At 42.9% G+C, this 127,672-nt stretch overlaps 6 protein-coding genes across 18 annotated transcripts in view; 5 read left to right on the forward strand and 1 right to left on the reverse strand.

Annotated features, from left to right (window-relative positions):
• The window catches only part of CBLIF (cobalamin binding intrinsic factor), a 13,226-nt gene extending 1,612 nt beyond the window's left edge, over positions 1-11,614 (forward strand). The window contains exons 3-9 of the mRNA XM_059709232.1: positions 359-472; positions 895-1,035; positions 2,542-2,723; positions 5,636-5,813; positions 7,168-7,369; positions 8,865-8,983; positions 11,400-11,614. Of these exons, the coding sequence (XP_059565215.1) occupies positions 359-472; positions 895-1,035; positions 2,542-2,723; positions 5,636-5,813; positions 7,168-7,369; positions 8,865-8,983; positions 11,400-11,461 (998 nt within the window). The 3' untranslated portion in view covers positions 11,462-11,614. The remainder of the gene's footprint in view (positions 1-358; positions 473-894; positions 1,036-2,541; positions 2,724-5,635; positions 5,814-7,167; positions 7,370-8,864; positions 8,984-11,399) is intronic.
• Positions 11,615-17,809: 6,195 nt separating this feature from the next.
• Positions 17,810-22,793, forward strand: MRPL16 (mitochondrial ribosomal protein L16). The gene is made up of 4 exons (XM_059709248.1): positions 17,810-17,995; positions 18,322-18,387; positions 20,995-21,143; positions 22,142-22,793. Exons 1-4 carry the CDS (start codon positions 17,941-17,943, stop codon positions 22,625-22,627), a joined length of 756 nt encoding a protein of 251 aa, XP_059565231.1. The 5' UTR covers positions 17,810-17,940; the 3' UTR covers positions 22,628-22,793.
• A 271-nt stretch (positions 22,794-23,064) lies between these two features.
• On the reverse strand, positions 23,065-68,979 carry STX3 (syntaxin 3). Of its 11 annotated transcripts, none has more exons than XM_059709243.1 (11): positions 68,749-68,976; positions 51,677-51,760; positions 39,773-39,872; positions 38,235-38,309; positions 36,854-36,921; positions 35,340-35,448; positions 34,390-34,463; positions 34,060-34,194; positions 32,255-32,365; positions 25,716-25,798; positions 23,065-24,648 (listed from the first exon to the last, which is right to left on the reverse strand). In XM_059709243.1, exons 1-10 carry the CDS (start codon positions 68,776-68,778, stop codon positions 25,721-25,723), a joined length of 864 nt encoding a protein of 287 aa, XP_059565226.1. In that variant the 5' UTR covers positions 68,779-68,976; the 3' UTR covers positions 23,065-24,648; positions 25,716-25,720. The 11 variants fall into 11 exon arrangements, with proteins under 11 accessions (XP_059565226.1, XP_059565225.1, XP_059565224.1 ...); XM_059709242.1 differs by lacking the exons at positions 23,065-24,648; positions 25,716-25,798; positions 32,255-32,365 and adding exons at positions 26,311-28,247; positions 30,921-31,034; positions 32,479-32,589 and having other exon boundaries at positions 68,749-68,968; XM_059709241.1 differs by lacking the exons at positions 23,065-24,648; positions 25,716-25,798; positions 32,255-32,365 and adding exons at positions 26,311-28,278; positions 30,921-31,034; positions 32,479-32,589 and having other exon boundaries at positions 68,749-68,968.
• An 8,189-nt stretch (positions 68,980-77,168) lies between these two features.
• Positions 77,169-77,626, forward strand: LOC132241911 (ribonuclease P protein subunit p14-like). The gene has a single exon (XM_059710866.1). The coding sequence runs from the start codon at positions 77,273-77,275 to the stop codon at positions 77,624-77,626; it is 354 nt and encodes a 117-aa protein (XP_059566849.1). The 5' UTR covers positions 77,169-77,272.
• Positions 77,627-78,367: 741 nt separating this feature from the next.
• On the forward strand, positions 78,368-79,282 carry LOC132241912 (hydroxyacyl-thioester dehydratase type 2, mitochondrial-like; the record flags this gene model as incomplete). The annotated part of the gene is made up of 1 exon (XM_059710867.1): positions 78,368-79,282. A coding segment is annotated over one exon (528 nt), but the record flags the coding sequence as incomplete, so codon positions are not given.
• Positions 79,283-80,469: 1,187 nt separating this feature from the next.
• On the forward strand, positions 80,470-118,629 carry PATL1 (PAT1 homolog 1, processing body mRNA decay factor). Of its 3 annotated transcripts, XM_059709233.1 has the most exons (20): positions 80,471-80,723; positions 82,873-82,984; positions 93,593-93,810; positions 94,098-94,178; positions 96,226-96,420; positions 97,347-97,448; positions 98,313-98,402; positions 98,622-98,842; positions 100,237-100,326; positions 102,541-102,721; positions 103,440-103,563; positions 104,265-104,362; positions 105,162-105,221; positions 106,210-106,358; positions 108,801-108,825; positions 109,977-110,159; positions 113,999-114,154; positions 116,346-116,437; positions 116,526-116,675; positions 117,005-118,629. In XM_059709233.1, exons 1-20 carry the CDS (start codon positions 80,709-80,711, stop codon positions 117,024-117,026), a joined length of 2,364 nt encoding a protein of 787 aa, XP_059565216.1. In that variant the 5' UTR covers positions 80,471-80,708; the 3' UTR covers positions 117,027-118,629. The 3 variants fall into 3 exon arrangements, with proteins under 3 accessions (XP_059565219.1, XP_059565216.1, XP_059565218.1); XM_059709235.1 differs by lacking the exon at positions 108,801-108,825 and having other exon boundaries at positions 80,473-80,723; positions 110,000-110,159; XM_059709236.1 differs by lacking the exons at positions 103,440-103,563; positions 104,265-104,362 and having other exon boundaries at positions 80,470-80,723.
• The last annotated feature ends 9,043 nt before the right edge of the window (positions 118,630-127,672 follow it).

A 127,672-nucleotide genomic window follows, 5' to 3' on the forward strand; every position in this document is an offset into this window, starting at 1 on the left:
ATATTTCTATCTATCTCTCCCTTTCCTTTGCTCTCTAAAATCAAGAAAAATGTATTTTAAAAAATTATTTTGCAACTATAAATTTTCATATGTGAATGTGTATGGGAGTTCTTGCTGCTTTTCTAAACAAACACCATGGACTCTTGGTGGAGATCTCAAGTCACATAAAGGCCACTGGATTAAATGTTCCTTAAGTATTTTTTCCATACTTCTTTCTTTAAGAATTAAGACATATTTTAAAAATCACATTATTTTAAAATTCAAAATGATCTGGAAAGAAGCAGAGAGTTTAGCTCTGGCCCCTGTTGTTTTCTCTTGCCTGAAAATACCTTTAACTATTTTGTTCTCTGCTGTGCAGATATGACCGTTGGTCAGCTCGCACTCACCATCATGGCCCTCACCTCCTCCTGCCGGGACCCTGGGAATAAAGTTTCCACTCTACAGAGACAAATGGAGACCTGGGCACCTTCAAGTAAGACCTTGTCGGAAGGGAGTGGAGGGTGAGGCAAATGGTCCTTCCTGAGAATTTTACACCTAGAAAGAAACGGGTAGGAGAGTGGGAAGTTAGGAAAGAGACAAGGTATCTCCACTCAGGTTCCCTCTGCTAATTCCATAGATGAGTTACTCACTTCCAATCCAAAATGAACCAGAAAAGACCAGTAGCCCAGGGCCACAGCCTTACCATGCCGTCACCTGGAAGGAGACAGCACCAACGCTTGTCATTCCATTCTCATGCCAGAGAAATATAGATGGGATCTTTAGCCAATATGGTATCTTTCTTTTTGGACAGGTTTTCTAGCAATGTCTATTTAAAAGGTTTGGCATTTCTTATCTCACAAATGTCCTCGTTGTGGTGAATGTTAGTCTTATGTAGGCCCTCTATCCTCTCCCAAGGCCCCAACGCTGAGGCTTCAAGCTTCTATGGGCCCAGCCTGGCGATCTTGGCACTGTGCCAGAAGAACCCTGAGACAACCTTACCAATAGCAGCCCGTTTTGCCAAGACCCTGCAGGCCAATTCCTCTCCCTTCAATGTAGGTGAGTTGGTCGCCACTTTCAAACTGCTCTGAGCTGGGAACATTGAGGGCACTGAATGGTGGGGCTAGAGGGCAAGTAGGAGGGGGAGGAGCTGGGGATCATGAAAATGTCTGTAGAGGGGAGTATTTAACAGATATTTGTTGGACATTTGAATTAAGGAATAAATGAAAGGCAGATGGTAAAACCTAGATAACACTTGAAATGTCTGACAGTTACAGAATCTCCGTTGGGAGCAATGAACATGTCACCTAGGTCAGGTTTGTTCCCAGGCAAATTATTAAATCTACATCTTCTAGACTCAGCTCTACCCTGAACCCTCTCTCTTATCACTAGTGATGCTTCCACATTCTATTCTTCTCAATGCTTTCTCCTTAGAAATCCAAATATGCTTGTCTATTAAACAGCTACTTTCTGAACCCTAAGCCCACCGTGCTCCCCTTCAAGGACACAGTGGAACTGTCTTGTCCCTTCATTCTGCAAACATGGCTGCTTGTGAATGAAAACCTTTCCTCTATAACACTATTTCCCTCTTGGGCCCACCCTTCTGCATCTAATGATCCCTTCTCTGTATAATACCCCTCATTCATGGTCATTTTACGCCTCTGCCGCTCTCTAAGCAAAGGCGTTAACTCCGGTTTTTACCCCCTTAAACATGCTTCATCTGCAACCTCTCTTGTTTTAGGGTCATTCAGACCAACAAGCCGGTAGATATTTACTCTAGTCTCCTCACTGTGGGTAAAGAACAGGCTGGCTTCTGATTACCATCTGGAGCATCTGGACATTTTTTACAACATTAGTTTCAACAATTCTGTCACCTTTAATGAGGTCATGCAACTTTATGGTAGAGATTGGGGTAGGGAGGGAAGATCAATGAAAGAAAAGATAGCATCTGTCAAGTCTTTCATTCATTCTGGTCTTGTCAGACCAGAGCTGGCTAATTCAGTCCATACATGTTTTCCTGTGAAAATAATGGAAAAGCCCCTGTCCTGGGCCTTATGAGGGGTGCTAAGCTCCCACTACCCAGGAATTCATGGAGCCCAGTAACAACAAAACAGCAGAAAGTGCTAAGATTGCAAAACGAGTACTATTTCAGGAAAGAGACTGCACCTGTTGTGCTGAGATGACCAGAGAAGGCTTTAAGGAGACATGGTGATGGCTAGATCTTTGAGAACCAGTGGCATTCTTGAAAGATAAATATTGGGATAAGAGTAGTGGGAGTGAATAGACTACCAGTCTTATTAATTAAAAGCATGAGCTTCGGAGTCATACAAATCTGGGTTCAGGTCCCGGCGCAGCTACCTTCTAGCTGTGTGGGCTTGGGCAGTTATTTAACCTTTCTGGGATTCCATTTCTCATTCCTTAAATTGATATAAGTACAGGCCCTATTTCACAGGTTGTTCCAAAGAGTAAAGGAGATAATGTACCTAGTATACAGTAAGCACACAATAAATGTTAGTTGTTCATATTGTTGTGGTGGTGGTTGTCTTATCCCCCTATGATTCACAGACACTGGAGCAATGGTGACCTTGGCTCTGACCTGTATGTACAACAAGATCCCTGTAGGATCAGAGGAAGGTTACAGAACCCTGTTTGGTCAGGTACTAGAGAATACTGTGGAGAATATCAGCAAAAGGATCAAAAACAATGGAATCATTGGGAACATCTACAGTACTGGCCTTGCAATGCAGGTAAACATATTAATGATACTCTTCATTGGGTCCATGCCAATAAGACTGGATTGTAGGATCAAGAGACCAGGCTTCTTCTAAAGTCTCTGGGAAAGACCAGCTAGTGTGACCTGAGGTAGATTCCTTGTGGTGCCTGTGCCTCAGTTTCTCTACTGGTAAAATGCTGGTAAGTGTTAATTCCTCCCTCAGTTACCCTCTTCCAGAGTAAGTGTGAAAACAAATCTACATGAACTCTTTTCCCTTCCTTGGGAAAAAAAAACAAAAAAACAAACAAATAAATCCAAGAAAATTATTATTAATAATGAACAGTTTGTCCATAATAATTATAAACTAAGGAAAATTTGATGTATAAAAATAAGGATATTAAAATAGGTTCTCAAAAAAATATTGAACTTTCTAATTCCACCTTGCCTATCAAGTATTCTTTTTTCAGCCCTTTATCTTGATCGAAAAAAAAAGAAAAGAAAAAGGACGGGCTTGTATTCAAAATAATTAATTAAAATAATCTAATGAATATCTAATGCTTTCAAGGCTCACATCAAATCTTTGTCAATCTCTATTTCAATCTTGATCTCATTTTCATTTCACAAAGAGCTCTAATAAATGGTGGAGCCATATGTGTCAGGAAACCAAGTCCATGCCATACTTCCCTCGTATAGATTCCTGGACTTGGATTCTATCACATGCTGCTTGATTAGGGTTGATTAAGGCAGCATCCTCCCATGGAAAGCAATGATAATGGGGAGAGATAAGCAACTAGACTCAGAAACTAAAGGGTCATCTATGGCCAAGTCCTCTATTCCAAACTAAAAAGTTTGTGCTTCAAAGTCTCAAAATGCCCAGTCTCTATGTCATGTCACGGTCAATGGAATTTGCTGTGGAACAAAATGTTGTTTGTTACCATGGCTGAAACATATGAGACCAATCCCCGGGCTCAGGTCTAGAAAGCTTTGTGGAGGGACAAAGGCAGTATAAAAGGAATAGAAAATGGGTTTTAGTTGTGACTCACATAAAATAAACTTGCTTCACCAAACATAAGATAGAGAAGTGTTTGCTATGGCTAATTTGGTTTATGAATTCTGTTTGGGATTTTATCACCTTCAGGGTACAATCTGATAAGCTGTTCCTGAGACTTATTAAAGCTATTTCTATGAAAAGACAGGACTGCATCCATATGCAGATAACAGTTTATGTCAGTTCTTGTCAGTTAGGATAAAAAGCCTCCTCCTGCCTCACTTATGGCCCAATTTTGGAGTTGAATCAAAATATATAACCTTTTTCTAATCTAAAATGTTCTAGTATAGAAAACCAAAGGCCTTGGGAACTTTAACAACTTGGGTTTAAATCCCAAATCTGCCTCCCCTTTGGCAAATATAGAATTTATCTGAATTACATTTTTCCTCATAATAACAAGGTTGCAAAGGTATTAAAAAAAATCACAGGCACAGTGGGGTGTGCAATGATTGTTGGTGGTTTCTCCCAGCAGAAGAGTGGTGACACTGAGCTTCTGGTTCAGCCCTCACTCACCCTCTTCCAGGGTCCCAGTACCCTTCAATGGCCTGAGCCACCCACATCGCTTCCCAAAGGCACTCATGAGACATTTCCTCTGTTCCAGAATTTTTCCTCTTGCTTCCATCAATATGCTTATGCTTTCAAGGCTCCTTTAATAGAAACTTAACTTGAAAAGGATCTGACCTTCCTCATGCAGAGTTACTGATGAATTCTCACAGTTTAATGTGTTACTCCTCTCTAGAGTGTTGGTGTTGGTAGTTTATCCCAAGGGGCTCCATCTCATTTAGTGAGATTTGGGAGTTGAATATGGAAAGTGAACAAGATAAGGTTGGTGAGGAGTACCCATGGGATGCCTAAACCAAACTTCCGTATAAAGAGCCACGGTTCATGGTTGATGAGGATAACAGTGATGATTGTGCCTTTCCAAACTGTTTAGTTGCTCATACTAATGCCTCACAGAGCCATTTCTGACACCTCTCTACCTTCTCCCATTTCCCATCTCAAGCTTCAGGTAAATTGATCATCAGCAATTTCAGCCCATTAACAGGCTCTGGTGGCCATGGCCAGCACAATCCTAAAGAGAGGGAAATGGTAACTTACTATTTCACATAAACCGGGATGTTCCAGGGATGGATTAGGTGATTTCAGAATTCATCAGAATAAAGGACTCCAATCATGATATCAGGGACCACTCTTTTTTCATGTATCAGCCCTGGTTTTTGTCATTCTTTCCTGCTCCTTGGCTTCTTCCAAGTGGCCAAAGAAGATGGTAACTAACAACTCAATGCTTACTTAGATGGTACCAGCTAAATAACCCCAGTAAGGAGACAAAATGCTTCGCTCAATGTTTGTTTATAAGGAAGAACTTTGATTAGTGCATGTGTCCACCAATCACTGTCACCAAGAGGATGACATTCCATGATTATCCCAGCACAGTCCATGAGTCCACCACTGGCAAGGGTGATGGAGCCTCTGGGTGACAGTCCCAACATGATCAAAAGTGTGGGGGTGTACACTAAAGGGTGTGCAGGACAACACAAATCAAAAGAGGTCTACTATGTTTGTATGGTCACATTGTCCATGACTGAAGCTCCCCTAGAGCTTGCTTTGCCCAGCTCTCACCCTCATTCTCTGTCCAAGAACTGTTAGTAAATACAGCAGCCCTAATAGTGTTCCCCAAATCTAAGTATGTGGCTAGTATGTGACAGACACTGAGCTAAATGGTGAGGATGCAGCAGTGAACAAGAAAGATGTTCCTATGCAGCTTCAGTTTGGACTCTGGGTGATCAAAGAGATTAACGATCAAGTGTATCCCTTATAAGACAAGCCTAATCTCTCTATCTATCTCTCTATCTCTATCTCTGTCTCTATCTCTATCTGTCTCTCTATGTGTGTTCCAGGCTCTCTCCGTGACACCTATGCAACCTAAGAAGGAATGGAACTGCAAGGAGACTATGGATGTAGTGCTTAATGAGATTAAGCTGGGAAAATTTCACAACTCCATGTCCATTGCCCAAATCCTCCCTTCCCTGAAAGGGAAGACATACCTAGATGTGCCCCACACGTCTTGCAGCCCTGGTAAGAACTCTTAACATCCGTCTTTCCTCATATCATAAACTGGCAACTTATATTAGGAATGTTATGTGGTTTCAATTTTAAGTGGCATATAGGCTTTTTTATGTCCATTACTTTCATGTAGGCAGAACCACATCTGGCTTCCAATCCTCAAGAGTTGTGTGATAACACAGCCATATACCATCCTGCACTCAGAAATCAGTCCTCATGTCCACTTCATTCAACATTTAGTGATAGCCTACTGTGAGTAAAACATTTTGTGAAATAGAGAGGGAAGATCCATGGTCCTAACAAATAGCATACCACTTCATTCATTTGACAAATGTACCAAATATGCACTACCTTATCATATCTTTTCTGTACAAAGCCAGCTGACAAATATGTAGACAAAAACTACAATATTTGGAGGAATGAAGTAATTATTAAATAGAAATAGAAGACATATATAGCGCAAAAGCAAAGAAAGTGTAACCAATCACTGACTTTATCTGGGAAGCTTAGGGGAAGAACAGAGTTGACATTTCAGGCAAGCCTTGAAGCTCTAAATATGAACCCTTGGTGCTCAAAGCTCACCAAATGGATGGGGTAGAACCCTTGCACACAACCTTTTTATTTGAAATATCCATATTTTGCCCAATTACCAATATAATACAGAGATACAATGCAGAAATACGCATTTAGAAACTGAGAGTCCTGCATAAAAATTATATTACTCCAGACATAACTAGTCTTTGGATCTAGATTCCTCCAACTCTTCTTTCTACTCAAATACTAAAATAAATTATTATTCACGTTATGTTGTATGGGCTTCCTAAGATAAGCAGAGATTAATAAACTCCTTGTCTATCTCAGAGCAGAATCTACAATCAAGTAACCTAATCTGAATCATACCAGATATAGCCACATTCTCCTAACCTTAGGCTTCTTCCTAGTCATTTCCCAGCTTTAACCAGGTGACCATGGAGTTCCCTCTTAGGATTCCACAATAGCTGCCCAGGTACTTTGTTAAATAGTCTGAAATGTACTACCTTTGCTTCCATTCTTAAGCATAACAACAACAACAAACATACAACTTAACAATGAGTGCCATGTAAAATACATGACTTAGGGCTCTTAATCCTCCCTTCAAGTTACAAATTCTTTTAACAAAATAAATGTCCATTGTACAACTATCTGTCAGTTCTTCAACTACAATCAGTTCTCTAGAATGGAAATGAGAGCTTCATTGTGAACATTCTACGAACTCATTGCCATTTCCTGAAATGTTCACTGGGACAGATTGCCTACAGCAGAGATTTTGCCCCATTAATACAAACTCTATTGTGATTTACAAATTTGGCCTCTTTGCTCTTCACAGATCCTGAAGTACATCCAACTCTACCCAACCATCCTAGTCCTGTGCCCACCATGGCATCCAACATCACTGTCAAATACACCATCAATAACCAGCTGAGGGGAGTGGAGCTACTCTTCAATTTCACCATAGATGTTAGTGTGAAAAGTGGGTCTGTGCTACTTGTGGTCCTAGAAGAGGCACAACGCAAAAATTCCACATTCAAGTGAGCACTACAAGTGGCATTTGCCATGCTCCCTGAGCCTAACCTGAATTATCATTTTTTCTCTCTCTTTCCTTGATTTACTTACTTTTTTTTCCCTTCTCATAATACTAACAGATTTTTATTTAAATAGCTCCTTGAGAGCCTGCAATCTCTCATGAAAAATTAAATCATACAAATCACCATATGATAGAATTTTTAAACAAGGAATTCAAAGGAAAGAGAGTCCATTATGGATTAGAACAGTCAAGAAGCTCTTGGCTTTGGACCACATTCAAAGAATAGGTACCATCCAGGAAAATATGAGAGAGTAGCATTTAGAGAGAGGGAATGGTTAGAACAGAGAATTCAAGATTGGAATGGGAAAGGAATTCAAGGTCAATGAGTAAGCCAGCTTGACTAGAGCAGAGAATTTGAGATTTAATTGAATCTGGAAGGATAGATTGGGTGGTTTTGTAAAAAGCTTGAAATACCACGATAAGGAGGTTGGACTTCATATTGCAGAGAAGTACTGCAAGATTTTGAATATGAAAAGCCATGTTGTAAAATGTTAAATGCTGGGGCACGAGAGACTACAGTAATGAAGCTGTAAAGTGATGAAGGCTGCCTCTAAAATAAATGGACTCATAGCAAGGAAAAGTCACAGGGCTCTGAGTACAGGATGTGGCGGTCAAGAGAAAGAAGCTTCAGCACTATTGACAGGAGTATCAGGAAGAGAGAGAAACATAATTCCTCTGGATATCTTTAATTGTGGGTGTTGGAAAGAAAAACATCAGGAAGCTTTTGGAAATATAAAGGAAGTTCTAGAAAAAGAGGTCAGTACAGGCAAAAGAGATTGGGTAGAAGTGATCTAAGTTAAAAAACTGCACAGTCCTGGCTAGTTTGGTTCAGTGGATAGAGCATAGGCCTGTGGACCACTGATTTTTCTTTTGCTGACTATGAATGTGATAAAAATACACATAGTAGAAATTTTGGGGAAGAAAAAGCATAAAGGAAACAAAACCTCTATAGTCCATCCACAATATAATCACTGTTGCTGTTTTTTATAATTTTGTAGGTGTTTTTTCTATGCATATTACAAATAGTTGTGATCCACTATATATGTGGGATGGGTAGGTATTTTATATAAAATTTGTATCCCACATTTTCACTTACCATTATTACATAAGCTTTTTCCCATGTCACTGGAAATTGTTGAAAAATACAGTTTACATAACTGCAAATTACATAATGTTGGATATTCATTCCATCACTTACCTAATTACTAGTATTTGCCCACTGTTGCACATTTACATATTTAATTTGCTTACCAATGGTTATCTTTTAAATCCTTTCATTTAATTCCAAGTGATTTCATATTTATTAGTCATTTACATTTTCTCTTTTAAGCATGATTTTATCTGATCTCTAAAGCACTTAAATGCCTCTGTCCCTTCATCTTACCCCCTGTCTGACCTAAAGTAAAGTGTTAATCATATATATGATTTTATTCTTATAGATTTGAAACCACAATGACATCCTGGGGTCCTGTTGTCTCTTCTATCAACAATATCGCTGAAAATGTGAATCATAAGACATATTGGCAGTTCCTCAGTGGCAAAACACCTTTGAATGAAGGTTAGAGAATAAAATAAATGGGGGCATTTCCTCCATAGTTTGAAGGCTACATTCTTTAATTTCCTGATTTAATTAGTTCATTCATTTGATCAGTAAATACTAAATGATAGATAGATGATAGATGATTGGTAAATGATAGACAAATGATAGATGATGGATAGAAAAATAAATATATAGATATATGTTATCTGGTTGATAAATGATAAACAGATGATAGAATGATGATAAATGATAGATAGATAGATAGATAGATAGATAGATAGATAGATAGATAGATAAAATGAGTGGGTATTTTAAAAGGCTTTTTAAAAAATCAAGAATCCTGACTCCACTCTGGGAAAATATCCAGTGAACAAGAAAAGTGGAGTAATCTACTTAAAACAATAAGGGCTGAAGAAGGAAAAAGCAAATAATGTGAGAGAGACAAAAAGAAAAGATGAAAAATAGTGAATTCATAGCCAGTGGTAAACAATATGAAGGATAGAATAATCATTTGTGTAAAGATGTTACATTTTCTTGTTTCATACATCCACTTTGTAGGTATTAGTGATTCTCTTTTACAGAGAAAGAAACTAAGTCTTAGAGACATGAAAGGGACTTGTACAAGGCACATGTCTAGCGTGCGACAGAGCAGATAGTCAAGCCCAGGATGAGTGTGCTTTACTAGTATACCACAGCTTCACTCAAAATTCATTCTTCACCTTCTTTCGCTGTACTCATTTGTTTTTAAATCTCCAAGGAACATCTTTATGTGCATTTTGCGTACATACAGAAGGATGAATAAATCAACAAGTTCAGCAAAACTTTAACATTCTTTAAAATGTTAGCATAAAAACTAAAATATCCTGTAAGGGCAGTGGTATATGGTTTTGTCTAAGGATGATGTTACCTAGTTAATCTGATATTGTCACTGTGTAGAGAGATGTGAAGCCAACTAAAGTCATAGCAGAGCCAAGATGGGGCTCTGTTAAGATGCTTCAATATCCAAGATGACAATGAGAGAGATGTTTTCTGAGAGTCTATCATGTGCTTAACAAAATCTGGCCAATAGGAATGTGGGATTGCAGCAAAGCATATTAATAAGGATCTTAGAGTCATATGAACCTTGATTAGAAGCTCTTTCTCTTATTTAATAGCTATATCAGGCAAGAAATGAATCTTCTCTGAGCTGGTTCCCACAGTCACAAAATGGAAATAGTAATAAACGTTTATTGGGTTATTGTGAGGATTAGCAATAATGTGTTTAAAATGAGTAAGTGCAATGTCTTTTGCAAAGCATATGTTAAAAAATGCTAATTTATTGTTATTAGTTCCCTGCCACCTTCATGGCAAGAATTGCCTAAGGACTTAAGCAGGTTTACTCTCATGTGTGCCAATTATTATTCTACTTTGAAGGAAGGGATAGTAAACAGAAAGCCCTAAGAGATCCAAAAAGATTTAGGCCTGGATTGTCATTCTTTCTGATAATGGGCTTCTTGAAAACTGATCATCAGTATTGTCACCATCTAGCTTTCCTGCCCTGAAAGATAAGAATTCTCAACAAAATCAAAAGTGAATATAAGTTCACTATAAATATTTCTCTCTTTTCTGTGTCCAGTGCAGCTAGAGAGCAGTCTGGTTCCTGAGTAGGGGCGGCTGGGGATTGAGAAAATGAAGGAAAGAGATAGACACAGAGATAGAAGGAAAAAGCTGGGGCTGGGTGGGACAGCTGTCCTCTGATGGAGAGACAGTGCATTTATTTTATATAGCAAAATACAAGGAAATTTTACTAAAGCCCAAGACAAAGGAGATTATGTGCATTCTTGTGGCTTCTTTGTAATCATCACTTCTGGATGGGCCCAGATAATCGTGTTTGTTCCTGGTGCTTGGCTGGATTTAGATAATGAAACCCATCCCCTGGTACCTGAGCGGAAGGTCAGGCTGACAACACACCTGCCTCTGGCAAGGTATGCTTCCAGGGCATGGCTCTGCCTGGCACTGCTGGATTCAGATGACAATCATCTCAGGGCCCTTTCCCAGGCGCTCTCTACAAGTTCCTGCCCTGAATGCTCTAAATCTGGCTTAAATACATCATTTTGATAATAACCACCATTTATTGAATGCTCATCATGTGTCCAGTACAATATTAGGCACCTAATATTCATTATTTGTAATCCAGGATAAATATTATCTGTGCAATTTTATATATGAGGCTCGCACAATTTCAGGGGCTTGCCCAAAGTCATGCTTTTATGGCCACCTAGAGCCTGCAAACAAGGACTCCCTAAATTTCAATTCAATGCTCCTTCCAGACTCACCAAGCTACCCATTTTGCTCTACAGTGATTTTACTTCTCTAACGATGGCCTGATCCTTTGGGAGGTGGGGGTGGTTATATGTACCATGGTGACCTCCTGTTACTCTCTGCTTGTTTTCAGGAGTTGCTGACTATATACCTTTCAATCATGAGCATATCACAGCTAATTTCACCCAGTATTAAGGACGAAGTGAGTTCAGATTCTATTTAATATCTCCAAAGGATGGCTGGAATTCTACGGTCATACCATACTCCTGGTTTTAAAAAAAACAAACAAAACTAAATATGGAAACCATATGTACAATAAATGATGATGAAAACTTCTCTAGAGTTGTACCATTTGTGACCCATGAAAATAAAGTACGGCTTCTCAAAGCAATGACTGCCAGTCATCATTTAAACTTAGGATGAGGGAGATAGAAGAGCCCTGTTGATGATATTCTTGGAGATCATTCTGAGTTTCTGAGTTTCTTCTTTAAAAAAAAAAAACATATATATATAATTGATTTTAGAGAGAGGATGGGACAGGAATAGAGAGATAGAAATATCAATGAGAGAGAAATATTGAGACATTGATTGGCTGCCTCCTGCATGCCCCTACTGGGGATCCAGCCTGTAACCTAGGCATGTGCCCTGACTGGGAATTGAACTGTGACCTCCTGGTTCATGGGCTGATGCTCAACGACTGAGCCACACTACCCAGGCCTGAGCTTCTTGATTAATTAACATACTCCTTTATTTACACAAATGAAGTGATATATTTTAAAATTCCTATTTTTGTTTCACATACCAAGTACTCCTTTTTTAATCACAAAGTGTAAACATATGTATATACATACATACATACATGAAGTGGCAAGAATTACTTCATATGAGATGCCCAGATAGTTCAGAATGAAGCAAATGATATTAATGTCATAACTCTCCTCTTCCATTTCCAATATTTGTTCTGGCAAAATCAAGTTTAAAAGGTATATTTTTATATAATCCTATATAATAAAGATGTAATATGCAAATGGTCGTTACACCGTGAAGCGTAATGACCAACCACATAATGACCGGATCACGGATCAGCAGGAGGGTGGGACAGCAAACTACAAGCGGGCGATGGAGAGCTATAGGAGGGGGCAAGCAGCAAGCTATGAGGGGGATCAGGGGGGCAGAGGGAGCTACAGGAGGGCAGGGTAGTGGGCAGAGAGCTACAGGAGGGTGGCAGTGAGCTACTGGCTACAAGCGGGCAGTGGAGAGCTATAGGAGGGGGCAGGGCAGCAAGCTATGAAAGGGAAGTGGGGGAAGGGAGGTGGGGGTAGCTACAGGAGGATGGGGCAGCGGGCAGAGAGCTACTGGAGGGTGGCAGCGAGCTACTGACGAGCTACTGGTGCACGGATTTGTGTGCAGGGCTACTAGTCTAATCTAATAATAGATAAACATGCAAATTGACCATACCTTCCCTACGCCTTAAGCCATGCCCACCAGCCAATCAGAGTGACTATATGCAAATTAACCCAACCAAGATGGCAGCCAGCAGCCATGGAGCTGAAGCGAGCAGGAGGCTTGGTTGCTTCAGTGATGGAGGAAGCAAAGCTTCCCGGACGGCTCTGAACTCCACTGAAGGCAACAAAGTTTCAATTATAGAAGGTAAATAAACCCCAGATACCTGCTTTCAGCCATCCGTGGCCATGGAGCTGGAGCGAGCAGGAGCCAGCTCTGAGCTCCACTGAAGGAAACAAAGTTTCAATTATAGAAGGTAAATAAACCCCAGATACCTGCTTTCAGCCATCCATGGCCATGGAGCTGGAGCGAGCAGGAGCCAGCTCTGAGCTCCACTGAAGGAAACAAAGTTTCAATTATAGAAGGTAAATAAATCCCAGAATAAAAGAAAAAAAGAAAAAAAGGAGAGGCTGGGAGCTTCCGTCGCCGGGGGGCTTGGCCAGCCTGAAAACGGCCCTCAGCCCCTCACCCAGACTGGCCAGGCACCCCAGTGGGGACCCCCCACCCTAAAGGGGGTGTGGCCAGCTGCAAAGAGCCATCAGCCCCTCACCCAGGCTGGCCAGGCACCCCAGTGGGGACCCCCACCCTGAAGTGGGTGTGACCAGCCTGCAAACACCCATAAGCCAGGCTGGCCAGGCACCCCAGCGGGACCCCACCCTGATCCAGGACACCCTTCAGGGCAAACCAGCCAGCCCCCACCTGTGCACTAGGCCTCTATCCTATATAATAAAAGGGTAATATGCAAACTGACCCTAACAGCAGAAAGACTGGGAATGACTGGTCACTATGACACACACTGACCATCAGGGGGCAGATGCTCAATGCAGGAGCTTCCCCCTGGTGGTCAGTGCGCTCCCACAGGGGGAGCTCTGCTCAGCCACAAGCCAGGCTGATGGCTGCCAGTACAGCGGTGGTGGTGGGAGCCTCTCCCGCCTCCTCAGCAGCACTCCTCAGCAGTCTGACTGAAGCTTAGGTCCGCTCCCCACTGGCAAGTGGACATCCCCCGAGGGCTCCCGGGCTGCCAGAGTGATGTCTGACTGCCAGCTTAGACCCAATTCCCCAGGGAGCATGCCTAAACCAGCAGGTGGTCATCCCCCAAGGGGTCCCAGACTGCGAGAGGGCACGAGCCAGGCTGAGGGACCCCTCTGAGTGCACAAATTTTTGTGCACCGGCCTCTAGTTTATATATAAATTCATGCACGAAATTCATGCACTCAGGGGCAGGGTCCCTCAGCCTGGCCTGCGCCCTCTCACAGTCCAGGAGTCCTTGGGGGTTGTCCGATTGACAGCAGTCGCAGTCGGACACTCTTAGGGCTGCCATGGAGGCAGGAGAGGCTCTCGCCACTGCTGCTGTGCTCACCAGCTGAGAGCCTGGCTTCTGGCTGAGCAGCGCTCCTCCTGTGGGAGCGCACTGACCACCAACAGGCAGCTCCTGTGTTGAGTGTCTGCCCCCTGGTGGTCAGTGCGCATCATAGTGACCAGTCGTTCCACCGTTTGGTTGATTTGCATGTTAGCCTTTATTATATAGGATATACATTTAATATAAATGTAATTAGTATTTAATATTTAATATAAAAGTTAATGATACATTTTATACATTAAATGTAGATATATATATCTATAATCCCACTTCATATCCTATATAATAAAAGGGTGCAGGCCAGGCTGAGGAACACCCCCCCCTGCCCCCCCCCCCCCCGTGCACGAATGTTGAGCACAGGGCCTCTAGTATAATTTATATATTAAATGTAAATATATCTATAAACCCATGATATATGTTGATATGTGTATATATGAAAGCTTTCAAAGACAGTCAAAACCCTAATCTCTGCTGGTAGGAGTCAACACTGATAAGGATATGAAAATTTATATCATAAATTTGTATCATATCATACCTACTAGTAAAATGTACCTAACTTTGACTCCAAAAAATCCCAATTCTGAAAGTTATATGAAGGGAAGAATCATAAGTGTGAAGGGAAGAATCATAAGTGGACACAATATACAAGAGTCAACATAATGGGACAATTAGAGAATGAACCTTAGATATGCAGCCTCAATACACCTCTTAATGCTGAACCCCAGTCCAGACAAACGGCCCTGTCACAGGTCTCCCACACTCCACCCTGCCCCTAGCATCTCTGAGCAAGAACCTGCTCTCTGGTAACAGTCTGGCTCCCAGGAAAGAAAGGTGTGAACTACACAGGCCCAGGTCCCCATTCCAAATATACCTATAAGGTAAGTCACTATACCCCCCAAAAAAGGCCAGGACTGTTACCAGAGAGCAATGAAGGAACCCTCAGGGAGTGGTGACTAGTGCTCTCTCATAATGTATCATAGTGTTTATAACATGGAAAATATGGAAACAATCGGTATGTCCAACAGGGAAGCAATGGATAGGTAAACCTTGATGGAGCCCTATGAAAAGGTACTTAAGTCACTAAAATTACCCTAGCCAGTTTGGCACAGGGGATAGAGCATCAAGGTTTCCAGGTTTGATTCCAGTCAAGGGCACATGCCTGGGTTGCAGGCTTAATCCCCAGTAGGGGGTGTACAGGAGGCAGCTGGTCAATGATACTCTTTCATCATTGATGTTTCTATCTCTCTCTCCCTTCTTCTTTGAAATCAATACAAATTTATTTTTTTTAAGTCACTAAAATTCATGTTGAAGATGAACACTTGCTGACATGGCAAGAGGACATAACATTATATAACATCGCCCATGCCAGAGAGGTATGTGGTTATCTCTGTGTAATGGAATTATTAGTGACTGACTTTGTTTGCTTTTCTGTTTTATAAATTTTCTCCATTCGATACATAATCTTTGAGCAACTGGAAAATAGAGAAAAAATATTTTAAATAAAGATTTTTTTTTTCTTCTGGGTGATAGGGGAGGCTAGGGGACTGTCTAGGGCGGGGGGATAAAATGGATACATATGTAATACCCTTTGTAATACTTTAAGCAATAAAAAAAAAATATTAACAAAAAAAAAAGATTTTTTTTTCTTATTTAACCATAAATTAGGCAATGAAAAGAGTATGTGTGTTTGTATGTGTGTGCGGGTGTAAGAGACCTGCCCCCAACTTTTGCTCTAATGATAGAATTTGGAGAAGCAAGAGTGGCATGGGGGACAGTGAAGAGAGGGAATCACAGGTTGGTTTCATGTATGAAAATCTTGTTTTTGCTATATGCCTAGTAATTAACTGTGTGTTCATCTGTATCTGCAGGGGTGAGGGAAAGAGGAGTGATATTGACCTGGGGTCTACTATGACAAGTTGTAATTCCTCCTTGAGAAGTTTCTTCATAAAAGGTAGTCTGTGGTCATTATTGCATAAGGTTTAATGTCCAAGACAACATTCAGTTTTTTCAGTGACTATTATAAATACTTTCGTGACCTCTACTGGCCATGGCTGGTAAAGCCTAAACTTTCTTTAGGGGCGTGGTCAATTATGCAAATTTGTGAAGAAGCAGGGGAGAGAGGAGGGAAGATTGCTATCAAATACTTTTGCTCATTTAAAAATTATATACTGCCCAACCAGTGTGGCTCAGTAGTTGAGCTTCAAACTATAAACCAGGAGGTTATGGTGCGCCTGGGTTGCGGGCTCAATTTCCAGTGTGGGGTATGAAGGAGGCAGCCGATCAATGATTATCTTTCATCATTGATTTTTCTATCTCTGTCTCTCTCCCTCTCCCTTTCTCTCTGAAATCAATATATTTTTTAAAAAAAAAAAACATGTATTCAATTGTACTTGCCTTTAACCAGATAGATGAATTACATATAGCAGATACATGACTGAAAATAACACTGATAAGGAAGTGGAACTAAATACATGATTCCTTAGCCCCTTTCAATTTAGCCCTTATATTTCCTTGAAACAGCAAAGAATTTTCCTCTGAATTGTAAATGGCTTCATGATTAAGAAGAAGAATAATTCTGGCAGGAAAATAAAAATGGAAAAAAAGAGAATGAAGTGTTAACAAAAGGTTTTAAAATTTTGTCTTGAAGACAAAACACAGCCAAAATGGTTTTGTAACGTGAACTTGACCAAACACATATAAAGATATATACTAAAAAGACAATAATAAAAATGATGTAGCACTAATTTCAGATCAGTAATAATGTGGGAATAGAAAAAATTATGTGGGAATCCAGGGTGTGTGTGTGTGTGTGTGTGTGTGTGTGTGTGTGTGTGTGTGTGCCATTTACGTCAATAGCCAGATCTGGCACTAGGCTACTGGATTCTGTTATCTCTTTATTTTAAAATAAGAAAGATTAAAAACTGAGGTGCTAGATATCTTTTATGCATGTGGAAAAAATATAAACCCTAGGGGCACCCTAGAGAAGTGGTATAATGTAGTGAATCATAAGGAACTGTGAAAAATAATATGAATGAAGCCACTTAAAAATGAAATTGGAGCTGAGATCTCAGATGAACTGCCTTGAACTTCTTATTCCTCAAATCTTTGGAAGCTCAAAACCAGGCAAAACAACCTTTTGACTGGGCCTAAGCAGCACTGTATTCCAAACAAGTATTTACAATGATAACAGGAAAGCAGAGATTGTAACCACTGGACTGAAATTTAAACGCATTCTTTAGAATTAACGTCACTGTGTTCCTTGATCTGCACCTACAGAAAGTCCTTTTCTCTATTCATATAATTATCCCCCTTTCCTTTCTCATAAATACCCCTTGCCTTCACCTCCCAATTAAATAAAACACCATTTGGGTTTCTGCCTACATCACTGCTTCCCAGAATTACAATTCTTTTTGGATCTCAAAGGCTTATTGCCTCTCACCTACCATTTTTTATTTTTTGGTTAACGGAACCAAATTGCTACATGAATCCAGGTTTTCTCAGCATTGTAATCTCCAGAGAAAACACCCCCTCCTGCCGCCCTTATCTAGGAAAAGACCCCAGACTGGATGCTGACCGCAAAGCGACACAGGGGAGCCCTTCCGGACCAGCAGGAGCCGGAACCCACGCGCAGGGGTTTAAGTTTCTTCCGCTTCCGCGGGGTCTCTCTGCGGAAGGGACTGGCGCAAACGCAACTTCCTGCCCGACTGGGCTGTAAAGGCGAATCCCTGCGGGGCGGTAGAGCACCGCACTCTGGGTCAAGGTAACCCCTGTGGTCGCTGTGGGGAGCCCGGCGCGGCTGGACACGCGCTGCCATGTGGCGTCAGCTGGCCCGCGCCAGTGCACCTCTCCTGCGAGTGCCTTTATCAGGTCAGAGGCCCCCTGGGTCGCGCAGGCAGCCCCTTTCCGCCCCATCCCTAGTCCTGTGGGTCTCAAACTCAGAGAACGCCCTGCAGGTGGTTGCTGAAGCGCCTGTCTGGGCTGCGCTTTGCTGCCGCGCTTCCTGCCTTAAGATTCGTGCAAAAGGGTCCCAGCCGCCTATCGGGGTTGGCGCCGAGGGACCCCCGGCTGGTCTCTTCGGGCGCCTGAGCCCCGTTTGGTGGAACTCGCGTCCCACCCTTCAAGATGCCTCTGTCGGGAGTGTCTTTGGCCCTGGCCTTGTCGCCTTCCTGGTTTACTTTGGTTTGTCTTTGTAGGTTCCTGGGCAGCCCCACCCGCCAGTGCTGGCGTCAAGACGCTGCTCCCGGTGCCGACTTACGAGGGTGAGCGCTGGTTTGTCGTTTTCATGTTTGTAAGCCTTTTCTCTGCTGGAATCCAGCGGAGGGTAAGCGAAGACGAAGAAGTGTGTGCTATCTCCATTCACTCGTTCAGTAAATATATATTGAGGGCATACTATCTGCCAAACAGTGCTCTAAATACGAGAGCTAAATCAAAGAACAAGAGACCCCAAAAGGTCCCTGCTTTTAAGCAAATACATCATGGGATAGCTCTCCCAGGGCCCACCCCTTAGCGAGGGCTAATTGGCCTCAAATTTAGACTTTTGCTGTTCTCTCCAAATAAGATTATACATATTTGCAGTCACTTAACAAGATTATGTGAAAAGCATTCATTTGTTAAATGTAAATATTTAAGGTGAGTCACAATTTTGTAAATCTAATTTACCATTTCTTCTTTTAAATATATTGGAAATCTCAAAATATAAAAGGGACCTCTGAGAGCCTTATCTTTTGTTAATCTACTGCATGTTCCCGAAGTCTGTATGGACTTGTAGGGCAGTGAAAGCATTATTGTTTCTCTGTAGCTTCATATAGAAACTTGGGGGTGGGGAGGTAGAGGAGAGGGGACAGTTTTTGTGGCTCTGAATAGCCTGTTAATAATTTGACATTTCATTGAAGTCGCCTGTTTTATATTTGACTCCACTGTAGAGCCATGTTTGTTTTACTATAGAAATGTTTTAAATGACTTAACAAGTTAACTTTTTTTAAAATATATTTTTATAGACTTCAGAGAGGAAGGGGGAGGGGGAGAGAGAAACATCAATGATGAGAGAATCATTGATTGGCTGTCTCCTGCATACCCCCTATGGGAATTGAGCCCACAACTCTGGGCATGTGCCCTTGACCAGAATCAAACCCCGGACCCTTCAGTCCAAAAACGCTCTATCCACTGAACTCAAACCAACCAGGGCCAAGTTAACTAGAGGCCCAGTGCATGAAATTCATGCACGGGTAGGGTCCCTAGGCCTGGCCGGCAATCAGGGCCAATCAGGGCCTTCTGGCTGCTGGCTGGGTCCTTCCTTCATTCCGTGCCGCCCCCTGGTGGTCAGCGCATGTCATAGTGAGCTATCGAACTCCCAAGGGGACACTTTGCATATTAGCCTTTTATATGTATAGACAGACATGATAAAGATGTAGTGTATGTTGACCTGCATTTCAGCACACCCACCCTCACCCAGAAAGCTGTTGCATATTGTAGGGTATGTGCAAATCTCACCTTTAAAAGCCCCTGCCTAAGTAAAGGAAAGAGCAGTGATCACAGAAGTCTTAGATTGTAAGTTCCCCAAGAATGAAGCAGAGTAAAACTTGGATATTTTCATGTACAATATAGTATTCTCTCTACTACCCCCATTAACATCCAGAGAGATAGTGTAGTTTTGTTTCAGTTTTTTAAGTGTCATACTGTCTGGCTTTGCTGTTTTAACTGGATGACCCTGACCAAATATAAAATGTCTCTAGGCCTCAAGTTCCTCTTCTATAAAACGGAGATTAAAAATACTACCTGCCTCATGTTCTGTTTCTTGATCTGGGTGATATTTATTTGGATGTGTTCATGCATTCTTTTTGTGATAATTCACTGTGCTGTGCATTTGGGGGGGGGGGGGGGGGGCTTTGATATATATGTGTAAAACCTTAAAAAGTTCAAAAAATTTTAAAAGAAAGCCCTAAAAAATACCAAGGCTATAAAGTTGTTTTAAAAGATTAAGTAAGATAATGGATGTAAAGCATTCATCTAAATTCCAACACTAAGTTTTAAAAAAAGAAAGAAAGAAAAGAAATGTTGGCTAGTGTTATTCTGTGAGTCTTGCATCTCTATACTGCAGTCGTTCTCAACCTTGGCTGCACATTAGAATCACCTGGGAATCTTTTTAAAATCCTGATTTCTGGGCCTCATCCTCTGGAAATTCTATTTCTTTGTTACTAATGTTGTGGCCCCACCCCATAACAAAGAAACAGAATTTCTGGGGGATGAGGCCCAGAAATCAGGATTTTAAAAAGATTCCCAGGTGATTCTAATGTGCAGCCAAGGTTGAGAACCACTGCTATACTGTCTCAAATGGTCCTTTTAGAGTGTTAGGCACAGAATAGGCCAGCGATGGCAAACCTTTTGAGCTCGGCGTGTCAGCATTTTGAAAAACCCTAACTTAACTCTGGTGCCGTGTCACATATAGAAATTTTTTGATATTTGCAACCATAGTAAAACAAAGATTTATATTTTTGATATTTATTTTATATATTTAAATGCCATTTAACAAAGAAAAATCAACCAAAAAAATGAGTTCGCATGTCACCTCTGACACACGTGTCATAGGTTCGCCATCGCTGGAATAGGCAATTAATGAATGCATTTTGGTTTGAAGGCTAAAACTTTGCTACCTTCAGAAGTTTAACAACATTCACATTGATCATTGTCATAGCCAAAGGATTCCAATAATAAAAGCATCCACAAGAAAAACCTAACATACTTTAGAACTATTGTTCCAAAGTAACTTTTATTTAAGACTTTCACCTGATTGCTTCAAATTTTTCTAGAAAGAAAATCTTTTGAGATGTGTAGTATCATTTATTCTTAATTATCCATGTTCCTTTTAGATGTTTCCATTCCTGAAAGGCCCAAGCTTAGATTTGTTGAAAGGATGCCACTTGTGCCAAAAGTGCGAAGAGAACCTAAAAACTTGCGTGACATACGGGGACCTTCAACTGAAGATACTGAGTTCACAGAAGGCAATTTTGCAATCTTGGTGAGTTCAGCGGCAAGCAGCTCTAGGATGGAAGCCAGGGATTAACATAATCTCATACTCTTTGAGTCTCTTCCTTCACAGGTTTTATTAAAATTGCCACCAGTTGTTCTTTAAACTGATGTGCAACACCCAGTAAATATTTGAATTATTATTATTTTTTTTAATGTAGAGTGAAAATAATGTAAAAGCAGGGGAGGAAAGAGGCTACCTAATTTATCCCATAATCATGAGATCTTTGCAGGCCTCTGGAAAAATAAAACTATCCACTATTTAGGATGTGAGACAGCTGTTTCCTTACTTACTGAGTAGTTTCCATGAAGACTTGATGTCAGTAGCAGCGAAAAGGATGTGAACTAGGCTTTATTTCCCATCAGGCAGCCAAAGCGATGTTTTAAAGTCCTCTTCCCACAACCCCAAGATCAGCCCCTACCTCTCAGACCCTCCTGTCCACTCTCGCCTGCCCATTCCTCACTACTCCAGCCTCTCTGGCTTCTCACACTCCAAGCCTTAACCTACACCAGTGGTCGGCAAACTGCGGCTCATGAGCCACACGTGGCTCTTTGGCCCCTTGAATGTGCATGGGCCATGAAGTTTCAATCGCACTGTACATGCGCGCCCACATGTGGTATTTTGTGTTAAGAGCCACATTCAAGGGGCCAAAGAGCCGCACGTGGCTCACGAGCCGCAGTTTGCCAACCACTGACCTACACCATTCTCTGCCTGAAATACTTGTCTTTTTTCCTTTGGTTAGTTCTTACTGTTCTGGCCTCACTCAGTTTTAAATGTCACCTCCTCAAAGAAGCCTTTCCTGGCTATCCATTGAAGTGGGCCCTTGTTCTCATTTCTTACTCAGTCCTAGGCTTTCCATGGTACTTATTATAACTCTTATTTTCACTTGTATGTTGAAGCCACAGTTGCTATAAAAGAAGACATAAGAATAGAGCCCATCTAAGATATCTAAATCCCCATGTGCTTCTAATTCTCCGATTCACTTTTAGGCACTGGGTGGTGGTTACCTCCACTGGGGCCATTTTGAAATGATGCGCCTGACGATCAACCGCTCTATGGACCCCAAGAACATGTTTGCTTTATGGCGAGTACCAGCCCCTTTCAAGCCTATCACCCGCAAGGGTATGGGACAGCGTATGGGGGGCGGCAAAGGCGCCATTGACCACTATGTGACTCCTGTGAAGACTGGCCGCCTCATAGTAGAGATGGGTGGACGCTGTGAATTCAAAGAGGTACAAGGTTTCCTCAACCAGGTTGCCCACAAATTGCCCTTCCCAGCAAAGGCTGTGAGCCGTGAAACCCTAGAGAAGATGCGGAAAGATCAAGAGGAACGAGAGCGTAACAACCAAAACCCCTGGACCTTTGAGCGCATAGCCACTGCCAACATGCTAGGGATACGGAAAGTACTGAGCCCATATGACCTGACCCAGAAGGGGCGATACTGGGGCAAATTCTACCTGCCTGACCGTGTGTAGTGAGAACATGAGGAATAAAGGTACAGAGAGAAGGAATCTACATATTTGTGCCCCTCAGTTATCTTGAAAGTCTGGGTAGCTCTGATGTCATAACCAAGGAGCATATGAGTGCTATAGATGAAAGTGCATTATATTTATATTAAATAAAGTTTCAGTATCACCTCTGGTTATAATTTCTCATTGGTCACTCTTAATCCCTTAAATGATTAAGAAAGAGGCCTGATGGACTTGGGAGCTCTGGTCCTCCCTGGCCATGTGGTGAACATCTTCAGGACTAAAGCAGATGTTTGCATCTCCCACCTCTGATGCAAGTCAGACTTAGTATCTGTACTTCCTTTTATATGTACAGACTTCAGGAGCTAGTTTCTAAGACCTTTTACTAGTTACAAATACAAACTAACATTTTTTAAAAAGCAAAGAAATAAAATGACAGTGTATGGGTTAATTCAACAAAAATTTACTCATGCCCAGCTACCCATCTTCTCTCAATCTTGGGGGTTAGGGGCAGGTATTGGGAACACACTCTTGCCTTTTAGCAAAAGGAACTGAAAAACAAAAGTTAGAATTGTGTGGCCTTTCCTAGGTCTGAAACTGTTTAAGGAGGAAGAGTATCTGACTCTATCTTTGTATCCCTGTGGGTTCTAGTACAGTGCAGTGTGCCACACAGGACTTGAATAGTTATTGCTGTTTAAATGAGGGCCCCATGGTTCCAGCTCCCTATTTGCCTTTGCCAAGATTAATCTGTTTTTTCAGGACTAGCCAGCAATTCCCTATCCATTCTTCATGCTAACGGAAATACAAATTGATAGAAACATTAAATCATTTGCTTTTGAAAGTGGGTAGAAAGCACACTGATTAAAATGTCAAATATTTTTATCCCACTTAAAAAGGTAACATCTCCCACAAAGAAAATAATTTACCTTCAAAAGTACAAATTTACCTAAACAGTTGAATGGTCCTTAAAATTTGTATGCTATTTTTAATGTATTTTTAGTTAATCACTTGAAATATCACTAAATTGCATAGAACAAATGTGAACCTTGAATTGGGGACAGTGGAAGTTTCTTGTACACACATTGCTGTACAGTTTCAGTTAGCAATGTGGATTGGGTAAGAAGGAAGTGAGTGATAGCCACACTTCACCCTTCTGACCTAACATCTTCATCTCCTTCTTTAGGATTCATAGAGCACACTATTGATGACTTAGGAGTTCAACCAAAGTATAAACCTGTTTTGTTTTGAATCCATGTTCAGTTATTAAACCACAACCCTGGGACCAACCATCTTAGCAGGGTGAGACTGTTGATGGCTCCACCATCCATAGGGAAAGGACTTTACAATATAAGTTGTAAGGGGGATCCTGTTTTGTTTTTACATAAGTAGATCAACCCATTCCAGGCATTTTATGCAGCCTCTGATACTAACAAACCATTTTCCATTGGTGGCTTAAAGGGTTTAAGAGTGAAATTCAAAGACTTATGAATAGAAAGCAGAGCTTAGTTACAGGTAATTAAGTCAACAGATAGTGGAGCACCTCTAAGTAGCAGGCACTGTGCTAAAACTGAGGACAGCAGTGAACACGACATGCCTGGTGCCTATCATTAGAGGGCCCTGAAGAAGGAAGCAGATGTAGGGTTGGTCAAAGGCGAGACTTAGAAGAACCTGAAGAACAGAAATAACAAGTGCCCAACCCTGATCAATTGATCCTGATGAACTGGGTATGCTACAATATCTGCTTTTATTTCCTGAAGAGGTGCCTGTTACCCTGCAGTCCATTGCTTCAACCCAGCTACGTATTTCTGTACTCCCTGTTCCTTCACCACTGCCCGCTGCCCAACTCTGTATTGTCATAATGTCTCCCTTTGCATAACTTTCAGTAGGTGTTTGACTGATGCCCTGTGTTATAAGAGGTTTCATAATGGAAAGAGGAGTCACTGTTGAGGAATCCTCAGTGAGAAGTGATGGCACCACAGAGGTGGACGGAGTATTAAAAATGCCAGTCGAGGATCCACCTGTGAGGGCTGAAGGAGATAATAGAAAGTGGAGGGGGGAAATCAAAGATTATACAGCAAGTTGTTCAAGGTCAGGATCACAAATCCCTTTTCTGCAGGGGTAATGGGCTACTGACAAGGCTACGTTAATATGGCCTAACCTTGTAAAGGAGAAAATTTATTTACATGAGGTTTACTGTGTGGCCCTTTTCCAAAGAGTTTAGGGTGCTTCTAATACAAGAACTGATTCTTTATCCTTTGGCCATCCCTAGATGGCAAGGCCCACATTTTGCTGCAGTAGACCAGTGATCGGCAAACCGCGGCTCGCGAGCCACATGCGGCTCTTTGGCCCCTTGAGTGTGGCTCTTCCACAAAATACCATGTGATGGCGCACACGTACAGTGCGATTGAAACTTTGTGGCCCATGCATAGAAGTTGGTTTTCTGCCTGGGCGAGTCTATTTTGAAGAAGTGGCGTTAGAAGTGGGGGGTGTCGGTCAGGTCGCGACGGGAGATGCGGCGCAGACCGGGAGATGCGGCGCAGACCGCGGGAGGTACGTTCGCTGAGGACCCCTTCCAACTCTCCCATCCACACTCCTCTATCTGAAACAAGTGTACAAGACGAGTGTGGATGGGAGAGTTGGGTCGACCTCAGCGAACGTATCGCTATCAGATTGAGGACATTTTTAGCAAAGGCCAGCTTAGGAGTACCCTAATTAAGTTAATAACAATGTACCTACCTATATAGTTTAAGTTTAAAAAATTTGGCTCTCAAAAGAAATTTCAGTCGTTGTACTGTTGATATTTGGCTCTGTTGACTAATGAGTTTGCCGACCACTGCAGTAGACCAACACCCTTAGAGAAAGCATTCTTCTACCAGACCAGATTGCCACCTTTGTCTCCCTATCTACCTACTATCAATGCATCCCTCACTCACTTTTCTCACTATGAAGCATCTCTCTCATTAGCTTTCTCTAACCTTCATCTATTCTAACACTTAATCCCACCCAGACTTTGGTGACAAACAATGAATGCCCTCAGGACACACCCATTTCAGGTAAGTGAAAGCAGGCCTGACCCTCCCCACAGATGGCTCACCTTTTTCAGGCAAATATGCCCCCAATGGTAGAAGCTAAGATGATCACAAGGATGATACAGCAGATCATGATCATGATCTTCTTCTGCTCATCCAGACGAAGAGAGAAAAAGCACATGAGAAACAACATCACTGTGCAGACAGAGTTCCCATGGAAGGTAGACAACATGGATCAGGACATGTAAGGGGATATGAAGGAAAGGGGAGATGGATCTGGCTTCCAGAACCCCGAGTGTACGAATGCTCCTCCTAAGTAAGAGATTCCAAATTCAGTCAACAGCTATCTTGGAGGATAGCTGTTCACTAGTAGTATGTTCTGCCAGCTAGGTACCATCACACTGATTTACCTCATTTCCTCCTAGAGCGACTACACTCAATGAGTGGGCCAAACTCTTTGGGGGGAGCACCTCAACTCTGAAACTCAAATACAATTACATTGCACTCTTTGAGAGTTGAAACATTTTCAAAAATTAGAACTTCGGATCCATCTCACCCAGCACATGTTTAAAAAATATTTATACCCCATTCCAAAGCCTAAACTCACCACATGATGGCGCCCAATCACTAAGTATTTTGCAGGCAAATTGAGACAACTGGTTTCACAATCAATATAAAGTCATTTATTTTTAAATAGCAATAAAATAATCATGTGTACTTTTTAAAAAATACAAACAACAACAAAAACCTTCACTTATATTGTATTCCAAACTATAAGCCCCAGACCTCAATCTCAGGAGAGCAAAAGCCTGTGATTAGAGCTTGTCTGGCCTTGCTGTTAGAGCCAGTCCACTTCAACTTCATAGCCATGGGCAAGAGGCATCCCCTTGGCTCTGTCTGAGTGCTGGACGATGACTGGAAATAGCTTTTACAAAGGAAGCCAATGGGCAGTGCCTGGATGAGGGTGCTCGCCCTGCCCTAGAAAGCATTAAAATCAATGCTGAAGTATAAATCAGACAGACTGGCAGAGACCAGCAGGGAATCTAAGAGGCTCAAAACTGGGCCAGCACAGTCATGACACTTGAAAATTTCCCAGCTATTGCTTCCTCACTGATGAGATTATGGGAGACAAAGCACCTGTCAAGCTTATTAACCTGATAGAAGGAAGAGCTACCAGGGAAGTTCCTGGTGTCCCCCAACAGACTGGGCCCCGGAGACAGGACATTCCAGAGGTCACACAAATGATATCAAATTGCTCTGGAGCAAGCCTAGCCTAGGCAGCAGATAGTGAAAGGTTTCAAAACTTCCCACATATCTGCTAACCAGAAAAAACTTAATGGAGATCAACTTAGTCCTCGCCCCAAAGACCTATGATTCTCCCAGTCATCATCCAGAACCAGCAGGCTTCTCCATGACATGGGAAGATCCTACTTCTACTATGACTCATTTGCAGGTAAGCAATGTCTCTTACCTAATTTTTGGCCTAGCTCGAGGTTGTTGGGTTTTGTTTATTTTTGGTGTGGTGTGTGTGTGTGTGTGTGTGTGTTATGTGTTGTTTATTTTTTGAGGTTATATTCTCCACTTCTAGCTTCCTACTTCATGAGAGACACATGAAGAGATATATGCATCAGCCAATTATAAAAATTTACCTGGAACACATGAAATGAGTGACGGAGTGCTGGCACTGGTCTGAAACATTTCCAGAGCCAAAGACTCAAGCACCTTGTTCCTGGCTCAATGTTAAATGCCAAACATTTTTTTAAGTAAAAAATATTTGGCTTCAAGGCAGTGGCTTCACAAAGCATCACCCTTAACAGTGGGCAACCAGTTTCCAAGACTCAGCCATGAAAACAAATATCCCATCTCCTCAGCCTACATAAATGGTAACCTCAGATGATTGCATCACACTGGCGCCACCTACAGTAAACATGAGAGAATACAACACAGACAAATAGTGAAGTTGGCCACTAACCTAAATATACTAAGAGCTTCATTTAAGGCTGAATTTCAAGCAAGTCAGCTCTCAGACCAAAATGACATCTGCCAATCCCTCATATTTTCAGGACACAGGGACAACAAACTGTGAGGACTGGGAACCTGCCAGGTAGAAGACTCAAGTCCAAACCTTACTGTTGGAAAGAATCCCTTTGCTTTGTTAAAGAAACCCTCCTAAGAAAGATAAAATGCAATTTCTGGGAGAAGAATGACAGTCCATGAGGTAGAAATACAGCACCTTGGGAAGATTTTGAATAATTGGCTTTCCAAGGTGCAAGGCAAAAATTTGACACAGTAGAGGGGAAAAAGAGAAGCCAGGCTGGTTCAGACACTGCAGGTTTTGAGGAAAACTCAGGGTTGCATCAGGTAGATTAGACTCCTCCAGGGATGGTTTGCTGTGTCAGGTCCAAGGATGGTTACAGGAAACAAAGAAATGGGTCCCATCCACTTTCGGGAAGGCCATTCAAACTCCATTCCCATCTGAAGACAAGGTGGCCACACCAGGCTGGAGTAGAATCGGGCTCTAAGGGAGGCAGGGGAAGGAGGAGCTGGTCAGTGCACAGGATGATGTTGAAGGGCAACATTAAGAATCAGCCACAAACCTAGAAGGTGGAGAGGAAAGATCAGAAATACCTGAAAAGGGGAGAATAATGGGCAAGTAAATGCTAAACCTGAGAACTCCAATAGACACACCAACACAGGACCTGAAATGAAAAATCCCACTGTATAAGAAACAAAGCCCTATGATGAGAGGGAAAATTTTTTAAATCTCTAGTCCTTTGTCTAATCCTTCACACAGGCTGTCACATACCCACGGAAGGACTTATCAGTGGGGAGGCACAATCACATGTTGGAAACACCTATTCTACTGTGGAGCCAACATCAGTGCCTTTCAAACACATGCTTCAGAAGCTTTCTGGGACTCCAGTCTTCTTTATGACTCTCCTTACACTCCACTTCTCTTAGAGGGCAGAAAGACACAGTGAAAAGAATATGGAAAAGCTCAGGGCTTATATTATGGCTACTCTGCCTTATGAGCTGTGTGGACCTGGGCAAGTTTCTTAACCTATTGAGCTTCAAATAACTTTCCTGTCTGAAAATTGGGTTAACATTCTTCTCCTAGACAGGAGAATAGCTGCCACACAACTAGGAATGAGAAATGTAAGATGTCTTCCTTCTCTCCTGTTCAGAGAACTCTCTCCCTCAGATGGAGGCAGAGGGGAGGCTCAGTAACGCTCAGTCCTGACTTTTATTAGGGAATACGGATGGAATACCCTGCAGTAAGCACCTTAGCATATCAACTAAAAACAATATATCAATTAGTCTCATTTAAAAATGATTCATTTACATTCTGAATTCCTGGAATTAGGAATGGTAAGGGGCAATATGAATTTGCAAGACATCTTTCATCCAAGGATATGGAAAGATATGCTTTTGCTTAGTTTTAACATCCTTTCCAGTGATACAGTTAAGAGTCAGAGCAAAACTTGAACTTTAAAAGCAAACAGAAACAATGGCTAGACTCCAAATTGGGGGGGGGGGGGGTGTCAATTAATTACTTAAGAGATGTTGATCACCTCACTGCTGCTTCTCTCTCCAGAGGAAGGCGAATGTTTAGAGCTATAACAATCTGACTTTCAGACCCTTTAGTTATATGCAAGGAGGAGGCAAGAAATATAAAGTGAAGGATTGCCTCTGGATATCAAAATGGTAGTATGTATCAAGTCTTAAAAATACTTCTATTACCTCAGGAACCCAACTTCTATGAATTTATAATATAGGGAAAATAGAAATGAGAAAACTATTACATAAGTTAGTCATAATGTTAGTAATAGCAAAACAATAACAAACCTCCAACATTGGGGAAATGTAACATAATTGAGAGTATAGTCACAATCTTGTGTTGACAAGCAGATTTACAAGAGATATTAGTGGAATGATGCTTACAATTTTGTAACTGGGTACAAAATGATAGGTAATATAGTCAGAACCATGTAAAACTATATCTGAATGTGAAAACATGCCACAAGGCTTTCAACAATATTAAATGTTAATTCTGTTCACCTTTTCTGCACTTTATAGTTTTTAAACAAAAATACTATATTTTGCCCTAGCTGGTTTGGCTCAGTGGATAGAGCATCGGCCTGCGGACTGAAGGGTCCCAGGTTCGATCCTGGTCAAGGGCACATACCTGGCTTGCAGGCTTGATCCCCGGAAGGGGGCATGCAGGAGGCAGCAAATCAATGATTCTCTCTCATCATTGATGTTTCTATCTCTCTCTCCCTCTCCCTTCCTCTCTGAAATCAATAAAAATATATATTTTTTAAAATACTATATTTTATTCAGGAAAGTAATATTCAAGAAGTCACTGACTTAAGAGTCTTAAGTTTTAACAGTCCCAATAACTAGATCATTCCTATCATGCTACCACTATATACATGAAACCTTGATTCAGGGGTCAGCCTTATTCTTTTTACCAGATTTTAAAAGAAATTAATAGGCTATATTTTAAAGTCACTATCAACTAGGGTTCTCTATACTTTGTAGACGATGATAATAGCTACCTTGTTGTACAAAGAAACTTGAAAATTCCTTATTGACTAAGATGTCAATAAGGACTCCCATAGGTCCACTATTAGCTGTATATTCAAACTTGGTTGTATTACTTTTCTCTTTAAGCCGAAGTGTCTTCGCCTGTAAAATGTGGATAATAATAGCACCTTTCTCATAGGGTGTTGTGCGGAGTCAGTGTTATGTGTATATGGTGTTCAGTACATTGTCTGGCACAATTCAACATTCAAAAATGTTAACTACTAAATCATTCACGATCCAAACAGTCAGCCACAAACAAACCCCTACAGACCCCATTCCCAATTCAAAACTTCATTTACACTAAAAAGAAGATGAAAAAGCAAAGCCCAACATCCATGAAATCCAGTAAGAATTCAGAAGACAAAGCCCAGATCCAAAACACAGACTGTACCCAGCAAAGAGCATGCTTGCTGGGTAAGGGGAGTGGGAATGAAGTGTTCAGAGAGACCAGGAATGGCAGTGAAACATTAACAGGCAGAGTAGGGACAACCAGGAGACCCAACCCACCGACTGCAGCCAGAACCCAAGAACAGAATTTTAATAGATGATAGAATGTACAGACAACTGAAAGTTTTAGCAAGTCCAAGGACAATCACAAGGCAGAAGAAGTGGGATTTAAAATCCCAGGCTAATTTGTCAAGAGGAAGTCAAAAAAGAGTCCCGAGAACCTTCCATTTACTTACATTTCAGTGCAGCAGCCTCTTGGGCCGCCCTTATTTCAGCCCAACGGAAAGTCCAATAACCAACGCTAAAATGCCCAGCAACACAACTACTACCACAATGATAATTATCAACTTCTGGAGAGGGATAAGAGAAACAAAAACAAGGCATTATTACACACAGCCAAAAGCAATAATAATTCATCTAAAACCCAACCCCTCTCACCTCAACATCGAAAGCATCTTAGCAATTCAAATAAAAAAGCCTACAGCCTATATGAAGACATTCCATTAGGATATTTTATACTTATCAGATTACTTCTTGGCTAGCTATATATTCCAGATGGAAACACAGAGTTTCTATCAGCTCTCAGCTCACAATGCTGTCCTGCCCATGTGGACAGACATAAGAGCAACTATCATGGAGTCGCCACGCAGCAATAGGCCAAGATATAAAGTGATTCATCTTTTATTTTCCAAAGGAGGAGCAACGATATTTTTGACACAGTCCTAATGTCAAACTCTGTCCTTCTCCTCCCTAAAGCACACACCCACCTGACAGCCCCAGTGACTGGACATCCAAAAGCAAGAGTATGGTCCTGTTGTGAACCAGCCTGGATTCATCATGTAAAGTAACTAACTCCCCAGCTTCCCAAATCCCTGCGCAAGCAACAGGTGAAGTGAGAAAACAAGGAACTGAAGAACAAAAATATCAGAGCCCAGGAGGAACAGGAAAGAAACGTCTAAAGAGCAAGCAAAAGCCACAGAGCTGGCTACCAGTCAATGAGCAGAGAAGCCAGAAGGCCTCCAGCATCGGGGCACCAGAAGGAAGTGGGTGGGGAGATAGGATGGTGTGGTGGGAAGAGCATGATTAGGATCTGAATCTGAATCCAAGCTCCTATGCTGACTAGGTGGCCTGAAGCCAATTAGCCTCTGACCCTCCTGTCATCTATGAAATAGAACTAATAGGTGCTCCATAAGATACGCCATTTTTCACAACAATCAGCACAGCACTGATTTCCTGGTAGAGAAAGGGCGGGAGTGGGGGGAATCTTGGGCTGCTTGGGTGGAAGAGAAGGTTTCAGAGGAGTCAAGTATAACATTTGCCCAGGAGCAACACCCGGGCAATCGCTCCACCCTACAGAACGGCCTTCAGTGTGGTTCTTGGGTGCGAGCCTGTGAGCCAGATCCATGAGAGGCACAGCAAGGGAAGGAAGGACAGCTAGTCTCTAGGAGAGGCTGACACAGGTGTTTGGATGAGGCCAGGACAGAGAGAGAAGGCACAGGCTCAAGGACACAAGTGGGGATAACTGGAGAGAGGAGAGGCAAGTAGGACCGGCTGGGACTAAGGCGCTCACCCTCCGAGCTTCACTCTGATACTTGACAGCTTTTTTGGTATCGGTAACGGCTCGCTCCACGAAACCCACCGACTGGTCCATGTTGTTCTCGATACGGTCAATCATGGCTCCCTTTCCCGGGATGCAAGAAGTGGTGGCAGCAGAAGAAGAGACAGAGAGAGGGAAGAAAGAGCGAGAGATAGCGCACAACATGGACTCTTCCCTGAAGGCGGAGGGCGTCTCACCTTCCGGGCCTGCCCCTGGTATTTCACGGCTTTTTTAGTTTCATCCCGTGCCTTCTCCACGTGGTCCACTGTGTGCATGACATTCAGCTCTATGTTATCTAACATCTCGCCCTGCAAAGAACAGACACTAGTCAAACTTAATAACCGTGCCCCCTCCCCCAGACAGTCCTATCCCCACATCATTATCTTCAATGCCAAGGGGAGCATCCAGAAAACCTGATGTGTGACCTTCAGAGGGCACATGCCCACCTTTTCCCCTGATTTACCTATTACCAGGGTCCTGGCCTCTTCCTGGTCATTCAGACCCGAATCAAGTTTATTTGGCTTGAACTAAGTTTGTTCAATACCACTGAATGGTGCCTGGCACACAGTAGGTACTCCATAAATATCTGAGGGTGGGAACATGTGCTTTCTCAGAGATATTCCCAGGCCCCTTAAGTGACACACTGGGTTCACCCAAACTATGTGGCTAAGAGACAGTGATCTCTTAAGAAGATTCCCAACCTATTTCCCAGCTATTACTTCCTGACAAGAAGTGCTCTCATTACAATTAATTTCTGGGCACCTTAGGATGGGAATTCCCCTCACCTACCTACATCTTCCCTCAACTCGACCCATCGTTTTACAACAGTCTGTCAACAGGGAAAGGCACTTACCACCACTTGGATCTCAAACCAGCTCCTCGGCAAGGCAGTGTGGGGAGAAAAAGGAAAAGTGGGGATGGAAGGACTAACAACATGGTCTCAAAGGCCAGACTGGGAGGAAGAATGGCACTGAGTCCTGAGCAGGGAACTGATGTCAACTGCCAGCCAGGCAGTGCTGCCAGGCACTGCTCGGGCTACAGTTCAGTTCTGCAGTCCTTCAAAGGAAGCAGTTCTCAGTCCTGTCCAGCTGGCCAAGCAGCTGCAGGTTCAGTGATATCGGCAGACACCCAACACCGGGCTGTGTCTGACTATGTGAAACTAACACTGCACGCAGGAGACAGAGACTCGCATCCCTGAGAAGTGTGCCCAGGGACAGAACAAGCTGTCCAGCGAAGCACCATTTGTGTTTCAAGTTTTTATGTAAATACTGTGCTATTCCTTCATTCACTTTGTTATCTACTCTTGTTTCTGAGCCAAAAGTGGCAACATTTTTGGAAGAACAAATATAAAATAAAAAACAAAAAAGGAAAATAATAAAAACTTCTATTAAGTCTAACTTTTCACCAGTGAAACAGTTTATATCAGGAGACTTTTAAGGCATCTTCATTAAGAACCCATATCTCTAACTTTAAAAAGCAAATAAAAATAGAACCTGAGTCCGGAGGAAACTGGGCACTTGAAAGATACTTGTAACCCCATATTAACTAGAAATGATTGTGAGCCCAAAGTACTAAAAAGAATGAGAAGCCAGGATCGCCCCATGTGTCAGGGTCCAAGTGTGCACTCTTTTCTCTGGGATACTGGAATTCTGTTTCTCCTTCAAGCAAATTCTGATGATGCTCCCTCACCTGGCTCCTCATATTCTCTTCCTCACCATTTTCAGAAGTACCTGAGCTTCCCTCTTTTCCCTCCCACACTGATACCCATGGCCAGTTACCTGATTCTCCACCAGCATGGCGATGTCCATAAACATGTCATGGAGCTCCTTGATGCTGCTCTCCAGCCTCACGATGTCTTTGTGCCGTCCCTCGATCTCACTGAGGGCTTGCTTGGAAATCTGAGAGTCAATGATCTACAAGAGGCCGCACAATGACAGGTCATCAGCCACCATCCCCTGCTGCAGCCTTCACATCCCCTCCTGCCCAGCTCCTCACATCCCCTGCCTCCCTGCACCTGCAGCCCACCCTTCCCTGGCTACCCGAATGGAGCTCCCAGTGGCCTCCCTCCTCTGTGGAGGGGCATACACCCCAGCTCCCGAGTCACTCACCCCAGAAGTGAAGATGGCAGGGTTTCCACTCTCCAACATCTCCTCCAGCTCCTCATCTGTGGTCTTCTTGCCGGCTTTATAACAGAAGCAGAGCATCGAATATAAGGTCAAAACACACCATTTCAAAAGTTCCCTGAAGATTAGGAATATGGTAACTCCACTATAAAGACCATGGCCTTTACAACACTCTCCCAACGTTCTCCTGACTCATCTGTCCTCGATTTCTCCCATAATCTGATTCATTGTTAACATAGTCAGCAATTATCTTCCTGAAACATATACCTGATCACATTCTTCCCAGCTCAGAACATTGACTGGTCCCATCACTACGCCTCAGAGACCAAAGCCCTCAGGACAAGGAGTCAGTTCCTGGGTGGACCCTTCCTGCATCCCCATTAACCTCTCACTGTTATTCCCAAATGCACACTTTCCCCAGACCCTGGACAGCCTGCCACTCCTAAATATACTTGTGTTTCTTTCACAACGTCCTTGTTCCTACAGTTCTTCCACTTACAGGGCGCTCCCAGCCCCACGGCCCCACAGGGCCCTGAGTTCCACGTTACCAAATTCCTAAAGAGCACAGCTTCATTAATGCCCTCGTTCTTCATAGCAGCTAGCATCACACCTTTTATTTCATAAATGGTCTTTGCTATCAAAAAGACAGCAAAAAACATCTTGAGTCCCCAGGAGAGCTATTGTTTAGCAAGTGTCTCCTCTCTACGTATAGGAAATGCTGGCCTCCATAAAGACAAAATTGCTTGGGCCTGATAAACACGGAGCCACCTTCAGCCTAAGAACCAGCATCCAGGGAGTGTCCTGGGCTTGGGCACAGAATATGAGATGGAAGCCCAAGCATGGTTGCTGCTCCTTCTCCCCAGATCTCACAACTGGGGCAGACAACCATGTGGCAGGAAAGCGTGAAGAAGCACCATGAAATTTCAGACACGTACTGATTTCGAGCTGCCGCTGGATTCGCCCTTTGCTGCGTTCACGAAAGTCCACTTGAGCCTCATTGTATTTGGTCATCACCTCCACAAACTTCCGGGAGAGGACAGAGTGCTGTCGGAAGAATGTCAAATGCAGTAGGTGAGGGAGGGGGAAGGTCCCTAACTGCTGTAGAACCCCCACCCCCAACACCACCCCACATAGCTTCATCTCCAGCAGCACTGGCCTTGGAACCAAAAGACTAATATATCAGACTCAATTTTTTGGTGTTCTAACTTTACTCCAATGGGAGATCCACTGATCTTTCCAAAGCCTATCTTCAGCAGGTTTACCTGCCCTGCTGACCTCATGTGGTACTTGTGAGGCCAGACAAGATACTCTGTGAATCTGAGCCCTGCACCCACATGGACGAGGAGCATTTTTCTGGTACAATTCTTGGCCTGCTTTCTAAAGCTGTCAGGTTCCCTTTCTACATCCCATACCTGCCAAAGTCCTGAATTCTTACTCAAACTCTTCTCCCCAACTCTTTTTGCTTCTTAATAAAAAAGTGAACGCCTTCACTCAATAGCCATTAAGCACCACTGGTTTGAAAAATCACCAATATTTATACTTTTTCAAACCTACTACCACTGTGAAAATTCAGAAACAAAATCATTGCAAAAACCCACCTAGCCAACTTTCCTCTTGCCTCTTCCCCCCTCTGAGCCAACTTTCAAACTAAAAGACTTCAACCTGAAGCAAATACATACAGGTGACTCGATCATAATCAGAGTCCCTAGAAAGCAAATGAGCTGCTTCTCTTCATGTTTGTCCTTCATCCCTACCTCACCCCCATCACCACCAACACACACACATACCCACACACACCATATACTCCAACAAACACAGATACACATACCTGCAGACCCACAGACACACAGAGAGACACACACTCTGAACCTCTACCCCTGAGCCTGTCTGTCCATGTGGGCACTCTTACCCACCCAAGGCCCAGCCTCCTCTGGCTACCCCCACTTCTTCCTGAGGTCTTTTAATGCTAAGAACATACGCAATAGATTATGTATTCTCACACTGCCTTCCAGAACAGGCTCCTTATGCCACCTGAACGTCATGCTAGTTCTTCAAGGACAAGGATCATTATCTCTGATGTCCACCAAAGAGCCTAACTCCAAGCTGGACAACTAATGACAAACAATCGTTAGAGAGAAGACTTCAATTTCCTCCCCTGTAAAACAAGGAGGCATACAAAATCCTAAGCGATGTTTTGGGAGCCCTAGGAAGTTCTTCAGGGACCTCCTTGGAGGAGAGTATCAGAGTGGCCAGGAGGGCTGGACTTCAGCCCTGTTCTCTACTTTAACCTGGACAGCTCCTCCTTTGCAGTTCCCAGTTGAGTTCCAAATAAGAATTGTACTTAAAAACAAAACAAAACAAAACAAAACACACAAAAAAAACCCTGAGCTAAGAAAAAAATAAATTAAGAGATTAAACTAGATGATAGTTAAACCAGAGAAAGTCCTACCTGGGATTTTCGAATACGAAGGTCTGCAGACGAGCGGACCTCATCTTCTTCAATGTGCCTCTCCATGCCTGGAGCAAAGAGATAGATTATTCCAGCAACACACCTGCTGCTCTCCTCTGAGAAACACACTGGTCAATACAAATCTCCTTGCTCATTCTCACACACCCAGCCCATGGAGATGGAGCAACAGGCAGGTACAATCTCTGAAAGACAGCTCACATGTGAGCCACAGGACTTGCATTACCAGGTATTCTTTGGGTATATCTTAGCACAGCATGAGCCTTAGTCACCAAGAAACTCAGTCTCAAACCCTTGTCCTGCCACTTGCTAGCTGTGTGACTTTGGGAAAGCCATTTCACCTTTCTCAGTATTCCCTCACCTATAAAATGGAATATTGCCAAAACCGGTTTGGCTCAGTGGATAGAGCGTCAGCCTGTGGACTGAAAGGTCCCAGGTTCGATTCCGGTCAAGGGCATGTACCTGGGTTGCGGGCACATCCCCAGTAGAAGATGTGCAGGAGGCGACTGATCGATGTTTCTCTCCCATCGATGTTTCTGACTCTCTATATCTCTCCCTTCCTCTCTGTAAAAAATCAATAAAAATATATTTTAAAAAAATAAAATAAATAAATAAAATGGAATACATATAGCACCTCCCTCACAATCCTGATGTGAAGATTAAATGGGACTGCGCACAGAGTGCTTGGCTCAGTGGCAGACACACCATCATTGCTATTATTGGAAGTTGCTACTATGACCACCACCTCTACCCCCATGAAAACAAGTACAGTGATTTGTTTTGAGGGAAAAAGAAATAACTTCGGCTGAACAATGCTGATTTCACTCTCTGACCAATAACATACATTCACCAAAAACACTGGACAGTGATGCAGACCACAGCCATTGAACTGAGAGACCTTCTAGGCCCCCAGTGGAATTAAATCTATGACATTGCTCACTGAACAATGCTCTAAACTGAGGGGTGGGGCTAAGGTAATGGCCGGTGATATACACCCCCAAGAAATGTCAATAGACTAAATAATATATTGTGCATCTATATATCTCTACCATTACTATTCAAATGTACATAGGTGCTGGGGAAACAGAGAAAGGCAGAGCTCCTTAGTGAAAGCTGCCAAGTCACACAACTACTCAGAAAGCACACGTCAATGCCCATCTCTTAACTTCAATTCTGCACTCTTTCAAACACAGTCATGATCAAGAACAGGCAAATTTCTGGGGAGAGTGCCCAAACCACAGGCAAAGACAGAACAAGTGGCTTTGCTTCCACCAGGATGAGTTTTGGTCCAGGAGATCTGGACCCTGTGGATGTGACACAGATAGTGGTGGGGGCTGCCGTGTTCCCTTTACTCCCTTCTTACTCTTTAGTTTGTTCCGGACGTTGTTGGCCCTTTTCTTGATTTCAGTCGTGAGCTGCTCTAGGTCATCCTTGGTTTCTGGGTAAACAAAGGCAGGTATGATCAGTTAGAAAAAACTAATGATTAATGCCCAGAGCAATATTTATTCTAGTGTGCTCTCCATCATTAGAATCATAGAGAGCTTACTTTTAAAGGCATTTTCCAGGCATTCCATCCCAAACCTACAGAATAAAAACCCCCAGGGTTGGATCTCCACCATCTGTCTTTTTAACAAGCCTTCCCAAGTAATTCTCCAGCACACAAATTTTGAGAACCTTGTTTTTAGAGGAAATAATCCAGTTTACCATAAGGGCTTCCATTTAGAAGGGAGAATAGGGTTTTTATGGGACTTCTGAGGAGAAAAGAATTCCAGATTCATCAACTTAGAATTAAGCATATATTTACGACACACAATGCTGTCCTCGGAGGTATGGAGCAAAATGAGTATTAGCTATGACCACCCTACAGCACCTACTACAAGCATGGAACTGAGATAGAAACTAAGTTTTCAGAGAAAAGATATAGAGCCTGCCTTCAAGCTGTTCAGGGTCTAGTGGGGAACAAGGGACAAAAGGGACACCATTGATTGCAGTTCTAATATGCAGTGTGGATTAAGCTGTGAGTTCTGGTCAAGGCATGCATGGGATGGGATGGTTAGGAAGAGCCACTAGCACAGCTGAGGGACCTGGAAAGGCTTTTAAAGACAGATGATAATAGGACTGAGTCTCAAAGAAGGACCTAGAGTTAACCAGGTTGGAAAAGAGACCAAGACTGAAGTCTCAGGGAGGAAAAACAATATGTGCAAGACCTTTGGGGACAAGAAGCATTTGGGGAAAAAGTTTGGTCTGGCTACAGTGTGGGTAACATGGGGAAGGATGGCAAAAATGTGGCCAAGACCATGCCATAGGCTCTACTAACATGTTTCAACTTTAATCTTTAGGTAATAGAGAGCCACTGAAAAAGTTGAACAGTAACAAACTTGTTCCTTGTTCTTATGGAATCTAATATATAACCCTAAACTCTACTCTAAAAATTTGAAATAATTAGGGGGGAAATTTTGTCCATGCTGGTAACAAACAGGAGATTAGTGATGGGAGGAACTGATGTGGACTTGAACCATTTTGTAAAGCCTCATGAAAAAATAATGGACTTGATCTGGTAAGACTTAGGAGATAGCACAAGCAAAGGGGCAGAGGTGGGGCTGAGATGACGTTCATTAGAAGCAGGAAGAGTCACTGTCAGTCATGAGCAACCAGTTGGGAAGTAGAGGAGTTTCACTGCATGGATTACGTGGGACCATGAAGAGAAGAGCTGACTATGGTTGAGCAGGGTGAGCCCAGATAGGGTAAAGGAGGATGGGAGATGATATTATGTGTACACTGGTGGAATATAATGCATATGTATGCTGCCCTGCTGTTCACAGAGGGAAGGAAAAACAAGATTGGCTCAGCCCCTATGCCAAGGGTCATCAATGGGTGGCTCATCTCTGGATAAACACTCACTTGGTTCTGGAATTGGTGCAGACAGAATGATACTGTAGAGTTTCTTAGCCCCCTCTACATGCTCAGAGATCTTGTCAATGTTGAGCCGAGTTTCCTCGATCTATAATCAGAAAGACAATAGCCTTGGTCATCATAGAGGAAGACTATATCCATGACTGAGATGAAAGCTGAGCAGAGCTCCCTAGTGAAAGCTGCCCACCTTCTGGGTTTGTGGAAGAAGATATGACTGAAATGTCTTCTGCTACCCAGTGAGTAAACTAATCTCAGCGGAGCAGTCATTGGAAATTCACACTCATCTGCCCACCTTAGAGGGGAGGATTCAGGCCAGAGTGCAAAAGAGCCAGGAAAACCCATGAAGAGGAATCAGAGAAAAGGGCCAACACACATGATAAGGCAGATCCTTTAGCCCCCTGCACCCCACCCCCAAAGGTGAGAAAAGAGACAGAATGGGAGAGGGGAAAAGAGAAAGAAGAAAAAAAGTGAAAGGGAGAGAACCAACTTAGAGAGTAAAAAGCAAAGAGGAAAGAATGAAAGGAATAGTGAGACAGAAACAGAGAAAGAGAGAGACCAAGTGTGACCACCTCAAGAGGCAGCTCAAGCTTTTCTCCAACATATTATGTTATATTGTACTAGAGGCCCGGTGCACGAAATTCGTGCACTTGTGGGGGGGGCGGGGTCCCTCAGCCCAGCCTGCACCCTCTCGCAGCCCAGGAGCCCTCAAAGGATATCCGACTGCTGGCTTAGGCCCTCCCCCACGGGGAGCAGGCCTAAGCCGGCAGTTGAACATCCTTAGCACTGCCGTGGAGGCTGGAGAGGCTCCCACCGTGAGCCTGGCTTCTGGCTGAGCAGCACTGCACTGACCACCAGGGGGCAGTTCCTGAGTTTAGCGTCTGCCCCCTGGTGGTCAGTGCACGTCATAGTGATTGGTCATTCTGCCGTTGGGTCAATTTGCATATTATCCTTTTATTATATAGGATAGCTGATTCCCTCATACGATCATGACCCTGAAGCTCCAGCCATAACTGCTTCTGCACATTCCTAAGGTTCCCGATTGTACGGGTATGTGTCCTAAAGTATTTCCAGCAGCACTTCATTCCCAGAGAGAACCCCAACATAGGACACTGCCTCAGAGCATTAAGAGCATCCTCAGCCCCTCTTCAAAGGCACGAGCCACTCCTGCCCCCTGACCCCCTGGTCCCTTGTCCTCGGATGTGGTGAAAGCTGCCGAGACCTGAAAACCCACATCGTCTACCTGCCTCACTCCCAAAATGAGGGGCACATCGATGAGGCAACAATTAACAAACATAAATTATGTAAAATGCCATACAGGCGAATCTGAACATCTGAGATGCAACAGAAATACATCTCACCCAGTGGGATGGCTCAGTGGTAGGGCATTGCCAGATTGTGGGCTCGATCCCCAGTAGAGAGTGAGCAGGAGGCGGCCAATCAATGATTCTCTCTCACCATTGATGTTTCTATCTCTGTCTCCCCACCTCTCCCTTCCTCCCTGAAATCAATAAAAATATATTTTTAAAAAGAAACACATCTCGCCCTGGCCGGTTTGGATCACTGGATAGAGCGTCAGCCTGGGGACTGAAGAGTCCTGGGTTCGATTCCGGTCAAGGGCATGTACCTTGGTTGCGGGCACATCCCTGGTAGGGGGTGTGCAGGAGGCAGCTGATTGATGCTTCTCTCTCATCGATGTTTCTAACTTTCTATCCCTCTCCTTTCCTCTCTGTAAAAGAATCAATAAAATATATTTTAAAAAAAAAAAAAAGAAAGAAACACATCTCAATTTGGGGCTTTCAGAACCCCTTTCTTCCATAAATAATTATACCCTGTGGTCGGCAAATTGCGGCTCACATGCCACATGCGGCTCGTTGGCCCCTTGAGTGTGGCTCTTCCACAAAATACCACGTGCGGGTGTGCACATACAGTGCGATTGAAACTTCGTGGCCCATGCGCAGAAGTTGGTTTTCGGCCTGGGCAAGTCTATTTTGAAGAAGTACTGTTGATATTTGGCTCTGTTGACTAATGAGTTTGCCGACCACTGATTATACCAGATCATAACTCTCCAAATTGCATAGAACATGGGAGAAATAAAACTTGAGTTCTCGAACCCTCAAATTAGTATTTTTGCTACTGGACCAGGGGTCTTCCCTTCTATAAATATTGGGCTTGGTGGGCCACAGTTGGAGAGTTGAAAGACCTAAAATAAAATTTCAATGTAATATCTTCGAAGTACATATACAAATTTAAGTAGCCATCCAAACATTTATCGGTTGGCAAAACAATCAACAGTACTGCATTAGTACCTTTATTCAAATTAGGAACCTAAATGTTGGTGCTCTCCAGACCCCAACTAGGATGCTTTTTCCATTAGATCTACAACCTGATGGTTGGCTTTTCCAAACTGTTTCACTTTTAGCAGAATCCAAGTCTCTGTGACTATAAAAATGGCATAAATCATCACCTATGAAATCCGGCAGCCTCAAGGGTGTAACCACCTCAGAATCAGGCCCTCGGGTGACCCAGAAGTTGTCGCCTTTTCCTTCCCCTCCCCTTTATCTCTCACATCAGACACTGGCTCCTCTTAACAACTCATTAAATGTCATTGCATCACACTAAATTCCCATTTCCATCATGACTGTCTTGCCAAAGCAATTGCATTAGATAAACAGGACTGAGAAATAAAGGCTTTCTAGAATAAAATGCACTAACCATTGATAAATGATCTTGACATATTTTCACTAGTCAGAGGCCTTAGATTTTTGCATGTTCAATAGATTAAATGTTTTAGAAAATATACTCTGGAATTTTATTTCACAAACTGAAGAGCATCATTGCCGGAAGCCAGTCCATCCTTGCTGCTTGACACAGTCGCTGCAGGGAAGAAACATTTGCACAGCATATGTTTCAAGGGACCTGGCATATATGGCATACTGTTCTTAATATGTTTGCTCACCTTCTTGGCGCTATGTGTTTTAAGCAAGGTCACCTCTCCAAGAAAGGTTGTTTCCCCAGTTAGGGATTTTTCCCTGAAGTTAGGGAGGGAATAAAACCCCTTAACTAAGTGCAAGGGGGGTAGTTAATCACTTTAACTATGAACAATCACCCTTAAGCTACATAATCTTTACTCCCTGGAATGAAGAAACGCCCTAACCTTTGGAATAGAAATTGACAGGATTAAAATCAACTGGTATAAATAAATAAATAAATAAATAAATAAATAAATAAATAAATAAATAAATAATTTTTATTCCAAAAAAAAAAAAATACAGATGTAGCAAGACAATAAAAGACAGAACCTGGCTGGAGAACCTAGCGAGAGAACATGGCAAGAGAACCTAGACAGAACTTGGCTAGAGAACCTCGCTATGCTGACCAACTGAACGCTGCCTCCGTGTCATTCCTTCGCCGACTCCATTCACACCTTTGGGAACCCCTGGACCTGCTGGGGCAGGACCCCAACACATCATGACCCAAAGTTCGGTCAATGGTATAAAAAACATGACAGGGCCCTAACCGGTTTGGCTCATCAGTGGATAGAGCGTCTGTCTGCAGACTCAAGGGTCCCAGGTCAAGGGCATGTACCTAGGTTGCGGGCACATCCCCAGTAGGGAGTGTGCAGGAGGCAGCTGATCGATGTTTCTCTCTCATGGATGTTTCTAACTCTCTATCCCTCTCTCTTCCTCTCTGTAAAAAAAACCAATAAAATATATTAAAAAAAAAACAAAAAACAAAAAACGTGACAGGGAGCTGCTAGGATGAGACGGCTTGGCCTCAAGCTCAGAGTTGCTCCAGACATTTGGAGACTGGATAGGAAATGGCTTGCCCAGCCCTGTGGACGGGAGAATAGGGCCGTGTGCTCCATCCTCAACCCAGGAATCAGGAACCTAGTAGAAAATCTACAAGTGCAGAACCTAATGCTCAAGGCTATATGTGTGTTTGTTTGGGGTTGACATTACCCAGCGCAATATGTTTAAAGACTAAAACCGCTTTAACATGTACCTGTATCAGAAATAAGGGCCTTCACAGGATGTCTGTGAAGTCACCGTCACTTTCTCCCTTTTATGCATGAGAACACTATGGCTCAAAGAGGTAGAGAAACTCACTCAAGGAAGTTGAAACCAAGGTTTGAATGTTGGCATCTGTTAAACCCTGTCTCCTGAACCAGGTAAAGGTGCAAGAACCACCTATGGGAGGCTCCTCTGTCTCCTCTCCCAGGTCCATGCTATCATCCAGTGAGTGCATGTTTGACTCACTGTTGTGTGAGAGGGACTTAGTGACCTCTCACTGAGATCATCTGCCACATTTCTTTGTTCTCTAACCAATGCTCCCCTATGGAGAGCTTTTTACACCAGGGTGCTCATGAAACACTGCTGATCTAGGGAACCAATCAGGTTTTTCTCATCACCATGCTAAATTTGTAGCTAACATATCTTCAATGCCTACTTATTGTATGTTACATTTTAAAATGTATTTTTCAGTGATTTTTCAGCAATGTGGAAAACAAGTTAGAATCAAATTGAACAAGTTCAAGGTTTGGCTCTATCTCTTAGCAGTTTTGTGACTTTGAACAAACCACTTACCACCACCCCCTGCCCCAGTTCTCTCACCCGTGAAATGAGGATTAGTTTCCACTTCCTAGAGGTTTTGTGGGGTTTAAATGAGATAATACAAGTCAAACACTTAACACAAAGTATATGCTCAATAAACATAAATGATGGTGATGATAATACAATCATAACCAACAATTACTGCACATTTATTATATGCCAGGTCCCATGCTGTGCCTACACAAGGATACCTCATTTAATCCTCATGGCAATCCTAACAGTAACAAAATGCTGGGTGATGTTGTCAGGAGCCACCCAAGGAAATCAAGTAAAGACAGCAAGTCGACCGACCACTCCTCAAGTTGGGTGTCTACCTCATGGAATTATAATTAGCACAGTATACTAATCACTATCATCTAACTGAAAGGAGGAGGTTATCTTCAAGGCATGGATGGCTGCTTACCTCTGGAGCTAATTAGCCAGTGGAATTTAATTAGACAATGGAAAGCAGAGAAATGCCACTTTGGAGAGTGAGTCGCGGCCTATGGGAGAAGGCTTTGTCCATTCTACCTACAACATCTCTGCTCCCCTAAGTTCCCATGTACCTGTACCTGCAGTTAGGCATTAATTCCTGCATATTTATTTATTTAAAATGTATTATGTGCCACCCCTCTAACGTGACAAAAGTAAAGGAGCTGAAGGGTCACGTAATAACTCTTCCTTTTCACAATTCATTAATTTCCCCAAAAATGGTATAATCCAAAACAGTTCACATATAAGGAGTTCTCAGTCAAATCCTCTTTTATTTACTTTTTTTTTCACTGAAACAAAGGTGATTTTTTTTATTAGAAAGAAAAAAGAAAGCCGTATTTTAATACAACACCAATGTTTGTGAGAATGTACATCAAACTGATCTTTTAAAAAAAAAACATCACAATGACAGAAAATTTGATATATTACACCTTCGAGGAGCCTGCAAACAGGCCATTTGGAGGCTCCCACCACCACCACACACAAATATGTACATGTTGTATAAGCAAAGGTTTAGAAAACACATTGGGAGAGAAGGGTGGACACAGCCATATGTATATATGTGAGCATGGCTTCTTGGCTTTGGAAAACAAAAAACATTGATGAGAAGGAACAGAGAGAGATCTTAGTCAGCCAAGCATCAGAAGTCAAATCCCTCAGGGGTTTTATCAAGATTGGGACTAGTGTTTCAACTCCCTCTTATGAATGAAAAGAAATGAACGATCTCAGAGTTATACTGAACAGTGAAAACTAGTATTCTCAGACAATAATCTTAAATCATTCAGTGTATGTGGGCTTTTGCATCATCAAAATTTAGTCAGGAAAACAAAAACATATCTAGTTATTTTAATTGAAGTAATGGAATGCAGGGTATTCTTTACACAGAGATGGAAGGGCCAAGAAGAGGATGGTAAGACACTGAAAATTAACTACAGCAGGATGAATGGACAAACATGGGAGCCAGACCACGGTGAAGTTGACCAGCAGAACGGGCTAGAGGCAAGGTCTGTTGAGTGAAAGCTGAGGCATGGGAGAGACATGTCTGGGGAGGAATACCATGGCCTCTTCCCTCCCCTTGAGTCTTCCGCCAGTGCCAGTGCCTCCCCTAGGTCAAACACACCAAAGCCAGTTGGCAAGGGAACCTGGGAAATGAGTTCCCTGCAATGTAGAGCAGAGTACAGGAAGGGCGGGGAACGGACCTGAGAGCAAATAGGCAAATGACTGGCAAGGGCTTCCTGCCTGCCTATTGGGGAGCCCAGAAATGCAGAACCTACCAGCTCCCGTGGTCATTCAAACAGTCTACATACAGAAAGAATCAAGGAGTATTTAATCTGCTATATTTGACTTAATGCCTGGATTTCAAAGTCACATTCACTTTGAGGTTCTTAATGTTAACAAAACTCAAGCCCACCTAGCAAATCCCTAAGCTTTTAAAACTGCTCACCCCACCCTCACCCCCACCCCCAGTTCTCTAACCAGACACGCTCCACTTTCCAAAGCCCCATGGCACTTTGCCCACACTCCACCCACTCTCACTTCTCCCAGTCCTGACTCCGATCTGCTCAAGGACTGGAACTGTCTTGTTCCTCTTAGAAAACTTGACATCCATCATTGTGCCAAACATGTGGTGTCACTTCATAGAAGTTTGTTCAGTGAATAAATAAATGGGCATAAGTAACTGCAGGAGACAAGCATACACCACTGCAGAACTGTCTCATCAACTTTTTAAAAGCACAGCCAGAAAAGAAAACTTTCTAATAGCATTTTCCAAAATGTATTCATTCACCCCTGTTAAAAGACGTTACACATCAAAAAAGTTTCTGTGAAAAAGTAGGCAAGCAAAGCAGGTCTCTTTATTACAGGACCTCTTGGAGCCTTTAATAAGTTAACGTGCATTTTACCTCTCCATGGTAGGAAGGAATAGGAAGCATTTCTCAGACATATTTGATCCCAGAAGTCTTTTTGCAACTCACACTGCCGTCCATGACAAGCACTCTGACCCACCAAACACCCACATGCCAGCCCCTGCCCTTCTGTTACCAGAATTCTGATTTTGTTTGGGCAGCAATGCTGCCATCACCAGAGGATGAATCACGATGGGTTCTATGGCCATCCTGACAATCCTGTCCCTTTGCGAAGGAGTCACCCTCCTGGCCTCCCTTCTAGCCAAGCCTGGCCACAACCATGTGATCCATTGCTGGCCAATGGGTAACAAGGGAAAGTCAACTTGGAGGATTTGTGTCATCTTCTTCTCTGATAAAAGCATCTTTGAACTTTTCTAGCTGCCCCCTTTCTCACTTCTTGTGAGGCTGGTATAGGACAATGCCATATGCAGCTGTGACTATGGTGGCTGTAGAACACGACACAAATTCTTTAATGCCCCTCCCATTCTTTAATGCCCCTCCCATTGAGAGGTGGTATTCTATGTATTGCCCTTTTGAATCTGCTTCAACAACAGAGTATAGCACAGGTGACTTCCATAGCTAGAACACTTGCCTTAGACCCCTGAGTCTCTGTGTACCAACCTCACACCCTGACTTGGTGGTGCTGAGAAGTCCAAGCCACAGAAAGTGGCCAAGTGTAGGCACTCCAATTGACAGGCTCTGCTGAGCCTTCCTGAGTCCCTCTAGTTCAGGCACCAGTGTTAGAATACAGAAGTCTCTCTCAATGTTAGAATAAAGATTCCTGCCTCTGGATGTTCAATTCTTCACAACTAAGGGTCCAGAAATTGTGGGGCAAAACTCAGCCATCTCCACTATGCCCTGTTTGCCACTGTGCCCTGTCTGAATTTCTACTCCACAGACTCTATCAGAATCACCAGAAAGGTTGGTTACACCACTAACGGTTACAGCAATTTGCTATACAGCAATAATCCAAACAAACTCCATCTCTCAATCCTAAGGGAAAAGCCAAGAGGGTCAGAGAGCTATTGACCTAGAACCCCAACACCTCTAACCCGCTGCACCATCCCTAACTCCAGACTTGTTCATATGTGAAATCATTCATGTCTTTATTGCTTAAGCCACAGTTACATGAAGGCATCCCTAAGTGATACACCGTGCTGCTGCTCAGCGACCCAGATTCAGGCCGGGCGCTCCTTTTTCCCATTAGCTGGGCATGGAAACTTACTGATCTTTCCTTTTCTGGCCTCTCCCTCTCCACACACTACCACCAGAATAATTTTCTAAAAGTCACCTCAATCCCATTAGTTTCTTGTTTAAAACGTTCAAAGGCTCCCCACTACTTCGCAGGAGTTTGTAGCTGCAGCAGCCAACAGAAGCATCTGGAAGAACTTCAGAAGTCTGAGCATTCCAGGCCCTCTGTGTCAAGTGTACGTGCAAACAACTCCCAGGCAACTCTGATGGGCAAGTCTAGTTTCAAACCAATGAGGCCTGCCGTCCCCTCTCCATTCCCTCTATCCCGACAGAGCATGAGGCTTCCTCTTCTGTGCTCCCACTTTACTACCTGTTGACACTTGTTACCATGTGACTTTTTAAATTTTTCTGTCACCCTCACCAGACAAGGAGCCACCAGAAGGCAAGACCCCTGTCACACAGAAGGTTCTATCCCCAGTACCTAGCACACTCTCTGGAGGACAGTGATACTCATGTCTTCCCATGATTAGATGAATGGATGAATGAATATAGAACAATAAACCCCTCATCTTTCTGCCTTCTCAGGTATGTTCTGTTTCCTCTGAAACTCGGCGCTCTCTCTCTCTCTCTCTCTCTCTCTCTCTCTCTCTCTCTCTCTCTCTCTGCCAACTGAGCAAACAGGCCAAGGAAAATACAGACAACTGCAAATTAGACAAAAGTCTGAGGTTTATCATTTACTAGACCCTGGCTTGCCCAGCCAAGGAGGCCTGAAAACTCAAGGACCAATTCTCTTATCTACAATCAAGAAGCTGAAGAAACCATTGGAATTTCACAGTGCAAAGCACATTCTGAAACCATCCTGGTCCTGTGACTTCATCCACGCCTTGCAAATGCCACTCTGACCACCTGTGATTCACACTATCGGTCCTCAGCAAATAACCAAGCGTGACCTACTCACTAGAATGAGTCCAAAAGGCAGGTCTTATCACAAGAGTGCCTTCCCCAGAAACCTACTTAGCCAGATGCTGCAGGGAGTAGGGGGTGTATTCCCCAGTCACAAAGGGAAACCCCCTTCTTTCGCCAAATCCCCGTTACGTGGAATGTACTTTATTTCACTTTCAAGGATGTTTCTAGGCCATAGTCTATAAAATCAACTCTGTGTTTTACTTACTCAAAAAACATTGGGGAACATGATGCAGATAAGGACCAAAATTACTGCAGACATACTTAATGTATGTTAGGCACCATGCTAGGTACATCACATACGTTCTCATTTTATTTTATTGATTTTTTAGAGAGAGAGAAACAGTGATTTGTTATTCCACTTACTTATGTATTCATTGGTTAATTCTTACATGTTCCCTTACCAGGGATTGAACCCACAACGTAGGCATATCGGGATGACACACTAACCAACTGAGCTACCTGGCCAGGGCTCATTTTATATTTCTAATAATCAGTAGGTAATACCACTATTCTTATTTTAGAAGAAACTGGGTTTTTGAGCAGTTAGACAACTTTTCCAAAGTTCAACAGGTAGTGATGGGCAGAGCTGAGATTTAGACCAGGATCTGCGAGGGGGCAGAGCCTGTATGATCTCTTTCCATGATTCACTTGCTCTTGCCTCTGCCCCACTCCAACACTTATCCTATCTGTGCTTTACCTAATGAGAAAGAAGGAAGGTAACATTTACCTGTGCCCACACCAAGCACTTTCTGAGTGTTAGCTCCTTTAATTCCCAAAAATCTGAGGTGGATATTTTTCTCCCCATTTCACAGATAAACCTACTGAGGCTTAGAGAAGTTAGAAATGTGCCCAAGATCATAGCTCTTGGCAGATAAGAAATTAATTTCATGGGGGTTAATGGGGAGGGAATGAGGACACATTTGTAATTCCTTAACTAATAAAGAATTTAAAGATTAAAAAAAATTAATTTCAAAGATCATACTCTTTCCACCCCACCATGCTGTCCCCTTCTCCACCCTAAATATGACAGGGCTCTTTTTTTTTTTCTAAATGATAGAATACCATGTGACAAAGAAAGTCTACCATCTCCGACCTCACAAGGAATACTGCCTCTCAGAGCCCCTCTGGTGTAAGAGAAGAGGCAGAACACTATCATTGGATAAGATCCCTTATCCCTTATCCCTTCTTCCTTATTCCTTATCCCCTTATATTAAGTTATTTAATGTATCTGATTTCCCAAGGCAAGATCAGAGGGACAAGCTACAATGACATAAATACCTTCTAGAGTCCTCTCCCACCAGTGAACAGACAGACATATTCCCTTCATGATCCACATGTGGAACAATACTGAACTCACAACCCAAATGTTCGATCTCACTATGACTGCTGGGCTTAAAGGACACCCCACCTATGTGGAGGGCGGGGATCTGTGGATTGTTCGCAGCCAACTTCCCCATCAGGCCAATACACGCTCACCTTCACTCACTCTTACACCTGCCTATTACTCTCACACATGAACGGACCTGAACCATCAAGCCTCGCTCCACTCCATTTAGACAAGAACTAGAGGATGGCTTTTCTGAATCCATAAACTAGAGGGCGGGAAGCACCACTTACTCTTTGCAAAAGAACCTGATGCCTCTTGTCTTCTTTCCAAAAAAATTTAAAAGCCATAAAATAAGAAGCCATAGTATGATGGCAAACTTCAGTGACTGAACTGTCTGTGGTTCTGTTCTGTTGTTTTAAAGTATCATTATTGAGCACATATATCTCAGATGCTACACTGAATGTATGAGAAACATTATCCCATTTAATCCTAGTAATAACCCTCCAGAGAATTACATTACTCATCCCAATCTACAGGTAAATAAACCAAGCATGCTAAGAAGCATTCACAAGATCAACAGCTGGTTGGAAGCAGAGTTGAGATTTGAACCCAAGTTCACCTAACTCCCCAAGACACACTATACCCCACAGCTTCCCAGCATTATTTACTATAGCACCTTCCTGACAAGGACCTTCAAAATCAAAGAGCATGTGAAACTGTAGACATGAGCAATCCCTCTTTGTCCCTATTCAACTTCAAAAACATAAATTGGTGGTTTCTTGGTTTCTCTGTTATCACTAGAATTAAGTCAATGGAACTACATTTTTGGAAACAAATTTGATCTATATGAATCACAGGCCTGAAAATGCAATGTTTTATACTCATGGCTGGACCTCAAGATTGATCCTGTATTAAAATTATGTAATTTAGGCAAAAAAAAAAAAAAAAATGTTATCATGTACCTTAAAACTTGCCCTAGCCGGGTTGGCTTAGTGGATAAAGCATCAGCCTGTGGACTGAAGGGTCCCAGGTTCGATTCCGGTCAAGGGCACATGCCCAGGTTATAGGCTCGATCCCCAGTAGAGGGCATGAAGGGGGCAGCCAATCAATGATTCTCTCCATCATTGATGTTTCTGTCTCTCTCTTCCTCTCTCTTCCTCTCTGAAATCAATAAAAATATATTAAAAAAACAAAACAAAAAAAAACTTTAAAAGCACCTCTTCAATCACATATAATTTACCTTGTGCTGACTTTCTCCATGGATTAATCCGCCCAAGTAAGTCTTGGAGAGATTCTCCTTGTAACGTCTTGGTCGTATCACCCCTCCCCAGGGAAAGACTGACTTTTTTTGCGACTCTGGAAAGATCTGAGGGTTTTATTCTTTACTGAGGAAGCTGTGTTTCCTTATGTACATTTAGCCTACCTCAGAGAAGAACTCATCCATGAAGGCTGTGTTGTCAACGGCAATCTCGACCTCATCGGCATCATCATCCTGTGTCAGCTGCTTCTGGGAGAGACACAAAGGAGCAGGTGAGACAAAAAGCACAAGAGCTTGCTAACAGTGCTGGGTGCTCACTAAGGGCCAGGAGCTATAGCCGCCTTAAGCACTTTACACATATAATCTCCTTGAAAACACAGACAGCTCTGGGATGTGTCAAACTCCGAGGTCACCCTGTCTGAATTTAAATCCTAGTTCCACCATTTACTGATTTCTCTTTTTTTTCTTTTTTTTGCAGGGTGTGAGAGGGAGAGACAGGCAAGTTACCATCCTTGCTGTGTCTCAGTTTCCTGATCTGTGAAATGTTAATAATAACACTACTCACTGCATTGTTTAAGAAAACAATGAGATGATAAATATAAAACACTTCTGCACAGTGTCTGGCATACTGTAAGTGCTCAATATCGCTAGGTTTGGTGGTGATGGCGGTTGGTGGTGTGACATTACCAGTCAGAGAACCAAAAACAGAAAGGTTAAGTAACTTGACCAAAGTCACATAGCTAAAATGTGAAAACAGGCAGATTCTAGCCCATCTTGGATTTGGATCCCATGTTCCAACCCTTTCTGCAGTGTTCAAATGTGTGATCCACCCTACCAGGCACCCCTAACAGTTTCCAGCCACAATTCCTCCAAACACTAGTCTCACAGTAGGAGTGAAGATTTTCCTGTTTCCTGAAACCACTATTGCAAAGGAAACAGCACTTTGTGTTGTCCCCTGTCAGTGTTCATGTTTATAAGGAAAAGGAAGCTCTACCCCCAGCCACCCCCAAGGACCCCAGCTCTCTTAACCTCATTCAACTTCCTCTGCAAAATCACTGAATGGCTATCTAAAGGAAGGGCTTCCCTTCCCACAGGCACCAAGGGCCTGAGCTTCTGCTAGGTTCCTCTCAAATTTTCTTCCCAGACCACTGCTGCACTGCACACTGCCTATTTCTAAGCACAGACGAGAACAGGGCGTTGGGGGTGAAGGTGGGAGGGGTACACCTCCTACCCAGCTCCTTCACAACCTTCAGTGGCCTATGGCCTTCTAAGCCAGGACATGTCACTTGCAAACACTCAGAACTCCACAGGCAATGAGAGCCATCAGGGGGCTCTTTTCTTCAACAGCTATCATCTCCCTGATCTACCACAGAAGATGGAGTTACTGGGACTACTCATCAAAATTTGGGGCTCTCTAGCCATTCAGGGAGTCACTTTTGACTAGCGCCCCCATCATTTCATTCTGTGGCTCAACTGGAACCATCGGCCACCCAAGTTTAACAGCCGTATTCAAAGGAGTTAAATTTGAGGAGCTGCTACAGCCCCCACAATTATCTTCCTAAAACTAAGAACTGATCATGTCCTTCTGCTACTTAAAGTCATTCAATGACAGCTCACCTCCTAGGACTAATAGTCCCAATGCCTAACAGAGCATGGGGCCCTTTAAGATCAGGCCCCACCCACATTTCTCCCTATGTGATGCACTCTCTAGACCAGGCACTCTTGCATTTCCTGGACACATCACTCTTTCATATTGCTGAACTGTCACACAAGGACTTCCTCCTGAAATGCATTTGTCCAGCTGGCAAACTTTTACTTAGCCTTTAAAATTCAATCTCCAACAATCTTAACCTGTCAACCTTACCTGACACTTCCCCACATGTACAACTTAAAACCTCCCCAAGGTCCCAAAGCAGCCAACACACCCTACCATTAATTACCCCTTTATTTGTCTGTCCTTCCCCCACTGACTATAAACTCTGCAGGGTCAGGGTTGCCCTATGTATCTATTACAGTAGATCCCTTCAGTGTGTGTGCCTGCCCAAAACACCTTCCTTCGTGGAGCTAGCCCTCGCCTTTCCACATGATTCTGGGAAGGTTCTCAGTCATGACCCAGACTCCCTGAGGAATTTGAATTATGAGGGGAACAGAGCACAGTTTAGATTTCCTCTAGATTCCCAGAGCTACCCTCGTTCTGTCCTTCCCAAGACACCCCCTGGCTTACAGCAGGTTCTCAAGACCTTCCCCAGTGTTCTTTCAATGAGCAGAACAGTATTCTTCTAAAAATTTTTAATTCGTTTGGCCAGAATCAGCTTTTGTCACTTGCAATTAGAATTACTTGTACTTTGTCATTAATTAATTTATTCTACATGTATTCTGGACACGTATCCTGTAATAGATATGTAACAGCAATGTCATCAATTTTAGCTGAATATAATTTCCACATAGACTAGCAGCCTAAATTCACCCAGCAGTTTGTAAAGTTTGTAAATGCTCCCTTTATCAACTATCATCAATACTTGGGCCTCCCAGCAGCCTCCAGAGAGCTCATCTCCCATGAAGGATTTCGTGATCCTCACTAGAAAACAGTTTTCCTCTAGGAAGCATTTGTTGAGAGTTTCCTGTCCTCAAAGGTCTTAGAGACCCACGCTGAGGGGACAAACCCCATGTATATGTGTGTGTACATACATACACCCCCACGCATGAGTGTATCAACTCAGCTTTCTTCAAGACACTGGTGCTAAAAAAGTGTGGCTCAGTGGTTGAGCGTGAAGCTACGGATCAGGAGGTCATGGTTCACTTCCTGGTCAGGGCATGTGCCTGGGTGGCTGGCTCAATTCCCAGTGGGGGGCGTGCAGGAGGCAGCCAATCAATGATTCTCTCTCATCATTGATGTTTCTATCTCTCCTTCTCCCTTCCTCTCTGAAATCAATTTTAAAAAATGTATATTTTTTAAAAAGTGGAATAAGGTTACCATCCCAGGATGGGACTGAGGGAAGTTTCTGGAAGCTGGGAACAACTGTGTCCTGGAGCAGGAGAGGCAGGTGCCTAATTGTCCAGCATGACGTAAATTTTCGAGACCCATGGAATTTGTACAGGGATCCCCCACTTCCAAACAGCCACCTCTTGGCTGTTGGCAGGCTCGAGCAGGGCAGCCTGGTCCACCTCCAGTGAGAGAATATGTGAACTGGGAAAGGGGAAGTCTTTGGCAACTCACAGCCTAGGTCCAAAACTTGTTACTCACTGCTGGCTGTGAGACCTCCATCAAGTCCATTACTACTCTGAGGTTTTTACCTGTAAACAGTAATAACACCACATACTTGATCATTCTCAGGAGAGTTAGAGAAGATCACATCTGAAAAGTTTCTGGCACAACACTGTGGACACACTGGCACCTAATAAGTGCCCGTTTTCCCCTCACCTAGCCGTGAAGACCTGCTGCCCAAAGACTGCGTCCTCGTCCTCCTCCTCAGGAGGTTCTCACACTAAAGGCTCATCAGTAAGATTGACTGCACAGCATCATGACGACCAGGGTTCCATAACATACTCCACTGCATACTGGTCACTTCAACAACTGGTTTAACATCTCTGAGCCTCAATTCTCTTATCTACAAAATAGGAGCGATAGTGTCTACCAGGGCTTTCGTGAGGATTAAATGAGATAACATTTTAAAGTTTCTTATGCAATGAACAGCACACAGTAACAACTCACTAAAACACCTGTATATAAGATCTCGCCAACTTCTCTATAGCTTTAACCTGGATCTAAGTACCTTTAAACAGGAAGGTGGGCAGGGGAGGAAAGGAGACTTGTAGAGCTCAATGCAACCATACAGATTCTATCATTAAATTCTCTCACTTAGAGATGGGCAAATTAAGGCCCAAGACCAAATAATGAGTTACTAATACAGCAAGGAAGAGAACACAGGTTTCCTGAATACCACCTTCTCAGGCAGTTCCTCCCACTGTGGTGTTTGGCTGCTTCCAAAAACATAGAATAACAACATGAACAACAAGAGCAACAAATGGCAGATCAGAAAATTCAAGGAAGACGGTCAATCTCAGAGGTGACCTGAATAATGTGGTTATTCAGAGTCACGTGGCACTGGGAACTACCACCAAGCTTATGCAGAAGGGACTTAGCAGAGCCCAGGGCTGAGGCTCCTTCCCTTGTGACCCAGCCATGCCCTAACAGACCAAGAGGCCTCAGGGACCCCAGGGGCAAGGGAAGCACATGGTGCCCTTTATCTTCAGCCCACATGACTGAGCACAGCCAAGAAGAGAACTTCAACATCTTTATCAAAGAATCAAGGCGTGTGGTAATAAGAACGCTCCAGTAGCTGCAACATTAGCCACAGTATAAAAAAACCAACGTATGTGAGAACCATGCGCCCAACTGCCCACTTCCTCTCCCTACACCCCGACCCCAGCCTCCTGCTGCTTCTCCCACCAGGAGGTGGGAGATATTGCCAGTGACTTAGGCAGCACTAAGCTAGAACCCGGGATTTATCACCTTCCCCACCTCTCAAATGTGTTCCAATATTCGGTGAGGACAGCCAGGGCTATGACCTCCTCTCTGGATAGAAAGTGGAAAGAGTTCAGGGGCCCAGATCTCAATATGAAGTAATTTGACCTGTGATTCCTCTCACTCAGCACTCACTGCCTTTCTCTCTACTGCCTTCTCTATCATACTTAGTCTATCGGACTCTTCATCAGTTCCTTTAATAAAAAATACTTGCCACATAGAGTCACTGGTAGGTGCTAAATAGCCACAACACTAGCTGCTTTACATAAACTATGTCAACAAAAGCCACCTATATTTTGAAGTTGAGAACCTGCAGGTCAGAAAAGTTCTACGTTGCTCAAGGTCTCCAGCTATTGGTTTTCAGAGTCGGGGCTCAATCTTAGGTTGTCTGTCCCAAGCCCTTGCTTATTCCACTGCACCCTGCTCTAAGCAGCCTATCACCGAATCAGCCAGGGGCCCAGGAGAGCAGCAGCCCAGCCCTGCAGAAAGCACCCATGGGAGAGAGAAGCTATGGACCTGCAGCACTTGTCTCCATTAAGCCTTGATTTTCTCACCAGGAAAGGAACTTAGCTTCCCAATTTGGCTTTTTGGAACCTCAGGACACCTCAGAAACCACCCAGGGAAGTAAGAGAGGGGGAGTCAAGCAGGTGGGTCCTCTCCCCCTGGTCAATCTGCATAGCTTCACTGTTACCTGCTTTACACACTGGGGTTCCCTGTTGTTAAGAGAGGGAAGAAAGGCAGAAAAAAGAAAGAAGAAGGCAAGCTTAGCTAGCCAGCTGGAAAACCACTGAAGTTAATGAATGGGTGGCTTCTAAAGAAAAGAGAAAGAACAGGGAGGGCCCTCACTCCTCTCCAAGTTAAAACACGGCTGCAGGCCAGCTGGTGTGGCTCAGTGGTTGAGTGTTGAACTATGAACCAGGAGGTCATGGTTCGACTCCCAGTCAGGGTACAGGCTCAGGTTGCAGACTTGATCCCCAATGTAGGGCATACAGGAGGCAGCCAAACAATGATTCTCTCTCATCATTGATGTTTCTATCTCTCTTGCCTTTCCCTTCCTCTCTCTGAAATCAATAAAAGTATAATAAAGAAAACAAAAACATAGCTGCAAAGAGGTTAAACTCATTAGCAATTCCATGAGGATCATTACAAATCAGAAGAGCAAGACAGGGACAAAGAAAGAAGGGACAAGGGAAGAAAAAGGAAGCCACCCAAATGAAGAGGACATCAGTCAGAGGCTCCCTGATTCTCTGCCTGACACAGGTGCCAGAACCCAGGAAGGCCAAAGGGTTCCAGCACAAGACAGAAGGCCCAGGAGCTCTTGGGAAGTTTTGGGGTGGCGGAAATAATAACAGAGGGGAAGGGACCAGCAATCTACACTGGAAAGGAACAACAGTGGTCCTTAACTTCCCATAGCAGGGTATTAAAGGATATGGCTAGCGGGGGCGGGAGCCCTCCTGGCACAAACGGGTGATCACAAATTCTTGCTCCTCTTCCTCTCCATATTTAAACAGCTCTTTGCTCAGAAGATACATACTCTTCTTTATAAACCCAGATTTTTCTCCCAATAAATTTGATGCAAAGAGATAACGGCATGATTTTTCTTGTCCCTGCTCCCCACTTTCCCCACCTGCCTCCCTCCAGAATGAGGGGCTGTGGAATCCCAAAGATGAACGTCACCACTTCCAAAAATTCCAAACATATACACACACCACACAACACATTGCCCAACATCTGGTTTTTCCAGTCCCTCTTCTTTAATTAAAAGAAGCCAGAAATTCTGAGTAAGCCTGTCAACTCTCAATAGGCACTCAGTGCTCTGTTCCCCGTTTAAAGAATCAGATGGCAGTTTTCCAATGCCCAGTTCTCCCTCCTACACTGTTTTTTTCTCATCCACTGAAACCCTCCCAGAGGGACCACTTCCTCTTTCCACTGAAATGCATCTTCCCCAACACACTTGTCAGATGAATCAAGAGGAGACATACAGATAATGAACCCTAGGTGAAGGCTCATACTTTTACTTTCCAGATGTTCTAGTTGAACATTTGGAAGCAAGAACCGGCCCGCTTTGAAAGATGAAGACAATGGGGAATAAACTCAATACCAAATCAGCCCAAGGCCAGCAAGTTGGTGGACAACGGGACAAAAACCTAAGTCTCAGATGACCCCACCCCATGCATTCTGCCATAACAATCACACTACAACACAACATGTGTGTGTTTGGTTTCAGACTCTCTTGTGGTTTCAAATATATTATTTGATTCTCATGTCATCCCTAGGAGAGACAGATATTACTTTCTCCATTTACAGATGAGGTAATTACTTAATTAGGTTAAATGACTATGCAAAGTGATTCAGCTAATAATGGTGGCATGAGGGCTCAAAAGCAGGTCTGTGGGAGCCCAGCACCCTGTTCTTACCTTCTGTACTCCACCTGAAGATACCCTTCCCACTCTGTTTTGATAACACACCTCAGGGGATGCTGCAATGTCAATATAACTAAATTGGATTAATCTATATTATGAGTGAAAAAGATACCGGTGCATATAACCCTTGAATGTGCATGTATGTAGGAGACACAGAGATACATCTGAGTTGAAAATCCAGCTCTGCCCCTTAGTAGCTTTTTGATCTTAAACAAGTTACTTAACCTCCCTGTGCCTCAATTTCCTCATAACATGAATACTCTATTCACAGAATTGTTGTGAGGATTAACTTCGTTGATACATATGAAATATCTGAAGCAATGCTGGGTACATATTAAATGCCCACGATCAGGCCATCCAAAGTGAAAAATTGGGCCTTTTTTTTCTAAAGAGAGTTTATGCTAAAGATGCAACTCTAACGCCAATTCTCAGAAGCTGAAAGCAGGTCCCTTAGAATGAACTGAAATTTAGTTTATTTATTTGAATAGTCATTTCTACTATATGCATTTAAAGAAATAGCCCAGCCAGCGTGGCTCAGTGGTTGAGCATCGACCTATGAACCAGGAAGTCATGTTTTGGTTCCTGGTCAGGACACATGCCAGGGTTTTAGGCTCGATCCCAGGGTTTCAGGCTCGATCCCCAGTGTGGGGCATGCAGGAGGCAGCCGATCAATGATTCTCTCTCATCATTGATGTTTCTTTCTATCTATCTCTCCCTTTCCCTTCCTCTTTTTAAAATCAGTAAAAATATATTTGTTAAAAAACACACAACACATATCCTCAGGTGAGCATTAAAAAGAATGTCAAAAAATTTTAATAAAAATCTGATGATGGAAGATGATTTGACTTTGGATGGTGGGCATACAGTACAATATACAGATCTTGTAACATAGAAATTCACACCTGAAACCTAGATGACCCTATTAACCAATGTCACCCCAATAAATTTAGTTGTTTAAAATAAATAAATATTAAAAAGAAAATAAAAAGCATCCAGGTTTCATCTCCATATGCCATGTCCATTCCTATCTGCTTTTGCTTCTCAAAATCTAGCTCTAGAGAAGGAGCAATGAAAGAAGATGGAAGTTCACCTAAACAAAGAAAGGAGAAAAGAACAAAAACACCCTCTAGGTAGATGTTATCTACACTCTGTGGTTAGAGAGGTTAATTCAGTGGGAATCACAGCCAAAATGGAACAAAGATGGGACAGGCTGCTGCATACAATCCATTGTTCACAGTGTATTAACCTAGGTGGGGTCTCATAACCAACCACCACACCCACAACCTTCTCCTTCTCACTACAAGGTCCCACACAGAGTAATAGAGTCATTCATTCATTCATTCATTCATTCATTCATTTTTCCAATAGTATTCATTAAATATCTACCATCTGCAAAGCAATAGTACAGATACTGGAGACACACAGACCCGACTCAGCCCCGCCTGCTCCAGACCTCACTGTCTCCGATGGGAGGTACAGGCACACAGGTCATTCATTACGAGTCCACTTACATAGGAATTGTATACCCAGGAGAGGAGGGGATGATCAGTCTCACCTGCATTCAAGGCAGAGCTGAGGAAGACAGAAGCCTATTAGAGATGTATGCAGAGGTGACTCCCTGGAGAAATTTTGAAGATGGAATGGATTCCCCCAAGGATAACCTCAGGAAGGCCGCTGTGGTGAGAAGACTACGTACACCTTTTTCCTGCTTTCTCTATGCTCCCAGGAGCCATTCAAGTAGATTCGAAGAATACCTTCTGCTTCCTGAAGAATTCTGATCCCCTTTCAAACCTTCCTCCCCTTCTCCAGCCTTCTTCACTCTTTTCTGACTCCCTCCCCCCAGCAACCCCACAACGTCCAGTTCTCAAGGATATAGGAAGGAGGAAGGAAGTAATAAGGTCTTCTCTATTCCATTCTCAGCCTTCTCCTCAACCCTTCCTTTCATTCAGCCTGCCCCACAAGCCCCCTCATCCTCATGATCCTTCCAGAACACATCATTAATAGTTGTAAAGAAAAGGACTTAAACGTAAGACGGGAAGCCATAAAAATCTTACAAGACTCCATAGGCAGCAAAATATCAGACATATGTCGTAGCAACATCTTTACTGATACAGCTCCTACGACAATGGAAACTAAGGAGAAAATAAACAAATGGGACTACATCAAAATAAAAAGCTTCTGCACAGCAAAAGAAACGATCAACAAAACAAGAGACCCCACTCCATTGGAGAACATATTTGCCAATGTTAGATCTGATTAGGGTTTAATCTCCAAAATTTATAGGGAATTCATCCAACTTAACAAAAGAAAGATAAACAATCCAATCAAAAAATGGGCAAAGGACTTAAATAGACACTTTTCAAAAGTGGACATACAGAAGGCCAAGAGACATATGAAAACATGCTCAAAGTCACCAATGATCTGAGAGATGCAAACCGAACAACAATGAGGTACCATCTCACAACTGTCAGAATAGCTGTCAAATCAACAAATGACAAGTACTGGTGAGGATGTAGTGAAAAGGGAACCTTCGTGCACTGCTGGTTGGAATGCAGACTGGTGCAGCCACTAAGGACTAATTTTTTTAGTCCTCAAAAAAATTAAAAATGGAACTCCCATTTGACCCAGTAATTCCACTTCTAGGAATATAGCCCAAGAAATCAGAAACACCAATCAGAAAGGATATATGCATCCCTATGTTCATAGCAGCACAATTTACCATAGCTAAGATTTGGAAACAGCCTAAGTGCCCATCAGCAGATGAGAGGATTAAAAAACTGTGGTACACCTACACAATGGAATACTACACTGCTGTAAAAAAGAAAGAACTCTTAACCATTGCAACAGCATGGGTGGACCTGGAGAGCATTATGCTAAGCAAAATAAGCCAGTTGGAGTAAGATAAATATCACATGATCTCATTTGTGGAATATAATGAACAACATAAACTGATGAACAAAAATAGATCCAGAGACAAAGAAGCATCGAACAGACCATCAAACCTCAGAGGAAAGGCAGGGGAGGGGAGGGGGGGGTAAGAGATCAACCAAAGGACTTGTATGCATGCATATAAGCATAGCCAATGGACACAGACAGTAGGGAAGTGAGGGCATGTGCTGGGGGTGGGGGGGTGGGAGCGGCTGGGGAGAGGTCAATGGGGGAAAAGGAGACATATGTAATACTTTAATTATTAAGAATTTAGTTTTTTTTAAATGTTATAAAGATAACATTTGTGAGCACTCCACATGTGCTAAGGGTTCTTCTAAGACACATGCTTTATATTTACCAAGGCACTTCATCTCACAGCAATCTTCTGGGGACCTCCCCATCTGACAGGTTAGAAAACTAACATAAAAATGACCAGTAACCTGCTGAGATCATGCAGATGGCACGTGCCTGAGCCAGGACAGCCTGGGCAGTTGGTGGCAGGGTCCTGGTCTCAACCATCACGGAGTGGTGCCTTCTAACAGCAACCCACCCCAGCTGCAACACGCATCACCGGCCAGCGGAAACGCACTTCCAAAGCACTAAATGCAGATGCCACCCCACAAGGTGGTGAAACACAAGACTGAGAAGCTGGCACAGGCCAGGGGAAGCTAAGAAAACATGACAACTACATGCAGTGTGGTGTCCTAGACTGAACCCTAGAACAGAAAAAGGAACGTTTGTGAAAAAACTAGTGAAATCCAAATAAACTCTGGATGTTAATGAATAGCAAGGTATCAATATCAGTTTCTTACTTTCGACCAACGTACCATCATAATTTAAGGCATTAACAATGGAGAAAAACAGGTGACGGGTGGACAGGAACTCTCTGTACTATCTTTGTAACTTTTCTGTACAGCTGAAATTAGTCTAGAATTAAAAAAGGTCAATTTTAAAAATAAAAGTAAATCTGATGCCCTACCAAGCTGCCCTAACCCAGACAACTAAACATACCAGACTGTATACAGTCCACTAATCTCTTTAGGTGGGGGGTTGAATTTCACTCAGGCTCTAGACAGAGACTGGGGAATGTCGCCTTGGAAAGGGTCCAATGCCAGAAAACAGGCTGACCTAACAGTGGAGACAGTGGTGAGAGGAGGAAATGGCAGAGGGGCCTAATAGGAAGTTCAGGCCTCTCCAGGTAAGTTCATTGGCAGAACATCCCCATTCGTCCACTGATGATATGGGTGACAGCTGTGCTGGCTGTGGACTGGGAAGTGAACATACAGGGGGAATGAGGCATTCAGGGTCTGTGCTATCTGAGAGCAGGACATCGCAGGGTAGGCAGGTTCTGAAATTAAACAGTGTGTAGCTGCTTTTATATATCAATAAAAATAGTTTGTGGAGGTCCCAGGAAGGCAGAGTAAATGCTGTCTGCTCAGGGTCTGAAAGTTTTTCTGCAGTGATGATATCAGAACTGAACCCTAATGGATGTTTAAGATTTGGCCAGGGGGAAATGGGGCAGCCAGTGTTTCACTGTGGTATCCACTTCTTCTCCTTTCTTTTCTCTCTGAACAAGAGCAACCTTCCATGATGTAATGGGCTGGGGGTTGGGATACAGCTAGGAGCCCTGAAACTCATCCATCCCCGTCCCTGAGGGTGGAACCAGTGACTCTGGCTCAATCAACAAATGTATGGGTTCCCAGAGTTAATACTGAACTTCAGGCAAGTAAGGATTCACCAACCCACAGGGAATGGAGTGGAAGAGTAACTCATAATAATGAATAAGGCATGTGTAAGGGCCAAGCTGCTGTTGATTAGTCAACAAATGTTTAATAGGTAACTAACTACCATACAGAGTGCTAGGCACTGAGCCCCAGATATCCCATCTGCCACTGCCTGTGCATACAGTGGTTGGGGAGATGAACAAATACAGTATAGGGCAACATATAAAGCAAGAAAGATATACTTGTTCTTGATCTCACTACTTTTGAGCTGGAGATCTCAATCTACTCTAAGCCTCAAGCCCCTTACCTATAAAATGAGAATGATGTAACAGCACCTTGCCTTGCAGAGTTGAGAGGATGAGAGACAAGGTATATAAGGCACCTAACACAAGTCCTATCCTATAGTAAGTAGCTGCTCAATAAATGATTGTTGTTACTGCAGCTGATATGATGATGACAAGAAGTAACAGAGCCATTGATCTTAAAGACAAGACCTAGAAGACTGAGTCCATCTCATAAAAAAAAAAAAAAAAGGAAGATGGGTTCAAGTCCACTCTATGATAACATATAATCCCACTGACTTATTAGAAGAAAGGTATTTCACTGCAAAGCTATATATGGCCCATAAGGGCTGCTGAAAGGGAGGAAGAATATTCTAGGCTCCAGTAAAGGAGCACTGACTGTGATGAATGAATTTTGGCAGACATGTATCGTTTTGACAAAGAGGAACAGAACACTGAAAGGGAGGACACATGAACAAGCATTTCTCCCTCAGTGACTGCCAGTCCCCCAGGCCCCACACCCGCAACTCTTCTACACTCACAGGAATATAAATAAAACTAATCCCCTTCTTTCATCCGAGCATTTTCTCTTCTGGCCTCTGGCTGATGGGTCTGTAATCCCTACCCAATCCCTGTTGCACTCATCTCAGCTCTGCTTCCCATCTGCTCACGGCAAACAGCTCACCCAGGGAAGGAACCCTCCCAGGAAGAGAGGAAGAAATCACTGGCTAATAGAGGTTTTATCACTGAAGGATGAGACCTCACTGAAGAGATTCTCAAGTAAGGACATTAAGATTTGGTTATGACCCAAAGCGCCTGGCACATAGTAGGGGCTCAATATATATTTACAGAATGAATTAATTTTTAAAGGGGAAGTTCAGGTCTGTGTTTCCATGGGGCTGAACTAACACTGTTATCCTGAGCAACTCTGATCCCAAAAACACACTAGAACTTTAAATGGGGAAGGGACCAAGGACAAGCCCTTTAGGACACAAGACGGAAAAGAAAGAGCAAAAAGTAAAGCTGGCCTTTAGAGCCTCAGGTGGCTGATTTCGTTAGGTGCTGGTTCTGGAGGGGCCAGTACATCCCAAGTCATCTCTATTCCTCTGTAGATCAATCTCCAACAGGGTCCAAAGTCCTTGACCTCTATTCCATACATCACTGGCTTCTCTATTATCATTATCTACCTTTGATTATGGGGGAGGAGGTTCTCTTTTCATAACTTACAGCCCTTTGTTTTCCCTATATGGCCACTGACTCTCTAAGACCAGGACTTTATGTAATAATTCTGGCTAACGTGATGCCCAGCAGGATGAGGTCAAAAAGAATGAGCATGAACATGCCCACCACACAGAGGTCAAAGAGCTATGATCGTAGTGTATATGTGGGACATTCGCTAATGGGAGAGTGCTTGAGAAAATTCAGAATCCTTGCCTTACTTGGAAGACTTGAGGAGGAACCTGAGCTTAAGCATCACTTCTTCTGGGAAGTGTCCCCAACTCCCTAATGCCCTGTCACCATCTCCCACAGGGTATTCCTGAAGTTTTATCACAAAGATGACATCATAGGTCTGTTTCTTGGGTATCTCCCTGTTTGACTGGGAAACTCTTAAGACCCAGGAAAATGTGTTCACTGTTACACCCTAGCACAGCCGTGGGCAAACTATGGCCCGCGGGCCGGATCCGGCCCGTTTGAAATGAATAAAACTAAAAAAAAAAAAGACTGTACCCTTTTATGTAATGATGTTTACTTTGAATTTATATTAGTTCACACAAACACTCCATCCATGCTTTTGTTCCGGCCCTCCGGTCCAGTTTAAGAACCCATTGTGGCCCTCGAGTCAAAAAGTTTGCCCACCCCTGCCCTAGCACCATCCCAAGGACCTGGCACACAGTAGGTGCTTAGTAAATGTTTACTGAATGTTTAATAGGTAACTAACTACCTATTAAAGAGGGCCAGGCAAGAGGATCCTGGACAGCAATCATCTGGACTCAGCAGATCCAAAGTTCAGCTAGCAAGAAATCAGCAGGAATCGCCTTGTGAGATAGGGTAGGTGTAGGCATTGCACATTCCTGGCGAGCCTGTCCTAGTCACTGAAGAAGCTGACTGCTGAGAAAGCCCACCAGGAGGAGCAGTGCAAGAGATGTCAGTTCTTGTGACCATGGCCTCAGGAGGGTGTGCCCTTCAGTGTGGATGCTGCTCCCAACAGGGCAAGTTTGAGGGATTCATACTTCCTGGGGTGGGTGATTATCATGAATCACCTCCTTTCACCCTCCTAATGACCCTAGGGGAAAGGTATGAGGATCCACTTTACAGGTGCAAGTCTGAGATCTCAGTCCTATAGACTCCAGAGCCTAACAGGTGCTTAGCACAGGCTCACAATGAAACATTATACACAACCACATATCCTCAGAGTAGATGGAGGCCTTAAACCACCTGATTTGCCTCCCCTTCTTCAAAGATACTCAAATCCCTACAACATGCAATGTTCCAACAAATTCTTGCCTCCTCCCTCCCATGCTAGAGGATGCACAATCTCTCCAGCCAGCCTAGCTGATCCTTGGGCAGCACTGACCACTAAAAATGCTTTAGTGCAGAATCATAACTTCCACCCGACAACTTCACATCTTCTCCCTGTATCTATACAGAGCAAACCTAACCTTCAGCACATGACTGTCCTCCAGCTCTCTGGAGGCGGTTATCAGCTCTCCTCCCCCAGGGTTTAGAAAGATGCCTCAAAAAGAGATTGCATAGGCTGCTCAGTGTGAAACTGGTTTCATGCAGATTAACAAATGCCTTTCCCTGATAAAAGAAATCAAGAGAGAAGATGGTTATCTTGTGGCAGTGAGAGCTGTCTCTGTCCTGCGGGGAGGGGGAGAGAGGAACTGGACTAGAAACCAAAATTGATATAACCTTAACAACAGTCTTCGGGAAAACATTAATATGGAGATCAACCAAATTCTTTGTTTTACAAAGGAGGAACAGAGAAGCAGAGAGGGAAAATGACACAAAGGGCCCTAGCTGGTGTGACTCAGTGGATAGAGCGTAGGCCTGTAGACTAAAGGGTTCCAGGTTCGATTCCAGTCAAGGGCATATCCCTGGGTTTCGGGCTCGATCCCCACCCAGTAAGGGGTGCGCAGGAGGCAGCCGATCAATGACTCCCTCTCATCATTGATGTTTCTCTCTCTCTCTCCCTCTCCTTTCCTCTCTGAAATCAATAAAAATATAGTTGTTGTTTTTTTAAAAGAAAATAACACGAAGGAACACAGTTACTAAGTGGCAGGGTCACAGCTAGACCCTTTGAACTTACAGCCAAGTCCCACCCTTCTCCCTGCTCCAAAGCCCTAGAGCACCTGTTATTTCAGAACTGCAATCCCATAATAACTGCATTTCCCTAACAGCTGCACTGCCTACAGTCTCACTTTCACCACCAGCCCAAGAGGTAAAGCAGGAAACAGCATTAGCTCTCTATTCCAGGGAGCAATAAGGAAGCCTGAATTTATACTGGGAATTCAAAGCTTGGTGAAGATTCTTTGCTATTTGTTGACAATGGGCTATTGAAAGAGGCCATAGGGTATCTTCCTTTGGAAATGGATCCCTAACTAAGAAAGGGAAGGGAACGGCCTCTACCTGCTCTTCAGTTTGCACTGTTTTATGATGGCTGGGTGTGCTGACATGGGAAGAACTTCAAAACCATACTCCTCTTCCCTTTCTGCCTCCCAACCAGAAAAAGAGCCCCAGGATCACCAGCTCTGTGACCTGGGGCATCCCTCCTACTCAGGTTGAGCTCTAGTCTCCTCACCTACAAAAATAGTGGCACCGCGCCAGCGTGGCTCAGTGGTTGCGCTGTGATCTATGAACCAGAATGTCACAGTTTGATTCCTGGTCAGGGCATAGGCCCAGGTTTGGGGCTCAATCCCCAGTGTGGGGTGTGCCGGAGGCAGCCGATCAATGATTCTCTCTCATCATTTTTGTTTCTATCTCTCTCTCCCTTCCTCTCTGAAATCAATAAAAATATATATATTTAAAAATAATGGCAATATATTCCGCCCTATGAGTAACCACTGTGAAGCTGAGACGACAGAAAGCAGGTAGGATGCAGAGTGACTCACTCCCACAACTGTCTCTTCCCTTCTCTAGCTTCCTCACTGGCCTGCCTCCTCTGCTGCCCTATTACCTAGAGCAGGTGAAAGGTCACGAAGATCTCACCCAAGGGAGGGAAAAGGAAAACAATTGTGACATCATCGTATTGGTCCCTCACACTTGTATGAGGTCTCTATTTTTCCAAAGAGCCTTAACAATTAGTAGCACTATGTTTACCATTTCCTAGTCCCCTATGTGCCGCACACCACACAAGGGGGTTCTGTGTGCTCTCTTGGGGTTAGGCCTCACAACCACCCATTTTACAGATGACAATACTTCGACTCAGACGTTAAGGGATAGACAGCTAGTGCTCCTGCACAAGCTCCCATGTAGATGGACTACTTTTGTCAAGGGCTAGATTTTTAATTCTCTTCAGGCAGAGCCTGTGCCCAGGGCTTAGCACTAGGCCTGTGCCTAAACTGCACTCAGTAATTATTTGTCGAATGAGTCTGTGAATATCTGACTCAAAAACCTATTATGCTTTAACACTTCTCTATATTAAGTCTCATTATGTCATTTCATCTCATAACAAATCTCTAAGGCATGATCATCCCATTTGACAGATAAGGCAAGAGTGGCTGGAAAGAGTAAGTCGCCTAAGATTTTACAGCCTTTGTGCAGCAAGGCTGGAGGCGGGCTACCTTCAGATCCTTTGCCCCCGCCACAGCTGTCCTGGGGGTTCTGGGGGGATTAATAATTATAGACCGCCGGGGCTGGACCCATCTCCGCACTCACCAGCTCACAGCTCAGGGGGTCACCCAGGAGCCCTGAGCTGCTCCCCGGGAGAGGGGGCAGGTGGGCCGGGCGTCCCTCAGGAGGGAAACAAGGGGAGGAGGGGGAGGCCAGTGCTGGGCGTAGTGCCAGGCAGCAGCGGGCACGAGGTGACCCCGATCTCACAGAGAGCTCGCCCAGGCCCAAGCACCCCCGCGGACCTCCGCTCCGGACTAACTCTGTCCAGCTTGGGGGTTAGCGGAGGGACGGGAGGCTACAGGCTTCCAGGAAAATCGCAGTCCAGCGATGAATCACCGGCACATGATCCCGGTAGGGAGGGGGGGTGGGAATGGGCGCGGGATGTGGCCGCGGCTTGCGGAGCGCAGGCCTCGCGCGGCCCCCCTCCAGCCTGGACTCGGGGAGAGAAGGGAAGTCCCTCTCCCGCGCGGCTCCACCCTCCGCAGCCCCGGCCCGCCGGGCTCCCGGGGGCGGCGGGACTCACGGCCTTCAGCTGCTCCAGCCGGTCCTTCATCCTGGTGCCCAGGCGCCCGAGGCCGGTGAGCGCGTCCGCAGTGAGCGCGTCCCAGGAGAGCGGCCGGAAGTGGCGACCGGGCCGGGCCGGACCGGGAGTGGGAGGCGGAGGTGGGCGGCGGCGGCGGCCGGCTAGGAGGAGCGTCCGAGGCTACGGGAGGCTCGGCCGCGCCGCCCTCTCCGGCCCCGCCGGCGCCGCGCTCCAAATCCGGCTCCCGGGCCAGCGCCGGCTCGCAGTGCTGATCCGCCCGCGGCCCCGCCCCTCACCTGGGCCGCGCCCCGCGCTCCTCCTTAAAGGGGCCGTGCCCCGCCGCCGCCCCGCCATCCTCGGCTACCCGAACTTGTCCGGCTCTGGCTCCCCGTCCCGCTAGGGAGCGGAGAAGTCTAGGAAGAGGACCGTGCGCCGGTAGGTCCCGCCGCTGGGCGCAGAAGAGCGAGTGGGTCTATTTGACCTCAATTCCATTCGCTTCCATTCGATGGCCATTCGCTACCTGTGCCACATTTTGTATTAGGATCCGACCCTCAAAAGACTCATTCATTGCGGGGCGGGGACAAAGTATCGTAGAGGAAGAACTCTAACCCAGTGTGATTCCTGCTATAATGGGTGGGAGAGGGGCATTCTAATATCGTAATTTGAACAGCTGATAGAAGGTGGTCCTAGAGCAGTGGTTCTCAACCTTCTGGCCCTTTAAATACAGTTCCTCATGTTGTGACCCAACCATAAAATTATTTTCGTTGCTACTTCATAACTGTAATGTTGCTACTGTTATGAATCGTAATGTAAATATCTGATATGCAGGATGGTCTTAGGCGACCCCTGTGAAAGGGTCGTTCGACCGCCAAAGGGGTCGTGACCCACAGGTTGAGAACCGCTGTCCTAGAGGAAATAACGAAGTGAGACGCGAAAGGGCAGGCTGGAAGGAAGAATTTGGACTTCATGATGTTGGCAGTCGGGACCCTTCACAGACATGTTAAGCAGTTCAATGTTGAAGTCAGCATCCCTGCCACTGACAATTTGTACAACTGGGAAATCACCATTTCGGGGGTGGGGGGGCTGTTTCCATATCTATAAATCAGGGATAATACCCACTGTGACAGAGGAGGAATGATTGATTGGTAAAGTATAGAGCAAGGTTGTAGGTAAAAAATAAGTTTTATTGGGAAGCTTAAGTCGTTCTCGCTTCCTACGTGGTGCAGATTCCCAGGTGAATTATACCTTCTGAAAAGGGTGCGGTCTTCACACTATCCCTCTTCTTTGTTCTCTCTCCTCCTTCCCCCTTCTCTCTTCCCTATTTGTCCTCCTTCTTGGGAATAACATACCCAGCAAGACTGGCTCTCCATAAATGGGACTGACAGTCTGACAGTCCGAAGATTCATTTCTCAAGTCAAGAAAAGAATCTGCTCTATGCATTCAGGTTAAAGGGCTGTAATATTTTTCGTAATTCTAACAGACTTTTGCCTTCTTCTGCTTTCTCAGCGTGTGCTCCATGATGATTTCATCGCCTCCCATAAAGATACTTACAGTCCGCGAGTGGCCATGCTGTTTGAACCCTCTTTGGTCCTGAATGCTTCCTTCTACGCAGGTGTTATAGGTGGAGTTTCCCATCTGTGGTACAAAAGGCGTCTGCGCCCCCTGGGGGCCATGCACAGAAAAACAGCGTAATTCAGAGTTACAGGGTGTCCCCCAAAAATGTACTCACCCTTTAATAGCTGATAGATCAATTTTTGAAAATGAAATGTAAACACTGCCGTTATAATTATTCAAAGTGAGTGTATACATTTTTGGGACACCCTATATATCCCACCTCCTCTTAATCTTTGTTGGGACAGCTAGGTCCCCACACCTCAGGAAAAGAGGGTCTCCTGACTCTAAACACAGAGTTTTGCCACAAAACAGCTGTCACTTGACATCACACAATCTATTTTCTCATCTTGCAAGTAAGAGAGATGATCAAAACTAATGATTCCTATTCTTCAAGGTAAAAATATAATGTATTCTTTATTTACATTTGTAGTTTTGAAAGATGCTATATCCCTAACAAAATATCCTTACTATGTAATAACAAATTTTATTTCCTCAAACTCAGATAGAGAACATGGACTTGTGGTTGCGGAAAAGGAGCAAAATGGGTAAAAGTGATCAAGGGGTACAAATTTTCACTTATTAGATAAGTTAGTTCTGGGATGTATAGCATGGTGACTATAGTTATCAATACTATATTGTATATTTGCAAGATGCTAAGAGAACAAGTTTTCATCATAAGAAAAAATATTATAACTATGTGAGATGATGGCTGTTAACTAAATTTGTGGTAACCATTTTGCAATATATGTATATATCAAACCATTGTTATATGCTTTAAACTATTATGTCAATTATTGCTCCACAAAATTGAGGGGGTGGGATTTGGTTTCCTATGAGAGGATGTTTCCATGAAGAAGAAGAAAAAAGACCTTTTGGTTAGCCTGTGTGGCCATACAAAGATAACTATATGATTTTCCTTACTTCTTAAAACACTGAAAACTGTGTTCAAAGAGTCCTCTTAAGAACAATGGAGTGCCCTGACCAGTTTGGCTCAGTGGCTAGAGCAGCCGTGGACAAACTACGGCCCGCGGGCCGAATCCGGCCCGTTTGAAATGAATAAAACTAAAAAAAAAAAAAAAAAAAAAAAAAAAAAAAAAAAAAAGACCGTACCCTTTTATGTAATGACGTTTACTTTGAATTTATATTTGTTCACACAAACACTCCATCCATGCTTTTGTTCCGGCCCTCCGGTCCAGTTTAAGAACCCATTGTGGCCCTCGAGTCAAAAAGTTTGCCCACCCCTGGGCTAGAGCGTCAGCCTGTGGACTGAAGAGTCCCAGGTTCGATTCCGGTCAAGGGCATGTACCTTGGTTGCGGGCACATCCCCAGTAGGGGGTGTGCAGGAGGCAGCTGATGGATGTTTCTCTCTCATGAATGTTTTTAACTCTCTATCCCTCTCCCTTCCTCTCTATCCCTCTCCCTTCCCTTATATCCCTCTTCCTTCCTCTCAATAAAATATATTTTTAAAAAAAGAACAAGTGGAGTCCAGGAACTCAGGAAGGGAAACATCAGCAATTCTTTTATGATCACACTAGGGACCCAGTGCACGAATTCATGCACCTTAAAAGGAACTGTAGGCTGCGAGGCTGCGGTGGGCACAGGGACGGGTCTCAGCCCATCCTCCGCGCCCCCGCCCGGCCCCTCCCACTGTGGCCCCCCCATCCCCTGTCTGCTAGCAGCCCCACTCCCACTGCCGCCACTCCCATGCACTGACAGCACTGGCCCCACTTGTACCCGCTGATGGCACAGAGCGATTGGGGCCAGCACCAGCAGCAGGTGTAAGTGGTGGCTGCTGCCCTGATCACCTCTCAGGAACAGGGGAAGGTGGAGAAGCCCTGAGGGGTGATCGGGGCTGGTACCAGGAGCTGGCAGCAGGTGTGAGTACCAAGTGTGACCACGGTGTACAAGAGCAAATAATTTTCAGTAACCGCCAGAAGCTCGCCTTGATGACAGCAACCAGTGCCCCACCTTGGTCTGGCGTCCCCGCTCACCTGCTCCACCATCCCACCACAGCCAACACCTGCCATGTTCCGTGCGCACACCCTGGTGGTCAGCGCACATCATAGCGACTGGTTGTTTGGTTGTTCCCCTGTTTGGCCTATTTGCATATTAGGAATACACACACACACACACACACATTCCATTGGAAGGTAGTTATATATTTCAAGCCTTCTTTAAACCTCCTAGTAGGTATGAACTCTACTTAGTCAATTTTATCTTAACATTAATATTTGCTCTTTCCTGACAGGAAGAAGTCTGGATTCCACCGGCTAGTTGTGCACAAAAACCTGAAGAAAGTAAAGTAACGGCAAGGCATGGGACCTGAGCTAGTGGAGTCCCTGAACTGGTATGGAAAACCCTGATATTGAGGCCAAGTGAATGCTAGGGTCTCCACGTAGGTGAACAGTGACTTAAGGATCCAGGCTCAGTGTTCTCGCTGATGTATTTTCATATTTATGCCCCACAGTGGTACTTGATTTTACACCCACTGGGTCTTAGTGGTGCCGTTTTCCCATAAAACAGTCTGGATTCATTCATTGCATTTTGGTTATAAATATATCAGCCAACACTTAATTTCACCTTTACAAACAAACCAAAGACAACTCCTGGGACTTGGGGTTTCACTTCCTTCTCTCTCCACCCTGTAAGCCTATTTCTTTCCCAGTGGAGAAAAGAACTGAACCTCACCCCATCTAGACCGCCAGAGCCTGCTGTCCTTGTCCATAGGTGTAAGATTTTTGCCCTTCCCCCTGAGAATTGTCAGTCCACTCCCTTTCTATGCCTCTGATTCTATTATATTCACCAGTTTATTCTGTTCGTTAGATTTTTTATTCACTTGATTTTTGGATTCAGTTGTTGATAGATATGTATTTGTTGTCCCTTTGTTGTTCATAATTTTTATCTTTACCTTTTTCTTCTTCCTCTTCTTAAAGAATACCCTTCAGCATTTCATATAATACTGGTTTGGTGGTGATGAACTCCTTTAGCTTTTTCTTATCTGTGAAGCTCTTTGTCTGACCTTCAATTCTAAATGATAGCTTTGCTTGGTAGAGTAATCTTGGTTGTAGGTTCTTGGTATTGATCACTTTGAATATTTCTTGCCTCTCCCTTCTGGCCTGCATAGTTTCTGTTGAGAAATCAGTTGACAGTTGTATGGGTACTCCCTTGTAGGTAACTAACTGTTTTTCTCTTGCTGCTTTTAAGATTCTCTCTTTGTCTTTTGCTCTTGGCATTTTAATTATGATGTGTCTTGGTGTAGTCCTCTTTGGATTCCTCTTATTTGGGGTTCTCTTTGCTTCCTGGACTTGTAAGTCTATTTCTTTCACCAGGGAAAAGTTTTCTGTCATTATTTCTTCAAATAGGTTTTCAATATCTTGCTCTCTCTCTTCTTCTGGCACCCCCTTAATTCAGATGTTGGTACACTTGAAATTGTCCCAGAGGCTCCTTACACTATCTTCATATTTTTGGATTTTTTTTTTCTTGTTTCTTTTCCAGTTGGGTGTTTTTTGCTTCTTCGTATTTCAAATCATTGACTTGATTCTTGGGATCCTCTAGTCTGCTGTTGGATCTCTGTATATTATTCTTTTTAAAAAAATATATTTTTATTGACTTCAGAAAGCAAGGAAGAGGGAGAGAGAGATAGAAACATCCATGATGAGATAGAATCATGGATTGGCTGCATCCTGCAAGTCCCCCACTGGGGATCGAGCCCACAACCCAGGCATGTGCCCTTGACCGGAATCGAACCTGGGACCTTTCAGTTCGCAAGCCGATGCTCTATCCACTGAGCCAAACTGGCTAGGGCTCTGTATATTATTCTTTATTTCAGTCAGTGTATGCTTAATTTCTGATTGGTCCTTTTTCATATCCTTGAGGGTCTCACTAAATTTCTCAGAGGTTTCTAGAAGATTCTTGAGTAACCTTATAACCGTAGTTTTGAACTCTATATCCACTAGTTTGCTTTCCTCCATTTCTGTCATTTGTGACATGTTTCTTTGTCTCCGCATTTTGGCTGCTTCCCTGTGTTGATGGCCTTGTGTGGTGGGTTGTCCTATAGGGCCCAGTTGTTCAGTCTCCCCAATTACCTGGGGTGGACACTCTTGGTGCAACCCTTTGTGGGCTGTGTGCACAGTCTTGTTGTAGTTAAGCCTTGATTGCTGTTTGGTATCGCTGAGAGGAATTGACCTCCAGGCCAATTGGCTGTGCGGACCAGCTGTGTCTACAATGGGAGAACTGCTGTGCTGGAGACACCCTCATGGGGCAGGACTTTCTTCAGTGGGGCTTTGTTGCTCACTGAGTCTGCCCCTTGAGTGTGTCGCTTATGGATGTGAAGAGTTGTAATCTGGTATGGTCTCACACTGATCACTGGGTACACTGACTCTTGAATCTCCAAGGGGGTTCAAAGTCAGCCACTGCCTGAGGCCACCCAGCAGGCGCTACAGAAACATCTGCAGATTCCTCCTCTTTGCTTGGGGTTTGGAGGTGCCCAGATGAGGCCCAGCTGTGAAGTAATGCAGGCTGCTACTGCTGGGCCTTGGGCCTTCTTTTGGAAGCTTTGGAGCTCTCTGCCCCAACTGCAGTTTGTTAGGTTTTAGGTAGCAAAAGGACAAGCCGCTGCAAAAGCTGCTGCGCACAGCTTGGGTGGGGTTGTAAATTGGGTGGGGCAGGGTCTCAGGGAATCACCAGGGCGGAGCAAACAGCAATGGCTGCCAGTCAGCCCTGCTCCAGAGAGGACCCCGGGTCTCTGTGTCCCACGGCCCCGTGCAGGAACAATGATCGCTGCGAGCACCTCTGAGAGAAAGCCACCCTCGTGTTCCAGCCCGATGCCAGACAGTCCAGTTTCTCCCTGTATGAGTCTGGGTCCCCAGAGTCTCGCTTGAAACTGGAGTTCAGAGCAATCAGGATCTTGTATCTCCCTCCTGATTGAAAAATACAACAGCGCACCCAGTTGCCAGCCAGTTTCATGCGTGTCTCTGCACCTCCACACCTCCTACCAGTCTCCATGCGTTTTTTTCTTTCCTTCTAGTTGTAGAACTTCCACTCAGCCAGCTTTCCCGTGGTTCTGGATGATATTTATTTTGTCTTTTAGTTGTAGTTTTGATGTGGTTGTGAAAGGCAGCAAGTACAGGTGTTTACCTATGCTGCCATCTTGATTGTCTCCCTGTATTTTACTTTATATATGTAGAAAATATTTTTAGTTTGTCCATGATTATATTTTTCATTATGATATTTGGTATCCAAATTTTGCTTTGTGATTTTCATAGTAATTAAATTCTGAAATTTTATCCTGAAATCATACAAATATTCACCTATATTTTGCTCTTGCTTTATGTGTAAAATTTTACATAAAACTTAACATTCTGGAATTTATTCTGGTGTAAGCTATGCTATAAGGATTTAACTTTTTGCCCCAAATAAGTAATCAATTACTTCAGCATAATTTTTAAATTACATTTCCTTTATCTATTGAATTGAGATGTCACCTTTGTCATATATAAATGAACTTTTATGCTAAGGTGTTTATTGCTTACTCTGTTCTGTAAGTCAATCTGTATATATTCCCACACCAATACCTCCTTATTTACAAGTATTTTATAATCACTTACATCATAATATTAGAATCTATTTTTCCATAAATTTGCCATGATTAAAACAAACAGGCCTTCTTTTAAACAGGCTGTGGTGGTTTTAAAATATGTCCATAAATTCTTTGTTACCCCTTCCTTTATAAAGATCTCCTTATACCCTTCCCTTTGAATATGGACTGTACTTAATAACTTCTTTCTAGCAAATAGAATGTGGAAGAAGTGATACATATGACTTCTGAATCCCAGTCATAAGAGATATTGTGAGCTCACTCTGGGAGAAGCTGCCATGTCCTGAGGACAATCAAGAAACCCTATAGAGCCGAAACCGGTTTGGCTCAGTGGATAGAGCATCAGCTTGCGGACTGAGGGGTCCCGGGTTCAATTCCGGTCAAGGGCATGTGCCTGGGTTGCGGGCACAACCCCAGTGGGGGATGTGCAGGAGGCAGCTGATCGATGTTTCTCTCTCATCGATATTTCTAGCTCTCTGTCTCCCTTCCTCTCTGTAAAAAATCAATAAAACATATTTTAAACAAAAAAACAAACAAATAAGAAACCCTATAGAGCCCTAGCCTGTTTGGCTTAGTGGATAGAGCATTGGTCCTCAGACTGAAGGGTCTCAGTTCCATTCCAGTCAAGGGCACATACCTTGGTTGCAGGCTTCATCCTGGTCAAGGTGCATCCTAGTCCAGCGAGTACAGGAGGCAACCCATTGATGTGTCTCTCTCACATCAATGTTTCTTTCTATCCCTCTCCCTTCCACTCTCTCTAAAAATCAATGGAAAAAATATCCTTAGGTGAGGATTAACAACAATAACAAAAACAGGCAACTGGCAAGATTCAACCAAGGGCTATAGTTTGCCAACCCTTGGTTCATAGGGCACCAATTGTTTGAGACTTGAGGTTACCTAGCGCTCCATGCACACTTGCAAACCAATTAATTACCATCTTATCCTTGGCCTGTTCCACTTCTTTAAGGTTCAGGCCCAGCACATATAAACATTTGCTTTTGTTAAATTGTCACAGGATTAACATATAGGGTGTTTGGAATCAGACAAACCTCCGTTGCCAGCTTTGCCACTTGCCACTAGGTGGTTTGGGACAAATCACTTAGCATCTCTAATCCTCAGATTCCTTATCTATAGAGTACCTACGTCATCGGGTTGGCACAAGGAAAAATTCAGTGAGATGGTCCATCTGAAACACCTAGCAGAGAGGCTCCCGCTCGGTAGCGGAGGTCCTGGCTTGGGAGGTTCTCGCAGTGAACGGGAGTCGGGAGGCATCGGGCTGCTCCGGCGAGAGCGGTGCAGTCAGGATTGGAAAAGATGCCAGCCCCAGCTGCCACATATGAGAGGATAGTTTACAAAAATCCCTCTGAGCACCACTACATGAAAGTCTGCCTAGAATTTCAAGAACATGGGGTTGGACTGAATGTTGCACAGTTCAAACAGCTGCTTATTTCAGCCCTGAAGGACCTATTTGGGGAGGTTGACGCTGCCTTACCCTTAGACATCCTAACCTACGGAGAGGAGACCTTGTCAGCCATACTGAGAATATGTAGCAGTGGTTTTGTCAGATTGTGGAGCTCTTTGACCCTGTTAGGATCCTATAAAGGCAAGAAATGTGCCTTCAGAGTGATTCAGGTTTCTCCATTTCTCCTTGCATTATCTGGTAACTAGGGGCCCGGTGCACGAAATTCGTGCACTGGGTGTGGGGCGGGGGGGAGTGTCCCTCAGCCCAGCCTGCCCCCTCTCACATACTGAGAGCCCTCAGGCGTTGACCCCCATCACCCTCCAATCGCAGGATCGGCCCCTTGCCCAGGCCTGACGCCTCTGGCTGAGGCATCCGGCCCAGGCAGCGGGGACCCGCAGCTGCAGCGGCCCCGCGATCGTGGGCTTCGCTTTAGGCCCAGGCAAGGGACCCCTAGCTCCTGGGACTGCCAGCTTCGACTGTGCCCAGCTCCCATCGCTGGCTCCACCCCTACTTCCTGCTATCACTGGCCAGGGCGGAAAAGGCACCTGATTCTCTGATCATGGCTGTGGGGCAGGGCAAAGGCGGCCCTGCCCCCCAGCTCTTAGCTCCCCCCTGGGTTTCCGATCACTGTCAGTGGCAGGGGGCTTCTTCCTGCTTTCCCTTTTGCCTCCCTGCATTGTGCCTACATATGCAAATTAACCGCCATCTTGTTGGCAGTTAACTGCCAATCTTAGTTGGCGGTTAATTTGCATATAGCCCTGATTAGCCAATGAAAAGGGTATCGTCGTACACCAATTACCATTTTTCTCTTTTATTAGTGTTGATAGTAGGGAACTAGTATTGGACTGAATGGTCTTCAATTTCAGAAACATTCCTCTGCTCTCAAAACTATCTTTTGGTGCCAGCATAATGCTTGATGACTGAAACAGGCTCGGCACTGCTGTTGATGGAATTTGAGGGTGCCGAAGATATTCCCCATAATTTCCAGCCATCGTCTTTGGTGGTGTCGCCTTCGGAGGAGAATCTGCCTGAACCAACCAGTTGTAAGCAGGCAGCATTTTCAGCATATGCACATCCGAGTTGGAGACCGGGCTGAACTCAGCAGAGCCTTCACACAAAGGGATGTGGTTGCCTTCTCAGAACTAACAGGGGATGTTAATCCTTTGCATTTAAATGAAGACTTTGAAGAGCACACCAAATTTGGAAAGACAATTGTGCATGGAGTTTTGATCAATGGACTTATTTCAGCTCTCCTGGGTGCTAAAATGCCAGGCCCAGGCTGTGTATTTATTTCCCAGGAAATTCACTTTCCAGCCCCTTTATATGTTGGAGACGTTGTTGTAGCTTCTGCAGAAGTGCAAAGGCTGAAGCGGTTCATTGCGGTTATTGCTGTGTCATGCTTTGTAAGAGAAAGTGAAAAGACTGTTATGGAAGGCTGCGTTAAAGTTATGGTCCCAGAAGCTTCCAAGCCCTGAAATATGTGTTTAAAGATGCAAGTTCAGGCATCAGTGTTACTGTTACTGAAGAGCCTCTGAGGAAAATGGATTGCTGCTCTTCAACAAGGAGTGGCCAGCAGACCCAGCAGCCCACAGTGGGGGAGGCAGCAGGTAGCCAGGGGTTCACTTGTCCACTTTCTAATTTGGCCTTATGTTTCATACAGATGAGTCTATTTATCATCTAAGTTTGTAAATTTGAAAAAATATGGGGAAACTTATCATTTAGCTCAAGTTTCTAATTTTAGGATTTCAAACCAAGTTAAATTTGCATTTGGATAACACAAACTTACCTATATCTGCATAGAATAAATTTCTCAGTGAATTTATAGCTAGGTAGCATTTAATTTTTGACAGCAATTAGAATAGGAGTTGATCTTTGAACACCTGTCTTTACCAATAAATATTTAGATACTGTTCTTCAGTAAAAAAAATAAAAAAATAAAAATAAAATACCTAGCAGAGTGCCAGGCAAACTTCAATCAGTAGTAGTAGTATTGGCATCATCCTGCCATTGAACCACTACTCTGTAAGGCAAGTGTCATTAAACCCAGTTTACAAAGAAATTAAGGCTCAAACTTGTTTACATAGCTTTCCCAAAACTGATAGCCAGTGACACAAAGCACTGATTCACACCCAGAACTTTATTTCCAACAGGCTCTGATTAATCCAACCACACTAACAGGAAAGGAATTTACTGTATGCCACTCCAAGATGAGCCTGCATTTTAAGACACCCAGATAAAGAGTTGCGAAATGCACAAGAACTCATTCTTCGCGGTGCAAGTTCAGTTGTTGGGGGGAAAGAGAGAATTTCGTGAGATCTAAGGCTGCAAGGGCACGGGAGGTGATATCGGCTGTTACAAACAACCAAGATTTCTGAAACCAGTGTGCGGAGGCTCATAATCTGGACACTCTTTTCGAGCTTTGATCCTCTAAGGAGGTGCTGTCACCCGGCCACGCACTCAGCCTGGCGCTTCTCAGCCTCTATGACCTTGCTGCCCCCGGCGGCGCTGCCTTTTTTGGCTTTCGCGCTCCACGTGCCTGGAGCGCCTGGCGCCTAAAAATATCGCCCTGGTGGAACCTCCCGGAACATGCCTACGGCTTTTTAAAAACCGGGCGCCATCGCCACTTTGAGACACATAAATAAATCACTGCCCAGACCTGCTGTTAACTCAGCGGGTGATGTGCCGCAGAAAGTGGCGACGGATTCAGCCCCTTCCGATGACATGAATGCTTCCATTTTCTTCCTCCTCCACTTGGCGGGTAGCATGTATCATCAGGGCCGCCGAGTAGCCCAAAGACTGTGTTGGGCGTTAGAAAAAATAGCCCAGGAATCTCCCTTTCTTGCAGCTCAGACTAAGCCTGGAACTCTTCAAAGCCATATCCTGTGACAATCACAAGGGTTTTCTCCGCCCCAAGTGATGGAAAACTCGTGACTGTGACCCGAGGGTTGGGCGGGCGCAGAGAAACCGGGGCGGAGCTGCAAGTCGCCAGGCGAGGAAGCCCCCGACCGGCTGCGCGTGCGCAATCTCACACCACGGGACCTCCTTCCCGCCGCGGAGTGTAGGAAACCGGACGCCAAATCTGTCCCCGCGCAGACGCCGCCCGGCGCAGAGCGGAGTGGCCGCCCTCCCTGAGGCGCGCCTGCGCACGTCCTCACGCACGCTCCGGCGTACGGCGGCGGCCGGGGGTCGCGAGCCGGTGGAGGATCCGCGCGCGGAGGAGCCCGGGGAGTCAACTCTTCTTCCCTCCCTTCCCCATTCCCCTCCCCGCTCCCTCCCCCCTCCCCAAGAATGTTCCGCTACGAGGTGAGCTGTGGCGACCGGAAGTGACCCCTCCCTCCCTCCCGCTCCCCTTTTCCTCTCTTATCCCGGGAGCTTCTGTCCCGCGCTTCGGAGGAGGGGGGGGCGGTGGGCGGTGGGACCCCCGGGACTCAGAGGAGCGCGTCGCACCGGGGGTCGTGGGTTTCAACCTAGAGTTGTGTGAGCTGGTTCGGGGGACGGGACTGTCCTATTAGTTGTCAGTGGGTAGAGTTGGCCTCGGTTTTGAGGTGGGGAGGGCCCGTTAAGTGCCTTAACCGGACCGCCTGCCGGCCCCAACCCGGGAGGAGCCGCGGAGGGGAGGCGTCGCATCCATCCGGTGGCTCTTCTTGAGGAAGAATCACCCGGGAAAGCCCGGAGACGTTTCCCGCCCTGGACCTGGAACCACCTTTCGTCCAGTTACACACACCTATACACACAGGAAACCACCGGGTCACTGGGGCCTGGGCTTGCCCTTTGACTGTCCACGGACTGTTGACTGAAGAGGCCTGGGAGTTGGGAGGGGGCGTGTCCAGCAGAAGTTCCTTTTGGGCGAGTGGAGGGAGACGTGGGTTTGGTGACGGTCCCGGTAATGTAGCAATAGTCGAGAGTCCTGAGCTTGTCACTAATTCATTGTATGACCTTGAGCGACTACTAATCTCTGGCCGTAAAGTATCCAGGTTTGTAGAAGAAAGGGACTTGTTTGCATAATCCCTAAAAGCCTTTCCGATTAAAAAACACACACAGTGATTTGATTAAGTAGATCTTTGTGATTTGGGAGGAGTGCTGCTGGATGTTGCCTTTAAGGTGGAAGCAATTGCCTACCTGCTTTGTGTACGTTTGTGAGGGCCTCAGATGGGTGAAATGGCCCTTTGGCTTAACCGTACCTTCGGGAACAGTCTAAACCAGTGGTTCTCAACCTTCCTAATGCCCGCGCGACCCTTTAATACATTTCCTCATGTTGTGGTGCCCCCCAATTTCATTGTTACAAATTGAGCATAAAGCATAGTGATTAATCACAAAACAATATGTAATTATATATGTGTTTTCCGATGGTCTTAGGCGACCCCTGTGAAAGGGTTGTTCGACCCCCAAAGGGGTCGCGACCCACAGGTTGAGAACCGCTGGTCTAAACCAAGAGGTAGCCAGGCAAGGTATAACACAACCCTGCCTTCCGATTCTGAGTCTTTGAAAATTGTGGACACACGTGACACTTGATAGGAAATGGTTTAAAACCAAACTAACTTTATGAAAACATGGAGGGAGGTGTTAAGTGGTGTAGGCAGTTGCCTAAAGAAAAGAAAACTTAGAAGAATCAGTTGAAAACTAAAGTGTAAGGAGGAAATGTTTACAATACAACCTACCTAAGTTGTTATGGTGATCTCTAGCGTTGTTCAGCAATCCGCAGTGTTTGACTAAATCTCTTCCTCATTTAATCCTCATAACTATGAGGTAGGTGGTATTGCTCCTCTATTATCTCTTAGGAAACTGAAACTTAGAGCCTAACAAAGCCTGTGGCATAATAGGTGCTCAAGAGGTACTTAATGAATTAATTTCAAAAAATGATTTGCCCAAGTTAGCACCACTTTTAAGAGCAGAGTCAGAACTTGAACTTGCGGTATCACAGCTTTTTGAGAGTTTACTTAATTGTGGTTGAAAATTTCAGCTTTCTGTTTTATCACCAGAGTTTGGGCCAATAGGAAACAGAAAAGGGAAAAGATTGAAAATGAAGAGAAAGCTTTAAAAGAGAATAATAAAATAGTTGAAAAGTTGACATGAATATAGGGAAGGTGAAAGTTTTGTTGAACAATACACTAAAACCCAAAGGGTTCATTTCATTTGTCATTATTCTAACCAGTGATGTAAAGGAAGTTGGCAGACCATGAGGAAATGCTCTTATTAGATTCCTGATAGAGAAATGGAATGTTTGTGGGGAAAGGTTAAATTAAATAAGGAATGGGAAAGAGAAACTGAAAGAAAAGAAGATACTGAAATTTTCCAATGTTGGGGAAGTTAGGGGGTAGAAAAAAATGCCATCTTTACAAAAAGTCACAATGAAGATATTACACTGATTGGGAAAGTAAGATGAACATTTTTAGAACATTTTACAATGTGGTTATGAACTTCATGAATAGCTAAATCTCCTTTCTCTTTTTAGTCTTTGGAGGATTGTCCTCTGGATGAAGATGAGGATGCATTTCAAGGCCTGGGAGAGGAAGATGAAGAAATTGATCAATTCAATGAGGATACATTTGGGTCAGGTGCAGTTGGTAAGTGATATCTTATATCCTCTTGGTCTCTTGATGGTTTCAGATGTTCTCCTTTATAAGTGCTTGGCCTTAGTAGGAGTAACCTCAGTCGCTAATTTAGCAAAATATCCCATTCTTGGTCTTAGAATAGTCTAGGCTTGACCAGAAGCATCTACCCTTCTCCTCTTGACCTCTTTTTGCCTCACTTATAAAACCAGGTGTTCTGTAAGCTCTATTCCTTCCAGCTATATGATCTTTTGCTCTAGGTTGACACTATAAGGAATTCAGGTGGTTAGAGAAATAGACATTTTTCCAAAGATTTAAAATAATCCTAGAAGAGGGGAATTTATTTGTGGGACATGTAACTTCAGGAAAATTAGTTGAGCTAGGAGAAAACTCAGATTTGGATATGTATGGTTTTAAAATTCAGTTGATCAACAGTATATATTACATGACCCTGCTATTGTCTTAATAGTATCTTCAATAAAGTAAAAATCCCTTTATTCAAAGAATATTGGTGATAGAAAGTCTTCATAAGTTAGAAATAAGATGAAATTTTCCCTCAACCAACTCCTTGGATATAGATAAATATTCTAGGAGTTGGAAAAAGTTAAAAAGCCAGCCTATTCTTAAAGGCCACAGAGCTGTGGATACTGAGATGGGGAATTTAGAGAGCAAGCTTATATGGTAAAGTTTGAGAATTAGAGATCTTAGAACAAGTTACATTAATAAGTTTAAATTAAACTGAATGTTTAAAAAAATGAAAAGGTAAGGCTCAGTGGAAATATTTTTGCTCTGAGTATTGATATTGAAAATGGCAACAACTGTTTTTTCTGGGATGTGTAAATACTTATGATTTCTTTGGTATCAAGCACTCTGTCTATGCAAAAAATATTCAAAGTTAAGTAATAAGAAGAGGAAATTTAACTCTAATGGGTAATCCCAAGATTTTGAATATCAAAAACAAAAAAGAGGTCTTAAAAGTGTAATAATGGTTACTGGTTTCACAGTGACCTAAACAGCTTAAATTTATTAAAGCTTAGACTGAGTAGAATGAATTGGCAAAAATGCAAGAGTATAGTATTATCAACCAGGGTTTACAAAAATCAGTAGAGAGCTCAAAACTGCCACTACTAGGAACAGTAAAACAAGTGTTTAAGGTAGAAGGATAGACTCATTATAGAAGGGAACCAAAGACTTTTTGGGTTAGAGCCATAGTTTAGGACATGAGATCATCCAAGAAGATGACATAATTTCTCCATGGAGATCACAGGCAAAAGCAATAGAATAGAATTACAAAAGCAGGGAACAATTTGAATTGCAAATTGTATTTGGAAGTTAATTTACTAATAACATACAGAATATAATAGAAGCTATAAACATTGTATGCTTGTTTCTATAATTCTTCGTATCTTAATTGTACTGAATCTTAACATTTTTAAGCAAATTCCTCAGTATTAAAATGAAGTTGATGGAGTTGATTTATAGGTATTATTTTAAGATGAGGCAGCATAATAATACGTACTCAGTTTTGAACCTGAACAGATGAGGAATAGTCTTGCCTTCTCGTTGACTTCCAGAGCGCTTGGACAGTTTTCTGAGTTCCTCACAAGATGGGGGAAATATTGCCTTAAAAGGATGCTAGAGTTTCAGAACTGTATTTTATATGATGATAGAAAGAAAGAAAAGTTTCTGGGGTTATACCAAAAAGAATAGGTAGTAAAAAACAAAGGCAGGGAAATGAAATAGCATTTGATTAGCCCACTTCGTACCCTCAGGCATAAGGGGTGATTAATAAGGATTTCTTGGTTAACAAGTTTATAATAGAGAAAAAAATTTCAAAACACAAGCCCTTTCTATTGAGTATAATATACTTGAATTGTAAAATTAAAATCTTAATGCCTCATAACATCTTGATCTAAATACTGTAAAGATTTCTAAAAGGGAAATTGCTTCCCAAGTCCACCTGTGACTTGCTTACTACATCTCTACAAGAAGATACGCAGCTGTTGTACAGAATTTAAACCAGGAGATAAAATGTCAGACCTTTGACATATGTTTTGGTGTGATGGTTTCTAATTCAAGGAGTGGCTTGAATGAAACCTGTTAGTACGGTAGTTAATTTTAAGTCACTGGCTGCAAATGCTCTCATGTCACCTTTCCTTAAGAAACTAGTCACTGTCTTCCTCATGGAAAAGTGTTTGCATCATCTTAGAGCAGTGGTTCTCAACCTTCCTAATGCCTCGACCCTTTAATACAGTTCCTCATGCTGTGGTGACCCCCAATTTCATTGTTACAAATTGAACATAAGTAAAGCATAGTGATTAATCACAAAAACAATATGTAGTTATATATGTGTTTTCCGATGGTCTTAGGCGACCCCTGTGAAAAGGTTGTTCGATCCCCAAAGGGGTCGCGACCCACAGGTTGAGAACCGCTGTCTTAGAGCTATAAATGCACCACAGTAATCTCAATTCAATCTCTAGAAATAAATGCTTAGCACTTAGAAGATGCTTATTATGTGCTAGACACCATTATAAATGTTTTACATGTAATCCTCACTGTGTGAGGTAGGTGCTATTATTGTACTCATTTTAACAAATGAGAGGAAAGTGACAGAGAGGTTAAGTAACTATAAATGGAATTAGTTTAAACTACCAGTTAAAGCAATCTTTGGGAATCTCCTGTCTCGCATCCTTCCTACTTTTATTGAAAACTACTATAATCTTTAGGAATTGAGATTGCCTTAAAGTTAAATCACCTCTACTTCCTTATCATTTTATTTTTATTTTAAAATATCCCTGAGACAGACTTCAGGAGAATTATTACAAGTATAAGTTTATGGGAGCAATGAGGAATTTACTAACCCACATGAGGGTATAGGTCAGTGATGGCGAACCTATGACACACGTGTCAGAGGTGACACGTGAACTCATTTTTTTGGTTGATTTTTCTTTGTTAAATGGCATTTATTTTTTTTATTTTTTTTAAATATATTTTATTGATTTTTTATAGAGAGGAAAGGAGAGGGGATAGAGAGCTAGAAACATCTATGAGAGAGAAACATCGATCAGCTGCCTCCTGCACACTCCCCACTGGGGATGTGCCCGCAACCAAGGTACATGCCCTTGACCGGAATCAAACCCGGGACCCTTGAGTCCGCAGGCCGATGTTCTATCCACTGAACCAAACCAGTTAGGGCGTTAAATGGCATCTAAATATATAAAATAAATATCAAAAATAAAAGTCTTTGTTTTACTATGGTTGCAAATATCAAAAAATTTCTATATGTGACACGGCACCAGAGTTAAGTTAGGGTTTTTCAAAATGCTGACACGCCAAGCTCAAAAGGTTCGCCATCACTTGTATAGGTTAATGAGTTAAAGAAAAACAGCTCTCTTTCCCTTTATTTCTCTGTTTTTCTTTTGCCTCCTGTTTATCCTTTTTACCAATGTGGATTGAAGTCCAGCATTGGTATATCTAAGTAACTATGTTTAAGGTCATTTGAAAAAGGTATATAGGGTGAAGTATCTACCCTCTTATAGTAAGGACATTCCATCTCTGACATTGCTTTAGGTGATTTTTCACAAAACCAAGTAACACCTGAAATGATGATGAGGGTATTTATGGCATAGATTTCTTTGTTTGCATGTTTAAAAAAGCAATTCGCAACAGTTATTCTCACAGAATATGGCTATTTAACCAGAGTTTTTTAAAAATGTTATTAAGGCCCTGGCTAGTGTGGATCAGTGGATAGAGCATTGGCCCTTGGACTGAAAGGTCCTCGGTTCGATTCCACTCAAGGGCACGTACCTCAGTTGCAGGCTCGATCCCTGGCCCTAGTCAGGGCGCATGTGGAAGGCAGCCAATCGGTGTGTCTCTCTCACATCAATGTTTCTCTCTCTCTGTCTCTACCCCTCCCTTCCACTCTCTCTACATATCAATGGAAAAATATCTTCGGGTAAGGATTTACCGAAAGAAAAAAAATGTAGTTATTAAGGACAAATAGACTACTCATTTTTGGTAGGATCTGGTAAAGTTAGTAAAGATAGGTATGGAAACAGTGAATGAAAACAACATAAATTAAACTTGATTGCATTAGAACCAATCTGTTAACAAATTAACTCCTTAAATTTAGAAAATAAATATAAAAACATTCCTTATTTGGGATTATAGACTCCTATTTTTTTGGCATTGCTGGGTTAGTAAAATTACAAAGAAAATTTGTCCTTTAAAAACTTTCTTAGTTTACTGTTCCTTGGTAAAGATGACACAAATATTAATGTCACATGCTGCTGCTGGTGGGGATGCAGACTGGTGCAGCCACTATGGAAGACAGTATGGAGTTTCCTCAAAAAACTAAGAATGGAACTCCCATTTGACCCTGTGATCCCACTTCTAGGAATATATCCCAAGAAACCAGAAACACCAATCAGAAAGGATATATGCACCCATATGTTCATAGCAGCACAATTCACCATAGCTAGAATCTGGAAACAGCCTAAGTGCCCATCAGTAGATGAATGGATTAGAAAACTGTGGTACATCTACACGATGGAATACTATGCTGCTGTAAAAAAGAAGGAACTCTTACCATTTGCAACGGCATGGATGGAACTGGAGAGCATTATGCTAAGTGAAATAAGCCAGTCAATGAAGGAAAAATACCACATGATCTCACTCATTCATGGATAATAGAGACCATTATAAACTTTTGAACAATAATAGATACAGAGGCAGAGCAGCCTCAAACAGATTGTCAAACTGCAGCGGGAAGGCCGGGGAGGGGTGGGGGGCAGGAGGTAGAGGGGTAAGAGATCAACCAAAGGACTTGTATGCATGCATATAAGCATAACCAATGGACATAAGACACTGGGGGGTAGGGGAGGCCAGGGGATTGTCAAGGGCGGGGGGAAAAAAGGGACACATATGTAATACCCTTTGTAAGACTGTAAGCAATAAAATAAAATTTTTTTAAAAAATGTCACATGCTGGCTGGGCTAAAGTGGATTTTAAAGTACATTTAAATCTACGGCAGTGCCCAAGACTAGACAGTGGTTCTAATCATGCCAGGTTATAAATTGGAAGTCCCACTTCCCTCACTTTTTGGACCACTAGTGTTATGTGATTCTTTGTTATGTAGTAAAAATAGCAAATTTTAAGTGTTTATAATCTGACCCTGAAAGGTACTTACCCTACAGAAATATTTGCTTAAGATATTAAGATATATGTAATATTTAGTACAGTATTAATCATTGTTTTGAGAATTTGCAAATCTAAATTTCCATCAGTAGGGGATAAGTTGAATTAGTTTTAATTTATCAATAGAATTGAATCTTATATAAATAGTAGAGGCCCAGTGCACGAATTCGTGCACCAGTGGGGTCCCTCAGCCTGGCCTGCAGGATCAGGCCAAAACCAGCTCTCTGATATCCCCCAAGGGGTCCTGGATTGTGAGAGGGCACAGGTCAGGTCAAGGGACCCCAACGGTGCAGGATCGGGACTGGGGAGGGACACGGGAGGTTGGCCAGCTGGGGAGGGACTGTGGGACGGCTCCAGGGCGTGTCTGGCCCATCTCAGTCCTGATCAGCTGGACCCCATCAGCAAGCTAACCTACTGGTATGAGCATCTGTCCCCTGGTGGTCAGTGCACTTCATAGCGACTGGTCAACCAGTCGACTGCCCCCTGGTGGTCAGTGTGTGTCATTGTGAGCAGTTGAGCAGCCTTAGCATATCATTAGCATATTATGCTTTGACTGGTTGAACAGACAACTGGACACTTAAGCATATTAGGCCTTTATTATATAGGTCTAGAGGCCCGGTGCACGAATTTGTGTACATTGAAAGGAAATTAATCAGAGGAAATATTTTAATATCGCTATTTGCCTTTCTCTATAATAGAAGTGTCAACCAAATTAACAATCAACAATGACAGATGGAAACACTTGTGCAATTGGCACCAGCAAGAGCTTTATATATGTACATAAACTTGCTTAATTAGACCTGCTTTCTGATTTGGCTAAATTTTTCCCAGCCCAGTGAAGCACCCCAACTTCTCTTTCAGGTAATTGTCAGCAACACAGCAGTAAATATCAACACGAAGCAGATTATTATTGTAGATCACGCAGGGAGAACAGAGGGTAAAATATTTAACTGCAACAGTGTTTGACTATATTGTGCACAGTGAGAAAACCTGAAGTCATTTCTTGCTTCTTTTCAGTCGGGTCAAGTTTCTAACCTTTCTAAATCTCCGTTTTCTGGCTAATGAAAAGAAAATAGGATTCCACCGAGTTTCCTATCTACCTACTCCAGGACTTATGTGAGGATCAAATGAGATGAGGCACGGGAAAATGCTTCACAGGCATTTGGTTAAAGTGTAAAATGTTTCCACCTGGCTATAAAGCAAGTCATATTCCTGGGCTGAAGAAATTCCAAGAAGGCTAGTCACTAGGGAGAGGAAGCCAGGCGTTGCTACATGACATCATTACCTGGCGCCCACAGCTATCATTTCTGGGCTGGGCTAGGCTATGGGCCTCATTTTGTGCCATGGGGTCTCAGCAGTGTTGGCTGTGACTTGGTGGGGTGTCGCTCCGGGATGGTGATGGGGCCTGTGTCCCACTTGGGGGAAGACGAGTGTTGCTTTGTGGGTGCCAGGTCCATGGTGCCGTTTATTGTTAAATGACCTATTGCTCGGGAGAGGAAGCTGGGCGTTGCTACATGTCATCATTACCCAGCACCCACAGCCACCATTTCTGGGCTGGGCTGTGGGCTCTATTTTGCGCCATGGGGTCTTGGCAGCGTTGGCTGCGATTTGGTGGGCTGTCGCTCTGTAGTGGCGGGACCTGTGTCCCACTTGGGGGAAGCTGAGTGTTGCTTTGTGGGCACCAGGTCCACAGTGCAGTTTCTCTGTAAATGGCCAGTTGTGTGTCACAGCAGCTCCTGTATTGAGCATCTGCCCCCTGATGGTCAGTGTGCATCATAGTGACCAGTCAGTCGGACACTTAGCATATTAGCCTTTTAAATATATACTAGAGGCCCGTTGCATGAAGAGATTCGTGCAATAGGCCTTCCTTCCCCTGGCTGCCAGCACCGGTTTTCCTCCAGCACCCGGGACCCAGGCCTTCGCTCCGGCCGCACCAGAGAAGCAAAGCCTCTTCAGCCTTCAGTCTTCGCTGCTCCAGCTGGAGCCTTCAGTCTTTGCTGCTCCGCGCCTGTGTATGCAAATTAACCGCCATCTTTGTTGGGTTGATTTGCATAGTCATCCTGATTGGCTGGTGGGCGTAGCAGAGTGACACCAATTTGCATGTTTCTCTTTTATTAGTATAGACTAATGGTCTGGTGCACGAAATTCGTGCACAGGGGTGTGTCCCTCAGCCCGGCCTGCACCCTCTCCAATCTGGGATCCTCTCCAATCTGCACCCCTGTGGGATCGGGCCTAAACTGGCAGTTAGACATCCCTCTCACAATCCGGGACCACTGGCTCCTAGCCGCTCACCTGCCTGCCTGCCTGATTGCCCCTAACCACTCTGCCTGCTGGCCTGGTCGCTCCCAACTGCCTCCCCCTCCTTTCTCCACTGGCCTGCTCATTCCCAACTGCCCCCCCTGCCATCCTGCTCGTCCCCAACTGCCCATGGGTACCCTCGCAGGTAGTAGGTGCTGATTAGGGAAGAGGACATGGTTGTTTTCTGGGACTGTTGCTATGGAAGCTTTGCAGAGGGTTCTGCAGGACTCTGAGGGGTGGGTTCTGGCCAGCAGCCCTGTAGTGGTGGTTTTCCCTGGAGGTGCTGGTGGGGGGCAGGGAGTTAAGGGGGCGCTACGGGGGTAGTGAGGCCAAAGGGGGAGTAACTGTCAAACCTTCCCGCTTGGCACCATTCTTTAAATTGTACGTGGCTGTTTCATAGCTATACCTGCTCAGGGCAGGGTTCCAATCTCCTGGAGTGGGGTGGGGGCCAGGCCAGGGCGGAGCCAGGTGGGCTACGAGGGCGGGTTTATACATGCCCCCAGCGAGGTTCAGCGCACTTCAGCTGCTGAGATGGTGCTGTTGCGGAGGGGGGGAGTGAAGGGTCTGACCCTGAGGGGCCGCTCATGCCTGCCTCCACCTGGGTCTGGAATTGTAGGGAGAAGAGGTGTGCCCGGCCCCAGCGGAGGGGGCCCGGCAGCAGTGGGCCACAGGCCCCAGGTGCTTCAGCGCTGACGGGTGGTTGCCAGTATGCTATTGTTGTGGGTGCCCCTGGCGGGGGAAGAGATTGGGAGTCGAAGGTGCGTGCTGCAGCTACTCCCAAGGCTGGGTCTTCTCCCCATAGGTCAGCCTCCCTGTCCCCCGGGGTTGCGGGGGCTGGGGTAGGGTTTCTGTCTGCCCCCCCACCCCCCCGGGAGTGCTGGGGCTGGGGTAGAGTGTCCGTAGAGGAGGATTGGAAGAGCTCCCCGTGGCCGCTTCCCCTTCCTCCTTTGCAGTCTGGGCTCCTATCTGCAGGCACTCTCATCAGACACCCAGGAACTTGGCTCCAGCCACCCGCCCCCTGCTGCGCACGCATCAATATGCAAATAGGTCGTTATGGGGACATCTTAACAGCAATTAGCATATTACCTCTTTATAGGTATAGATAGATTAAAAAGAATGAGATACTATTACCAGTAGTTATGTGTGTGGTTGCATGAAAAGATGCCCAACCTGTATTGCTTAAACAGGTTGCACATGAACCCCTCAGAAAATTGTCAATGCCTGGCAGGTGTGGCTCAGTGGTGGAACATCAACCTATGAACCAGGAGGTCACAGTTCAATTCCAGGTCAGGGCACATGCCTGGGTTGCAAACTTGATTATCCACAGTATGGAGCATGTAGGAGATAGCCAATTAATGATCCTCATCATTAATGTTTCTATCTCTCCCTCCCTCTCTCTTCCTCTCTGAAATCAATAAAAATATATGTATTTTAAAAAATTGTCAATAATCTAAATCTTTTTTTAAAGTGGTTACCATCTATTATACCCTACTTATCAGGCAACTTTTTTTCTTGTCATGATGCCTTCAGTTTTTCCTTCTTCTAATGAGGTATATGGGAATATTATAGGGGGGATTGTCATTAAGAACACTTTTTGAGAATTTTTTGTTTTTGTGTTAGTTATAAAGAGAATTACCTGTTATTCCTCTGTTGAATTTTATTGGACATACAAAATAAAATTAAAATCAGAATAAAATATATAACATATACAGAAGACTATATGGGTGTTTGTGGATTAGAAAGCAGTGCATGTTTAGATGAGGTGAAAGTAGAATTAACAAGAAAAGGTTATTTAGGGAAAGCTTCAATGAAGAGGGAAAGGTGTCTAAATTTGAATCTCAGAGGAGCAAAATCGTGGATAGAGCTTTTATGATGGAAGCAGAATGGAACAATGAGATTGAGGAGCATTGGAATGAGAAGTGATGGAAGTAAGGTCTAGTTCTAGGGACGCTCATAAAGGGTTCTGAAGATACTCATCTGTGCTATAGCAGTACTCAAAACTAATCCTGTGTCAGCATGAGAAAAGGAGACAGCAACCTGGTGCCAGTGCTATGGACTATATAGTAGTGTGCAGGAATAGCAAAGACATAGTTAAAAGAGGAACTGACTCAGGTCCAAGTCACCATCACCTTTGCCTTGGGGAACTGCAGTAGCCACCTGGCAAACCTCCATGCTTCCAGTGTTGCTGTCCCCTCCCCCCAGTCTGCTTTCAACACAGCAGCCAGGAGTGGTTCTCTCAAAAAGTCATATCACTTCAAAACCTCCAGTGCCCCCTCATTTCAATTAGAGTGTCTTTAGAGGCTCTAAAGGAGATCCCTCCCACTACTTCTTTGACCTCATTTTCCTGTATCTCCCCCCTTGATTATTCCAGTCCAAACATGGTCCTTTCTCAAAACCATCAGTCTCTCAAATTAAGGCCTTTGTACCGACTCCCTCTGCCTGGAACACTTCTCCCAGATATCCACCTGACTATCTTATTCTTGGATCTTTTACTCACAGGTTACCCTCTCAAAAAAATGTACCTCTGATCATCCTGTTTAAAGTTTTCAGTCTGCCTCTCTTCCTCCATATTCCTGTAGCATTTCATCTTCTAATATAGTATGTAACTTTTTTATTCATTATGTTTATTGTCTTATGTTTAGTACACTCATGTATCCCATGCACCTAAAACAGTGCTTGTCACATAATAGATGCTCAACAAATATTAATGAATGAAATGAATAGATTCAAAAGCTTATAAAGATGACAATTATAATCTAAGAGAAAACTATATGCTATTGCAGTGAATTGTAACTTTCCTTTAAATTTTTTGCCTGAAATGTCATAGAAACACAAGACCAACAGTTTCAAAATTGGTTTCAAAATATAGTTTGGACACCATTGATAATGGGGTTAACCTATTACTCAAAATGCTTGAGTTATATTCTTGGTAATACGTTATTTGTTCTTAAAAGTGAAAAGCCCTCTTTATTATGCTACTCAGTTTAAACTTTTATTTCATGTCTCTAAGTGGAAATTTAACTTCCCACCTATCTTCTGGAGTTGTAATTATTTACTTGGTTAACAGAACTTTATAAAACTTTTTAGTTCCAATATGAACTGTATTTCATTTTTATGATTTCCTTATAGATGATGATTGGCAGGAGGCACATGAGCGACTGGCAGAATTGGAAGAGAAACTGCCGGCAGCAGTCAATGAACAAACAGGCAATGGAGAAAGGGATGAGATGGACTTGTTGGGTGACCATGAGGAAAATCTGGCAGAAAGGCTCAGTAAGATGGTGATTGAAAATGAACTAGAAGATCCAGCCATCATGAGGGCAGTGCAGACCAGGCCAGTTTTGCAAGTAAGTTACTCTGGTTTGAGCATAGTAGCAGACTAATAATTAAAGTGAAATATTGAGTTCTATTTTTTTTAATCTACTATAATAAGAGATTTACATACGCCATGCTATAGAAAATTGTTAATGTAATTCCTGATAACTATTCTGGAGATGAAGTTGGAGAATGATGTATACTCTGGAGCACTATAATTTCTTATTCTCAAGCAGTTGCTCTTTTGGAGCTTTGTTCACCAAAAGCAGGTACTTCATACAGAGAGCCCACACTATTTGTATTTTCCCTTTTTTGTTAGCCCCAACCAGGAAGTCTCAATTCCAGCATCTGGGATGGATCTGAAGTTCTGAGGCGAATCCGAGGACCATTGCTTGCTCAGGTATTAAACATTTTCTCTTTATATACAATTCCTCATCTGTGAAAATTTCAAGCTGGCTCCTGTTGTCATCCTTTCCTTGCAGAATCATATAGTTGGATATAATTTGTCAGTCTTAGGTCAGTTACTCCATCCAGCACTCAGAGTTGTACCACTTCCTCAGCCTCTGTGGAAGTGCTGAGTTGACTGTGCTTTACTTTGAAAAGGTTGAAACGGGGATGACCTGGAGTGTGACCGGGGCCAGGGAGATGGGTGCCCAGCCGGGAGGAGGGTGACCTAGGGGTAGGGAGGCAGAGGACTCAAGGATGAGAGATTCCCAGAGAAGGCCCACTGTGAACTAGACATTTAAACACATTCGGGCTGGTCGACCTTCCTGAGAGCCCTCAGTTTGTAGCATGAAATTGGGGTCCCCCAACTCCAGAGGGGCTCCCCTGTTTCCAAGTAGCACCCTTAGTGACATCAGAAGCAAGTCCAAATTACCAAAGTTAAGGTGGTTATTGGATTGGTTGGTTTTGATAGTAAAGCCTTTTTACAGTACATGCAATAGACTTAATTCCTGTATCTATATTATATGGTTAGACCAAGAAATGTTTACATGCAATAAGCATATGTGGAAATGCATTTCTGAAGACCAGAATAACTCAAGGCTGCAATTCTATTCAGAACAGAAAATAAAGTTTAAAATAATAATAAATAAAATAAAAGGTTGGAAGGGACCATTATAACTCAATTTTGTCACCTTACAATTTGAGTTACTTAAAAAGTCATTTCTAGGCAGAACTATAAGACTGGAGAACAGATCAGTGTTGGCCAGTGGTTGGGAGTGGTGGGAGAGGTTGACAGCAAAGCCACTCTGCGACTCATACAACTTAACAAAAGGAATATAAACAATCCAATCAAAAAATGGGCAAAGGACTTAAATAGACACTTTTCAAAAGAAGACCTACAGAAGGCCAAAAGACATATGAAAACATGCTCAAATCATCTTACAGATGCAAATCAAAACGACAATGAGGTAACATCTCACACCTGTCAGAATAGCTGTCATCAACAAATCCACAAAAAAGTATGTGGAGAAAAAGGAACCATTTTGCACTGCTGGTGGGAATGCAGGCTGGTGCGGCCACTGTGGAAACCAGTATGGAGTTTCCTCAAAAAATTAAAAATGGAGCTCCCACTTGACCCAGTAATCCCACTTCTAGGAATATATCCCAAGAAATCTGAAACACCAATCAGAAAGTATATATGCACCCCTATGTTCATAGCAGCACTAATTACAATAGCTAAGATTTGGAAACAGCCTAAGTGCCCATCAGCAGGTGAGTGGATTAAAAAACTGGTACATCTATGCAATGGAATACTACACTGCTGTAAAAAAGAAGGAACTCTTAACCATTGCAACAGCATGGATGGACCTGGAGAGCATTATGCTAAGCAAAATAAGCCAGTCGGAAAAAGATAAATATCACATGATCTCACTCATTTGTGGAATATAATAAACAACGTAAACTGATAAACCAATATAGAGCCAGAGAAAAAAAATATTTTAGAATATAATAGAAGTAATCCTGTTATTTGCAGATTTTTAATATTTCCTACAGCTTTTGTGATATTGTACTATGTTAGTACAGTTTTGGTATTATATTTAAAATATTTTTTCTTGAAATAATTTTTATTGCATGTAATATATTTAAAATCATTTTTCTTGAAATACTAAGGTTTATTGCATGTAACATTATTATATTTAAAATCGTTTTTCTTGAAATATTAATGTTTATTGCATGTAAAAAAAACCACTCTACATAGGAAGTTTGTGGAGTGATAAAATTGTTCTATATCTTGATTGTGATGGTAGATTCATGACTTTGCATTTGTTGAACTTCAGAGAGCTGTACACCAAAGAGAGTAAATTTTACTGGATAAGAAATAAAAATAAATAAAATTTTAAATTTCTCGAGATATTTTGACATTTATAGAGATTATTAACACATTTCAAGTTAAACTAAGGTTTTTTTGTGAATTTTTTTTTTTTTGCTACTTCCTTAATTAGGAAATGCCTACAGTGTCTGTATTAGAATATGCCTTGCCTCAGAGGCCCCCACAGGGCCCAGAAGATGATCGGGACCTTTCCGAGCGTGCATTACCAAGGCGGTCAACTTCACCTATCATTGGCAGCCCTCCTGTTAGAGCTGTCCCCATAGGCACCCCACCTAAGCAGATGGCTGTACCCAGCTTCAACCAACAGGTACCTCTCATTAACAGGCACTCAGCCCAGGATATTGGGAATCTGGGCAAAATTATTGGGGAAATTGGTGATGTTGGGAGGAGGGTGGAAATTTTGGGTAGGCATTAGATTAGAAAGAAAAATAGCCAATTAGAGGAGAAGTTAGTACCAATAAGAGACACATTCCTTAATGCCCCTTGCTGGTGCTGCTCCTATTGCTGCTTTCTAAATGGGGAGAAAAGGGTAGTTAACCACATTTAGTGTATATATCCTTTTTAAAGGGTTTTGCTGGCTGCCCAAAACATTAGCAGAGAGGTAACTGAAAGCTGGGGGGAGTGGGAACACACAGCATTGTCCACATCCCTTTTTACCTTTAAGATATCCCTGCTTTCCCTAGAGCCTGTGCAGTCCTGTTCCATAGACTTTCCTCCACCTGAAACGAGCAGCTGAAAAGGAAGGCCAATTTGGAAGGTATGGGGGGAGGGTGGTGTTGGTATGGCCTAGTTAGGCTCAGTATCCCATGAAATGGTGGAGTCACAGTATATCACAAAAGAGCTCTAAGCATGGCGGCCATATCACAGGGGCTTCAGAATAGGACTTAGTTAATCCTCCAGCTTTCTTATCATTCCTTCTCCCTCACTGCTACCAAAATATATTCTCAAAAGAGAATTTGCAAGTTTGAATATCTGCTGGTACCTCCCTCAGATAGCATGGAAGGGTGGGGATAACTGGAGAATTAGCTAAATCTTCCTCTGTTAAAAGCTACTGATATTTGTGGGAGGAAGTGACCAAAGGTTCTGTATATGAACCCATAGCCTTAGCAATTGGTTTAGAAGTAGGGCTTTGCATTGAGTTCTGTGTCTCTACCAGTACTAGAAGGGAGGAAGTGTAGGTGGAAGAAAAACTGACTTCACTGAGTGTAGTTGTTTATATGTTTGCCCTCATAGATTCTGTGTCCGAAGCCTGTCCATGTTCGGCCCCCAATGCCACCACGTTATCCTGCTCCCTATGGTGAGAGGATGTCTCCAAACCAGCTCTGCAATGTCCCGGTATGTCACTCTACAACCTAATGAAAATGCAATCTGTATTTTCTGATAACTACCTATTTAATCACTATACAAGTATATGGACTTCTCTTAATTATACATATTTTTTTCTATCTCCATACTTGAATTTCTGAATCTTCAGTTGTTTCTTATATCAGTTCTTATCTTTAAAAATCTAAACTCGGCCGAAACCGGTTTGGCTCAGTGGATAGAGCGTCGGCCTGCGGACTGAAAGGTCCCGGGTTCGATTCCGGTCAAGGGCATGTACCTGGGTTGCAGGCATATCCCCAGTAGGAGATGTGCAGGAGGCAGCTGATCGGTGTTTCTCTCTCATCGATGTTTCTAACTCTCTATCTCTCTCCCTTCCTCTCTGTAAAAAATCAATAAAATATATTTAAAAAAAAAAAAATCTAAACTCGGCGTGATCATTTGATTTCCTTCTATCTCTGTCCCTCGTTCTGCTTTCTTTTTCATGTTACATTATGATAGTACTTCATAATTACATAATTATTCTCTTTTACATTAGTGGACAGCTTGACTGTACAGTTTAAGAGTGTGCTTTTTTTTTCTTTACTGTGTTTTGCATCTTGTTGTTTTGTTTGTTTTTAAATTCTTTATTGTTGAAAGTTGTTGAAAGTATTACGAATGTCTCCTTTCTCCCTATTGACCTCTCCCCAGTTGCTCCCACCCCCCAGCACATGCCCTTGCCCCACCCCCCAGTCTTTTTTCATTGGTTATGCTTATATGCATGCAATTTAAGAGTTTTTATATCCAAATTTATTCTGCATTTCTATTGAGTTTCCTTATTATATTGATTTACCTATTTCATAGTATATAAGTTTTTTCTTTTTCTTTTTTTTATTCTAGAACTCTTCCCTACTGGGTCACCCTTTCCCTCCTAGTGTTCCTCCTGTTCTCAGCCCCCTCCAGAGAGCACAGCTTCTTGGAGGAGCACAGGTAAGCCTTCAGTAGCTCAACCCATAAAGAGCTCTCTTACTTTCCTGAAGTGCACTACATGATACCTTTTTTTTTTTCTCTTTGATCAATCACTACTGTCTCTTTTTTCCCCATTATCATTTCAAACAAACTTACTAATGGAAACAATATTAACTTTTCTGTGGATAAAAGCAAGGGGACTTGCTGATTAACTAAATTTAAGGTTTTGTCCCTCTGTAGCTACAGCCTGGACGGATGTCTCCCAGCCAGTTTGCACGGGTCCCTGGATTTGTTGGTAGTCCGCTTGCTGCCATGAATCCCAAGCTGCTGCAAGGGCGAGTTGGGCAGATGCTTCCCCCAGCACCAGGCTTCCGTGCCTTCTTTAGTGCTCCACCTCCTGCTACACCACCTCCTCCACAGCAGCACCCCCCTGGCCCAGGACCTCTTGTGCAAAACTTACGGTATAACAACAAATGCTACTGTTTGTTTATTCATTGTTGGCTGAGTCTCCTAATGACGTTTAGTATTTTAATATGGAAGTCTCTTGATATTTGCAGGTGATAAATTTTGAGATGTTACTGGATCCTCAAGTTGCCAGAAGAGAAATGTTTGACAGTCTGCAGGCTTTCTTATAAATCACATTTTCCTCAAGTCACATATTTCCTGTGTACATTTGCACATTTCTAATTAATCACCTCTTTTATTTCTTCTAAAGTTTATGTCTCACTCTAGATTCGTTTTACAAACACACACATACTTATACAGGGTGGGGCAAAAATAGGCTTATAGTTGTGAGTATGCAAAACACAGCTTATTCTGTTTATTGTATTATTATCAATAGAGGCCCGGTGCATGAAATTCTTGCACTTGGGCGTGAGGGGGGTTTCCCTCAGCTCGACCTGTGCCCTCTCGTAGTCCAGGAGCCCTCAGGGGATGTCCGACTGACAGCTTAGGCCTGTTTGTGGGGAGCGGACCTAAGCCGTCAGTCGGACATCCTTAGCACTGCCTTGGAGGCAAGAGAGGCTCCCGCCACCGCCGCTACGCTCACCAGCCGTGAGCCTGGTTTCTGGCTGAGTGGCACTCCTCCTGTGGGAGCGCACTGACCATCGGGGGGCAGCTCCTGCATTGAGTGTTTGCCCCCTTGTGGTCAGTGCACGTCATAGTGACCTGTTTTTCTGCTGTTGGGTCCATTTGCATATTAGCCTTTTATTATATAGGATATTTTCCATATGAACAACTGTAAACCTACTTTTGCCCCACCCTGTATATATCACTAAGGGTTCTTTAGAGAAACAGAACCAAGAAGTGCCATATATACATAATACAAGGTGGAGCAAAGTCAGGTTTACAATTGTGAGTGAGTGAAACAGAGTTTATTCTTGTAGTACTATTTATTAATTATTGTTTTACTTTCCATATGAACAACTGTAAAGCTACTTTTGCTCCACCTTGTATTTTCAGTGTCATTCCCAAGTGGTTGTAACTAAGTACATTAAATCTAAAGCAGCGGTCACCAACCTTTTGGACCTCATGGACCATCAGTGGTCCGCAGACCACCAGTTGGCGACTGCTGATTTAGAGACTTCTGTTTGACAGAAGCAAAGAGAAAAAGGATTATACTGCTTGACTGTTAATTCACTCAAATTTATGATCACCTGCTCAGGAATTGAGAATTGGCCATTATAGAAGACATAAGAACATATGGCTATCTTTTTCTTCTAAAAAGTCTCCTTAGAATAGACTCTAACATTCCCTTGGATGAACCTGTATGAAGTTATCTTGTACTAACAACATTCTTGAAAACTTCAAATCATAAGGACATCAGAAATAAAAAACCTTTTCTGTTTTTTCTTAGATCTCAGGCCCCAATGTTTAGAGCAGACACCACTCATCTTCATCCACAGCACCGTCGACTTTTGCATCAGAGACAGCAACAGAATAGAAAGTAAGTGCTCACCCTCCTCCTTTGCAATTTTTTAATTCAGCTGTTCATTTTGACAGTGTACATGGTGCTACTAGTTTATTTTTTTAAATATATTTTTCTTGAGGGAGAGAGGGATAGAAACATCAAGGATGAGAGAGAATCATTCATCAGCTGTCTCCTGCACGCCCCCTAGTGAGGCTCAAGCTGCAACCCAGGCATGTTCCCTGACTGGGAATTGAACCGTGATCTCCTGGTTCATAGGTCAACGCTCAACCACTGAGCCATGCTGGCTAGGCAAGGAGCTACTGATTTAGTTTACTTTTTAAGTAAATTTAAATAGTATTGAATTTATTTTACTGGTAAAGTCAACATATAAGCTGTCATTTTATGTTTGTGATACACTAGCTTCAAATGATAATATTTTGTCAGCTAATTTCCAAGTTACTATAATTCTGTTGATCAGAAATACAGTTTAGATCTGATATTTTTTCTTATAAGCCAACATTTTATACTCTTACCAAGTTCTTACCATATTCTTACCTACCTTTTGTCTACCATCTCAGCTCTGAAGTAATCTTGAATTATAGTAGTTAGCTTTATATTTGGGTTTGATGTAATGCCAACAGTCACTCTTTAATCTTGGCTATAATTCTTTAATCCTCATCCAACAAATGCAAATACATATTGATATATGGGACCCCAGCTATATGTCAGGCACTGTGGGGACTGAAAGAACAAGGCATATAAAACCCTGCCTTAGTGGAGCTTATGTTATAATCATAAAATAAAAAATTAAACAAAACTTAGGTTTCTTCAACCTTCGGTTATAATGTTTTCTATGTGTAATCCATTCTCACATTCAAAGGAATTGTAGAATATTTTTTGCAGGAAAAATACTGTATGGGCTCTTAAAATATTAATTTTAAAAATACTGCATTAAAATATTAAATTCTAGTGCCTATCGTTAACTCTATGGGACTGTACACTTTAGAATTTGATAAGAGGGTAGATCTCATGATAACAAAAGACCACACTAACATGCAGTTCCCATGTTACATGGCTCATAAAAATGAAATCTCAAAAAGCTCACTTGTAATCAGAAAACTGCAGATTAAAGTTAGATAACCATTTTACATCTCCACATGGACAAAACTTGAAGTATCACTGGCTGTTATTATCAGCAAGATTGGAGTGTACAGCCTCTTAGGAGAGAATTTGGCAATAAATAATAAGGTTGAAAATGTGAATACACCACATCTTAGTAGATCTATTTTTAATATATATCTGGGTATATTATCAACATGGATAAGTATGAAAAGCAGTGTTGAGTGAGAACCATTTATATAAAATTGAAAGGCACACTGAATACTAATGTATAAAATTTAAAGATGTACACACAAGTAACCAAAGAACTAATGTGCATATATGTATAGCCCATGGACATAGAAAATAGTGCAGTGAAGGTCTGGGGAGTGGGGAAGAGGCTGTGTGGAGGGAGGCAAAGAAGGAAGGGAAATGAGGAACATCTGTAATACTTTCAACAATAAAAAATAAATTTAAAAAGGGGAAAAAAAGTAAAGAAACAATTCAGGGAGGGTACATACCAAAGTCGTTTCTCTAGAAACTGGGCTGGGACTTATCCAGAGAAGTACAAGAGGGCCTTCAGCCTGAAATGTAATGCTTAATATTACTTTTTAAAAATCTGAGGCTAATTTGGCAAAAAATAGATTTTCTTCATTATGTCTAGGTGGAAGATAAATGAATGTTTATTATAGTATTTTCTGGGTATTTCTCTACATTTGAATTATTTCATGATTTTCAACAAGTTTAAAATAAGTATATAGACTTATAATCAAATTGGCCTGTGTTCAGATCTCTTACTCTGACTAGTTGTGTGGCTTTGGACAAATTACCTGATCTTTTTCGGCCTTAGTTTGTTGTCTTAAGTGGAAAAGTAAACCTACTACCTCATAGGGTTATTGTAGGGCTTATACAAAAGTCTGTAGATGAAAGTACTTAGCATCTGGTAAGGAAGTCAGATCTTAGTTTTATTTCCTTAACTGTGTATTGCATAGCTCTTGCCTCTCAAATTTTGTAAAGATTCAGCTCTCCTTCACTTCTCTCTTAGCAAAAGCAAAGGGGAATCTTTTTTTAATTGGCCTTGTTTATTCCTGTATTATTATAAGGCATAATAAATGCCACTAGAAGTGAATGTGGTATATGTTTGTTTTTCAGTCAGCATCGGAATCTCAATGGTGCAGGAGATAGAGGAAGTCACCGGAGCAGTCACCAAGATCATCTCCGGAAGGATCCGTATGCCAATCTCATGTTGCAGCGAGAAAAGGACTGGGTCGCCAAAATCCAGATGATGCAACTGCAAAGCACTGATCCCTACCTGGATGATTTTTATTATCAGGTAAATACTCTGTGCTAGTTTTGAGGGTCATAGTTTAGTTCCTTCCTCTGGTGAAAGCACTCATTTAAAGATTGGTAGAATTGGACATTGATAGAATTTTCTTTTGAAGTAGTCTTCAAGGGGATAAGAATGACTAAATTCTGTTCTCTTTTCAAGCTAAAGAGCCTCTCACTGTTCACTAAAAGGTTTTCATATATGCCTTCTATTTTTTACACATAGAGGCTCTCAGACCAATATTTTCAAATCCCTTTGGCATCAGTAATCTGGTTCTTTCAATTAAGAATATTGGCAGTCTTTCTTGGCTGGTGTGGCTCAATTGGTTAGGTGTCATCCCATGCAGGTTGCAGGTTCGATTCGCCATCAGCCCAGGTTGCAGGCTCAATCTCTGGTAGGGGGTGGGCAGGAGGCAGTCAATTGATGTCTTGCTCTTACATTGATGTTTCTCTCTCTCCCTCCCTCTAAAAAGTCAATTTAAAAATATTTAAGAAAAAAAATAAGAATATTGGCAGTCTAACTTTAAAGATATTTCCATTAATGATTACCTTTTTTAAGGCTGGGATTTTTTTTTATAAAGGAAATTTATAGCAGTTTAACAAAAATTAGAGACCAATACATTTACAGAAGGCAAGTTATTGCAGTCACCAGTATAATTATTTAATGGTAAAGAGCTGCCGTATTGTGTGCTTGTGTTGCAACTGAAATTCTTGTCACGGGGCAGAATTACTTTGAAAAACTGGAGAAACTGTCAGCTGCTGAAGAATTACAAGGTGATGGTCCTAAAAAGGAGCGCACCAAGCTCATTACCCCTCAGGTGGCCAAACTGGAGCACGCCTATAAGCCAGGTAAGCTCTTATCCCCTTAATGTAATAAGAGAAATTTGGCAGGCTACTGATATGATAAAATAAAAGTAACTGCATAGGTGACTGGATAGAGATGTTTAAAACTGATTAATTAAGGTACTGTTGTCCTTAGTAAATACCGAGATCAGCCGGGACCGGTTTGGCTCAGTGGATAGAGCGTCGGCCTGCGGACTGAAGGGTCCCAGGTTCGATTCCGGTCAAGGGCATGTACCTGGGTTGTGGGCACATCCCCAGTGGGAGATGTGCAGGAGGCAGCTGATCGATGTTTCTCTCTCATCGATGTTTCTAACTCTCTATCTCTCTCCCTTCCTCTCTGTGAAAAATCAATAAAAATATATTTTAAAAAAAAAATACTGAGATCAACCTTTGTTCAAGTGTGGAATAAATGGTTTGGTACGGACCTTTTAGGTCCTTTTCTACTTGAGATTCCATAACTTTTTAATGCCTTTTTAAATTCCTAATTGTGCTAAAATAGATAAGGGAGGAACATTTCAGATCTCAATTTGATTATTATTGCAACAAAAAAAGTAAAAGGGAAAATTTTGATAAGAGCTTGCTTTAGATAATACTTGGATTTTTATAGTAAATTATTAGACTATGAGTAAAGAACAGAGAATATAAAGATCTCAGAAAGCTGCCTGTCTGCACAGCTGAGTTTTTGTTGGAAATGTTTTGTCTTGCAGTGCAGTTCGAGGGCTCTTTGGGAAAGCTTACCGTCTCTAGTGTGAATAATCCCCGGAAGATGATTGATGCGGTTGTGCCATCTCGGAGTGAGGATGATGTAAGTGTCAGCGGAACTGTGTGTTTAAGAAACTCTTGCCGAAACCGGTTTGGCTCAGTGGATAGAGCGTCGGCTTGCGGACTGAAAGGTCCCAGGTTCGATTCCGGTCAGGGGCATGTACCTGGGCTCCGGGCACTTCCCCAGTGGGGGATGTGCAGGAGGCAGCTGATCGATGTTTCTCTCTCATCGATGTTTCTAACTCTCTATCTCTCTCCCTTCCTCTCTGTAAAAAATCAATAAAATATATTTAAAGAAAAAAAAAAGAAACTCTGGGTTATCACTACTTCTCCTGGGGTCATTGTGGAATGGAGTCAAGCATAATGGAGTTCTTTATAGTCTAACCTGCAGCTTCTGATCTGACCTATCATGGCATTCTGGTTTTCTTCAAATGTGCTGAGATTCTAACACCTTCATCTCTAAGGCAGCCAGGCAGGACCTGGGGTGGCAGGAATCTTTTCACTGGGTAGCTGGCTGCAAATGGCATCAGCTATTTTTCTCCAGTATTTAAATTATCATTTTCTATGTGTTTTAAGATTTTTTCTATAATATCTTCATCTTCTACTGCATTCTACAATTACCTTTTGCCTATCTATGAGTTCAGTTTAATGGTTTGTGTGTGGATTGATTCAATCAACTTTATAAACTTTGTCCACATCATTGTTTTTAGAATATTAACTTTCAAGGAGTCAAGATTGTCTTCTCAAAGTATTTTCACAAATGGAACTTACATATGCAGACTAAAAAACTTATTTTTAATAGCGGTAAACAGTCCACATTAAATAGTCTTGTCTTTTTTTAGGAAACAAAAGAAAAACAGGTTCGGGACAAGAGACGAAAAACCCTTGTCACAATTGAGAAAGTAAGTTTTAGAATTTGTTGCTATGGTTTCAAATAAGGAACTGTCAAATGTATGTACTATAAGTAGAAAAGCAATCAGCGCTCTGTAATTTTAATTAATGGATATATTCTTGTTGAGTGCCTATTATGTGCCAAGCACACCAGAAAGGTGTTCTCAACTGTGGCCTCAAGGAAGGCTCTCTTGATCACAAATACTGGGGTTTTGTCCAAACTTGTTCAGGTCACAGCTGAGTGCTAGGGCAGGTCACCTTTCTAGGACAATTGGAATAAAAATGACATTGTTCCATATATGAAATAGTTGAATCAATTGAATCAGTTTACATATATTGGCACTCCCTGGGTGTTGGGTGCTAAGAAAAACAAGGTAACACACCGGCAGTTGTTTTGTGAAGTGTAAATACTATGTTGCAAGGCCATAGAGCATAGTGGTTAAGAGCACAGACTCTGGAACCAGGCTGCAAATCATGCCTTTTTCACTTTTAATTAAGTCTGTGACTTGAGGCCAGTTATTTAACTTTTCTGTGCTGTCCTCAGTTTCTTCATCTATAAAAATGGAGATGCTGATAGTCTCTTTCTGATTGGGCTGTAGTGAGTATTCGGTGAATGGGTACTTACATGCCAAGTGCTTAGAACAGTGCCCAGCACCCAGTATAAAAATGATTATACCTTTTTTTTTTTTTTAATCAATGTAAGGCTTAACTTGAAGCAGTGATACAGGTTGTTTATGTTACAGAGCTGTTGTTGCTGTTGGAAATTTTAAAATGTGTAATCATTTCACTATCATTACCTTCTGGATTGGATTAGAGGTCAAGGAAACATGAAGAATGGTGTTTGAAGAAATTTTAGAAGTTATTTCACTGTGTTTTTCTGGATTTAAAAGAGCACTTTTGTTCTCTCAATTTTATTACAGTGAGCTTTCATTCCTAGATCTTTAATTGGTAGTCCTAAACTGTGAGGTGATTTATCTAATACTCTGACCCTGACTTAAGACCTACAGTTTGCTCCTGGATGTGGAAGATTATGAAAGGCGTTACCTCCTAAGTCTAGAAGAAGAGCGACCTGCCCTGATGGATGAAAGAAAGCACAAAATTTGCAGCATGTATGACAACTTAAGGGGAAAATTACCTGGACAAGAGAGGTAAGAATTGGGCACTTTGAGGAAGACATGAGGCTAGCTGGACTCCCTACTCTGCTAAACTGAACTTTATACATTTCTACCTTTTCTCCTTTACCATCTCAGTAAGCTCCAAGTCTATTCTTTTGGCCTAATTGAGATGCCACTTCATATGAAGCATTTCGTAATCCTTCCCAGCCAGGAAAGAAAAAAAAAAATCTCTTTATCCTGAATTCATTTATTCAACAAATACTTTTTTTTTTTAACTTTCTTTTCTTTTTTTTTTTTATTTATTAAATCTTTATTGTTCAGATTATTACATTTGTTCCTCTTTTTTCCCCCCCATAACTCCCCTCCTTCCAGTTCCCACCCCACCCTCCGCCCTCACTCCCCACCCACTGTCCTCATCCATAGGTGCACGATTTTTGTCCAGTCTCTTCCTGCATCTCCCACACCCCTTTCCCCCCCAAGAATAGTCAGTCCATTCCCTTTCTATGTCCCTGATTCTATTATAATCAACAGTTCATTCTGTTCATCAGATTATTTATTCACTTGATTCTTAGATTCACTTGTCAATAGATGCATATTTGTTGTTCATAATTTGTATCTTTACCTTTTTCTTCTTCTTCCTCTTCTTAAAGGATGCCTTTCAGCATTTCATATAATACTGGTTTGGTGGTGATGAACTCCTTTAGCTTTTCCTTATCTATGAAGCTCTTTATCTGACCTTCAATTCTGAATGATAGCTTTGCTGGATAAAGTAATCTTGGTTGTAGGTTCTTGGTATTCATCACTTTGAATATTTCTTGCCACTCCCTTCTGGCCTGCAAAGTTTGTGTTGAGAAATCCGCTGACAGTCGTATGGGTATTCCCTTGTAGGTAACTGAGTTTCTTTCTCTTGCTGCTTTTAAGATTCTCTCTTTGCCTTTTGCTCTTGGCATTTTAATGATGATGTGTCTTGGTGTGGTCCTCTTTGGATTCCTTTTGTTTGAGGTTCTCTGCGCTTCCTGGACTTGTAAGTCTATTTCTTTCACCAGGTAGGGGAAGTTTTCTGTCATTATTTCTTGAAATAGGTTTTCAATATCTTGCTCTCTCTCATCTTCTGGTACCCCTATAATTCTGATGTTGGTACGCTTGAAGCTGTCCCAGAGGCTCCTTACACTGTCTTCGTATTTTCGGATTCTTTTTTCATTTTGCTTTCCCGGTTGGGTGTTTCTTGCTTCTTCGCATTTCAAATCTTTGACTTGATTCTTGCGCTCCTCTGGTCTGCTGTTGGGAGTCTGTATAGTATTGTCTATTTCAGTCAGTATATGCTTAATTTCTAGTTGGTTCTTTATCATAACATCGAGGGTCTCATTAGATTTCTTGTAGATCTCATTAAGTTTATCGGCGGCTTCTAGACAGTTCTTGAGAGACCTTAAAAGTGTGGTTCTGAACTCTATATCTTCCATTGCCAATTTTATCCTGTTTCTTTGTCTCCGCATTTTTTTATCTTTTCTTGGTGCACCCCCTAGTGGCCTTTGTGTGCAGTCTTGTTGTAGTTAAACCTTGATTGTTGTAGTTAATACTGGGGGGATTTGACCTCCAGGCCAACTGGCTGTGAGAGTCAGCTGTGTCTGCAGTGGGAAAACTTCTGTCCTCTGGAGAGGTGCTAATCTAGCCTTTGCCTGAGGCTATCCGGCAAATGGCTCTGCGCAGGGCTTGGGCGGTGTGGGTCGCACGGGATCAAACAGGGCGGGCGGAGGGAGCAGTTATGGCTGCTCTCAGTCCTGTCCCCAGAAGCTCTGCCTCTCAGAGTCCCAGCAACTGCTGCAAACCTCAGAGAGAAAGCTGCCCTCGTGTTCCAACCGATGCCAGACAGTCCCGCTTCTCCCGTTTGAGTCTGGGTCCCTAGAGACTCGCCCAGAACTGGAGCTCAGGGCCTGAGCCTCCCTCCTGATTGAAAACAACAACCGCGCGCTCAGCCACCAGCCCGCTCCGCCCGCCCCTCCGCACCTTTGTATTTTCCGCACCGCGCCTCCTCTGAGTCTGGGTATGCTGTTCTCTTTCCAGCTTTCCTGTGGTTCTGGGTGATGTCCGTTCCGTCTTTTAGTTATATTTTTGAAGTGGTTGTGGGAGGCAGCATTCTCCGGTGTTTACCTATGCCGCCATCTTGGTTCTCTCAACAAATACTTATTAATATCTACTAGGGACTGCTGGGTGCTGGAGAGAAAGTGGGGAATATTATTTAGTTTCTGTTTTTGAGCTTATGGATTGTACTTGGTTAATGCTTACTAGCATGCTCAACCTTGTAATCTTTATGTATTTTCTTTCCTACTAAGTTGAAAAGTATAAACATTTAAACTTCCTTGGGATTTTCATAGAGTACTCATACACTATGGAAACGTGTCAGTCTTTCAGTGAAGACTAAGCTCCTTAATATATCTTTTTTTTTTTCTGTATCTCTATTATCTCTCTCCCACCCAGTATCTGGAACAGAATCTTGCTAATGGTAAATGTTCTATAAATCCCAAATATTTGTTTGATGAATGCAAGAGGACTGTCTAAGCCAGAACATACACCAAACAGAACATAAGAATAAGCACCTTCTTTTCTGGAGTTTGGGCTGACAGGGAACTGGTTGGATAAATGTAGGTTTATCCATGGATTGGAATGTTATGCAGCCATTAAAACGTATGTAGTTGAAGTATATTTATTGATGTGGAAAAGTGTTCACAAAAAGTTGTTGGGAAAAGTGAAGCAACAAAGCCATATGAATTTTATGAACCCAATTTTAGTTTTAATTATTTTTTTTGTTAATCCTCATCTGAGGATATTTTTCCATTGATTTTTAGAGAGAGTGGAAGGGAGTGGAGAGAGAAGCATCAGTGTGAGAGAGTCACATCAATTGGTTGCCTCCCATACGTGCCTGGACCAGGACCTGCAACCGAGGTACGTGCCTTTGACTGGGACCCTTCAGTCTCCAGACCAACTCTCTATCCACTGAGCCAAACCAGCTAGGCCTGGACACATTTTTTTTTCCTTAATATATTTTTACTGATTTCAGAGAGGAAGGGGAAGGAAGAGAGAGAGAGAAAGAGAAACATCAATGATGAGAGGGAATCATTGATCGGCTGCCTCCTGCATGCCCCCTACTGGGGATAGAACCCACAACCCGGGCATGTGCCCTTGAACAGAATCGAACCTGGGACCCTTGAGTCTGCAGGCCAATGCTCTATCCACTGAGCCAAACCGGCCAGGGCTGGACCCATTTTTTTGTGAAAGATAAAAGTGTTATACCCAGCGAAAAAGTTCTTCAAAATGTTAACACTATCTTTCAGATTATGGAATTTTAATTTCCTTTTTGCTTATATAATTTTCAGATTTTGCTGATTAACTATGTTATTTTATAGTTAGTTAAAAGTTAATACAGGAAATTAATGCATATAGTTTGACCAAATTTTTTTAGCATACAGTTTTTGAAATAATAGTCTACATTTGGGAAACTTGAACAATTACTTTTTATTATTTGATTGAGAGTTGGAGAAGTAATTCTCACTATTTTGTAGTACAGATAATTGTATAGTGAAAATGAATGCAGTATATTCATTTAGTAGCATGTAAGAGGAACAAAGGTTTTTATATTGTTCTTGCTGACCTAAGTTAGCATTTTTCTTCCCCTGCAGGCCAAGTGATGACCTCTTTGTACAGATCATGTGTATCCGAAAAGGGAAGAGAATGGTTGCCCGCATTCTCCCTTTCCTCTCCACAGAGCAAGCAGCTGACATTCTCATGACAACAGCCAGGAACCTCCCATTCCTTATCAAGAAGGATGCACAAGATGAGGTGATCCTCATGTGGAAAGGAGGGATGTCTTTCTTTGGGTCTTCATAGTATGATTTCTAGAATCCAAATTTATTTTCCTCCCCATTCTTTTTGTGTTGCTTCTCTAACCTTTGGCAGTGTGACTTGATTATTTAAAACAAAACTTTACTCCAGACCTATTTTTTAATTCCATGTTTCTAAACATAAAGAAAACAGCAATTCCTTCTTATTTAACATAGTTATAAAGCTGTGATCTGTATCTGAATTACTTGGGAAGCAAATAATTTAGCCCTATCCCAAATATGCTGAATCAGAATTTACAGAGGAAAGATCAGGGACTCTGTATCTATAACAAGGTCCCAGCTGAATATGATGCTACTAAAGTTTGCAAACTTATGGTCTTGGTTACTTTGCTAGATATAAAGTAGCACTCATTGGGATGTTGTCACCAGCTCGACATTTACCTGTAGACTGAGTTGAATGGCATCCTGCCCACAAGAATCAGGCCAGTACTTTTAAGTAACTTTTATCACAATCTAAACTAGGTTGGATATTGAAACATGATTATCAAGTTTACAAGTTAATTCTTGGTGAGAATTATTTTCTGCTTATTCCTGTTATAACACTTGAAAGATTAGCAGAATTTAGAACAGTCTTAGAAGTTCAAAACAAGAAATTAATAGGGTAGCACAAAGGGCTAATATTATTAACTGTGAGCTTCAGAAAAATAGAATTAATGATAGTGAACCTGTTAGAATAGACTACAAGTTAAGTAACAACCATCTGGTAATAGTCCCAGGAATCATGATTTCAAGATACTTTATCAATGGTGTAACATGAAAGAGTTGAAAATTACTCCTTTTGAAATGAGTTGAAAAAATACCTTCTTGAAATTTTAGCATCTGCAGAAGAAATGAATGTGAAGTTTATGTCTCATCATTGGAAAAAGTGAATTGAGACAAGACAAGTACATTTTTTAAAGAATTCAAGAATGAAAAATGGGTTGGAAGTTAAGGATTTGAGGTTTATCCTAGAAAATAGAAGACAAAAATAAAAGTAACCGCAACTTTACAGCATATAAATTATAGGCAAGGAGGCAGGCATTCATTCATCATAATCTCAGAGGAACTCATAAATAGAAACAAGTTGGGAAAGCAGAAACCAACTTGAAGGGGCTCCCATTGGTAAAAGTGGGATTATTTTTATCTTAAAGAAAAATTACAGAAGTGGGTTGAGGTAGACATATTTAATAAGTTTATAATGATACCAAGAAATATGTCAATCATCCTCAGAGATTGCTAGGCCATCAACTTAATATTCTGAAAACTGATAAGTAAAGGAAAAGAAGCTTTCATTCTGCCTTTCCATTATAACCAGAGAGTCACCATATTATAATAGAAAGTTCTTTATAGAAGAACTAGAGGCCCGGTGCATGAAATTTGTGCACGGGAAGGGGGATGTCCCTCAACCTCACCTGTATCCTCTCACAATCTAGAACCCCTTGGGATGTTGGGCCTAAACCGGCAGTTGGACATCTCTCTCGCAATCCTGGACGCTGCATGCACCAGTGACCATACTTTTCATACAGGTCAAAGGCATCTTGCTATTATATGGGCAGCGACTGATTATAAAAAGTAGTATATAACATGATCTTTCTGAGTTAGTAGTACCATTTTCCCTATCTTGTGGGTGGAAAAACTGAAGCAGAGAGAAGTAATTGACTTTGTCACACAGTTGTAAGTGTCAGAATCAGGGCTGACCACAAAATGTGCAAGCCAGAGTCCATGCATTTCATCACTGCATCATCCTGTTTTTTCAGTGTTAGAGTAGCCTTGCCAGGTTTTAATTTTTAAATTTAAGAGACTGTTCCCAATACATAGGGTAGGATCCCTATGCCTGGCCAGTGATCAGGGCCATCTGTGGGGCAACCGGCAGGCGGGGCAATCAGGAGCATTGGCCAGAGGCTTGGTGCCACCCACTGGCCAGCCTCACCCCCCAATCACTGCCGCCAGTCACCTCCCTCTCAGGGGGCAGACAACACAGAATGCAGGAGCTGCATGAGGGCAGCTCCTGCGTTGGGCATCTGCCCCCTGGTGGTCAGTTTGCATCATAGCAACCGGTCGTTCAACCGTTTGGTCGATTTGCACATTAGGGTTTTATTATATAGGATTCCAGCTACTAAATGCAAAAATATGATAACATTAGGAAATCATTTTACAACCCCCAAATGGAAATGCATTCAATCTGGACTGCAGTCATTAATGATACTAAAAGCATTAGGTAAATGGTGGATGGAGGACTTTACATGGGCTGGAGTGAGCTAACACCTGAACCCACGGGTCACTGTTCACAACACTAACAGGGAACTACCAGATGCCGTGTGCATCTTACCATGATGCAGTAGAAAGCACATAGTTCTACCAGTCCTCCATCAAACCTCCCCCCCCCCCTTTGAACCTGAATCTAATCAAACCTTTAATTCCGTCAGTTTATATGGGGAATATAGAAGATTCTGTTAAATGATACCACCCAGGTGCAAATAACCAGATCCAAAATATGGAACAAATGACCCAGTTTCTTCAACAAATAAATGATATGGGAAGAGGAGATGGACAGTGACAGAGGACCTGTTGTTAACAGATTTTCAAAGCCTTACCAACCAACCAAGTGCTGTCAATGAGTGGATCTTATTTGAACTATGATTAGAATAATTCAGCTGCTAAAAGACATTTTTGAAATAATTGGAGAAATTTTAATTTGGAGTAGATATTAGATGATATTGAGGAATTAAATTTTGCTAGGTGCAATAATATCATGAGAGGTTTTGTTAGAGATACAAACTGAAGTATTTATAGATGAAATTATAAAGGAGGAACAGATTGAATAAAATTCGGCAAAATGTTGGTTTAATTATTGAAGTTGCATGATGGGTAGGTACAAGGACTTCATTATACTGCTCTTTATACTTTTGTGTATATTTTTAAATGCTTTGATTTTTAAAGCTTTGTTTATTTAGAGTAGTGGATCACAAAAAAGTAGCCTACTCTCCATCCTTGGCTATTATATAAAGTAAAACCAGCCATCATTTTTTTATACCAGGGGCATTGAGTGCTGGAAGCACTTTTGATTTCCTTTCATGTGTTGTAACCTAGTTATGTTGGTAGCTCTGTATTTTAACTTTTCAGTTCAGGCTAATGACCAGAAGGAATGAATGGCTAGCAAGGTAGAATTCAACATCCTTGGGTTCTGTTTCAGGCTACTAGCTCTATAACTCTGAACACTGAGCTTAGTCAGTTAGCTTTTCTAATAATCTATAAAATTACTAAATAATTTCTCTGTTTCCTCTTTGAGCTTTTATAAAGGTAAACCAAAATAGAATTAAGTCTGAAAATACTTCTCAGTAATTCTGTAGTACTCCCTCTTAGACACAATATATTGAAATCGCCTAAATATTCATCTCTGTGTTTTTGATCCCTGAGGGTCTGACTGTCCTTTTAACTTTTGTTCTTAGCCTATGTTCTTGGTACATTGTAGGAATTTAAATATTTGTGAGATAAATTAAAATATTGATGTTTTATCATAAATCTTTTGTGTTTGAGAAGTGATTTTATTCCCTGGGTTCACACAAGTCATGATATTTCATATGCAAATTGAATTGAAAAAGTTCTCAGTAGATACCTTAGAATACTTTGTCAGGATTCTAGTAGTATCTGCTAGACTTGTCAGCCCATATTTGTTAAATCTCGCCTCAGGCAGTTGAGTATGCAGCTGAGCAAGCACCCATCTATCCAGGCTCACCCACTGAAGGTGACTTAAATAACAGTTGCCAGGATCTAATGTTTTATTTTTTTTCTCTGTAGGTGCTGCCGTGCTTATTGAGTCCCTTTTCCCTCCTCCTCTATCATCTTCCGTCAGTGACTGTCACCAGCCTTCTGCAACAGCTAATGAACCTACCTCAGAGTGCAGCTGCACCAGCACCTTCTAATCCTCACCTCACTGCTGTTCTCCAGAACAAGGTGGTCTTGCCTTTTTCGTCCCTGAACTTTACAAGTCTTTTAAATTTGAGTTACAGATAACACTAATGGCTGCTGTGGGTATGGCAACTTGTTAAAAATGTTTCCTTCATCTGGAGTTACATTAAGTTTCTAGTAACAGAAGCCAGAATTAACAGTGGTTTCAACAAAATAGGATTTTATGTATATCATGTCAGTAAATCTGGTGTAGTGGCTCCATGCGTGGTCAGAGATGCAAGCTCATTCGGTTTGCCTTCTCTGCTATCTTAGTAGTGGCTGCCATACTCATGACTCCTCTGAGTCCATGATGATTGTAGAATTCAAGGCTCCACTTTGCATCAGGAAGAGAGGTGGGCACAGATGGCTGAAACATGTGGATTAGCTGTCTGTCTTCCTTATGGACCTTTTCCAGGAGTTTTCACCAACAATTACTTATAATCTCAATGGCCAGTCTTTGTCACATGCCACACCTAACTGCAGAAAGGGTGGAAACATCTTTTAGTTCACACCATTGTCGTCACAAAATTAGAGTTCTCAAATAGGAGGAGAAAAGTATATTACAGTGGGCAAGTAGCAGCCTTTGTTACATGACTTTACATAGAAGAACATCCCATTTCATATTTCATTTACATCAAATTAAGTATCCAGAGACTCATAGGGGAAGCATAAACAGAAGAAGGAGCATGAGCTTTTAAACAGAGCAAGTTTTCATTCCTTGCCTGCCACTGTCTAGATTTGCGACACTGAATAGATTATTTCATTTTGCTGAGCCATAGGTTCCTGGTCTGTGATGATGTCTACTTCAGTGTTGATGTCCACTTCAGGATTTTCCTATTACTGAGATGTGAGAACAGCTGTGAACAGTTCATTGTAATGCCTCATTCATAGGCACTCATTAAGGGCCATCTGTTAAAGTGAAAAAGTAGGCTCTTTCCTTGCCCCCCAAAACTGTCAAAGCATGACTCTGGAGAGGGAGCAGATGCAGTGCCTCAGGGACTTCAGATGGGGTTCTGGCATGATCAGTTATGTGCCCTCCATGTAATTTGGTTTCCTGGTACTAATTTTGATAAAGGCAGTAGAAAATTGTGAGATCAGATGAGATTGTATAGCCCAGTGTTGTTTTTCATATATAAAGGGAACTTTGGGGGAAAGGCAGTGTTATCCTCTATGAGGGGAACTCAGAAAGGTGGGATGAAATCTCAAAATATCCCCATCTTCTCTTTATGATCCATCATAACTGTGACTCAGACATTAACCCAATACTTCTGGTCCCTATTGCATTTTCATTCTATGCCCCTTTAGACTGCATGTTTCCTGCTTTTACCACTACCCCATAAGTAAAACAAATCTTTATATATTTTAATTTCTAAAGCATGTTGTGGAAATCGTGATAATCCTAGATATGGTGAATATAAACTTCTTTTAATTTTTTTAGACTCTCATTAGCATCCTATCTATACCTTTATATTTCCAGATAGATGTGTCCTTTTTTAAGAAAATCTTTTCTTGCCCTGACCATTTGGCTCAGTGGATAGAGCGTTGGCCTGCAGACTGAAAGGTCCCAGGTTCGATTCCGGTCAAGGGCATGTACCTTGGTTGTGGGCACATCCCCAATAGGGAGTGTGCAGGAGGCAGCTGGTCAATGTGTCTCTCTCATCGATGTTTCTAACTCTCTATCCCTCTCCCTTCCTCTCTGTAATAAATCAATAAAATATATTTTAAAAAAAGAAAAGAAAAGAAAATCTTTTCTTTGTATCCTGATCATTTCAGTTATGCTTCTTTGTACATTTCCCACAGGTTTTACTACCTGTTTTTCTTAATTCAAAATATCTTGCTCTTTTTAATGTTTTTTTATTTTGTCCATGAACTTTAATTTTCGGTATCAAAGTTTGTCTTCATTTAACTTCTCTTTTTAATTCATTTATCCTGGCAAGGAAAAGTTATCTTTTTATCACAGGGTGGGGTTGAGAGGCAGTGAGAACTGTAGGACACTGGGACTTTTGTTTCCATTGATTATGTGTTTTGCTGCTGTGCAAGGAGAAAGGCACAGCGTCTCCCCTCATGGTTGTCTGATCTTTGCCCAGTCTCACTGAAGAGCACAGTGGTAGTCATTTGATTTAGTGCCATTTCCCCTGCGTGGTGGCGGAGAGGAGGAGATGCAGTATTGAACTTGATTCCCTTTCTCCTGTTGTAGTTTGGCCTGTCACTGCTCCTTGTTGTCCTGAGCCGTGGGGAAGACCTACAGAGTTCAGACCCTGCTACAGAATCAACAGAAAACAACCAGTGGTTAGTCTGCGCTGTATTTCTTTTAAATTCTTTTAGGTAATCTTTTCATTCTTTTTCTTACATTGTTATTATCGATTTTCCCTTTCAGGATGCAAGTGATGTTCATGGCAACCCGAGAACTTCTGAGGATTCCCCAAGCAGCCCTAGCCAAGCCAATCTCTATCCCCACAAACCTAGTATCCCTCTTTTCTCGCTATGTTGACCGACAGAAACTGAATTTGCTGGAGACAAAACTGCAGTAAGTTAGCAACAGGATAATTCCTATCTCACTAACGTTGGCACTTTAGAAGTTATGAGGAGGAGGTTTGGGGGCGGGGTGGGCATAAATATGAATTTGGTGGAAGAGATTAAAGACTTCTATCAAATATATGAGTACCTGCTAGATATCAAACACTGTACTGGGTGCAGTAGCACCCTCATAGTTGACTGAATGCTAAGAGTAGAGACGAGACATCTTTGGTGTTTCGTTAAGATAATTTTTACAAGGATGTAATTTTATGAAAAACATTGCCTTCTGTTTTAACTCATTTATACAAACAAGTTTCCTTTCTTTCTTTATACCTGTAGGCTAGTTCAGGGGATACGATAAAAGATCTGCACATGTGTCCTGTACCTCTTTTTGGCTGTCACCTGCACTGCTGCCATCACCAATGGAGTGTTTGTAATGAGGGAGGGGAGGTAGCTCATTCCTCAGAGCATCTTATGTGGCCAAGTCCTGTTCACAAGGATTGTCTCTAAATGCCAGGTGTTTCCCCACTGCTCTGTGACGTTCGGCTGAGTGATACTTCTGCTGGTTTCTTCTTACCTTCTCTGTTACAATTCTGCATGTCCTACTTTTACTCAATTCTTCTCAATTTTGCATTTTCTTTGCTCTAGAGACACAAATATAATCTCTCCCTTTATCCCACCACTATTCCATTTCAGAGTAGATTATAGCCTGCCAAAGGATCCCTCCCCGCATCTTATTGAAGTCTTTTTCATTGCCCCATATTAATATGACTATAGGAGAACCAATTAAGTAGAAATTAATATACATGTGTGTGTACACACACCCCTCCACATGTGTTTCTGTGGTCTCCAGAGGATCCTTAAAGAATGAGTTTTAGAGGGAGAAATATTCAGTTGACATCCCTCCTCTAAACACAAACTAGCTGATATATTCTTAATCTGTTTCTAGACCTTATAATTAATTTGGTGAGTTCCCCTTGTTTTAATATAAATACAGAATATCCCAGCATATGAATAAAATCAGAACTCAATTGGCTAACACCCAGCTCTAGACTGAGAAGTCCTTTTTTTCTTCCCCACTTGAGTTTCCTTTGTTTCTGTTCACCTGAATGGAAACAGCATACGGTTTAAGCCTTTATCCTGCTACAGCGACAGTGTACTTGAGCCTGTCCTCCCAAGTGTGTGGAAGATTGCCCAAGGTGATTCTAACTTAGAGCCTGCTTCCACAGTGTAGCTTTTGTCTTCCTGAGACTACTTCAGTAAGCCATGCTTTTACCTCTCTCTTCCCCATTTTTATTTGGTGTCCTGGATAGAAACCTCCAAATGTAACCATGGAAGCTAAGTTGGGCTTGCTTTGTTCTTCATTCTCCATGCCATGGGCAGAACTGCTGTCCTTGCTGCTTCATCTCACTCAGGTCCCATCCCAGGACCTAGACATGAATCCTAGCAAGGACAGCCTTCCGTTACCTTTTCACTTGTCCCTCTCCCATTCAGCAGTCAACCAGGATAAGAGGTTTTGTTCCATGGTGATTATAGCCCTCAAGAAAAATCTGAATCCATTTTAAATGTACTTTTTGTTGTTCTCACCTTTCGAATGTAGTGGGGAAAGACAAGTTGTGATGTTTAAAGAGAATAAACATTTTGCACATAACATGTATTGTACAACAGTAAAATCCTCCATTATAACCAGTTGTCCTTGTCTCCATCTCCATTTCTTCTCATTCTGTAGCCCCAGGCTCCACCAGCTGTTCCCAGTGACATTACTGGCTTCCCTCTGCCATTATCAACTGACTTATTTCCACTGGGCACCTTTCCTGCCTTTTCACTTCACAACCGATCAAGTGAATACTTGATTAGTATTTCTTCTCTGTGCTTTTTTGTTTGGTTCTAATAAAGATTAAAGTTTCTAAATTTACATTTTTATAGGGAATTGTAAATAAATACAAATTGTATACTTGAAAAAATGTGTGCCAGCATTTCTCCTTTCTTGTTACTTCTTAGCATGATTTTTAATTTGTTTCTAGCATACTTAGGTAGACTGGCAAGCCTCGGTGTTGGAAATTGGTAAGGATATTACCTAATGTTTTTACTTTTTTAATGTTATTGTAATGTTTACATGGTAACTTTCCTTTAAAAACCTAGAGTGCTTTCCGTCCTCCTCTCTCCATTTTAACTACAAAATGGAATTATGAATTGTAGATATACTGTAGGTAATCTTTTTCATGCCATCTATCTCTAGGCACATGTGATTTTTAAGAGATTCATTTAACCCAGTTTGGCCTTAAGCTGCCCTCACAATTCATCTTCTCAAAGGAGATGGGGGAAATTTTCCAATTTGTTAGAGTAAATTTGTTATTTCAGATAAAAAGGTTCTAACCCTTTCTCTGCCATTGTGGTGTGTGCAGTTAAGTCTTTTCCTCGCCATATCTTCTCACAAGACTTTGAGAGTCAGGCAATTCTTAACCAACAAACAAAAGCAGGATCATCCCGTTCCCCAATGTATTTGGCTGAAAACTGTTAATAAAATCTGGTACAACTCCAAGAGGAGACACTAGAGCAGCAGTTCTCAACCTGTGGGTCGCGACCCTTTTGGCGGTCGAACAACCCTTTCACAGGGGTCGCCTAAGACCATCCTGCATATCAGATATTTACATTATGATTCATAACAGTAGCAACATTACAATTATGAAGTAGCAACGAAAATAATTTTATGGTTGGGTCACAACATGAGGAACTGTATTTAAAAGGCCAGAAGGTTGAGAACCACTGCACTAGAGTAAGACCAAGGTGAATCTGTAAGGAATTGCATGTAAGATGGCACACATACTTGTGCTGTGTCACAGTCACTAGCCTCTACCATATCTAGCTGGGAACATCACCTCTCTGGACAGTTGGGTATATTCTACTGAGACAATCATTTTTCTCTTTGTTTCTGTTTCTCCTGCACTAGTTGATTGGTTCAATAATAAATGCGAGATACTTTGTTTGAAAAAAAAGATTCAGCAAACAAGTAGAGAAAGAGAAAAAAAATTAAAAATTATAAAGAGGGAGGGAGACATTGGCTGCCTACCTACTTGAAGCTTATTTTCCCCCTCATGAGTAGACGGGCTCCTTGAGATAAACTGTTTGCCCAAGGTGACAGCTGAGCAGCAGAGCATGGGACTCCTGCAGGATGTTCTTATTGCTGTGAAGGAGTAAAACTATCTTGTAGTGGATCTGTTCTCAACCCTAAGTGAAAGAAAAAGTCTTATTAGATAGTGAGGTTTGGTTAGAGAGGAACTGGCCTAGGAGTGTCCTCGAAACCCAAAAGCATGGATTCAGAATGTCAGAGTGAGGAAGACCTTAGTGGTTGGTCTACAAGCCAGGGAGCTGAAGCTGAGGGGGCAGAGGCTAGTTCGGGTCCCTGGGCTGGAACGCCAGTTTGAATGCTCTGCTCCTCTCTAGGTTACAGTTCATAGCCTGAGAAATGCTGGGCCTGCTCCAGAAAATGTTATCTATAATAACTAAAGTGTGATATGCTAATTAGACCAGACGTCCTTCCACCGAGCCAGAGGGATGCCTGGGTCCCAGGTGCCTGGCGGCAGCCACAGGAAAACCCAGGTCCCAGGTGCCAGAGGGAAGCCGGTGTCAGCAGCTGGGGGAAGGAAGGCCTACTCTTGCACGAATTTCGTGCATTGGGCCTGCAGTAGTGTTGTTTCTTGTGAGAAAAAGCCCGAGTTTAAGAAGTAAGTGCTTTGGCCCTGGCTGGGTAGCTCTGTTGGTTAGAATGTCATCCAAATACACCAAGATTGCGTTGGTGGTATAGTGGTGAGCATAGCTGCCTTCCAAATACACTAAGATTGCAGGTTCAGTCCCTGGTCAGGGCACATATAAGAATCAATCAATGAATGAATGAATGGAACAAATAGATGTTTCTCCTAACTAAATAAGTGCTTCTACTTTATGAATGTAACACTAGCTTACAATAACCATCAACTGATTTTGAGTCATGTAGTATATTCAAGATATTTTTTGTTCTAGACACTTTAAAAGTCACTTAAGACTCTAACTAATGAGAGCAATATTAACCTCCCTGCTAATGTATGTCAAAAATAATCAAATTAGGTGAGGCCTAAAATAGTTTACGACAGTGTGTCACAGTTAAAAACTGACATCAATGCATGTAATCTTAACCTATCCTATCTAATAAAAGAGAAACATGGTAATTAGCCATACCTCCGCTACCCTTCCCATTGGCTAATCAGGGTAATATGCAAATTAACTGCCAGCCAAGATGGCGGCCGGCAGCCAGGCAGCTTGAAGCGAACATGAGGCTTGCTTGCTTCAGTGACGGGGGACTCCAACGTTCCCCGCCTGCCGCTGCCAGCCTCTGAGCTTGCAGTTTGAAACGTTGTTATAAATATAGAAGCTAAACAAAACCCCAGAAACCTGCTTTCAGCCAGCCGGGATCTCAGAGCTGGAGTTGAAACAGTGTCTCGATTATAGAACCCAAACAAACCAAATACCTGCTTTCAGCAGCAGAGGCCTCAGAGCTGGAGCCAAGCCTCAGAGCTAAAGCTGGCCCAGAATAAAAAAAGGAAAAAGAAAAAAAGGAGCGGTTGGGAGCTTCAGTCACCCACCAGCCTGAAAACAGCCCTCAGCCCCTCACCCAGACTGGCCAGGCACCCCAGTGGGGAACCCCACCCTGAAGGGGGTGTGACCAGCTGCAAACAGCCATCATCCCCTCACCCAGGCTGGCCAGGCACCCCAGTGGGGACCCCCACCCTGATCCACGACACCCTTCAGGGCAAACCAGCCGGCCCCCACCCGTGCACCAGGCCTGTATCCTATATAGTAAAAGGGTAATATGCCTCCCAGCACCGGGATCAGCGGAGCCTCGAGGCCTCCCGGCACCGGGATCAGCATGACAGGGGGCAGCGCCCAAACCCCTGCAGCTGTGTGTGTGACAGGGGGCGGGGCCACAACCTCCCTATCCGCCCTGCTCTGTTCATGACAGGAGAAGGCACCCCAACCTCCTGATCAGCCCTGCTCTGTGCCTGATAGGGGGGAGCTCCCCAACCCCCTGATCGCCCTGCAGCTCTGGGTGTGACAGGGTGCGGTGCCCCAACCACCCCCACCACGGGCCCTGCTGTGTGTGTGACGGGGTCGAGCCATAACCTCCCCATCGGCCCTGCCCTGAGTGTGACAGGATGCGGCACCCCAACCCCCTGACCTGCCCTGCTCTGTGTGTAACAGGGGGTGGTGCCCCAACCCCCTGATCTGCCCTGCTCTGTGAGTGACAGGGGGGAGCTCCTCAACCCCCTGATCGGCCCTGCTCTGTGCGTGACAGGGTATGGAGCCCAACCCCCCTGATGGGCTCTGCTCTGTGCGTGACAGGGGGTGGCGCCACAACCCCCTAATCGGCCCTACCCTGAGCGTGACTGAGGGTGGCATCGCAACCTCCTGATCTGCCCTGCTCTGTACATGACAGGGGGCGGCGCCCCAACTCCCCAATCAGCCCTGCTCTGAGCCTGACCAGGGGCTGCACCTAGGGATTGGGCCTGCCCTCTGCCACCCGGGAGCAGGCCTAAGCCAGCAGGTCCTTATCTCCTGAGGGGTCCCAGACTGCGAGAGGGCACAGGCTGGCCTGAGGGATCCTCCGTCCCCGCCGAGTGCACAAATTTTTGTGCACCGGGCCTCTAGTATAAAATAAAGAGGTAATATGCAAATTGACCCTCACGCCTTCACAAGATGGCTGCCTATGACCAGGCCGTCTAGGGGGTTAGTGAGGGACAACCAAACAACTGAACAGCAAGCTGCATGGGGCGGCCAGGCCGGCAAGGGGTTAGTGAGGGGTGACCAGGCTGGTGGGGTAGGGGGGCCAATTGGGTGCGACCAGGCCAGTGGAGGGGGGGTAGTTGGGGGTGACCAGGCCAATGGCAGAGGGCAGTTGGGTAGACCAGGCCAGCAGGGGCAGCAGTTAGGGGTGACCAGGCAGGCAGTTGAGCGATTAGGAGCCAGCGGTCCAGGATTGTGAGAGGGATCCCAGATTAGAGAGGGTGCAGGCTGGGCTGAGGGGACTCCCTCCCCCCCACTCCTGTGCATGAATTTCATGCACTGGGCCTCTAGTACTAGTATAATAAAAAGAAGTCCTTGATAAGTAATAGGTAACAGACTTGTGAATAATGACTTTCACACATGAAAATGAAAGTAATATTAAGTTCACCCCACTAGTAATCAGAGATATAAAGTATTTTTTTCACTTATCAATCTAACAAAATTTTTAGAAATAATACTAGTGAGCCCAGCCAGTGTAGTTCAGTGTTGACCTATGAACCAGGAGGCTATGGTTTGATTCCCAGTCAGGGCACATGCTCAAGGTTGCCAGCTTGATCCCCAGTAGGGAGCATGCAGGAGGCAGCAGATCAATATTAACCTAAATCAAACCTGAAAACTGAGAAACATCTATAAGGGAGCTAGGTAATCAGTAATGTGTGTACTTAGCCAGTTGTGAATAGAATATATTTTTTAATATATTTTATTGGTTTTAGACAGGAAGGGGGAGAGAGGAAAATATCAATGATGAGAGAGAACCATTGATTGGCTGCCTCCTGCACACACACTACTGGGGATTGAGCCCACAACCTTGGGCATATGCCCTTGACTGGAATGGAACCCGGGACTCTTTAGTCCACAGGCTGACGCTCTATCCACAGAGCCAAACCAGGTAGGGCAGAATATTTTAAATTGTTTAGATTTTGTACCAATCTAAAGAACCAGAGAGAAATCTGCATATAACTTGCAAAGGGAAAGGATCTCAAGTTCCACCTCACCCCACCCCCCCCCGCCCCCAAAAAAACACAAAACAAAACACAGTTAACAGTTTAGTGTATTGTTCTCCAAGTAATTTCTATATGCATATGCAATCATAGTTAGAATTATAGACATTTTTACTTTTTTTCTCAGAATCATGATGCATCTTTTCTATGTCACTATATAGAGAGCTACCCTGTTTTTTTAAATGTCTGTATAATGTCCCACTGTGTGACATTGTGCCATAATTCATTTAACTGCTTATTAATAAGATTCAGTTTTCAAGGACTTTTTGTCTGTCAATGTTCATCCAACAGTGAACAAAGGTAAATCCACAATGTCATCTTACAGCTCTTTCATAGTGTACAAAGAACATTCATTCATTTTCTAATTCAGTCTTCTCTATAACTTCAAAAAATAGGATGGACAATTATAATTGTACAGTACAGAAACTGTAGATCAGCTAGACCACCCAGCTAGTAAGGGCTAAACTGTAATGTTAAGCTCCACATCTAGTGTCCTGGATACAAAAAGGCCCTGGCCCTTGCATCCATGTTTCATATAGGAGCAGCAGAAAAGCTACAAGCATTTAAGGACATATCTGCAAACTCTTCTGATTGGACTTTAATGCCTTCATTTTCAGTGGACAAATTGCCTCCCAGAAATATCCAAAAAGGAGCAATTCAGGTTATAATGTTCAAGTCCAATTGCAATGTGTAAGGATCAGGGTTAGAGGAAGGCCCTTGCGAGGCATCTGGTCCTTTTGGTTTACACATTTTTGAAAAGAAGAACAAATAAGACTCCTTGCTTTCACCATTCTTTCTCTATTCCAGTTCTAAAATGCATTTTATATTAGCTATATTCATTCACAGGTTAGTGGTTCATTCATTAATTCATTGCACTACTACATGAGCTCTACAAACACATGAACTGTCTTATTCACAGCTGTACCCAAGACCCAGAGACAATACCTAGCAGGGATCAAATGCCTGTTCATTAAATAGTTATGCTATGAAGAAACAGGATTATTCAGAGGACAGACCTTAATATAATAAATTAGCCTGTGTGTGCAAGGTCCATTTCAAAATAAGATTCAGTTTTCAAGGACTTTTTGTTACTATTCAAAAACTATTACTGTTTTATCACAGCAACCCCTAGGTCAGGAACAATTTGATAATATAAGAAAATCACTTGTGTCCAGTGTTACCCCAGGTACAGTGATGACAAAGACAAAAGAAGGTCCTACTCTGGTGCAGCTTACGTTCTGAGGGCGGTACTTATAAGAGCTAAAAAGAGAACAAAAGAGGATAATGGAATCGAGTGATAGGATGTGTACTTCAGACAATGTGGTCAGGAAATATCTTGAGCGTCTGACATTTAAGTAGGCATATGAATAATGAGAAGAAGACAGCCGTGCAAAGGACTCAGAAGAGCCCAAGCAAGATGAAGAAGATAGCCAAGACCCTGAAATGAGAATGAGTGAGGAGTTGAAGGGGCCATGGCAGGTCAGTGTTGCTGGAGTGAAGGGAGTGGGATTGGGTGACCACATGGTGGTCTTGAAGGGACCTATTCTCATTGCATGGGAAGCTTTTGCAGAGTTTTTAAAGAAAAAGTACAAAACAACATATGTTCTGATTTATGAGCACTACAAACACAGAAACTGTTTTATTCACAGCTGTACCCAAGACCTGGCACAGAGACGACACCTAGCAGGCATCAAAGAAATGCTTTTAAAAATCACTTCGCCCTATGGAGATGAAAATAGACAAGAGAAGGGGACACGTAGTAGAGAGCCTCACAACACTATTCCTGGTCTACAGGATGAGGAGACTGAGCCTCTAAAAGGTAGTGATTGAGAATAAATTTTTTGAAAATAGACTTAAGACAGTGCTTAGCTTTGGGAGTGTTTTGGGGAATGGTATTGGCACAAAGATGTAGGAAACTGGTTAGTTTGTATTATGTTGAATGGTGGATTAATGGGTATTACTTTTACTATTGTGTTTTATAACTTTCATATATCATATGCATCCTGTGGATCTTATAGGTTGAATTGTGTCCCTCAAACCTCATGTTGAAGCCCTAGGCCCCAGAACCTCAGAATGTGACTGTTTTTTGGAGAATGGGCCTTTAAAGAGGTATTAAAATAAGGTCATTAGTGTGGGTGGGCTCTAATCCAATAGGACTGGTGTCCTAATAAGAAGATTAGGACACAGACACAGAGAGGAGACCATATGAAGACAAAGAGTAAAACAGCCATCTAAAAGTTGAGAGACCAGAAAGCCAACCCTGCCAACAGCTTGATCTCAGACTTCCAGCCCCCAGAATTGTAATAAAATAAATTTCCATTGTTTAAGTCATCCCACTTGTGGTATTTTGTTATGGCAGCCCTAGCAAACTAATAACTATAGGTGTCCAAATATTTCATTAAAATTTAAAATCCATATGATTATCCATATCCATATCCATATCCATATCCATATCCATATCCATATCCATATACATATACATATACATATACATATACATATACATATACATTCTCAAACTGTTAACAATGGTCATGCCTAAACATTTCTTCAAATTTTAAAGATGCTTTCCTTCATAGCCACTATACCAATATTAGATTGAACAAATGTGATAATTGCCTAACATCTAATACCAGCCAATTTTCAAATTTACCCAAATATCCCAAACATGTCTAAAAAGCTGTTTATTTTCCCAGAACCAGATTTCATTCAAGTATTTGGTTGTCTTTTAAGTTTTTGGAAACTTAGAACAATCACCCCGACTCTTTTTTATGCCATCAATTTTCTTTAATCTTTGTGATTTTATCTTCCATAAAACTGGTTGTCTTATAGAATTCCTAGCATTCTTGATGTATCTGATTGTTTCCCATTGTTTCTTTGAGCGTGTCTAACTGGTTCCTCTAGCCCAGTGGTTCTCAACCTTGGCTGCACATTAGAATCACCTGGGAATCTTTTTAAAATCCTGATTTCTGGGCCCCATCCTCTGGAAATTTTGTTTCTTTGTTGCTAATGTTGTGGCCTCACCCCATAACAAAGAAACAGAATTTCCAGAGGATGAGGCCCAGAGATCAAGATTTTAAAAAGATTCCCAGGTGATTCTAATGTGTAGCCACGGTTGAGAACCACTGCTAGCCCCTGTAAGGGGAAGGTCAGATATAAAGGTTTGATTGGATTCAGGTTTGAACATTTTAACAAAAAACCTTCATTAAGTGATGCTGTATAGTTCATGCTGCAGCACACCAGGGACCTCATAAAAATTTGATTGTCCCAGGGTTAATGATGCTAAATTGAATAACTGAATTAAGATGCATACAGCCAAATTTCTCCATTACAAAAGTATGTCTTTCTGATTGGCAAGTAATCTGAGAGGTGTATTTGACAACACACTGCACATTTGTGTAGTTATTTACAGTGTATCAAACATTTTCAGATGCACAACAGTATCCCTGTAGGGTTTTATTTCTACTTAACAGAAATGAAAATTGAGTCTTGGAGTGCTTAAATGACTTTCCCTAAGTCCCAGAGCCAGTGAGTAGCAAAGGCAGGACTGAAGCATAAATGGGTTCATTTTAGTCCAGTTAAAAACTTTTTTTAATACCAAATAGCCTACATCTACCTGCAGATTTTCAAAATGTATTCTCCTGAATTCAATAAGTCCCTTCTTATGGAAAACACTTGTCTTTACTTTCTTGATACCCGGAAGCATGTTACCAAGGTAAAGCAATTTGTTTTACAGCGTCTAACAGCCATTGCCTATCTAAACTAGCAAAATATAATAGATTGCCCAAAGCTCCATTTTAACAGTAGTTTACAGAATCTAAATGTTAAATGAAGTACTGAATATGTTACTTTCACAAATGTATGAACAAAGTAAATTTATTTTAAAAAATTGGTGCGAAGTTATGTGCACAGAGGTGTGCTTGTGCTAAAATCAACAAGAGTCTTTAAGTCTGGAAGAGATATCACTGTGAAGTACGTATAAAGTCAGGTCCTTGCGAGTCTATTTTCTCGTCATTAACGTGGGCAACTCGTGGGACAGAATTAGAAACAAGAGAGCCCCTCCACCTGGCTCAGCGGTTGAGCATCTATGAACCAGGAGGTCAAGGTTCCATTCCTGTTCAGGGCACATGCCCTGGTTGTGGGCTCGGTTCCGGTGGGGGGCGTGCAGGAGGCAGCCAATCAATGATTC

Source organism: Myotis daubentonii, chromosome 9 (genome assembly GCF_963259705.1).
Source record: "Myotis daubentonii chromosome 9, mMyoDau2.1, whole genome shotgun sequence".
NCBI lineage: Eukaryota > Metazoa > Chordata > Mammalia > Chiroptera > Vespertilionidae > Myotis > Myotis daubentonii.

What these genes read in the sequence shown, in the direction of transcription:
- MRPL16 (XM_059709248.1), top strand. Translation starts at nt 17,941, where the DNA reads ATGTGGCGTCAGCTGGCCCGCGCCAGTGCACCTCTCCTGCGAGTGCCT. An exon ending in CCCGGTGCCGACTTACGAGG is followed by an intron (nt 18,388 to 20,994) that starts GTGAGCGCTGGT and finishes TGTTCCTTTTAG; the next exon opens with ATGTTTCCATTCCTGAAAGG. An exon ending in AAGGCAATTTTGCAATCTTG is followed by an intron (nt 21,144 to 22,141) that starts GTGAGTTCAGCG and finishes ATTCACTTTTAG; the next exon opens with GCACTGGGTGGTGGTTACCT.
- STX3 (XM_059709237.1), bottom strand. Translation starts at nt 68,778, where the DNA reads ATGAAGGACCGGCTGGAGCAGCTGAAGGCC. An exon ending in TGGATGAGTTCTTCTCTGAG is followed by an intron (nt 39,873 to 51,676) that starts GTAGGCTAAATG and finishes TTCTGATTATAG; the next exon opens with ATCGAGGAAACTCGGCTCAA. An exon ending in TGCACCAATTCCAGAACCAA is followed by an intron (nt 38,310 to 39,772) that starts GTGAGTGTTTAT and finishes TTGTTTACCCAG; the next exon opens with AAACCAAGGATGACCTAGAG.
- LOC132241911 (XM_059710866.1), top strand. Translation starts at nt 77,273, where the DNA reads ATGCCAGCCCCAGCTGCCACATATGAGAGGATAGTTTACAAAAATCCC.
- PATL1 (XM_059709233.1), top strand. An exon ending in CATCTCGGAGTGAGGATGAT is followed by an intron (nt 104,363 to 105,161) that starts GTAAGTGTCAGC and finishes GTCTTTTTTTAG; the next exon opens with GAAACAAAAGAAAAACAGGT. An exon ending in AGAAGGATGCACAAGATGAG is followed by an intron (nt 110,160 to 113,998) that starts GTGATCCTCATG and finishes TTTTCTCTGTAG; the next exon opens with GTGCTGCCGTGCTTATTGAG.